The sequence below is a fragment of the Mytilus edulis genome, chromosome 1 (genome assembly GCF_963676685.1).
Source record: "Mytilus edulis chromosome 1, xbMytEdul2.2, whole genome shotgun sequence".
NCBI classification, from domain to species: Eukaryota; Metazoa; Mollusca; class Bivalvia; order Mytilida; family Mytilidae; genus Mytilus; species Mytilus edulis.
This window is the reverse complement of record NC_092344.1, coordinates 39,541,809-39,682,913: the sequence shown is the minus strand read 5'-3', so window position 1 is coordinate 39,682,913 and position 141,105 is coordinate 39,541,809. Positions and strand designations below refer to the sequence as shown.

At 32.4% G+C, this 141,105-nt stretch overlaps 5 protein-coding genes across 5 annotated transcripts; 1 reads left to right on the top strand and 4 right to left on the bottom strand.

Annotated features, from left to right (window-relative positions):
- Positions 1-10,197: 10,197 nt before the first annotated feature.
- Positions 10,198-61,213, bottom strand: LOC139514592 (matrilin-4-like). Its single transcript, XM_071304039.1, has 11 exons — positions 61,125-61,213; positions 56,222-56,266; positions 55,244-55,326; positions 47,504-47,575; positions 42,186-42,345; positions 41,073-41,167; positions 37,492-37,572; positions 27,374-27,479; positions 17,384-17,701; positions 11,321-11,338; positions 10,198-10,502 (listed from the first exon to the last, which is right to left on the bottom strand). The coding sequence occupies exons 1-11, from the start codon at positions 61,147-61,149 to the stop codon at positions 10,198-10,200; spliced, it is 1,308 nt and encodes a 435-aa protein (XP_071160140.1). The 5' UTR covers positions 61,150-61,213.
- Positions 61,214-78,586: 17,373 nt separating this feature from the next.
- LOC139482474 (centrosomal protein of 95 kDa-like) lies at positions 78,587-98,482 on the bottom strand. Its single transcript, XM_071266386.1, has 23 exons — positions 98,333-98,482; positions 96,012-96,079; positions 95,303-95,431; positions 94,486-94,713; positions 93,760-93,907; positions 93,081-93,193; positions 92,544-92,620; positions 91,627-91,711; positions 91,184-91,247; positions 90,604-90,750; positions 89,727-89,871; positions 89,093-89,175; positions 88,659-88,820; positions 87,971-88,157; positions 87,594-87,686; positions 85,035-85,104; positions 84,197-84,292; positions 83,163-83,335; positions 82,633-82,707; positions 82,013-82,165; positions 81,419-81,552; positions 80,828-80,912; positions 78,587-79,265 (listed from the first exon to the last, which is right to left on the bottom strand). The coding sequence occupies exons 2-23, from the start codon at positions 96,049-96,051 to the stop codon at positions 79,098-79,100; spliced, it is 2,655 nt and encodes an 884-aa protein (XP_071122487.1). The 5' UTR covers positions 96,052-96,079; positions 98,333-98,482; the 3' UTR covers positions 78,587-79,097.
- Positions 98,483-103,050: 4,568 nt separating this feature from the next.
- On the bottom strand, positions 103,051-106,731 carry LOC139482469 (serine-enriched protein-like). Its single transcript, XM_071266376.1, has 5 exons — positions 106,411-106,731; positions 105,442-105,721; positions 104,578-104,786; positions 104,038-104,195; positions 103,051-103,184 (listed from the first exon to the last, which is right to left on the bottom strand). Exons 1-5 carry the CDS (start codon positions 106,472-106,474, stop codon positions 103,149-103,151), a joined length of 747 nt encoding a protein of 248 aa, XP_071122477.1. The 5' UTR covers positions 106,475-106,731; the 3' UTR covers positions 103,051-103,148.
- Positions 106,732-117,835: 11,104 nt separating this feature from the next.
- Positions 117,836-132,286, bottom strand: LOC139482461 (guanine nucleotide-binding protein-like 3 homolog). The gene is made up of 17 exons (XM_071266365.1): positions 132,183-132,286; positions 129,058-129,113; positions 128,411-128,465; positions 127,556-127,638; positions 126,741-126,869; positions 126,490-126,579; positions 125,518-125,653; positions 124,747-124,850; positions 124,103-124,247; positions 123,701-123,788; positions 123,239-123,350; positions 122,557-122,622; positions 122,145-122,287; positions 121,105-121,241; positions 120,203-120,393; positions 118,685-118,892; positions 117,836-117,974 (listed from the first exon to the last, which is right to left on the bottom strand). The coding sequence occupies exons 1-17, from the start codon at positions 132,199-132,201 to the stop codon at positions 117,874-117,876; spliced, it is 1,863 nt and encodes a 620-aa protein (XP_071122466.1). The 5' UTR covers positions 132,202-132,286; the 3' UTR covers positions 117,836-117,873.
- A 3,704-nt stretch (positions 132,287-135,990) lies between these two features.
- Positions 135,991-139,872, top strand: LOC139514516 (fatty acyl-CoA hydrolase precursor, medium chain-like). Its single transcript, XM_071303914.1, has 3 exons — positions 135,991-136,002; positions 136,575-138,109; positions 139,622-139,872. The coding sequence occupies exons 1-3, from the start codon at positions 135,991-135,993 to the stop codon at positions 139,824-139,826; spliced, it is 1,752 nt and encodes a 583-aa protein (XP_071160015.1). The 3' UTR covers positions 139,827-139,872.
- The last annotated feature ends 1,233 nt before the right edge of the window (positions 139,873-141,105 follow it).

The following is a 141,105-nucleotide window of genomic DNA, read 5'->3' as shown; positions in this document are numbered from 1 at the left end:
ACACAGAAATTAACAACTATAGGTCATTGTACATGCTGTACGGCCTGTTTCTTCGCTGTGTTTGTTTTTTTTCTTTAAGCATGTTACTCGTACTTTCACGTATACATTGAGTACATTCACATGACTGGGTTTGCATTTCACAATTTTTGAATTTTAAGTAAGACTAACCCTTGCACTACGGAGGTTGCACATTTAAATGTAGGTTAACACAATATTATATCGAAAACGAAAGTATGAAGTAATTAGTACAATTAAATCTCATTACTGATTTAAAGTTACTGTTAAAAAAACATATTTACTAATTATGTTTCTTAAAGGTTTACTCCTGGTTTGCCCACTTTTAATTCTACCAATTATCTATTAGTAAAGAAAACAAAAAAGACAAAAGGTTTAATGAGCATACAATTGTATAGTCTGTTCCAACTTATATAGTTATATAGTATATAGTTTGTAAGTGTTTTCTATATATTCAGGTTGGTTTTTTGTACAGAAAATTATTCCAAAATTAAACATTTTTTTCTTAATAATATAAATTCATTCAACATACATACATGTACACAACAAAAAACAAAACAAAAATGATATTCAGTTACAAAATTAAAGTGTCTTTATAGTTCACTAGTTTCTGAATAATTTTCATGATATAAATACATTAATCATGTTAATACGTCAAGATCTCTTTTTTTTATTGCAAACATAATTTAATAAATTTATCAATTATATTAATGCATTGCATATGGAAATATATAAAATGAGAAGAAATACAATCTTATATATAAACATCAAAAGTCACAAAACATTATATTTACAAAGTCACAATTTACAATATTTCACTAATTCACTTCATTGTTCAGTTCAAATGGAGAAGATAGGATCATCGGCTGCGTCAGAGTAATCTACCACGTTGATGAGTCTGTGTTGGTATCGGTCTTTTAGTAGTTGGAGTCTAGTGTCTATTACTCTGTATCGTTGTATTTTTTGGTGGAAGGCTCCTGCTGCATACTGGATAATGTTGCATTCTGTTAGTACCTTAAAGTTTATCTTTCTTCAGTAGCTCAATGATCTCGTAGATGTTTGGGTGGGCATGTTTGAGTCTCTTCTTAAGTTTGTTGTGCCATCATTCCTGGTGATTGTTGGTGCAGGGTCCTTCTTTGTAATAGTGATTCCATAGATAGCGGTAGCTTTCAACCCAGAACTCTGTTATGTATAATGTGAATGAAGTTGTAGCGGGTATGTTTTCAGCTTCTCCAATGTCTTCTTAAGTGTTTAGCCAAACATCATCAACAAGGTGGGTTGGAACAAGAAGTAGTACTGCTGCTCCTCGTATCAGATGAGTAATTTCTTCATTTTCCTTATAATAGGACTGCAGTACACATGTCTGTGCCTATTGCCAAATACACTGGTTGAAGTGAAAGAAGCAGCCTTTCACATTTACCCCTGGCCACACTGTTCGTGCTGCGTTGTTGGTTGCTGTCTCATAGTCAAAAATAGTCTGTCTAGTTGAAGTTCTAATTGGTGTTGTTACCAATCATGATTATTAATTGAAAGATTTTTATTGTTGTTGGGTTTTTTTTAAGAAAATGCTAGCTTGTTCAAATTGCGTCATATCTATAGTTTGGCTACTAAACAGTTGCATTTATATTCTAGTTGTTAGAATTAATTGGATATTTTTTATATTAAATTTCAGAAAGGCGTATTTTATTTAATTAAAAAAAAATAAGTTGAAGTAAGTCAAAGATATTCAAATGAGATGTATTCTAATAAATCTTTAGTTTCATTCTTTTACTTTTTACTTTTTTTATCAGAATGTACCAATAATTAAAACTGTTTGTTGATAAATTGGAATACTAATTCATTTTAAGTGCACATTTTTTCCTATTTTTTTATAAATAAAAATACATTTTCCTGCCAAAGATATATATATATAAAATATAGATAAGTTTTGCAGATTTTCCTTGATTTGATATTCTTTAAAAATAATTACAGGTAAAATAAAAGGTAACACATATGACTATAATTCAGAAATAAACTATAATTGTTAAAACAACAATTCCCTCTATGTTTACATATACATGTAATTAAAAGTGGGCAAACCAGGATGACACCTTCTTAAAGATCCTGCCCCGAACTCTAATTAATTTTATGTTGTTATGATTAACAATAGCAATCAATATACTGGACAATTGATCTGTCAAACTAATTACCATGAGGACAATTTTAAAATAAAACATAACTATTTAATGATTTGATTTTCAACACAAATTTATATCAAATCTATTGAAATTGAAAAAAAGTCCGGTTAACCGGTTAGCGTTTTTGGTATTCGGTATTCGGACGTTCGACCGATTAACCGGTTAACCGGTTAATCGTTGACAACACTAGTTTTTTGTAGATGAAACGAATGTCTGGCGTACGATTTTATTGAAATAATGTTGGGCTAATTCCGGAAATCTGATATTAAGTTTAAAATGGGGATTCCTTGTAAAATGTGAGACGTCAAACGTTCTTATGCTATTGCAAAAGGAGTTATACTTAGATATTTAGAATGTTAAAGTATCCACAACTGATTTATACCGCCCCTTGAGCAGCTAGTTTCACGGAAACTATGAAGCCCGGCATTGATTGTCAATAAAATTGATGTTAATAGTTTGAAAAGATGTTTAGTTTTAGCACTCGTTAGACCCAGCAATTTATCGTTGTTTGTATGGACACTTGTGAAATGTTGATACCAGTGGAGGGATACCTAGTTGATCATTTTTGGTTGAAATTCACACAGAAACACAGAACAGACCTATGCTTGTTCAGGATTTCCTCTTTTATAAGTATCGTTGGAGTATATATTAAGTTTTTAATTGAATTGTCAGTACCTAATTCCGTATTCACGCAGTTTATTTGATATAATTTACACATACAGACGATGGTGTATCGATTCTTATGCATCCTTGATTTTCAAATATTCGGCTTTGAGTGTTTCTGATGAAGGGTTAATCCAGAAAATCTCTTCGGACGCATGAAATTTATAATGTGTTGCTTTCATTTTTGTTCAGGCCTTATCTGCAAGAACATCCAACATATTTGATAAGGACTTGCTTAGAAACATTATGGTCTTTGAAGATCAATATAGTATGAGGAAGATCAATATAGTATGAGTGTATTCTGTTTTTAAGTTTTAATGGGTTTTGCCCAGAAAAAAATCAAAATCAAAAACATATAGATAATATCGCGGCCAAATAATAAATACACTACAGCCTTTAATAAGTTAAGGATATTCTAGGATATATTTACTTAATGGATGAACATACAAGAAATGACCAGGCATATTCCCATGAATGGTATAAGTTCAAATGAAACAAAATACTGTTTACTGTTTATCGGTATTGACTTCTCAAAATATTATTTTGACAACCGCATCGGGTAGATGTGCCTTTTAAAAGTCCGGTACCAATTAAATGATTTGAAATTCACCACATCTTCTTTTATTCAGACGTAATATACTTAGTTTTGTGTTTACTCACCAGCACGACAAGTTCCGCAAGTCATTGGACATATTGACTTCAAATACGCATTACCACATACACCTGGATTGCAACTTATTGTCGTACTGTCCGAACAAGACGCTGAAAAATGAAGAATTATCTATTTTCTCAATTTTATTCCTGCAAAATCAATTTTATTCCATCAGGAAATTGAATTTTTATTTAAATATAATTTTATTCTTAATTTTCAAAGTTGACTGGAATCTTGAAATTATGATAATATTTCCAATGTATGGGGTGAAAAACATGTGAAAAGATAGACAATGAACATATCGACTTAATGATTTACTCCCACTACAACATGGAGTACAAATTATTTATTTTATATGGTTTTAAAAATATCTTTTAATACCATTGTCAACTTGCTATGTTTTTCTACTTTTATTGTAACATAAGTAAGCTAAGAATGTTACAATTAGAGCTATGGATATTAACGCATTGCTAAACGCTAAATGTGACATGCAGTGTAATTTTCTTTCTACATTTGCTGTTTTCTTCATAATATTATGATTTGTATGAAAAAGTTTCAGCATTATTCCCAACTTTATATAACTATTTAATTTATCTTAAACTTACATGTGGATCCGGCTGAAAATATATTCATGTACACTATACGTTGCACAGGTTTTTTTATATTTACTTAAATGTCAATTGAATGCTTATCATTCAAAACGTGTCTGTTTTTATATTGTATATTTTCACAATTGTAAATCAATATAATGTTAAACTTGAATAATGATGAATTTGATTCCATTTTTGATTTATGCCACTACAAAATTTCACATTTGCCAAAAAAGTAGAATAACAAGAATACCGAACTCCGAGTAAAATTCAAAACGGAAAGTACAAATGACAAAATCAAAAGCCAAAAGACATTGGTTAATTGTTACTTATTTGGTTTGTCATAGAGAATCGAAGACATATTTTCCCTTGTTCCCCTTAATGTCATTAAACCGCTGTTGTCAATTCCGAATTTACCTATTATCAACATTCATCAATTGCAATCTGCAATACTATGTTTAGTGCTTGCTAAGCAAAACCCTTCCGGAGCACCTTGGTCCCTTTTAATTTGATCTTGTGTTTTTATGTTTTATTGTTTTATGAGTTCAATGTTTCATACATTTTCCTTGGTTGCCTTGTATAGCTGTTTTGTTGTAGGATTCAATTTTCTTGGTTTGTACTTTATGTTTCTGTATATGTTTACCCCAAGCTTAAATAGATAGCTATAAAATGATCAAACTTTAAAAGAAAATGATGTAGCTGAGGTTAAAAAAACGAAATTTTACATTTTATTTACCAGTTTTATTATTAAAAGGGATACTTAAAAAAAAATCAATTCATTTGAAATATTTCTATTGAACAATAATCGATATGCAAAATTTCTGTTTTCTTTTCTAAATTACAAGAATATGTCAATGTTACAATTAATTGAAATAAAATTACTTCAAACTTTATCAAGTTTGCATAAAAAAAGTGGGTAGACTCTCTGTGTGTTCTCGTGTTATTGTTTTCTTAATAGTAAAAAACAATACAATTTGATAGATTTTAAGTCATATATGACCCTTCAGGTTCAATTAAAAAAATAGTTTTGCTTTGTCTACTTGAATGACTAAGTTTTAATGTTAAACACGTGTATATAAACTTTCTTTTCAAGAAAATCCAGTATTTTCATCCAAATCTTCAGAAATGTACTATGACATTTTCATCTCACGTACTCTTTTTTGAATTCCTATATGTGCAATAACCTATCTATAACAGTTCCTTTAGAAATTCGGCAATCAAAGAAAAATATATTTCACCAAATCGTTTAACAACTGTTATGACAAAGTTTGATAAAGAAATGAAAACGCATGGTCAAGGATAAAGAAATAAACATCGCTCGATCACGTATGTTTACGCTTTCATTGTTTCTGTATCGATTGTTTATCAACATCATGATCGGTAAACTTCGACAACAAAACCCAAAAATTAATTCACAGCCAAATTCTTATTCTTTCTGTCGATTGTAAGTAACGGATTTGTAATTAATGTAAAATACATGCACATATGGTTTAGTTTAGTATTTACATCCATTGGTCCTATAATTTACCAGACATTATAATAACCCAAAACCCATTTCATTTGACTTTAATGTTCACCTGTAATCATTGTTGTCAATATAATGGATGTGTTTGTAGATTGATGTTTTTGTGTTCTGATAAATTGTTCCTTTTAAAATTGTGATACGATGATGACTGATGTACCTATATTTTGACTATTTTATTTATTGTGTCTGTTTTGTTAACACATCAATGTAAATATAACGGAATTTGATGAGACTATCATCAAAGTGAGAGGGTTAGCGCTATAAAACCAGGTTTAATCCACCATTTTCTACATTTAAAAATGCCTGTACCAAGTCAGGAATATTACAGTTCTTGTCCATTCGTTTTTGATGCGTTTTGTTATTTGATTTTGGCATGTGATTATGGACTTTCCGAATTGATTTTCCACTAAGTTCATTATTTTTGTGATTTTACTTTTTATACGACTGTCATACAAGTGAGAGGTTTAGCTAGCAGTTAAACCAGGTTTAATCCACCATTTTATACATACGAAAATGTCTTTACCAAATCAGAAATATGACAGTTGTTATCCATTCGTTTGATGTGTTTGAGCTTTTGATTATGCCATTTGTTTACAAATTTGCCGTTTTGAATTTTTGAGTTCGGTATTTTTTGTTATTTTACTTTTTTCCATTAGTTTCGTATGATGTCATTGCTTCCGAGAAAAAAATGCGTTGAACCGAATTTGTAATTCAACGGATGGCTTACATGTTTGTGCTATATTCGATACACATTTCTAGGTTTACCTTCTTTATTAATTATAACAGATAAAGTCGAGTCAGGAAAAGAAAGATACATACACGAAATGCGGTATAATCAAAATGGGCCTAAAATGCTTAACTAAGAGCTAAAGGTTACAGACATTCTGTGCCACGACATGATTAAGTCTTAAATCCTGGTAGCTGTGGTGTGATGTGTTATCTTTGGTATATATAATACAATTAATGTATTTTTCTAAGTACCCACTTCCTGGTTTTATATGTTTCTTTGTTATTCCACTGTTTGACGTATTAAATTTTAACGAGAAGGGAGGATAAAAGAGTACAAAACTAATTAATCAGCAACGTGTTGATGCGGGTGTCACAAGTTAATCGTTGTTCAGACTTTCAATCAGGTATTTCGTAGAGGAAACATATCTTTGGACATGTATCATCTGTAAAGTATGTACAGCTTGGCTAGAATGATTAAGATTTAAAATATGGTATGCTCAGCATACATGAAGACTAGAAATGATAAAATAAAACAATTATTGAAAACAGTATAGTGACTTCTATAGAAATTAGAAGATGTGGTGTGAGTGCCATGAGAAAACTTTCCATCAGAGTCACAATGTGTAAAAAGTAAACAATTATAGGTACGGTCTTCAACACGGATCATTGGCCCACATCGAACAGCAAGCTATAAAGAGTCCCAAAACGACTAGTGTAAAACAATCCAAACAGGAAAAAAGGTCTAACCTATATATAAAAAAACAAAAAACGATAAACACTGATGAACCACATCAACAAACGACAATCACCGAGCAACAGGCTCCTGACATAGGAAAGGGGCAAACAAATGCAGGGAGTTTAAATGTTTAAACAGGTGCCAACCTTCATCCTAACATTAAACAGTAGTGTAACATCACAACATAGAAAGACACACTACAAAATATCAATTGAAATGGCTTAACACAATCAAAAGACATACTAACAAAAACAAGTACATACACTGAACGAACAAATTTGATCTATGACACAATATGAATACAATATTACTAATAAAAAACGTGATGTAAAACAATGTCTAAACAACAACTCTAACCTGCGACAAAATGGCGTTAAATAAAATAACGTAAATAGATAAATTTAAATGTAATAATTTTGCTGTTAGGAGTACGGAAATAATTTTTACAAAAATAAACATGTTCTGTTTTCGTTTACTTGTGTATTTTTTGTTGTTGTCCCAATTGTGCATCTTAGCCTTCGTGACTAAGGTTACCGAATCCAGAAATAAGTTATTATAACAAAAATGTGATATTATACAAAATGACGGAATATAATGAAATAAAACGATAATAGTTACTTACTATTGGCTAAAAATAGAAAATAAAGCAAAATGTTATTCCTAGAAAATATAGTTTAATAATTATTTTCACATACGTTATTGATATATCTATAAAAAATTATCATAAGATTTAAAATCATGGTACTAATAAAATCATTTGAAGATAACAATTTTTGTTTTTTTAGACAAAAAATTGTTTATTGCCATCGGCATGAAACATTAGTAACATTAATGAAAATCCTATTTTAGAAAAAAAAGATAGAAGACTAATGTAAGAGACACAGGAAACATTGAATTGAAAGACAGAAGAACAGACCAGGTAGTTATAAAACCAGGGTTAAACCATCATTTTCTACATAAGAAATACCTTTATCAAGTCAGGAATATGACCGTTGTATTCCATTCGTTTGGGCTCTTGATTTTTTCCATTTGATAAATGACTTTCCGTTTTGAATTTTCTTAGGCGTTCGGTATTGTTGTTATTTTACGTTTCACCAAAAAATAACCAGGTACAGTATATATAAGAAAAACATTTTCTCACATAAGCTATTTTATTTATCCATGCACCATTAATTATGTATTTTTTGTTTACTCATGCATTTATAATTTTAGTTCAAGAAAATGAAAATAAACTAATAAGTGTCTTGCGTCTAAAACGTTTTCTGGGTTTACCTCCATATAAGGAACAAATCTAAATAACTGAAAGCCAGGAAGGTGTAAATATGTATCTTTCTACGAAAAATGTTATAATAGTGTATTACAAATCATGTCAGTATCGAAGCACTGACTTCTGAGAGATGGTAACCTAGAGGGTTTGAGTTGGTTAGTTTAAACAATATTTTATTCAAATAAATCAAAACATAATATACAATTCTTATACATGAAATAAATAGGATTCAGAAACGAGCAAAAATTGCTTTTATTAATCTGTCTCTTAGTATACAAATACATTTCTTATATGGTCATAATAATGTTAGTTTGGCATGTTCTGAGATAGTCAGAGTTGGTTAATCATTAGTTTTCAATGTTCTAGGGGCTGTTGTATTTCGATTAGCTATTCTTTTTTTTTTTTATAAAAAAAAAGAAGATGTGGTATGATTGACAATGAGACAACCATCCAGAAGAGACCAAAATGACACAGAAATTAACAACTATAGGTCACCGGACGGCCTTCAATAATGAGCAAAGTCCATACCGCATAGTCAGCTATAAAAGGCCCCGAAATGACAATGTAAAACAATTCAAACGAGAAAACTAACGGCCTTATTTATGTACAAAAAATGAACGAAAAACAAATAAGTAACACATTAACAAACGACAACCACTGAATTACAGGCTCCTGACTTGGGACAGGTACATACATATTTTGTTCATGTTATTGTCTGTCTTTTTCGGGTACTAGCATATGGTTTTTTTTCGACACTTTAAAATCTTTTAAAATTTTTAAATCATTTTTTTTTCTTTTACTTAAAGGATGTACTTAGGTGAGGTTTTGGAATTTGTGTCATATGTTCGGACTCCTTGGTTTTTTTCCATACAATACAATGTAAAATATTTTGCCCCATAACACGCATTTATTTTTTCGTAAAAAACTTAATAGCTCATGAAAGGTCAATTGCCAAAATTTTAGAAGATTCTTAATTTTCGTTCTTTTGTTTTGAGACCTTATAATATCAATGCAAATATAAGGTAAAAGTCCGAGTCAGCCTTTTCCCGCCATATTTCAAATCTCAAATATCTCAAAAAGGAGGCCCATGACCTATCAATATTTTTTTTAGCTTATTTTTATCCTTAATTGATGCTCTACCAGCTTATGGTATCAATTTTAACTTCTTAATTTATTAATTTTCACCTAACCTCACCTAAGTACATCCTTAAAAAAAGGTTCAATATAAAAATTACAAAAAAATCGTTTACTTACATGGTAATACAGCTGTAATTAAGAACATTTGTATTGTTATAAAACAAAACATTTAAATACAAACAACATAATTATTTAACAATAACCAACACCAAATGTACCTATAAAATTTAATCGAAAGCAACAAACAATAATGCAAACAGAGAACGTGGCATTTTTTTTTAATGTTTGCCTCAACGAACTTTTCTTTAGAGTGGAACTTCTATCTCTATCGATTCTAGTGTAATGATTATACATTAATTTTTGCAATTTGCTTTAATGAGGGATATCTCACAAATAAAAATTCAAATCGTTTTTTTTTTAAATAACGTATATAATAATTACATCTTATTTGCAACTATCATAGGCAGTAAAAAAAATGAAAACAATACGTTATAAATTTCATGTGTCAGACGCGCTTTATGGATTAACCTTCATCAGGAACCCCCAAATCCGAATATTTGAGAACCGAGGATGTAGAGAAACCGAAACAATTGAAGTTATATAAACAAAAGGACATAAAAAAGCCAACTCCATCTAAGGTCAGCTGTGCTAAGTATTTTTATAATTTCACAATTTATTAACGGACAATTTTAGAAAGGTTTGATATTTAAATCATGTCAATACCAAAGCACTGATTACTGAGCTGATGATTCACTCGGGGGACTGATAGTCCACCAGCAGCATTATCGACCCAAATTATATGCGTCAGAAGCACCTTTTCTGTATTCTGTACTTTACTTTCAATTAACGTCAAATCACATGTCTTCAGAAATAAATCGCATAAATCATAAAAAGGAGTAAGATCAGTTCTGATCCCACAGGATAATTCGATGACGGAAGATATTGGAACTTGAAACTGTAAGATTATCACATATTTGGTTGTATTCTCATTCCTATCTTGAATGAGTTCTTCTTTAAATGAATACAAAAAAGGAAAAGAACAAATATGCAACATAATATATCTGTTTCAATGACACCTTTCAATTAGAAAAATCTATAGGCATGTAGGTCCCATACCTAGCTGCTTTGTTGGGATATTACTACTTAAAAATGAAAACATGGATCATGCATTCATATAACAGAATTCCGAAATGCTTTATTGGGTTCTGAGAAAATATTGATGAAAAAAAAAACCACGTAACTTAAAATTTAAAAGAAGGTGAATAGTTACACAATTCAAAAAGTAATAAAGCATTTGAATACCCTAAACCAAAGCACGTTTCATTGAGGCTACTGTCGTTTTATGAATAATGTATGGTTAATTCGTAAGGTTAGAAAGAAAAACTAATTACAGAGTAATGTCAATAGCCCATTTGGCCTTCAGACAGATGCACTCATATTTTGTTTTAAACAATTTAATGGTTAAACTAAAGTAAATTTTATAGGTAATGTATTACATACCTTGTTGTAAGGTATGAATGATTCGTTCATTGTTGAAGACCCAACATCAACTGTCGAGATGAAGAACAGGAATAAAAGCCCTGTTCATTGATAATTCTTTATTTTTTCTAATTATTGTGTGCGATTTTTTCCGATGTACATTTACTCCATATCCTTTTATTTTCTATTTACAAGAATATGGATAATTTGTGATAATTTACTTGCACTAAAATATACATAGTTTTCTTCTGCAATGTAATTGTCGTCTTCAACAGAATAAAAAAAAAAGGGAATATCAAGCAAGAGCAACAGTCCAGTGATGCACCATTGGCTAAGTGGTGTCAACTCACCGTTATTCTGGAAACTAGCTGAAAATAATTAAAAAAACCCATAAACTAAACACTTAATGAACAAAATGTCACAGGTATATGTGAAAAAGAATAAAACCATTAGATTATAATATCATACGTTTCTTTAATTTTTGCCTGTATATAATTGAACATTTAAAGTATATTTCAGTTACCGTTTGAAAAATGTGGTTGACAAGTTTTGTTTTTTAAATATTCCCATATCTTACTTTGGACATTTTGCAGACGTGATTTTCTATAAACAGATATGGATAAATCGTCCAGTTGATCATAAATTTAATATGCATTCGATTGGATTGAAAACCACTTTAGAAAAAAAAACATTTTTCTGGCAAATAATTTTGAAAAAAGATTTATTTATATTACTTGAACTGACTAAAACTTTTTTCTAGTGCTATCAACACTTTGGCATATGGAACAATTAAAAGAGGGACGAAAGATACCAAAGGGACAGTCAAACTCATAAATCTAAAACAAACTGACAACGCCATGGCTAAAAATGAAAAAGACAAACAGAAAAACAATAGTACACATGACACAACATAGAAAATTAAAGAATAAACAACACGAACCCCACCAAAAACTAGGGGTGATCTCATGTGCTCTGGAAGGGTAAGCAGATCCTGCTCCACATGTGGCACCCGTCGTGTTGCTTATGTGATTACAAATCCGGTAAATAGTCTAATTCGGTAGGTCACATTCATGAAAGGGAAGGGGATTGTAGTTACGACGTAAGGAACATATCCGATATCATTTGTGAAACGGTTATTTCATAACGGTCAACCAACTCGTGATGGCGTCCGTAAAATTTACGAAGGGATGATTTCAACTTCACCATTTGGAACTCTTGGTTTAATAGCTTCCTTCTGAGCAGCAACCCTCTATCATGCCCGCGTCACACTGTCCAGATTTTTACGCCGATGGCAACACGATTATGGAAATTTTCAAAATCGGGACTGATCGTATCCAGATCGGACTATTCGTAGTGCAATCTTTAACCATCGTAGAACCACCGGCCACTTTTCTAGCCTTCGAGGACAACTTCGGGAAGGGTTCTAAATTTTTTAACATGTTAAAAAATCCCCGAAGGTGCGTTCGATGTTGAGGGTTCGTATTGAGTTCGTATCACCATCCTCACCATCGTAATGTCACCGGGAATGCATCTTTGAACATCGTATTGCATTCGTGTTTCCATCGTTTCCATCGGGCAGTTTTGACATTACGATGTCTACACGAATGAATCACGAAGCTACCCGAAGGTCTTACGATGGCAACACGTCTTCGTGAAGACCTCGTAATCCCGTCGTGATGCCATCGAATAAAAGTACGAAGGTGACAAGATGGAACTACGACGGCAATAATCCAGCTAAATGTAAGTTAATTTTCGCGCTTAAATACATTTAAAGTGCCATGCGCGATATGCACTGGTCAGTCTAATACGACAGTTAAGAAAGACGTTCACAAAACATGGAGCTCATATCATATGATTCTACGAGAACAAGAAAGGCGACAGCGTTGTTTCTATTAATTCAAATGGAACAAGAAGAGCAGGTATTACAGGCTCAGGATTTACTTTTACAAATAAAATATTATTTTTTGTAAATTTTTCATATCAAATAACATAATGAAAATCATACACGCGCCTCCTATACCAACACTGCAGGTACACGTATATAGGGAAACCAACTTTTTCTTCATTATTCTGATTTTTTATGTATCGTCCGAGTTGTTGTCACACGAATGTTTACTCCATAAACATTTTGTTTTCTATATGTCATATATTGCCACATTTGTTTCTTTCCCCACATCCTTCCTTTAGTCTATATTATTATGATATTCTCCTGGAAAGAGCTCTTTTTGAATAAAAGGAATCAACGAACCCATTACCGTACCTTTAAGATAGATCAGAAAACATGGGCATAATTATGGGTGATTATTCAGACTAGTGCAAACATTTAACAGTTCAAACAAGGCAATGCCGAGCGTGGCATCCCCTCGTATGTAACATATTGGGGACAAATATGGACACTATATTTGTATATGACACATGCAGAAAATGGTGAATACGCATATTTGATACATAAACTATTTTTTTGGAAATTAGTCAGTAACTGGAAATACCCACGGTCTTCCGTCTTATGATTAAACCAAAAATTAAATGTACAATATAATGTATATTCAATATTGATCAAACAATTTAAAACGCGTGATGCCTTCGGCATATAATTTAAAGGCATCGTAAGCTGTACACGACGTCTTTTAGACATCGTATGGCCATCGCGCCATCATCGTAAACCATCGTGTAGCCTTCGTGATCAATCTTGTAGGCTTCGGCTGAGATATGAAGCTTAGATACCGTCTTCGGTATGTCCATCTTTTGCTATCGTATATACTTTCGGCACCCTCGTATAGACTTCGTTATTCATCGTACTTGCTTCGGTCACTTTTGGATATTTTAACGAGATCGGGACCAACTTCGTACGAACTTACAATTTTCGCATTCGGTTGTCCATCGTATATAAAAATCGGGACAGTGTGACGCGGGCATCAAGAAAATCATGATAGGAAATGCAAGCACGGGAATATCGTATTAATTGGGAGATATATACCCCGTATGCAGGTGCTGCTGGAATGTTGCTACTTAGAAATGGAAAGTTCACAATTGGAAAGCTGAAATCATCTCTTTTGTCGTAAAGTTTTGTTTTCAACCGACCTTCATTGTCAATTTCTAGATGTAAGTCAAGATATGAAGCCGACTTAACTGTATCTGTAGTATCCTTTATCTCCAATTCGATGCGATAGGTAAATGTTGTCTAAAATACTTTGTGAATTTGTGAAACCACACACTTTGATTCAAGAATAAAAAATGCATGCTGCGATTAGAGAAAAGTTCAATTGGTGTCACTTCTTGGTGACGGCAAATCCGGATTTTCAACTAGTCATTAGAATACTGTCAGTAAATGGCCCATTCATTTGGTCGATTTCACATTAAAGACCAACCAGAACTTCGTGACTCTTTATGATGATATGGTTCCTAACGTGCCCGATATTCGTGCAGATGAACAATTTTTGAATATATTTGTTTACTTATATTGATGATTCTGCTTTGCTCATACCTTCAGCATGAGCTGAAATACCACCATTTACTAGAACGAACTTTCACTCGCATTACAGCGAGGAATTATGAAACACACGCCAGTCTATTTGTTTGTTTTTTTATGGTCATTAGGACAAATCTTTAAGTAAAAAAAAGAAAATGCTGTTGATTAATAACATAAACGGTATCAAAAAAATTGAAAACAACACGTTTAATAATTTCTTGCATCCGAAGCGCTTTTCTGGATTTACCTTCATCCGGAACGCTCAAAGCCAAACATTTGAAATCCGAAGATGTATAAGTACCGAAACCGTTGAAGAGCTATACGGATAACTTTTTTCAATCCGTTCATGTCCGTTAAACGTCCGTCCATATCCGTTTCATGTCCGTTTAGTGTACGTTTTATCTGTCGACGTACGGATCTGAAACGGATAAATGCCAATTGAAAATTTCGCGACAGAAATGCCAATTATTGGTATGTCATATTTCTTGAGTGTCATGAATTCATATTATTCATAATCGATATTTGAGTAAGAGTACGTCTTCACAATCAAGCAGTTCTTATTCAGACACTACCCTTTATGTGGCATTTTGAAGAACAAACAAAAACCAGTTACACAGAAACTTTTTGAATATTTAGGCGATTTACATGTATTATTATTTTCGCCTTTAATTTTTCCGTTTATATTGTTTATCCAGTACGCTTCCGTTAGGTTACTCGTCCGTTCGTGCTATCCGATAATGTGTGACCACAGCTTCATTCATGTCAGTACCGAAGTACTGACTACTGAGCTGATGATACCCTCGGGGACTGATAGTCCACCAGCAGAGGTATCGACCCAGTGATGTAAAAAATTGAAAACAGCACGTTTAATAATTTCTTGCGTCCGAAGCGCTTTTCTGGATTTACCTTCATCAGGAACGCTCAAAGCCAAATATCTGAAATCCGAAGATATATAAGTACCAAAACCGTTGAAGAGCTATATGTCAATAATAATAAATAAATAGCCAAATTCATCTAAATCCAACGTTGCCTGTGGGAGTTGAAACCTTAGTTTCTTAATAATTTCAAAATTTATAAACGGACAAGTCCTGCATCAGAAATGTTGAATAATTCGAAACCCCCCAAAAAAGTGCTGATCTAAGACATAAATTGTTTTAGTCGTATTTGGCACAACGTTTCTAATTTTTAAAATTTAAATGCTCTTGAATACTTCGTAATAAATTTGGCCTTCCACTTGCTTTGAATTGAGCGCCTCTGATAAGCTTTATCACAAAACTCGCATTTGTTTTATCATGGATTTAAAAGTCCGAGGTGATGCTTTGCATTATGAGAAATATAATTGGAAATTCTGAGGTTTTAATTGTACGATTGATCGTTGCTTGCTTAACGTTCAGTAGCAAATATTTCATACATATTCAGGATGAGAAAAAGAGTGAGTCTGTTGTGTATTTTGTCTTCTTGTTTTAATTACAAGGTCCTGAGGTATTCTTACTTCATCCCCTCCTTAATTAATATCGCATGTTCAACATTTGAACTGAACTGTAAAAGAATAAAAACTATACCGTCTCCAACACTATCAGGGAAACCAATCTTTGGCAGTGGCAATAACAGTATTTTTTACAGCGTCATTAAGATTTATCAACAAAATTATACCTCATAATGTTATCTTGTTTACTTGAACTTCATAGCTTTGGAAAGGTAATACCCATGTCGCTTTTTTATGAAGTTTACTTAAACTACACAGAAATATATACTGTTATATTGTTAAAACATACATACGAATTACATTTCAAATTTTTTATCTGAATCTTATCACCAATACATATCCAATATAAACAGGTTTCTTCTGTTGAATATTTTATACACGGAGGCATTGGCCGTCTAATAAGTCGATAAGAACAAAAGAGCCAACAGATACCAAAGTGAGAAACAAAAAAAATAAGTCGAGAAAAACAGACAAAAACAATGCATGGCAAAAAAGAAAACGACGAAATGGCAAAATGTAACAGGAGGGGTTTTTACGTTGTGTATTTTCTGTGTCATTGTCGACATATTTTAATCAACTGTTTACCCCTGTCTGCATAAAGAGTTCGTACCTAGATCCTGAGTCTCTGATCCTTCATATTTGACTTTGTAGAACTAAACACTAGCAAGTTTTCATAGTTTATTAGTAAACGACAATTTGACAAATATCAACAATTTGGTAAAGATAAAGGACAAAAGACTACACATGAAACTAAATGCTCAGCTAGAAGGGTAATCATAGAGAGGTTTTCAATGTTATATGATTCCGAATTTATGTTGATTTGCCAAATGAGCAAATAGAAAATTTATTTCTCAACTGTTCTAAATCAAATAAAGGAAATCAGTCGGTAACAATATTGTAGACCAATAAATCTAAAATAACCCTCAAAAGGATGCGTAAAAACCTACAAAGATACCAGGATTAAAATGTGGTATGCCAGACGAACGTTTTTTCCCCACACAAATCTCATGAATTGCGTTCGGATCAAAACAATGTGATTCTTTTTTACACAAAATGTATGCATATCAAAAAAGAAAATAGTTTTAGAAAAATCTAACAAAAACCTATTTCACCGATTTTCTTTAAAAATTAAAATTTTGTACAAGTAAACTTAGTAATTTCTATAAAGTTATAAATGTAGACGTCTATATTTTATATTACAATGGCCTCTGTAAAAATGGTACTTACGACAACGTATTGCTTTCAAGGGAAGCTTCAGCTCCAGATGATTACGCACTGTCATCACATGGTTTGTCCTACTAGATGCAATTGTATTTAATTCGACCAAGTTAACTGAACCAACCCCAACTGCAAAAGTGTTGATATTTGTTTGGTGCAAGCGTGCAGCAGCGGCGTTAGTTAGATGTGGATAATTCGAATTCCCGTCCGATATAACTATCAAAAAGTGAGGGACGTTACTTCTAGCTCCACTGCCGGGGGAAAAGCTCCTCTGAACAGCATAATCTATTGCTAAGTCAGTTCTTGTGCCACCGCCATGATAGTGAATCGAAGTTATCCCTCTAGTAAGGTCGTTTATATTTGCATAATCCTTCAATGTGAAGTGTTCAGTGACCAGTGTTGTAAATGATATTACTCCCATCTGAACATCATTAGGCCCTATGGTGTAATGTTTGGCAAACTCCGCTATGAATTGTAATTCTATGTCGAAGTTCCGTGTACCAACACTTCCACTTTCATCCAATAAAAACACTATATCTGCTGGATCGGACACACAGTCTAAATGTGAAAAATTGTGTTAAGGATTCTCAATCCATAAAATCTACAAATAATTATGCACAAATTTGAAAATAAAAATAAAAATTAAATGACATATCAAATAGAAACAATGGTGTCGATCTTCTCTTAATTTAGACGTACAATATACCTGAAAAAAACCATCTGAAATATATATATATATATGTAGGTGGTCGTGTGGTCTAGAGGGACGGCTGCAGTGCAGGCGATTTGGTGTCACGATATCACAGTAGCATGGGTTCGAATCCCGGCGAGGGAAGAACCAGAAATTTGCGAAAGCAAATTTACAGATCTAACATTGTTGGGTTGATGTTTAGACGAGTTATATAAATATATATATATAGCAAAAGTAAATAAACACGGTGTACAGAATGTATATAATAATATTTTTAAATTTGCAAACTACATTTCACATCAAATAATAACAGTTCGTTAAAATATTGTCACTAGCGCTTTCATGCCTTCTGGCAATCTTCAGGCGACGTTTTAACAATGTCCTTGACGACACTGCCGTTGGTAACGTTTATTACGTTACAATAACGATAAGGGGAGATAAATCAAACGTGTTTAAGTAGATCCGTTTAAACGGATCTACTTAAACACGTTTGATTTATCTCCCCTTATCGTTATTGTAATGTAATAAACGTTACCAAACGTGTTTAAGTAGATCCGTTTAAACGGATCTACTTAAACACGTTTGATTTATCTCCCCTTATCGTTATTGTAACGTAATAAACGTTACCAACGGCAGTGTCGTCAAGGACATTGTTAAAACGTCGCCTGAAGATTGCCAGAAGGCATGAAAGCGCTAGTGACAATATTTTAACGAACTGTTATTATTTGATGTGAAATGTAGTTTGCAAATTTAAAAATATTATTATATATATATATATATATATATATATATAGTGTTTAAGATAAAACAGGAGTGGAAACTAGGTTGAAGACGACAATTACATTTTGGTTTTAAATGAACTTAAACATTAAGTATAAAACTAGATTTACTCACGTTTTGTAGCTGAAAAACAGAATAAATAACTAACGTTTTGATATTTTCAATTGATTTTTAAAACAATGCAACTAAATGAAAATATCCATTCATAAATAACGGCCATGCGACGCGTTTTTCTGGGTTTACCTTCTTCAGGAACGCTCAAAACAAAACATGTGTTAGCCAAGGATGTATAATTCTTTAATTTCAAAGATTGTGTGAATGATGAAATTAAAATACCAAAATATTGATTTGTGACTGCTGTTGTTATTCTTTAACTAACAGAACGTTAGCGACAAATAAAGGCAACAGTAGTAAAGTCAATTTTGTCTCACAAAAGTCAATTTTGTCTCACAAATGTCAATTTTGTCCTCACAAAATTGAATTTTGTCGTCACAAAATTGACTTTTGTGAGACAAAACTCAATTGTGTGAGACAAAATTCAATTTTGTCAATTTTGTCTCACAAATGACAATATGGAAATTAAAACACAAAATTCAATTTTGTGAGTAAATTTTGTCTCACAAAAGTCCATTTTGTCTCACAAAAGTCCATTTTGTCTCACAAAAGTCCATTTTGTCTCACAAAAGTCCATTTTGTCTCACAAAAGTCAATTTTGTCTCTTAAAAGTCAATTTTGTGTCACAAAAGTCGATTTTGTATGCCAATTAGTACACAGAATCCAAACTAAACAAATTTGCATACAAAATTGACTTTTGAGAGACAAAGTTTACTTTTGTGAGACAAAATTTTCTTTTGTGAGACAAAATTTTCTTTTGTGAGACAAAATTTTCTTTTGTGAGACAAATTTACTTTTGTCTCACAAAATTTACTTTTGTCTCACAAAATTGAATTTTGTGTTTTAATTTCCATATCAGGTAACAAAAGTCAATTTTGTATGCAAATAAGTTTATATTTGCATACATTTTGTCCATGACAAAAACGAATTTTGTCTACAAAAATGAATTTTGTCTACAAAAATGAATTTTGTCTACAAAAATGAATTTTGTCATTACAAAATTGAAGTTCTCATTAAACAAGTCTGTATCACATAGTTTTGTAAGACAAAAAAGATTTTGTTATGACAGAATTGAATTTTGTACAAAACCACAAGAGTCCCATTCGGCGCCCCGTAATGGTTGTAGTACTGCTCGTAAATGTATGATAGTTTTACTCGAAGGTAAAAAATTCCACGACAGATTTGTAGACATCTTCCTTTTTAGAGTTTTTAAAGTGTATTAATACATAAGAAGATGTATTTCCTAGTACACTAATAAAATGAAAAAAATATATAGATAGATTTTGATATAATTAAAATTTTGAACAAAGTATTAATAACATTACAAATGTATGTGAAGATTTTCCATCAACCAATCAAATTTTACATGGCTGTTTATGTGGAATGATGCTTAATGCATTTTTATGATAAATATATATAGAATAATATAAAATAAATGTTCAAATTGCAATGACATAAGGAAAATAAAAACTGGTTCATCTTGATAATAAATACTTTGAACTCCCTCAGGCAAATTTGGCCTTAAAAGGATTTAGGTCTCTTCAACTAAATAATAATACATTCGGTTCTTATACATCATTGGTTTTCAAATATTCGGCTTTGAGCGTTCATGAAAGTAAATCTATAATATCTCTTCGGACGCATGCAATATATCACGTTTTTTTTCTTCTTCACTTTTTGAAATGATTAACCCTGATGTTACTCTGGTTTTGTTTTATTTTGAGTTTATATTTCAGACTGTGAGTTTTTTCGTAAATTTGTTTATCAAATATAAATGTGTTGACTTGTTTCGTGGGTCTCATTGGGGTCTAAGCGTGACGCGGGATTGCCGATTTGTGGTAAGCGTGACACGGGAAAGTTAAATTGTTGTGTCGTGAAAACGGGAAATGAGGTCTAGCGGGACCCGGGAAATGACAAAAAAATCAAAATTGCTTACGTACATAGTGTAAGCGGGATACGGGAATCTGACAAAACGGTAAGCGGGATACGGGAATCTGACAAAACGGTAAGCGGGATCCGGGATCGGAACCCCCCAATGAGACCCCCTGTTTCATTCGCTTGTCTTATGTATTTTGGCAAAATGAATGCTTTGTACAGTCTTTATGTGTTTAAACATCGGGAAACTTCTGCTGCTCTTATAGAAGACAGATGAATGTGGATATGTTCATTCGTCTTATTTGTTATAACTTTATTCTTTCCAGTTTATAGTAATGACTGGCTAGATATATATGAGCATCTAAGATGAAGCTCTATAAGAGAATTCAATTAGAATTCCAAGTACACCTTTGTTTCGCCACATTCAGCAAGCATGCTACCAGAACAGCTCAAAATTAAACCACCTTTATAAACAGTTTCTTGATTATATTATATACAAACTTTATTAATGTATGTATCATTGTCATTTTGTTTAGTTTCTTTTGTTGCCTATTCTGACATCGTGTTCGGACTTCTTTTAAACTCAGTTTTACTGTGCGTAATGCTGTGTGTGTTTTTTCTACATTAGCTAGAGGTATAGGAGGAGGGTTGAGATCTCAAAAAACATGTTTAACCCTGTCGCATCTTTGCGCATGTCCCAAGCCTCTGGCCTTTGTTAGTCTTGTATGATTTTTAATTTTTGTTCATTTATATATTTCGGAGTTTAGTATGACGTCCATTATCACTGAACTAGTACACATTTTTGTTTAGGGGCCAGCTGAAGCTCTGGTTACGGGATTTTCTTGCTATTTTGAAGACCCATTGGTGGCCTTCGGGCTGTTTTCTGCTCTTTGGTCGGATTGTTGTGCCTTTGACACATTCCCCATATCCATTCTCAATTTAATTTTATTGAAAGAGATTTCAATTAATACTTTTAATCATGATAAAGAATTGTACAAGATGTTTGTTTTCAGCTGACCTATGGATTGTACGTTGCATTTTTACCTCCATGTATGAAAAATAAATATTTACCAAAAAGTAAAATCACAAAAATACTGAACTCCGAGAAAAATTCAAAAAGGAAAGTCCCTAATCAAATGGCAAAATCAAAAGCTCAAACAAATCAAACGTCATATTACTGACTTGGTACAGGCATTTTCTTATGTAGAAAATGGTGGATTAAACCTGGTTTTAAAACTAGCTAAACCTCTCACTTATATGACAGTCGCATCAAATTCCATTATATTGACAACGATGTGTCAACAAAACAAACAGAAATAATAGGTAAAAATGACAAAAATGGGGATACAGCAGTCAACATTGCGTTATAATCTTAATCACTATAAAAACAAACAAATATGTAACAAAGAAGCACAAAAAGGCATATAGACCAAGCATATTAGCAAAAATTAAAGACAAGAATACACAAATTTACCATAGTACAATAACAAAATGACGGGATGTATAAGTACAGAGCCACGTCATATATGTATCAACGAAACATAAAAAGGCATATAGACAAAGCACATTAGCAAAAATGAAAGACAAGAATACTAAAGGTTTTATAATAGCACAATAACGAGATGTATAAGTACAGAGCCACGTCATATGTATCAAAGAAACACCAAAAAGCATATAGACAAAGCACATTAGCAAAAAAATGAAAGACAAGAATACGAGAATTTTTATAGAACAATAACACAATGACGGGATGTACAAGTACCGAGCCACGTCAAATGGATTTCAATAAAAACAGACTAAACAGTAAAAGTAACATTGACCAACTGACTGACCACGGTATGAAATGGGAAATTGTATTATATGAAACTCCGAAACATCACTGATTAGATACAATTCTTATAAGAATTTTCATGGAAGATGTGTTTTCTTTACGGTCAAAGAAACCCCTCACCAACGTGGATACTTTCCGATCAGTCAGGTGTCTGTATAGTTTAGTAGGGAATATCTTATTTGTTATCAAATCCTAATTTATGAAAGGGCAGTGATTATTTCTACGTTTGTTTGTTTGTTTGTTTGTCTGCAACTCCTGCTAAGCAGTTTAAAAAAAAATCTTAACAATCATTATCATATGCAGCTTAACAATAGACTTTACTCCTTAAGGTGGTATGGGAGTCTAAAATAAAAATGATAGAATTTGTTCATACCTTGCCAAAATGTTGTATCTATTGATACATGTTGAAATATATAATAAAAATGATAGGTCACCGCGCATTTTCTCAAGCTACAGGACGGGACAAAATGACACATTTTGTATGGATTATACAGGAAAAAACACCATTTTGTGATTAGAAACTAAACAAAATGATAGAATTGTTAAATACTTCAGGAAAAGATAGCTTTCAGACACTGCTTTGAGAATATCAAAAGAAAAGATAGTGTCACCGTACGTTTTTTCCGGCTAAAATACAAAATAGGAAAATTCCATACAGAATCCTTCAGAAAATGCACTTTTTTTTAGAGTTACCTCCCCTTAAAATGCCAATTTAAAAAAAAAAATTAAAACAACCAAAAATAATTAACATTTGCAAATATATCAATATTTAGAAGTTATATTCTTATAAATTGGTACTTTTAACTGAAAATGTACATTAAACATCTGCATTCCTGCATCAAATTTTGCTAACTTGATGGAAAATCTGGATCTTTGATTCTCTGTTTTTTACAATCCAAGATGGAGGAAGACACCCATACCACCTTAAGCAATTGAAAACAGTGAAACTTTTTTTTCGAAGGTTTTGTTATGTTATTTTAAATTTTCTTAAAAGGAGCTTCTCTGAAACGGAAATTTACAATTTATCAAAAGAATCACAATGTTGATTTCTCAATTCGGTTATACTTATATTTATAAGCAATCTGTGCAAAGTTCCATCAACAGTACACTTTGTTTTATTTTGCTAGTACTCTAAGCAAGAAAAAACGTAAATTTCAGGTTGAAATTTCCAAAAGGTAGCTTTAAAATCACCAACGAAAATATATGGCTTATCGTTTAGTACGCAAGACGCTTCATAAAACGCACCAGAAGCACTCGTAACAAAATAGTTGGAAGTCATAATCAATATCGAAATTGAAAAGCACTATTAAACCAAATATCTAGAAATCATTTCTTCGTAAATTTTACGGACGCCATCACGAGTTTGTTGACCGTTATGGAATAACCGTTTCACAGATGATATCGGATATGTTCCTTATGTCGTAACTACTATACCCTTCTCTTTTCATGTATGTGACCTACCGAATTAGACTATTTACCGGATTTGTAATAACATAAGCGACACGACGGGTGCCACATGTGGAGCAGGATCTGCTTACCCTTCCGAAGCACCTGAGATCACCCCCAGTTTTTGGTGGGGTTCGTGTTGGTTAGTCTTTAGTTTTCTATGTTGTGTCATCTGTACTATTTTTTGTCTGTTTGTCTTTTTATTTTTGGCCAAGGCGTTGTCAGTTTGTTTTCGATCTATGCGTTTGACTGTCCCTCTGGTATCTTTCGTTCCTCTTTTATGCAAAATAAAACGTAAGCCAATTTCATGTACAGTTAATTAACAAAATTAACTGAATCAATGATATTTCATGCCAGCAAAGGCGTGCTGAATACTGAGCTGGCAAATACCCTCGGACACGAAACATTTACCAGCAGTGGCATTGGACCAGTTATAAAACTCTAAACATTGCTTATTTAACATATTATTCAGCATTAGATTAGCAAAGTTTTATTCTTCTCTTAAATTTCATAAATCGTCAAACATATGAAAGTCAAGGATGTATATGTACCGAAAAAAGCAAAAAGTTTTATGACCAACGGGAACTAAAATAATAGCCAAATCCATCTAAGGTCAACTTTGACTGAGGGAGTTAGAACCTAAATTTTCTTAATAATTTCTGCATTGACAAACGGACAATTTAAGAAAGGTATGTTATGATCACCCCTAGTTTTTGGTGGGGTTCGTGTTGTTTATTCTTTAGTTTTCTATGTTGTGTCGTGTGTACTATTGTTTTTCTGTTTGTCTTTTTTATTTTTAGCCATGGCGTTGTCAGTTTGTTTTAGATTTATGAGTTTGACCGTCCCTTTGGTATCTTTCGTCCCTCTTTTATGAAGCATGTCAGCGCCGAAGCGGATGTTTGACGGATTTTTTTTAGTTTCATTAATATATTTAACTTTTCTTACTTCAGTTGCAATAAAACTTTTTTTTTAAAGATTGAAACTAATACTCTATTGGTATAAGTAGCTTTTGGTTGAAACTAATATTGTAAAGACTAAATACAGATAATTATAAAAATGATAAAGTGTTTGACAATGAATCATGGGATATTTTTTTCTGAAAGAGGATATACAAGGAACACAAATTATTGTTGCCCATTGAATATAGACGTCGAGGACTAAATTAAAGGGAGAATTTTTTATAAAGAATCATCCAACAATTATTCCGTTAAAGTCTCATTAGTTTAGTTTAGCAATCTGTTAACTTGTAACATTTATGGCATAATTTTTACTGTGTATGCAAACAGATAAGCACGGATGGGAAGTCCTATTAAGTTTAACCGTGTTTGCTCTGTAATTCCATGGTAGACGAAAATGGCAATGAATCATGACTGGCAACCATGTTCCATGTTTTACAGAAAATTACAAAAGAATAATGATTTTAGTTCAATTAATTAAGTGTTCGGTCCGCTACGGAACTTGACATTTAACATAAAAAGACACATGTCTTTTTTTGTTGAAGACCGTATGTTGACCTCTGGACGTTTTTTTTTCAGTATCGTTTGGGTTCTATCTCTTTATGGTATACCCCAAATCTCTTTCATTCATATGATAAAATATGTAAAAAAAAAAAACACACTGCCGCCACTTTAAGTCATCCGTTTAACACGAAATGATAATTGACAAGAAAATTTATCTCAAGAAGAATTTCATGATAGTCTTTTTCAGAGGATGTATTTGAAAACTGGTTAAACTAGAAACAAAATTTACTCAGACAGGAATTCGTTCAGACTGACAAACACGGGTTAAAATTTTTGTGAACATGCTAAAAAATACAGATATATTTCAAATTATCCCAGAAATTACAGACGAAAACAGTTAGTTAAAATTTATAATAGGAAAACGAATGCTAACCAATTGAAACAACAAACACTGTCCCTAGGTAGTCGTTTATAAAATTTGAAAATCAAATTTGGTAATGCCCACCAGCAAGTATAAAAATCTTCCTTAATTGACCATATCTCCATTACTTTTCTTTCTCACAATTTCATAAATAACTTATGCCAGGAAATGCTCTCAAAGCTGGGCAATCATCACTGTGTATAATTAGCTTAAATAGAGAAATACAACTTCTATTTCTTGCGATTTATAAAGGTAGAGAGTCTTGAGCGGTCGAGGAATTGACAAATTTATACCTATCAAGCTTTCTCTATGGCAAACTACATGTGTTTCACAATATTTGTAGCTTTCTATCTTGAAATCAAAACTTGCTCTGAAAGAATGACGATTTTTCATACAGAATTTGAAATTATTAATCCAGATTGTGAATTCTTTCAATTTATAGTTCGTAATGATCGTCTTTCGGTATGTGGAGACAAAGATCGTGAATAATTGGGAAGCGGTGGTCAAGTATTGCGTTCGGCTCGTGCATATCCGATATTGAATATAGATTTCAAAGAAATGATATTTAAACTATAAATCTTTTAAAATATTCGTTGTATCAATAAAATGTGAAACACATCAGAAAAAAACCCCAAATATGTCTGTCAAAGCAATTATCATACATCCATCAAAATGCACACTTAAATAACGAAACAATACAGTACGTATTAGAAAACATAAAGTTGGCACATTACGTCATGTCGCATTTGAAACTAAATTGTTACTGTTTCAGATTATTCAGAACTGCTTCAGTGTTATTGTTTGTTTCTGGAGAAATGTTCTGTTGTGCTGTGTGGTATGTATCATGTACTGCATCCTTATTACTCGTCATTGGCAATCAGCAACTGGACAATATTATCAGAAAAAAAAGTATTCTTTTTAACAAATGGTATCGTTTCATGGGTTTAAAAATCATCAAAGTGTGTGGGCACTAAATAATGTAAATAAACGTTGTCGTTTGTTTTTGTTTGTTTGTTTGTTGATTTTTGTTCATTATAATTGATCGTTTTCTACAAATTTTTTTTAGAAACTTCATACAATAATGATAATATTTAAATACATTCACTGCATATAAACTCTTTTAATTTGATATTTTTATAATTCGAAGTCCCTTATGTTTGTTGGTTACAATGATTTGTATTTTCTTAAAAGACTTATAAGATATAACATTGGTTTACTACTGTTGCCTGTGTTTACGATTATTCATATTTCATTTCGACATTCAAACCTTTTGTTTATAATGCAAAACTGCATAGTAACAAACAAGCCAGGTCTTAGTATCTTAAAATGAGCCAAGGCCTTACCAAAAGGTGCAATTATGAGTAAAAGTATCTTTCCGTAGAATGATTAGAAATTTGAATTTAAGGTGAATTTCAACATTTCATTACGTCACAGTGACACCCTAACTGGCATTTCAATCGTCATAGTGTCCTGATAATATCATTTAATTTATTTGTCAATAAAATGAATAAGAATTTTTATATAATTTTACTTTTTTTAAATGTTTAAGGGCTAGGTAGTTGCTCTTATCAAGGAGGTTATATTAGATATAACCTCCTTGCTCTTATCAAACTCTCTATAGTATATAATATTATTTTCTTACTTGACGATGCACGTCCTGAATTACATATGTCTGTATTACAGCATTTGCTTTGACCGGTTGGTGGTAGCTGGTCACACTTTTGAAGAAGAAAAAAATATTCATATGTACTTTCCAAAAATTGAATTAATAAAACATTTAACAATAAAAATATAATATCTACAATTGAGTACTAGTACTATTTTAAAAGAGAGGCGAAAGATGCCAGAGGAACATTTAAACTCATAAGTCCAAAACAAACTGACAACGCCATGGCTAAAAAAGAACAAGACAAACAGACAAACAATAGTACACCAAAAAACTTAAGAATGAACAAAACAAACCCTACCACAAACTGGGGTTGATCTCAGGTGCTCAGGAAGGGTAAGCAGATCCTGCTCCACATGTTGCTTATGTTAGTAAAATCCGGTTATAAGTCCAAATTCAGTAGGCCACATTCGGGAAAAGGGACAGGATTGTAGTTACGTTGGGAAAGTTGCACACGAAGCTAGTTATGTATAGAGTAGGTGCAAAAGTTAATATTCATATCCTTTTTAAGTTAAGCTTCTATGTGTGCAGTCAAATATAGAGGAAAGTATGAACATTTTGCTATTAGAACAGAAAGCTTAATTCATTTTCTTATCCCTATCTTAAGCATGGAAAAACTATCTTAAATGACTTTCACATAAACCAAATACATTAACTGGATTAACTGTCCAATAGTACTTATAAGGTGCACGTTATTTAATAATGGTGAAACCCCGTACCCCAAAACGTTAATTTGCTGTTATGCAGTATGTAAAAGGCTAAACATGGCAACTAAAATATTGATAAATAATTAAAGAAAAAATAGTTTTTAATTGATTTTTTTTTTTGCAAACAATGCAGCAATGCCTACTAAGTACTGTAACAAATTTAATTTATATAACATATAGCTGACTTGCAGTATCATAAATAAGTTCCTGTCCTCACATAAATATTCAATTTAGATCAACGTAAGTCAATTATTGCCCAAATCGTCGTTTTTGTTATGTCATGCGTCTGTTCGAGCGGATTGTCAGTTTCATACATTTTTGATGTGACGCGTGTTTAATTACTAGGCCGGTGACCAAAGTCGGAATTATAAAATTTTAATTGTCAAAACTATACACGGCTATATCATATAACATTCGATTCGAAAATATGTGTACTTTGAGATTAATTTGGTCGTCAAAAGAAAATATGATACAGTTTTTCAGAAATCAAGATCAAAGGTCACATGTCGTTTTAAAGGCAAAACAAAATTAAATATCTTATTCCAACTTAAATACCCTTTTTGCAGTAGAATGATTGAAAACGTGAATCTATTTTCTTCCTTATTTAATTTTTCATTTAAAAAAAAGTGGAAACTCATCATCAAATGAGTTTTCCAAGTAAACGTATACGACTTTACAAAAAGGGGGTGGTTTTCAGTTTAGAAAGATGTATTTTTTTCAAATAATAACAACAACAGACGTCAAAATTATACAAAATGTATAAAAAAAAATATGAACAGATATGTATTTGGTAATATGAATATCTATTATACTTCAATAAAAGTGGTAACTGGAGTTTTGGGCATATATGTTGAATTCGGTATATGCAAAACTGGCAACACAAATTATTTCAAAACAGACTTATAATCGAGCTTAAACAATTTCATACGTCATGAAATTGTTTAAGCTCGATTATAAGTCTGTATGAGATAAAATGTATAAATAGGAATATAAATCTTTAAAAGATACACTAACAACTTTAAAAACACATTTTTAGCTCACCTTTCCCGAAGGGCCAAGTGAGCTTTTCTCATCACTTGGCGTCCGTCGTCGTCGTCGTTAACTTTTTACATTTTGAACTCCACTAAATGGAATGAAACCAAACATGGCATGACTGTTTCTTATGAGGTGCTGACCAAATGTTGTTACTTTGTAGCCGATCCATTATCCAAGATGGCCGCCAGCGGGGGACTTAGTTTAACATAGGACCCTATGGGAAATGCATACAAATGTCTTCTTTTAGAGAACCACTGAATGGAAGGAAACCAAACATAGCATGAATGTTCATTATGAGGTGTTGACCAAGTGTTGTTACTTTGTCGCCGAACCAACTTCCAAGATGGCCGCCAGTGGGGGAACTTAGTTTAACATAGGCCCCTATGGGAAATGCATAAAAATGACTTCTCTTAGGGAACCACTGAATGGAATGAAACCAAACATAGCATAAATGTTCCTTATGAGGTGCTGACCAAGTGTTGTTACTTTGTAGCCAATCTATCATCCAAGATGGCCGCCAGCGACAGACTTAGTTTAACATAGGACCCTATGTGAAATGCATACAAATGACTTATTTTAGAGAACCACTGAATGGAATAAAACCAAACATAGCATAAATGTTCCTTATGAGATGCTGTCCAAGTGTTGTTACTTTGTCGCTGATCCAACATCCAAGATGGCCGCCAGTAGGGGGGACTTAGTTTAACATAGGACCCTATGGGAAATACATACAAATTTCTTCTTTTAGAGAACCACTGAATGGAATGAAACCAAACATAGCATGAATGTTCATTATGAGATGCTGACCAAGTGTTGTTATTTTGTAGCCGATCCATCATCCAAGATGGTGGCCAGCAGGGGCTTAGTTTTAACATAGGACCCTATGGGAAATGCATACAAAAGTCTTCTAGAGAACCACTGAATGGAATGAAACCAAACATAGAATCCAATCTTTTATGGAAACATTCTTTATAAAACACAAAAATGTCAGTTTTCACCTCAGAAGCTAACAAAACCTTTAAATAGACTTATAAAGAAGGGATATAGTTACGATACTGTTGTCAGGTCATTAAAGATTGCATATTTTGGCGTTAATATTGATTCACTTATAGGGTCTTTGCATCGGAACTAAACACATTTATTTAAAAAGCAGTTGTTGGCATGACACGGGTTATGTTCTTCTCATATATGTTATGATGGTATGATACTAAACCCCTAACGGGAAGGATTTTGCCTGATATTCATATGATGAAGACATAATCTTTCAATCAGTTTAATTGAAGTCTGGAGCTGGCATGTCAGTTAATTGCTAGTAGTCTGTTGTTATTTATGTATTATTGTCATTTTGTTTATTTTCTTTGGTTACATCTTTTGACATCAGACTCGGACTTCTCTTGAATTGAATTTTAATGTGAGTTTGTTATGCGTTTACTTTTCTACATTGGCTAGAGGTATAGGGGGAGGGTTGAGATCTCATAAAGATGTTTAACCCCGCCCGTTTTTGCACCTGTCTCATGTCAGGAGCCTCTGGCCTTTGTTAGTCTTGTATTATTTTAAATTTTAGTTTCTTGTGTACAATTTGGAGTTTAGTATGGCGTTCATGATCACTGAACTAGTATATATTTGTTTAGGGGCCGGCTGAGGGACGCCTCCGGGTGCGAGAATTTCTCGCTGCATTGAAGACCTGTTGGTGACCTTCTGCTGTTGTTTTTTCTATGGTCGGGTTGTTGTCTCTTTGACACATTCCCCATTTCCATTCTCAATTTCATGTTCATATCAGAGAAATCAGTACACCGATTAAAGGTTATGTAAAGTGAAAAAACCAAATGCACATCAATTGATTCATCTGTTAAATTTGCTTGCAAATGAACTTTGAACTTTATTATATGTACAATTCGCCTTTACAGAATCTAAAGGACTATGGGTAATCTTATTATTCGTACACTAAAATGAAAATAACGTTATGTCATTGGATGGATTTCCTTTGTTTAGAACGTTTTAAACCAATCACAACGTGTTGGTGTACACTTTTAAAAATATTACCCAGAATGCATTTGATTCTGAAACGGCGAATTAAATGTATCCTGTCAACCTTTGAAAATAGAATATACTCTATTTCTGGTAACTGTAGAGGAGTATTTTAAAAAGATTTTTTTGGTTTTGTTGTTGTTGTTGTATAGAGTTATGATTGTTGTAATGGCCTGAACATTAAGTTTAACCGACGAATGGGCTCAGACAACAAGACTATCAGGTGCTGATAATTTATTCTCAAACCAATCTAACAAATGGTAAAAAGCTTAAAAACAAATAAAATATAATTTTACAATGTGTTGAATTAATGTTTCTAGTGTATAATAATTGATTGCACAGTCCGTTGAATCCGAGAAAATGTTGTACTTTCAAGAACGGTTACATTTCCAGTATTTCACGGAGAAAAGGTTCAATTATACGAAAGGCAATTTGCAGGCTTTAAATGCAATGTTATATAATTAACTCACTCTTTGGTTAACCACGAATTGTGTCCAAGATGACGTCTCGACGAAATGTTCCTCGTGATCGTAATGACCTTGCAGTTTTCCTGTAACGGATACGTGTGAGAAGGGGAAAGGTAGTGATGATACGATGTTTTAACGTTCTTATAAGGTTAAAGATGAATAATCCTCCTAGACTGGAACACATAAATAGATTAAGAATATAATCAAACGAACTATATAAATTGAGGAATGGCGTAACAGGATACTCCCCGTCTGATGTCTATCTGATATAACTTTTTCATAACTAAATCGCATATGAATATATGAAATAAATAAAATCCAAACATAAATTGATTATGTACAAGCGTAATGTCCACTATTGGTCGTATGAGAAATATCAGGTTTCAACTTACGACCTTCAATATTAAGTTTCCAGAATAGATTAATTCCACGGGAAACTGGGTTCGGCACAGTTTCTTGTCCTAAGAAGAAAGATCTCTCTAATAAGGTTGCTGTGATTTGCAGAATGTTCCATAGTTGCTGTTGAGATAGTAGGAACTGTTTTCTCCAACGTTGTTAGACGGCGACGACGGTTGAAGGTGGTCCTCCGGTGGGTATGACGAGAGCTAATACTTCATCCTCTTCCGGTTTGGCGAAATGTCACATCTTTTTGAGTATCAGACGAAATAAAGCGTTTCGTCCTAACGTTCCATCCTGCTGATCCAGTTGTTCTATCTGTGAAGTGGGGGTCCTCGATGTTTGATTTTGTTGTAGTAATGTCCAAGAAAAGGTGTTACTTTGTGATGATGTCCAGATAAGACTACTGGTTCCTTTTCACTAAAATTCAAGTCAGATTTGGCAATACTGCTTCCTCCTCGGAGTAGAGGTTGCTTGCTCAAAGGCAGATTGATATTGGCATAGGTCCTTCTATCGGAATAGGTTTGTGAATGCTACTGATTTCCTCACCATGAACTACAGGTCCTGTTGATTTCGGAATGAAATTTTCTTTTATCTATAGATTTTTCTATAAAAGACAAAGATTTTGCTTTTAGTGACGCGAGTGATGTCCCTTTAGAGGAATTCGTGAGTTTACCAGGCTTGGTACTAGGTCCTGTACATTCAAGGGATTGTATTGAATGCGATTTTGCGACCTTGGCATTTGAATGAAAGTTTTTGTCGTTAGACTGAACAACAATTGGATTCTTGTCCTTGACGGCTATTTCCGGTCTTGAGGCAAGACGTTGTTCTGATTCCGTGATTGAAACGTTAGTTATCTTTGTGTTGACTTCAATAGGAACAGTTTGCTTGTCCATGTATGTATTTCCAATTATGACCCAACCAAGTCTCAACTTTTGGGCAAATGGAGTTCGGGATGGTCCTAGGCGTTGTTCAAGGACGTGGTGTGCCTCTATAAGGTCCCTTCCAATTAGGAGTAGAATTTGACAACGTTCCTCTATTGGTGAAATGCTTCCTCTGAGTTCTTTCAGATGAGGATGATGCATTGCAACTTCAGGAGTAGGAATTCGTCTCGATTGTTGGGAATATTATTACATTCAATTAATGTAGGCAGATCAAATTGTACGTCACTATGTACAGATTTTATGACGAAATCTTTTCCTCTTTTCCCTTAAGTAGCTACTCTGCCGGAGCATGTTGTAAGACAGTAGTTTTCAGGTTTTTCCCGAACGTTGAACAAACTGAAAAATTCAGGCGAGGCAAGAGACCGGTTGCTTTGGTCGTCAATAATGGCGTACATCCTGATAATTTTGTCTGTCTTGTTCTTGTGGTACACGTCCACAGGTAATATCTTGGCATGAGATTTCTCGCTCTTATGATCTTTGTAGATATCTGTGCAGATCGAACTCACGTAGGTTAACTTTGTTTCAGCGGACTCTGTCTGCTCCCCGCCGTAGACTTGTGTTAGCTCCCAGTCGTAGGCTTGTCTGGATGAGCTAAACTTGGAACTTTCAGACTGTTGTGGTCTAGTGGTGTGAAGTGCTGTGATATGTCGTTCACTTCCACAATCCTTACAACTGATACTTGCGTTGCAGTCTGGACTTCTGTGTGTGGTTGACTCACAACACTTGTAGCACACATTGGTTTGGTTAGGGGGAGGGTTGGGATCCCGCTAACATGTTCAACCCCGCCACATTATTTATGTATGTGCCTGTCCCAAGTCAAGAGCCTGTAATTCAGTGGTTGTCGTTTGTTTATGTGTTACATATTTGTTTTTCGTTCATTTTTTTACATAAATAAGGCCGTTAGTTTTCTCGTTTGAATTGTTTTACATTGTCTTATCGGGGCCTATTATAGCTGACTATGCGGTATGGGCTTTGCTCATTGTTGATCCACTTTTCTTGGGAGTCCGTATGGCAGTTTTTCCACAATAGGATTTATCCCGGACGAAGAGTCGAAATAAGCAAGCAAACATCCCAGCTTGGGATTTTCCTTTGTGATATTCGATTTCTGATCGAATATCAGACAAGTCATAAAGACGTGCGTTATCTTTGTTCGTCAAGGTAGGAAAATTGACGAGTTTACTCGTGATAGAGGCTTCTAACATTTCTGGAGCACCATATCGCTCATCCAGTCTTTGCCATAACCTCTGTAGGTCTCTAGTAGGGTTGTTAACATTTTATGCCCTAGGCCTAATACTCATGGCATGTTTACCAGACTCTGGCCCTAGCCACTTAATCAGTAAGTCTATTTGTTCCGAGTCAGAAACTTGTAATTCGTCTATGACGTTTTTGAAACTAGATTTCCATGTATGGAAGGATTCTGCCTGGTCATTAAAATTTGTTAGCCTGGAGAATAATGGGTCTTTGCGTAGGAGAAATCTAGTTATCTCCGACGTGGGATTGATTTGTTGCTGGTATGCAACAGGCTCTCTTCTATAACGCCTTGTTTTTGGTGTAAGACAGGGGTCTCTTCTATAACACCTTGTTTTGCTATGCCAGTTAGTGTTCCCAGATCTGGGAATACATCAACTTCTGGTGACTTAGAATGTGTAGGCAAGACATCAGGTGTTTGTGATGGCAAGTTCAGTGCCACGGATGGCACGAACGCTGGTGCTTCATGACTCAGTCTTAACAGGAATTTGTTTTTTTCTTTTCAGGTCCTGTTACTTCCTTTACAGCAGTTGATACAGGAGGTTTATTGACGAAATCTTGCACACGCTGGATCGGGTCTTCCTTTTCGCCAGGGAGATCGCTAAGCGCTTGGCTGTCATCGTATTCCAGGATACGAGCCTCGGCTTCTGCGGCTGCAGCCTCTCTGCGTGCATCTAGGTTTAACTTGGCCTTCAGCTCGGCTTTTTCTCGGCTTACACGTGCAGCCTCTTGTTTGATTTGTGCTTTTCTGCGTATGGCCTCTTGTTCCATATTAGCCTTTTTAAGTGTGGCTTCCTGTTCCATCTCAGCCTTTTTGCGTGCTGCTTCCTCTTCCCTTTCAGATTTTCTGAACAGGGCTTGTTCCTCTAACATTGCCTCTTTTTGTAGGATAAGTGAATATTGTTCAACAAAGGCTATTTTTGATTTAGCGGCCTCTGCTTTGGCACGCTTCCTCCGTGCTAGATTTGACATGTCTGACACGTTAGAGCTACCGCTATGTGAGGTTTTCTTACCCTTCGAGGTCTTTGTTTTAGTGGATTTGGCCTTAGTTAGGGCGAGGCGATGCTCGTGTAGTTTTTCCATAACCAGTTCCACTTTGGACAGACGAAAATCCAAAGAGAGTTTACATGCATCTATTTCTTTTTGACTCTCCAATGTTCTGGTCCTTTTCAGAAAGTCTAGACTAGGTAGTCATCTATGAGCCTACGATAATTATTACAGGCTTTAACAAGTTTGTCCTGGGCTGTTAGGAGTTGCTGGAGCTCATTAGGAGGCGTTGTGACTTCCAATAACTGGGATTCAATGTCTGTCCAGAGAGCCTCTTGTTCCTTACAAAACTTGTCACATTTTTCAGTGAAAGCTCCTTTTCCTTTTTCCGTGAGGTCACGTACTCGCCTAGCCTCGGGATTTTCATCTGACTGTGTTGTATAAGACGGATTGTCTAATAGTAGTTCAGGGACATCTCCCTCTGGGGGCTGACTCTCTTCTTGTTGTTCCACATGACTGGGATCCATGTTGACTCAACGTTTTTTTGTTGGGTGGCTGCCGAGTACACACAAGATATGTAGTCCACTGTCAGTGTAAAGGTATGTGCGTTGCTAAGTTGCCGTTCCGTCGCGGGATATGTAGACAGGTTGTCGTCAATTTACTGTACGTCAAGGGATGACGCGTACATGCAGGGGTCAACAGGTAGGTTGTTATGTAGCTGTATAACTAACGTAGAGTGGCGTTATCTGTGAGACACAACAGGCAAGTTGTAGACTTTTTACTGTAATGGCCTGACCATTAAGTTTAACCGACGAATGGGCTCAGGCGACAAGACTATCAGGTGCTGATAATTTATTCTCAAACCAATCTAACAAATGGTAAAAAGCTGAAAAACAAATAAAATATAATTTTACAATGTGTTGAATTAATGTTTCTAGTGTATGAAATGTCCAAAATAATTGATTGCACAGTCCGTTGAATCCGAGAAAATGTTGTACTTTCAAGAACGGTTACATTTCCAGTATTTCACGGAGAAAAGGTTCAATTATACGAAAGGCAATTTGAAGGCTTTAAATACAATGTTATATAATTAACTCACTCTGTGGTTAGCCACGAATTGTGTCCAAGATGACGTCTCGACGAAATGTTCCTCGTGATCGTAATGACCTTGCAGTTTTCCTGTAACGGATACGTGTGAGAGAGGGAAAGGTAGCGATGATACGATGTTTTAACGTTCTTATAAGGTTAAAGATGAATAATCCTCCTAGACTGGAACACATAATTAGATTAGAATATAATCAAACGAACTATATAAATTGAGGAACGGCGTAACAGAATAATTATTTTGTTAATTAGTAAAATTGAGAAATGGGGAATATGTCAAAGAGACAACAACCCGACCAAAGAGCAGATATCAGCCGAAGGCCATGCCGGCACCAATGGGTCTTCAATGCAGCGAGAGAATTCCGCACCCGAAGTGGGCCTCAGCTGGTATCTAAATAAAAATGTATACTAGTTCAATGAAAATGGACGCCAGACTAAACTCCAAAACATATAAATGAACTAAAATTAAAAAAAAACATTCAAGACGAACAAAGGCCAGAGGCTCCTGACTTGGGACAGGCGCAAAAATACGGCGGGGTTAAACATGTTTTGTGTGATCTCAACCCTCCCCCTATACCTCTAGCCTGTGTAGAATAAAGAAACACACAGCAATACACACAGTAAAACTCAGTTTCAAAGAAGTCCGAGTCCGATATCAGAATAGATAACAAAAATAACTAAGCAAAATTACAATGATACATAATAAACAAAGGACTACTTTCAGTTACTGACATGCCAGCTCCAGACCTCAATTAAACTGATTGAAAGATTTTGTCTTCATCATATGAAAATCAAGCACAATACCTCCCGTTAGGGATTTAGTATCATACCATCATAAAATATATGAGAGGAACATAACCCGTATCATGCCAAACACTAGTTTTAGAATAAATGTGTTTATTTCCGATGCAAAGACCCTATGAGTGAATCAATATTAACACCAAAATATGCCATTCTTAATTACCTGACAACAGTATCGGAACTATGTCCCTTCTGATTAAGTCTGTTTAAAGGTTTGGTTAGCTTTTGAGGTGAATGCCGACATTTTTGTGCTTTATAAAAAATATTGATATGTTTCATTTCAGTGCAGCTGCTGAAATATCCTTAATGTTAACTAAGTTTTATTTCTTATCAATTTAAGACATTACCACTATCTTTTTCTTGCACTGAGAATCCCATTTACGTTCATGAGATAGACCACTGTCAAATGTGTGTTCGTAAAAGCATAACTGAAATAAAAAATGTGAATATGTAGAAACAAACATAAGCGCGACATGAAAAACGAAAGAAATTTTTTTACCCCCATATTTTTCATGTCACTCAAATAAACTCATCATAGATACCAGAAATGAAATTATGTATCTTAAATCTTGAGAAACTTTTTATCACATTGAAAAGTTCTCTTCGTAACTGTTAACTACTAGTATTTAAAATATAAACGAGAAAATGTGTATACCACATTACCATGTTGTCTTCTGTTGGGTTTTTTTCATATTGTATCTCCTACTACCCATGTATTATTTGTATATCATTTGCAAGTCATTCTCTGTACCTTTGATTATTTTGGTTTTCAGAGAATAATGCAAGTATTGTTGTTGTTGTTTATGTCACGAAGGAAATTATTTTTAGGCTAAAAATCATCAATATTTAGAATTTCCAGAAAATTACATCATATAAAATAGTTCACTATTATTATAGGCTAAAAGTATACAATTCAAGTGCAGTTATTCCGTAAAAAGTGTTATCCGAAACACTCCGTGTTTACTTTTTACACATTGTGACTTGGATGGAGAGTTGTCTCATTGGCACTCATATATACCACATCTTCTTATTTCTATATAAGTAACTAACCATTAAAAATGTTATATGTTATATCAGAAGTCCATTACTAGACGAAGTGTGCAAGCTGTACTAGTAAGGCGATCATGATGTCCCAATTATCAGTGGTAAGCCCTATAGGTGGTCCTCCCAAATCTCGTATTTTAACTATGAAACCATGGGTAAAAATATTATAATCAAACAGATAGCTGTTAATAACACTCCTTGAGTGTTTGATTAATTATCAGTTTCTTGTAAATAAAGTGAGCCGACTTAGTGCTGTGGTTTCTTATTGCCAGTTATTTATTATAACTTCATTTTAATTCAACACTTAGAAAATGATATAAAATTTAATAAACGAATACATTGGTACCATTTTTCATCGCGCAAAGGCAAATGAGAACTATAAAATCTGCCGTGTCGGACTAAAAATGTATCTTCTATTTAAAAGATAAGGTTGTTTTTGTCAAAATATAATAGTCATAATTGCCTCTTTTTTGTTTTTTTTAAATAGAACGTTTTGTTGGCGAATTATGTCTCGGTTATTTACGGCATCAAGAAAGCTATAAAAACGGTGATGTATAAGCAAAAATCGGGATTTTTTCTTCGCTTCTACCGAATACATTTGTCAAAAATATCCGACCATTTGTTGCTTCAGATGACTTCGAAACAGTTTCGAATTTCAAAAGTCTCTTGTTTTTAGCTATTTTAAATTAAGAGACATACTTTTTTCCTGTCTGTCCGTCATTACATTCGCCATCATATAAGATGTATACGTGAGTCAGTGTTGCAACGTGTAATAGTCCTTTTTTTGTCGTTTTATACTCACAAGACAGAAGAAATTTGTAGATCATGCGGATTAAAGTTTTGATTTATCGTGTGTTGCTAGCTTAGCATTTAGTGGCAAATATATCATGCATATCCTATCAAAGAGTTGTCGTAAGTGTTATTTAACATCAGAGATCGTAACCGTTTCATCCTGAATACGCCAGGTACTGGATTTAAAGTCCTTCCAACGACCCGACGCGGCTGCTATTAATGTATACCCACAGTTGTAAGAAAGGGATTTACTGTTGGAACCGGACAATTCCAGGGATTACTTTATTTCTTTACGGCCCAACTTAACGCTTCAGAGTGAATTAGTACTTGAACGAATTAAATCAAATTGTCCTGCAGCTAGGTTTTGAAGTAAGACTTCGTCATATTTCCGTATAAAGTATACTTACATAAAGAATATATATCTATTACTCATTTGTTTACAAAGATTGTGATCGCAACTTTTCGTACAATTTTAACCTATTAAATTTATATGTCGAACGCACGTGTTGTGAACTGCATTTTAACATGAATTTTGACGGATAAATGTAAGAGGGTCATGTAACAATATCTGACTGAAATGATAACCTTAGTTTGTTCGTCCAAACCATCATCCGAGGTAGTATTAACGTCAAGATCTCAGTTACGTAGGATCGAAGATATTCGAAATAGAAGAAAGGGCATACAATTATTTTCACCTCTTTTTTTCAAAATTGAGGGTACAATTTGTTAATTTTACTAAAAATGGTAATATTTGCAAAATTCTTGTTTAACTTTAAAAAAAATCTTATTTCTTGAATTTTTAAATCGTAACATATATTCTAAAATAAAGTATATGAAATTTAGGGGCGGATCCAGCCATTTTAAAAAGGGGGGGGGGGGGTTCCTAACCCAGGACAAAGGTTCCAATCACATGTTCCCATTCAAATACATTGATCGTCCAAAAAAAAGGGGGGTTCCAACCCCCGGAACCCCCCCCCCTCTGGATCCGCGCCTGAAATTGACAAAAGGAAACGTAAATACCAAAAATCATGGGCAAAAGATCGCGAATGGTTGAATCAGAGACATATCTCGCTCAAATCCCATTTCAATCACAGTTGGAAGTACGGAGACAACGTGATCGCCTTACTATATAGCGGGTTGCACACTTCGTTTAGTAATGGACTTCTGGTTATATGCATTAGTGAATTATCTATTACAACTTTTGGAATAATATCGTGACTGCCATAAGATTTAACTAGTTCTTACAACTTTTGATAATCATTTTTGTGATTTTTCTCGTACATCCATAAATGGCCAAATAGGATTCGAAGGTGAATTGTGTTTTAGTCTGAAACTTTATGGGAGTATTTTGTAGCAAATATTTTAATAATCAGATTTGTGTATTTAACTTATTTTGGATATTTTGGATTGGCAATAAACTCCTGCAACTCCTTGTCGATTTTTTTTCAGATGTTATTACCTAGCAACCCATCAGATTACTCCAAATTCACAATTTGTTATGTCTGGAATTTATCACCATCCAATCAGATTTCGTTATTTATATTTCGCAGTTAAACATGAGCCAATGATAGAAGCTACTACTCCGTTGGCATCCCTGCATCTTCCAGACATTAACCAATTTAGCTTTCAGAAAGCCTGTTTCAAGTAAAAAATCTCATTTGCGATTTTCTGAAAGTCTTCTTTTTTTTTTTTTTTTTTTTTTTTTTTAACTTTTTCTGTGCTGTAAAGAAGATGGAATCGCTTGCAGGTCCGTCCGTTGCATCAGGCAGTCTCTGTCAAAATAAGAGATTTACACACAGAACAGATACTTGACTATTGTTGAAAACCGTATCATTCATAAACAGGAAAACTGCGATAAAAAGAATTAACAAAAAAATATTTTACAGTGCCAGAGATCAAAAGCAAATAGGATCAAGCGACTCCTCCGAGAAAAAAAGCCGCCAAACAAAAGAAGGTATTCTGCTAGCTTTATTGCTGTCTCGGTGGTGTATACTAATCATCTTCATATTATCAATCTTTTTTTTCTAATTTCAGACTGTTGATTTGTCATCAAATAAAATTGCTCAAAACAAATATTTTTTTTTTAACTTACTTCATTATCACTGCACAGTTTTATCGTGTTACAAAGCTGTGTATCTTTCAAAAAATCGCATGCATAACAAAGCAATCTTCCTGCACGTTGCAAATCTGGAAAAAAATCATTGCGTTAGATTGACATGAAAATTATTTGCTGCATCTATAAAAATCCTAACAAAAAAAGAAGGAGTCAGAATTCCATTTTATCCTTGTACTCGAAATCCCAAAGTATAATATATCTACTAGATAAGATACTGGATATGATGCAATGAAATTTGTCTGATAAGTCAAAGCATATCTAGGTTTTGTCTTACCTTTTTGCTTTATACCTTAGAACTTACTTTATTAACTGTGGATTCATTATTATTTGTTAGATACCAATTTTCGTGGAATTGGTTGGTAAAAGTGAATCACGATATTAAATGTTCAACGATATGACAAATATCCTAAAGGCATGTATGCAGACTTCGGTAAAACCACGAAATTAAATATCCACGAGCATGCAAGTTTATCTTAATCCACGAAAATTGGTACCCACGAAAATAAATAAATCCACGGTATTTGAAACCTGTTAAAACTGTCAAAATTTACTAATTATCAGACCTTTTAACTATACGTGGAATACTGGCAACAACCTTTAAGATATTTGGCAGAAAGATCGTCGGAGCAATATATCCCTTTGCTGCTCATTTCCTTTTTCTTTAACAAATGTTTAAAGAAAAAACTTTTTTTATAAAATAACTAAATTAATGTTTGTCAATATGTGTGCTATGACATAACAATATTTCATAAATGATAATTTTGCACATAATTCACGAGACAGAATCATCTTATAATTCATCAAAACATCATTATGATTTCAGAGCAGATTAAAATGCACCATAACTGCTCGTATCATATCTACTGTTGTTAAATGAAAATACAACTTTAATTTGCTTGACAGTGTTTATCTTCTGTCTTCAATGTTCTCCTCCAAATTTACCGTAACAAATTTATATCATTCGCCTCTCTTTGTCATATGGAATCTCATCCTTTGAAATCCTATTTTTCTATATAAGAGCTAATGACAATCTACTTTCAATCAATCATATATAGATACTAACTTTATAAAATCACCGTGCTAACTTACGTGTCGAGCTACACCGAGAGTCTACATTACAGAGATCACTCTGACAGCATTCTTCACATGTAACTGTTGGTTTAAAACTGTCTTCAAAAGTTTGATTAAATGGACTTCTGTCCATCTCTTTATTTGCTCTTTTTCCAACTTGATTTATGGTCGCACATGCCTTGAAACAAAGAGCACGATTATAGTATGGTTAAGGCTTAAAGAGAAATAAAGAATACTTTTGATGACCTTAAGGTTGCTTTTGCTTCATATGTTTTTTCGCCATTGATGCATACTCCCACGCCCATTTAATGTGTATATCTTTTTCCAAAGAGAATTTCAAAAATAGAATCCAATGATATTATTACACAAATCAGTGTCTGGATGAGGTTAACATATACTACTTATTTTTATGTATAGAGAATAATGGGTCAACTTAAAAAAAAATGGCCCAAAAAATAGAGACAAAAAAGGCAAAAAAACGAAAAAGACAATAATATGGGTGTTAAAATATAGAAAATAGAGAATAATGGACAACGTAAATAAAGAATAAATTAAGAAATGGTTCTCCCATCCATACCATTCTAAATAAACGTAATGATTAAAAACAAATAGTTTTAAACAATTCTGATCTTTCAAAATAACTGTAAACGCAATAAAACTATTGACGATTTTTTCAATTTCATAATGTAAAAAATTACTCAGGTGGGGCAAGACAATACAATTGATAGGTTAAGGCGGGACAATACAAATGATAGGTCAAGGTGGGGCAATACAATAAATACGTCAAGATGATGGAAATAAAATAAGTACAACAAGGAAGGACAGACGGAACCACATCTAAAAGAAAAGTGGCAAAAAGATAAGCAACAGATAAAAAAAAACAGCATAAAAGATTTAATTAAAGTTTCTAAACATAAGGGTTACTTCGGGTTTGTTTGATATGAGAAACTATTAAGTCTAATGCTGGTACGCACGATACATTTAGAGAACTAGGTCATAATAATGCCACTCAAACTTAGTATCTAATTTAATTCGATAATATCTTTAAAAACTGCAACAGCAACAAAACAAAAAAACTGTCTCATTTTTAGCTCACCTGGCCCGAAGGGCCAAGTGAGCTTTTCCCATCACTTTGAGTCCGTCGTCCGTTGTCGTTAACTTTTACAAAAATCTTCTCCTCTGAAACTACTGGGCCAAATTAAAGCAAACTTGGCCACAATCATCATTGGGGTATCTTATTTTAAAAATGTGTCCGGTGACCCGACCAACCAACCAAGACGGCCGCCATGGCTAAAAATAGAACATAGGGGTAAAATGCAGTTTTTGGCTTATAACTCAAAAACCAAAGCATTTAGAGCAAATCTGACATGGGGGGTAAATTTGTTTATCAGGTCAAGATCTATCTGCCCTGAAATTTTCAGATGAATCGGACAACCCGTTGTTGGGTTGCTGCCCCTGAATTGGTAATTTTAAGAAAATGTTTCTGTTTTTGGTTATTATCTTGAATATTATTATAGATAGAGATAAACTGTAAACAGCAATAATGTTCAGCTAAGTAAGATTTACAAATAAGTCAACATGACCGAAATGGTCAGTTGACCTCTTTAGGAGTTATTGCCCTTTTTAGTCAATTTTTAACCATTTTTCGTAAATCTTAGTTATCTTTTACAAAAATCTTCTCCTCTGAAACTACTGGGCCATATTAATCCAAACTTGGCCACAATTATCTTTGGGGTATCGAGTTTAAAAAATATGTCCGGTGACCCATCCATCAAATGAAGATGGCCGCCACAGCTAAAAATAGAACATAGGGGTAAAATGCAGTTTTTGGCTTATAACTCAAAAACCAAAGCATAAAGAGCAAATCTGACGGGATTAAATTGTTTATCAGGGGAAGATCTATCTGCCCTGAAATTTTCAGATGAATCGGACAACCCGTTGTTGGGTTGCTGCCCTTGAATCAGTAATTTTAAGGAAATTTTGCTGTTTTTGGTTATTATCTTGAATATTATTATAGATAGAGATAAACTGTAAACAGCAATAATGTTCAGCAAAGTAAGATTTACAAATAAGTCAACATGACCGAAATGGTCAGTTGACCCCTTTAGGAGTTATTGCCCTTTATAGTCAATTTTTAATCATTTTTTTTCCGTAAATCTTAGTTATCTTTTACAAAAATCTTCTCCTCTGAAACTTCTGGGCCATCTTAATCCAAACTTGGCCACAATCATCTTTGGGGTATCTAGTTTAAAAAATGTGTCCGGTGACCTGGCCATCAAATCAAGATGGCCACCACGGCTAGAAATAGAACATAGGGGTAAAATGCAGTTTTTGGCTTATAACTCAAAAACCCAATCATTTAGAGCAAATCTGATAACGGGTAAAATTGTTTATCAGGTCATGATCTATCTGCCCTGAAATTTTCAGATGAATCAGACAACCCATTGTTGGGTTGCTGCCCCTGAATCGGTAATTTTAAGGAAATTTTCCTGTTTTTGGTTATTATCTTGAATATTATTATAGATAGAGATAAACTGTAAACAGCAATAATGTTCAGCAAAGTAAGATTTACAAATAAGTCATACATGACCAAAATGGTCAATTGACCCCCTAAGGAGTTATTGTCCTTTATAGTCAATTTTTAACAATTTTCATAAAAAATGTAAATTTTTATTAACATTTTCCACTGAAACTTACGGGCCAAATTCATTATAGATAGAGATAATTGTAAGGAGCAAGACTGTTTAGTAAAGTAAGATGTATAAACACATCACCATCACCAAAACACAATTTTGTCATGAATCCATCTGCTTCCTTTGTTTAATATTCACATAGACCAAGGTGAGCGACACAGGCTCTTTAGAGCCTCTAGTTTATACTATAATATACATTAGAATGACAAGAATTATCAAAAATATTGAACAGTTAAACAGACCACACGAAAAACAGTATCCTATTTCTTTGTAGAAACATAGACGTACTAGCAATGACAACAACAACAACGAACAAATGATCCTGATAGGAATGTCTTGATGGCGTATGCAGAAAATAACAGAAATTGGCTAAATAATAGATCATAGAAAGAAATAGGCTAAATGATAAATAATAGAAAGAAATAGGTTTAAAAATAAATTTTAGAAAGAAATTGGCTAAATAATAAATAATAGAAAGAAATAGGCTTAATGATAAATAATGGAAAGAAATAGGTAATGAATTATAGAAAGAAAATTGGCTAAATAATAAATAATAGAAAGAAATAGGCTATATGATAAATAATAGAAAGAAATAGGCTAAGTAATAAATAATAGACAGAAATTGGCTAAATAATAAATAATAGAAAAAATAGACTAAATGATAAATAAAAGAAAGAAATAGACTAAATAATATATAATAGAAAAAAATTTACAAAAAATAAAAACAATAGAGAACTCATCAAACGAATAGAAAAAAACTGTCATATTCGTGACTTGGTACGGGCATTTCCTGGTGTAGAAAATTGTGGTTTTATAGCTAACTAAAGGTTTCACTTGTATGACAGTCGCATAGAATTCAATTGTATTGACAATAATGTGTGAGCAAAACAAACAGACATAATTGGCAAAAATGCTAAAAATTAGATATACTGTTGATAGGGTCATTTTTACAAAAACTGTAGATAAATCTTTTACGGAATTTAACCAACATTGAAATCACATCCATTTTAAATTTATTAAATTCCATATGAAAGTTGAGGTCACTACAGTTCCCAAAATGCGACGGGGGCATAAACAGATATTTCTCTTCTCTTTTTTTTGCAGTTTTCAATGTTATTATCGAATTGAATTCGATATTTATTTTAATTGGAATTATATTTTTTTAGCAAATATTATGTCTGATAATGTTGGTCATTCAATTTTGTCAATAAAACGGAACTATAAAAAACTGTCATACAAGTGAGAGGTTTATCTAGCTATAAGACCATATTTCTTCAGAATAAATGCCTGTACCAGCTCAGGAATATGACAGTTGTTTTTTCACTCGTTCTGTTGATTGTTAATGTTTGATATTGTCAGTTTTTATGGACTTTCCATTTTTGAATTTACCTTGGAGTTCGGTATTTTTGTTTTACGTTTTTAACACGCCTAAAAAATACACGAACGGTTACTATAGCTGACCTAATACCACTTTGGATTCGCTCTAAATACACCTTTTTACCTCACTATCAGAGAATTTCAACATTTTAACGCATTTAGGGAATAAGGGCTTGCATGTCCTAAAGTTTTTAGTACTTCGGCTTTTGATTTCTGAGAAATGAAGCGGACAAGTTCAGGTGCAAAAACCCGAAAACAGTAGAAGAAAAGAACTAAGCTAACACAAAAAGTCTAAAATTAGAGAAACATATTTCGTTTTTTTTTTATTCAAGTGACGAACATGAGAAATTGACAGATATAAGTAATCTTACATCCACTTCATCCGAACTTTGGTGGATAGTTGTCTCATTGACAATGACACCACATCTCTTTATTTTTATTATTTTTGTAAATAGAAAAATGGCTTAACATTTAGGCATTGAGATTTTTCGAACCTACTCCAAACTCTTTTAGAACAATCGTATGTTTACAAGTAATTTCGAATTTTAAAAACCACTATACAAGTGGGTTTATAATATGATTTTTTTTTAATTCTTTATTATAAATATGAGAAGAAATTATAACAGAAAGATTCACTTATATCGATAGCTCTAACTTCCTACATTTTGATGCGTTTCATAACTCTTTGCAATCTTAATTATATTCGTATTATTATTTAAGTATATATTAGTTAATTTGCATTTCACATTATTTGATTCATAGATGCTGCATAAGTGGGTCTCAATTACATAAATTAAGTACAACATATTTTAAAAGTCCTTGCGAGTCATAATTGGTAAATCTAGAAAAGCGCTTCCGACTCCTCAACATTTTATTTTAAAACTCTTGGTCGATGCCGTTGCTGCTGTCTCTGATGATATCATTAGCACAATAGTCAATGGGTCGGTTTTGACATGATTTACAACACTTTTTTTTAAATTCGCTCATGTTAAATTTATGAATTGCTAAGAAACTAAGGTTCTAACTACATCAGGCAAAGTTGAACTTAGATGGATTTGGCTATTCTTTTTATATTCCTTTATGTAATAAGAAACTCACATATTCAAGTAATTATATACATCATTGGATTTCCATTTTTATGTTTGAGCGTTCTTGGTGAAGGTAAATCCAGAAAATCGCTTCGTATGCACCAAAATTAGAAGTACTTCTTTCTTCAACAAAAATACAATTATATAAAAAAAAAAAAAATACTTCCTGGTGTTCTACCTGATTATCTTTACAGCCGACATCGAAAAACGTATGACCATCATCTGTTAGATACTTTAGAACAAAACATTGCTGAAAAAATAAGAAATATTGAAAAGTTTACATATGAAACCTCCCTGCAAATTAATTTTTAAAGCTTTACTTTCGGCGAAATGAAGCCACTTTACAGCATGTTCACGAAATATCTTACCGATAAATATCTCGCTTTGTGTGTTATTTTTCTTCTTGTGTGCATAAATATTGTTTATACTTTCGTCCTGGAGGAAAATGACAGCTTAAGTAATATTGATAGACGGATGCAAAGTGATGACTTGAGACCTACATGACATGTAAGCACATTTGAGACGACGAATGCCAAGTGACGCCCCTAACACAAATCCCTGTGATCCTGGATACTACTGTGCTTTATGATTACCTCAAGACCTCTAAGTTAAATTTGTAGATCCTCTTATATAATAATGACTTTCAAGTGTTGCTCTTTAACCCTGGAACGGCTGGTGCCAAATATACTCAACATAAACATGTACATGTATATACAACACGGGCCCAAACGCTACAGTCTCTCACTTTGTCTTTAAGATGAAGAACCACAATTACTGACCATATATAAACCAGAACCAGACAAATGACTAAACCTGACATAAGTACTTCGACAAATTGATAAGGCTGTTGATAACAAAGGCTTGATAAAGTATCTATCTATCTATCTATCTATCTATCTATCTATCTATCTATCTATCTATCTATCTATCTATCTATCTATCTATAAAGTTTCACTTTTATTATGTAATATAAGTTTGCCCTTTGGGAGTCAGTATCTCAGCTGGGAAAATGTTGCTCCAGGCCTTGTCGACGACACTTGGTATAGTGGGTAACCAAGCCCGTGAACATGGACACTCCACCAATCAACTGGAACGCAGAGGTTTCCAAAAGGGTGCTACGAAAAGGGGTTGAATTGAAGGTGGAGAGATGAAAAAAAGTTAATTACTTTGGGATAAGAAGAGAAATTAACCAGTGGTGAATTTCGTAATGGTCCGAAGATCAGATGTGAAACAGCTGAGTGACCCACAAGGAATTGAATAGGAAAGCGGTTGTAAAGGGATAGACTTATAGTGTAACACCTTGGTCACCTTCAATAATTCACTGATAATGAAAGATAGAAATAATAAAATATGTATTTAATCATATGAATCAGTTTTTAAAATAAAACTAGCAAATACATGATATTTAAAATACTCAAATGTTTAATATCTACAGGTATGTATTGTACATGTGCAAATGTACACTATATGGTATAACATAAGAATAGAAGCAAAAATTATTTTACACAGGATATGAAATAATGGATAGATACAAGAATCGTGATGATAACTTTTGTTGTGCCTTTTTAATTACATTTTTACTAGTTCTTATATAGCGACAATAACTTTTAGAATTCCATCTACCTAAGGTTTTAATTAAGTGATCCTCAATATTAGATCTTCCAGCTGTTTTAGCAGCTCCAATTCGAAATGAATGTCCGTTAAAGGGCTGAGGATTATATCCACAGATACCCAAAAGATGCTTTAACTTGCTAATGAAAAATTCTCTTTCTAGAGCTTTACCCGATTCGTCAATAAATAAAGCACTATTATTTTGAAATTTAAACATGGTTTTCCTTACAATCAAATAATCGTGTAAATCTTTAAATGGACAACAATCATGATTTAGCTTGTGAAGTTGAATATCAACACATATCCTGAAGGGGCAGTCTTAGACTGCTTTAAATGTAAAATAGCATAGTCAGAATAAAACAAAACATCAGATATACATAAATTGTTGTTACAATCAAATGATTTTGACCTGCGAATTGTAAATTCACCACAGCGTAAGAAACCATAAAAAGCTACTGTAAAAGCAGTATATAACATCTGGTCAATAAAAGGTGAAAAAAATCCTTCCTTAAGCTTAACACATAAATGTTGAAGGATATCAAAAGTTATGGGTAAGCGATCTTTAATGATCGGTTTCTGTAATCTTTTAATAAATTTAAAAACAAGGACAGTCTCTCTAAATTGTTACTAGAATTATTGAAAGGAGAACATATATTGTCCTTCAAGCATCTATGTCTAGTTCCACATATGTATAGTTTAATAGTCGAGTACTGTAGTTTGAGATGTTGAAAGCAATGTGTAGCAAAATATATCAATTAGATCTTCTGACACTGAATGAGGCTTGCTGTCAGTAACACTTATACCATTTAACAGCAAAATTTTTAAAAAATGATTATAACCGGTCTCATACGACACTTTTGTCCCTTCAGAAATAGAAAAATTCCATCATTTACTAACTGTTTCACTCAGTGCCACATTACTTCTGATACATTTGGAACTATGATTGGACTCTGTTCTACTTTTGGGACCAGCTTGTGAAAACGGACGATCTGTAAACGAGACAAAGCATCCGACATTTGGTTTTTAAAACCTGGAACATGTTTTGCACTAAAGTAAAAATTATATTTAGCTGCACACCAAGTCAGCTGTCTCATCAATTTCATAATTTCTAGAGTTTTTGATCTCCCCTTTTTCACAATAGCTACAGTGGCCTCATTATCACACCAGAATAATATTTTTTTTACAAGACCACTCTGGCCCCCAAAGCAGTGCTGCTACAACAATAGGATATAATTTTAAAAAAGCTATTGAAAGGTTGTTTGTCAATGATGGTAAATCCAAAGGTCAGGTTGAATAAAAGAATTTCCCCTGAAAATAGCCCCCAAATCCTATTGTTGACGCAGCGTCTGTAAATAATTCCATATCAAAGCTACTGGTAAATTCATTTTCATGAAACATAGTAATGCCATTCCAGTTTGACAAAAAACGTAATCAAAAGTCCAAGTCTGTTCTACATTCAGTGCTGAAATGCACTAAATAAAGGCAACAGTAGTATACCGCTGTTCAAAACTCATAAATCCATGGACAAAAAACAAAATCGGGGTAACAAACTAAACCGAGGGAAACGCATTAAATATAAGAGGAGAACAACGACATAACACCGAAACGTAACACACACAGAAACGGACCAAGCATCAGACAAAACACCACGAGAATAACAAATATAACATGAAAACCAAATATATGAATTTGGGATAGACAAGTACCGTGCCACGTCTTATCTCAATTTCTCAAAAATAAGAGAAAACACAAACAACTCAACGTTAAAATGCAACACACAGAAACGAACAATACTATAACAATGGCCATCTTCCTGACTTGGTACAGGACACTTTTAAAGGGGAATAAAAGTGGTGGGTTGAACCTGGTTTTGTGGCATGCCAAACCTCGCACTTTAATGGCAAAGTTAAATATAACATTGAAATGACAACATAATATTACAGGACTACAATACAAATTAATAGAACATATTAGACAAAGAAAAACATGATTAATAGATAACAAAAAGCATCAGGTTTAAAATTCAATACGCCAAAAACGCGCCTTGTCCACACAAGACTTACAAGTGACGCCCAGATATAAAAGATCGAAAGTGAAAAAAGTACAAAGTTGTACAACACTGAAGATCAAAAGTTGAAAAGGTTTCGCCAAATACGGCATACAGACAAATCTTTAACTGTAGTTGAAAAATTTATCTAATAAGAAACAAAAGACCTTACAGGTAAAATAACTCTGGAAGCAAAATTTAAATGTCCCAATAACTGTAAAAGTTCTCTTTTTGTACAAGATGATTTGTGTAATATTTTTCGAATAAAATTACATATCCTTTGCACCTTATTATCAGGTAATCTGGTTTCCATTTTTTGTGAGTTTAGTATGATACCCAAATATTCTAAACAAGTAGTAGGCCCAACTGTTTTATGACTAGCAATGGGAATGTTAAGCCGTTTAAATATTGTCATCATTATTGCCATTGTCCTCTCTCCATCTTTGTCGGGATGGTCAATTGTTAGGAAATCATCTAATAAATGCAGGATATGCTATACCTTATAGTTTTTCTCAGCAATTTAACACACTGCTTGGGAGACAGTGTCAAAAATCTTAGGACCGGAACGACATCCAAAGGTGGGCCTCACATACAAATAATACATAGATTTCCACTTAAAACAAAACAGTGGCCACTGCGTAGGTTTATAAGGACACATTTTAAATGCATCGGATATGTCGTACTTTGATAGACTTGCTTTTCTCCCACATTTTGAAATGATGCGAATAGCATTATCTATTTTCACATAAGACATAGAACAATCACTTTTGTCTATCATATCATTAACACTCATACATTCGTCATTGTGTGGTGATGACTAATCTAAAATTAATCTTTTCTTATCTGAATATTTCCCTGTTGCTACCCCTAGAGGGCTTACTCTTAAACGAGGAAAAGGAACATGTTGAAATGGCCCATACACAAAACTTTTTTCACATTCTTTCTTAATCAAGTCTGAAACAACTGTAGATTGCGACATAGCTGAGTAATTTTATTTGCATATTTTGGTATCCCATGTATCATATGTTACCATAGAATCGAAACCATTTCTTAATCCATTTATCAAATATGATCTGAAATTTATATCTGGATGATTCTGCAGCCCATGCTCAAGTTTTTCTATGTTGATAAGAGTTGATGCTTTCATCGAATAATCTTCCAAATGTACATGTAGTCATGATTTGTTATCAGGTTTAGTCTGAGTGACATCTTTGCTACTAGTGTTATTTTTGTAGGTTTGTGAATATTTTTGAGGTACATGAACATTTTGATGGTTTTGTCTATTACCTGTACATGTAGGTGCTGGGTGACTTGTAGATCTACAAGTTGAACAAGCGTGAAGAAGGTTGCATGTTGTTCTGAAGCAACCCTAACATTATTATAATTATTACATACTTCTTTACCGTCGTAAAATACTCTACTACGACCTTGTTTATCAAGCTTGTTTGGCGTGTTTGGTCTAGCTGACTTGTTGTAACCTAAGTTGCTATCTACATGTATACCCTGATTATCAGAACACTGCAATGCACAAAATTCTGTGGCATGATCAACTTGATGACATAAGGTGCATGTATTTACTCTAATACCCCCAATAACTAGTTAAAGAATGTCACGGTCTCTCTTACTCCAATCAACCTTGATGTGTTTCTCTCTTAGAAGTGTAGCTGCCTTTGTGGAGAACAGCTTATGGTAGGTATAAAATTTATCTCCATACAATTTATGGATCTGAATTAAATCTGCTTCATATGCATCAAGCTCTTCACGTCTTTCGGGATATGACACACACATGATTCACTTATATATACCAAAGGTCTGAATAAAATCTTGTATATTCAGGTTCCTGTTAAGACCCCCCGTCAGGTTTACTTGATAGATTAACTTTAATTTCATCAGCAGTGATACTGTGTGCTTGAGGGTTTTCGTAATTGGATATTAGCAATGTAGTGAAATTAATGCCCTTACCCTCAATAATATTTCTTTGAATATTAGGCGACACAATATCAACATTGGTGAATGAATCTGATCGCACTCCATATCTTGATGAATCCATTTCGGCACTAGTATGGTGAGAAAATGGTAAGGCACTTGTCGACGGACTATGGCTGAAGTTGTGATGTGCGGCGGTTCTTTGGGTTGTACCGGAAACTGCAATAAGCGGGACATCAGGAGCGTTTCGTTGTTCGTACCAATTAGCTAGATCCTAGGTCTTGGTGTAGGAATCCGTAGTTGGTCTAATGTGGGAAACGGATGGTTGCATGCTTGCCATACACTGTGTAAACGTTATTACCATTGTTGATGTAAACAAAGCGGCCATATTGTTTACATTGGAGTCCGCTATACGTCGTTTCCGGTTACAGTATCCATGCGCGTTGATGGGGCGGAACTTCTTTCATCTGTGGGTGGGTCTCGAAGTACTTCTCTCGGTTGCATAATATGGTCATCCGTTGGGACGGTTGCACCTTCTCGAATTTTATCAGTGCAAAGGCGCTCTTTGTTGTCTAGATACAGTTGTTTAAGTACTGTTTTTGAACAGCTTTTTGGAATGTTAATTCCTAACTTCCGTAATTCGTCCCGAAATATTGCACCTGTCCAATCTTCTGGATTTTTCATATCCCATTGCGAGTTTTGTGTTGCATTTTCTTCGTTGTTATATTGATGTTGTCAGTTTCTTGAACGACGGTTGCGTCTGGTTGAATAAGCCATGTTATTTACTAAAGTTTTTATAGCCGTAAAATCACGAAACTTTTTAATAAAACAGATTGAAGTTCTCAAATTTCGGGAAATAATAATCCAATATTAAATATCAAGAAGTGATTGGAATGACGAATTTTAACTGCAATGAATATTATGTCCGAGATCACTAATTCACAATGAGGTTTTAAAGAATTGTCTACAGTTCTACTGATTAATCGTAATCACACTTCGGAAATACAAGTCGTGTACAAAATACCTTGTGTCTCCAGGGCAGGAGAATGAAAATAAAGTTATATAAATCCGATTTCCAGTCTAGACAATCTTCCACAAAAAGTCTCAAGTTTAACAGCAGAAAATCATTATAATTAGTAAAACTGTAAAATGAAATTGAAATCAAATTCTATAGAGTAAACCTCATTTGTATTCAACAGCCAAATCAAATGTGAGAAGCCGACAGCCTGCAATTGTAATCTTAGAACCTAATCCCTGATAATCAGACAGACCAAATTAGGCATGACCTTTGACCTGATAATGGAATCGACTGCCCCATCTCATGGACGAAACCATACCGTCTGAATAAACAACACTTATACTCTGCATAAGTTACAATTAAAAGTATGTACATAGAGTCAAATGTATCGTTATGGACAATTACCAAAGAAGTCCGTTCATTTCAGTTCTATGTACCGTCTTGAACTTCCAGTAGTAAAACTTTCGAAACCGTTTTGATCATCTCAACGTGACATTCACATGAACCACAGGTGTAAAAATGCAACAGTTTCCTTTTCTTTCCATTTTGTCAATTGAGTGTTGGGATTTTGTGTCATCGACCATTATTTTCCTTTCAAAATAATCAAGTCTTTGAATGATTACGAATTAGTTTTTTTTTTAAATACGCGATAATGCTGTTTACATTTTATCTTTTGTGTCACATGACCATTTGCAAGAATCATAGAGTTAGAATTACAATCATGGTTTGAAAAAAAAAATGACGTCAAATGTTAGGGGAAGGATTTTTGAGTGGAGATGAGGCTTTACATTAGGTCTTACAAAGAGATACCATAAAAATTATGAAAGATACAAAAGAGATTCAATATTCTAGTATAACAAAGAGACATTCACATTCATAAGTCAAAAATAAACTGACAAAAATGTGGTGAAAAAAAGAAAAAGACTAAAACACAAACAAGAGTATACAACACAAAACAAAGAAAACATGAACCCTACCAAAAACCTGGGAGGATTTTAGGTGCTCTGGAAGGATAAATGATTCAGAGAAATGCTATTTCTATTGTTCTGAAGTAGAGACGTCAAGGTTACATAAAGCGTTCAAATATTCCGCAAATCAAAGTAGCAGCATATGTTTGTCAGATCAAAGCCAAGTTAGTAGTTGTTATATTTTAAAATGTATTTGTTTATCATAGAGCACGCCTATAACAACAGGTACTGTATCATTTGTTTTAACAAATGCACCGGGTTATATTGAAGATATAAAACATAAATGCACAGGAACCATAATAATAATTTAAGCGTATATCCGAATAGAACTTTGTAAACTAGACGTACCTCATGATCACCGCATCTTACAACGTGTGTACAACTTAATGGGTCATCAAGGGTGTTACATTTTAAGCACTCTGGTCCTCTAGCTGGAAACGGAAAGTAGACATGTTATGTAAGATAACAAATAATATTGCATAGCATGTTTAATGTACAATTATAAATAAAATGTATACAGACTGAAAGGATCATAATTCAACAAAATCTATGATTTCCTCATTGGGTGGTAGGAACTAGACCAATGCAGAAGTTTATGTATGATGATGATCACTATTGTACATTTGTTAAGAAATTGGTTCTATATCTATTTTCCAGATTTGTTTTCTATACTTGTAAACTTTTGTATGTTTTCTATGAATGAGGGATTGATTTTCATTTCTGTGTTTTTTAATGTTTCAGTCGGTTTTTTTTTCTATTCTTTATATGTTTCGCTCATTATTCTCTCTTCCTTATATTTTAGCACCCAATTGTTCTCTTTTCTTTTTTTGGTCCATTTTTTCTCTTTTTTTCAAACTCTCATTAATGATGTTAATGTTCTGACAGCAGTTTGGATTGTAAGCCATAATGCGCAATAGAGATCAGAAATTTACATCCTCCTAAAGTTGAGCAGGTCTTAAATTCGCTCTTTCAGGATTTTCGAAATAGCCCAGTTTTATTTTGCTTTTTATTTTCTAGTTTTAAGATGAAAATATGGATCATCAACATGATAGCATGTTTTGCCATTAGTGTATCATCTTGCAAATTATGATCATTTTTTTTTATTATTTGTTTGTTATAATCAAGGCCTCGTTGTTTGACCAATTGTGAAATAAATAGAAATTTGCCGGGAGATGAGGTAAAATGATTCCGATGAGTGTTTTCAAATCTAATTATTTGTCGACAGATCATCCTTATGGTTTAATCACAAACTCCCAAACCATTACCAAATTTTGAAGTGTTTCTTTTCTATCACGAGTTTCACACAAAATAAATGTATGACCTTACCTTCTGTGTGCTTATATTGGTTTAAGATCACAACCAAAACTAAACCTGTAAAACAAATAGACTGTAATGCTAGCCTTTCTACCTGCCACTAGGTTTAACGGACAATAACTCTATATTTTACAGGAAGTTGAAATGTGCAGTAATCTTACTTGCAATGATTGGTATTACAACGAATATCATGTATAATGCAGAAAATGCTTGTCGTCGGTTTTTTTTTGTATTGTGCTCGAATTGCTCATCTTTTATTTTGTGTGTGTGTCATGATTATGCTTGTTGTTAGATTGTCTTTGTTTTCTGATTTTGTTCCTTTCAACCATGGTCTTTTATTTCTTCTTGACTTAATTCGTCAAATAACAAATATAGGTTTCTATAATTCTCCCTATTTTCGTCTCGCTAACTTTGCTACCAGTAATGCCATGGTTACCTATTGTGTAAAAACTCATCAAAGATACCAGGCTTAAAATTTGTAAGTCAAACAAAAGACTCGTCAGTGATGCTCTAATAAACAAAATGTTAAAATAAATTACAGAATTAAAGAGCGTTGAGGACCCAATTCCGAGGCAGCAGTCCTTTTGCGCCAAATTTTGTTTTCCAAATGTATCAATTGCGCCAATATTCGGAACTCATTTGCGCCAATTTACCTGTACAAATATCTATCATAAATATTATTAATGATTTAATATTTATTCTTATGTTTGGCCTAAAAAGTATCATATGTTTGGAGATACTTCACCATGAAGATGTTAATCTGGAGAGAAATGACTTGAAATGCATTAGACAGTTAATGTACAGAGAGAGAAGAAAACTTATTGCTTTGCTGAATATTTAATACAAGATATGCCAAAAGAGAAGAAAATATAAGCTTTTGCTGATTATGTTTTAGCCACATATGTTGATGACACAGTGCTGTGATCCCACCATCCGTATGGGCTGAAACTCTATCTATATCAGTAATGGGACAGAAGCATTCCACAGGAATTATTATTAACTGTTTTATGCATTTCATCCTTTAATGTTTGTCTTTTTGGACAATAAAGTGAAGTTGTTACAAGCTACTAAATACATTAAAATTGGGAAGTACCCATGCAGCAGCAGTGAGAAGAAAGTATGTTTCCGAAGAGGAAACATTTGCCGTGTAAACTGCCGGTTTCAAGTCCGAATAAAGGAGGAGGGAAGTCATTTTTATTCTAATTGGCGCAATCGTATATTTTATTTTTTGGCGCAAATGATACCATGTAATTTTAAAACAGGTGGCGCAAACGTAGCATTGGAGAAAAAAGTTGTGGCGCAAAAGGACGCATTTTTAGCGCAAACGAATCTCTCCCATTTCCGAAAGGTTTTGCATAATACGGCTAATCTGTCAGACGTGTGTTTCTTAAAAATAACATTCATCAGTGGCGTTCAAATCTAAACAATTGGAAGGCAATTTGAAATACGAAGTTTGAATAGATTAAGGCAACAGTAGTATACCGCTGTTCAAAAGTCATAAATCGATTGAGAGAAAAAATATCCGTGTTACAAACTAAATCCGATGGAAACACATCAACTATAAGAGGAAAACAACGGAAGAATAGAAACACTGAATTGCAACAAAACAAACGCCAATGCAACATACATAGAAACGAACTATTTGATAACAACTGCCATATTCCTGACTTGGTACAGGACATTTTAAGAAAAAAAATGTGGGTTGAACCTGGTTCAATGGCTAGCCAAACCTCCTGCTTATATGACAATGTTAAAAATATTAAAAAATGACAACATTACGTGACAGGAATACAGTGCAAATAAATGCAAGAACACTCAGGACAGAGAAATACATAAATAAACAAGTGAAACTGCGAGCTACTGCTCACTGATGATACCCCCGCCGCAAGTGGATAATATTAATAGTGTAAAAATATGCAAGTGTTCGGTGAACAGGAAGTTGTCGAGTGATGAATCTGAAAACGCATCACACGGTATAGCTGACTTATATAAATCCTGAAACCAAATTTCAGAAATCCTTGTATTGTAGTTCCTGAGAAAAATGTGACGAAAATTTTCAACTTGGCTGTCATGTGTAAAATCATACAAGTGTTTTCGGTAAACAGGAAGTTGTCTAGTGATGAATCTGAAAACGCATCACACGGTATGGCTGACATATATAAATGTTGATACCAAATTACAGAAAGGGTGGATGTGTAGTTCCTGAGAAAAATGTGACGAAAGTTTCATGGGACGGACTGATTGACGGACGGACGGACTGACGGACAGACAGAGGTAAAACAGTATACCCCCCCCTTTTTTTTTAAAGCGGGGGTATAATAACATAATAGTACATTTCTACATGTGAACCACAGAATAACAACGAACACAAAAAACTAATTTACGACAGTACACAAATTCAGCAAAACAGAATTATGAACAGTGCGTCACACGTAGAATCAATATTTAAGGATACAGGACTAGGATATGTGTTTGTCAATCATGACAGTACTGACTACAAACATCTGATAAAACAGGTTTTACAAGACCAATATATACAAATTGGCATCAAGATGTTCAATTATCTTCCCGAGGTGTATTTTACTCTAGTTATATATTTTGGTTTTGAAAATTATTTAATAAAAACCCCGGAAAATTAAAGAATTTAGATAACAAAATTAAGAACGTCTTATTTAAAAACTCCCATTGAAACGGGGCATTGGCATAATATTCCGGCGGAAGACCGAAAATGTCACATATGTAAAGAAAATGTAGGAGAAGAATTGCACTATCTTTTTATATGTAAGTCTCCCCAACTGGTTATTTTTAGAGAAAAACGTATCCCTAGTTATTATACGAAGCATCCAATCAAGCAGAAATTATCTGTTATTTTATGTTATCTTATTGCAATCTTAATTTATATAGACAGGTGTCATCTTTTATTAGAAAGCTAAATAACTTATTGTGATATGTATATTGATGTGTATGCATTTTTATTTGTTTTTGTTTTTGTTAAATGTTACCATTGTATTAATGATTGATTGTTGGTTGCTTTACGCCGCATTAGCACAAAAAGGCTATATCGCGGCGAGTAACCCCCATTGTATTATATTTTTCGTATAAATAATACTCATTAGTAAATTTAGAAAATTGTTGAAAAACGGATATGGCAATATAAAACGTAAATAGATATGACACAGACCATTCATCTGTTTAAGAGTGTGCGTGTTTGTGTTAGTGTGTGTGTATTTGATGGGGTCTACATAATGGTCTTTTTTAAATGTTAATTAAAAAAAAATACATAATTGATCAAAAAGGAAATGTAAAAATAATTGAAAGAGAGACGAAAGATACCAAAGGGACATTCAAACTCATAAGTCGAAAATAAACTGACAACGCCATGGCTAAATAAGAAAAAGACAAACAGACAAACAACAGTACACAAAACACAACATAGAAAACTAAAGACTGAGCTACACGAACCCCACCAAATTCTTGTGGTGATCTCAGGTGCTCCGGAAGGTAAGCAGATCCTGCTCAACATATGGCACCCGTCGTGTTGCTTATGTAACCTTAAACCAGGACATAAGTTTAATTCGGTAAGTCACATTCGTGAAAAAGGGGACGACAATTAGAACATATCCGCTACCATTTGTGAAAGAGATATTCCTTAACGATCAACCAACTTGTGATGGCGTCCGTAAAATTTACGAAAGGATGATTTTAACTTCACGTTTTGGAACTCATGGTTTAACAACTTCCGTGTGAGCAGCTACCCCCTATAATAGGAAATACAAACCCTGGAATATCGTATTAAATGGGAGATATATTCTCCGTGAACAGGCTCTGCTAGAATGATGCTACATAGTAATGGAAAACTCACAATTGGAAAGCCGATATCATCTCTTTTGTAGTAAAGTTTTGTTTTCAACCGACCCGCATTGTCAATTTCTAGATGTAAGTCAAGATATGCGGAAATTTTTGCTGTATCCTTTATCTCAAGTCCGCTGGAATAGATGCGTTCAACATAGGGAACAAATTTTGAATTATTTAGTGAGAGAACATCATCTATATAGCGGAATAATTTTCTTTATCCCTAAGAAGTTCCTGCTGGAAGTCAGTCTCATATGAATAAAGGAACAAGTCAGGAAGGAGAGGAGCACAGTTGGTTTCAATAGGAATGCTGATTAAAATAGTTTCTAAATCTCTAGAAAATTAGTAAAAAGAAATACCCCAACATAGATTTTAAAAAAAAAATCTTGTTTCTGCATGTTATTGAAAAAAAAACCCGTTTGTTTCTTATCGAAATTGAAAAAAATGCTGGTGCCCCCCCAATAAACAGTGCATAAGGGATATGCGTACCTGAGTTACTTATCATAAACTTAGTATTTTATAATCTTATGACAGACTGTTGTCTGCACTAGTAGTTTCTCTTGATATATTTATTAGTCAAGTGTCATTAAGCAAGCTCGTTGATACACTTAAATAACAGGCAATTGTATCACACACCGTTCGAACGCTTGCCAGCTCAGCTGTACCTTGTGTTTTTTTCAGTTGTCAAATAGTAGCACGTTCTTGAACAAAATACAACAGCCTTATTCAAACACACTTCACAATACCAATACCGGTAATTATTTAAAGATACAAAAATGTCGTAAAATTGATTTAAACATAATCAAAATGTTTCATAAATAATAATCATCCAGCTGCTATTCAATCGCCACTGGTATCACTGGGTAAGTCGTGTGTGGTACCAAATTATCAGCCTGGTATATATAAAGAATTTTTATCTACACAATCAAATTTAAAGAAAAATATTTCATCATTGATGACAAGTACAAGTTTGACATTGCTTTTTACATACAGTCGTGTTTATTGTCTTAAAGAGAGTGATTTTTTAAGTTGTGTATAAAGTTACACCAAATATCTTACTTACAAATGGTTTTTAATCCAATGCCCATAATCTTGTTTATTCCTTGTCAGTGGAAAGTACTTAATAAGTACTAGGTCAGTGCTACCTTCTCCTGACTTAAGCTTATCTGACACGATAACTGACTAACATTGTATAATATATCAAATATTAACCTTACTATCTAGGTAAAATCACAGCCCTTGCAATTCACATAGGATGACTACTAAAATGTATCCAAAGGTTCTGATTATTTTATATGCTGTCAGAGGCACACGCTTATTGCGAAAAATTGTCCCGCTAAATTTGCAGGTCAGCGGACATAGCGAAGTGAAAAAATGTATTTGGAACATTTTATTTATTTTGAATGAAAACTGGTGAACATAACTATTTGCCAATTTAATGTGCGCCCGTCCTTCAGTAGTATTTGGAAAAGTTTATGTTTTGATAAAGGGTTGCACTTATCTCATTTTTGGTATTCTTTTTTATAATAGAACAGCAGCTACACAATGTCTTTAAATTTAAAAAAACACTTTGAAAGTTTCACTGAAATCAAGCCATTGACCAGAAGAAAAAAAACAAGTGTAGATGGATAGTAAAATGATACAATCACCATATACCGCGAAAATATAACAACATAATATAATGTAGGTTCTAGTGGGTCCACAAGGATCTATGGCTAGAGATTTAACTGACCGTGGGAATAAAGGTCAATAGAGTGGATATCAAAGAATACTCAGATCGTCTTAGACTATCTAAATCTTTATTCTATGAAATACATTGAAAACATGAATATGTTACGCGACTAGTATTATAATTATGTTTATCAAATGGTTTTACATCACATTTAGGAAAAACAAATATGAAGTAAAACATTTAGAAATTGGTACGATTTGCTAAGAGTTTGATAATTCTGAGACAAAATACCATGAAATATGAAAAAATAATCTGGCGTAAACCAGGCGTAAGTAAGCAGGAAACGTAAATTTGTAGCACTTACAGGTGTAGAAAAAAGTGGTAAACGTGGCTTAAATTGAAATAAGCCAGGCGTATATTTTCTTACGGGCGTAAAACTGTTGGAAGGGCGTAAATCATAATACCCATAATACTTTGTTAAAAGGATCATAGGATTTTTTTCCTCAATATTTGGCTCTCTGGTATTAGCTTGCAAAATTTGGACAAATGGCTGCTTGATATATTCAGGGGAAATTAGCTTTTTTTTGGTGCTTTTTGGAAGAATTTGAAATTGGAATTATGGAATCTAATTGATGAATGAAAATAGTGAAATGAAAGGAGAGAAGTATATTAACTGGTATTATTAATTATTAAGTGAGTAACTAAATTATTAAGGTTTTTTTTAACATTAATTTCAAATTCTGGAAACCGTCATCCTTGGTCAATAACACTTAAATCTTTCATAAGTTAAATTGCAGTATATTATCATTAATTTTTTTTTTAGTTCAAATGACATTAATTTTCAAAACAACTTAGCCAAAATGCTTATATTTAAAAAAAAAAAAATTTTAATAATTCTTATTTAAACTTGAACTTATTTGAGCCTGTGTCTGTCTAATATGTATTTATTTAATATAGCTTCTTCAATGGTTAATATGATGTCAAGTTTTATGTCAAACAAAGAGAAATTTAAACAAAAGTACAAGTTTGTATCAAGTACACAACTAGGGTAATACACTGATCTAAATTAATGTATTATTATGCAAGAATATTACGCCTGGTTCATTTATTGACCAGGCGTACTCATTTGCATATTACGCCTGGTTTTTCTGTCGACCAGGCGTACTCATTTTAAATATTACGCCTAATTTTACGCCTGGTTTCCGCCTCAGTTACGCTTGATTTACGCCTGGTTTACGCCTGGACATAGTTTACATTCCCTCAACACTGCAATGACGCCAGGATATAGTATGATTTTTACGCCTGGTTTCCGTGTCATTTACAGACGTCACATTTCGTACAGGTTAAAATATGTTGTGAAATAATGGTATTAGAAACGACTGAACAGTTGTTTATCCATGAGAAATATATAGACAATAATAGTGCATTGACTTGACATATTAACGATATAAGGATGAGGCTTAGAAACGGGGAAATGCGAGGCTGTGCCGAGCTATTTCCCTGTTTCGGGTCGAATCCTTATATCGTTGATATGTCAAGTCAATGTACTATTATTGTCTTTATACTGCAATCTAAAAAAACATTTTTAACTGTTGTTTAATGCAATAAGGTTATTTATTTGATTTAAATATTGGGGAAAATCTCCTTTATAAAGGCCTCTTATCATGCTCGCAGAGAAATATACAACACAATGAAATGTACATTTACCTGTTGAATTCCACACTCGATGGTGAACGAAATCGTTTGATTATGGAATAAAATATCAACCATAAGCATAAAACAATGATGTATAGGTTGCAAACAAAAAATATTAACAAATGAAATATGTTTTTCCAATAATTGCAAAAGAAACAAGGTTGAGTCATTCCATGCATCGTTGTATGGATTGGAAACAAGGACAGGTTGAAGAGGTAGTATGCAGTGGCGTAGCTGGGTCATGTTTACGTGTACGCCCGAACCTTGGTGAGGAATATGAGAGTAGCCAACCGCTCAATGTTAAAGCACCTGCTGGTAGTGGGTTCGAAAGGGACAAAGCCCCTGAAAGCTATCGAGAATGAGATACCGTAATGATTCCTGTCAGTAAAAAATAATTGATAGCAACATACTTTTGAATTTAAATGGTTTATTTGTTTTGCCTAAATTTTGTAATATGTTAGCTTATTCATCGTGTTAAACTGGAAGCTAGCCTAATGGTCATTGGTTTTAGAGAAAACGTCCAAACAAAAATTACTTTTAAATAAGTTTAAAGGGTGCCGTGAGTGAGCATACAATCGACAAAAGCACCTTTAGATTTATGAGTTTGACTGTTCCTTTGGTATCTTTCGTCCCTCTTTTATTACCACTGGGTCGATGTCTCTGCTGGTAGACATTTTGTCCCCGAGGACATCATCCGCCCAGTAGCAAAACTACAATTGCATGAACTTACGAAGATCAAACAGGAAACTGGCTCGGACGTCGCCTAGTATAAAAAGGTCCGAAACAGACGTCACCATGGACACGGTGTCGTCTGATATGGCAGGTGTCCCCTCATCACCAGACATGACAAATATTTCAAACACGACTCATTCAGATCATCGTCCTAGTGACAATAGCAATATTACACATATACAGCCATTTTCAGTTCTCCTTAAAGACATTTTGGTTTTTGATGACACAGTACAACACTGTCGCATTTCAAAATGTGAGACCAAAGGCTGCAAAACTTGTGCTATTTTAATTACAGATGCTGAATTCACTAGCAATTTGACCAAGAAGTCATATTTTACCAGAAGTTACGATGATCTGAATTGTAAATCGATAAATGTCGTCTACGGATTAGAGTGCAACCTTTGCGGATTGGTATACGTCGGTGAAACGAAAGGAAGACTAAACAAACGTATGTGCGGTCATTGATCAGACATTAACCTCAATGCTAACGACATTCTATACCAGCATTTCAATCAGCCCGATCATTCCATCGTTTCTATCACAGTTCGCATTATCGAAAAGATATACCATAGCTCTAACAATCCTAATCTTTCAACGACTCTCCGTAGACAAAAAGAAGACTACTGGATTAGACAATTGGGAACTGCAACACCGTATGGCTGCAATGACAAAATTGATGGTATAGGTATTCTATCTAGTCCTTCGTGTAACTCGGTGAATGTGATGAACATTTTCAACTCGACTCCTCCACGTAGACGCAGTCATGATCATCGTCATTATACATCACCTTCTATGCATGATGTCTCTATTAATGACTTGCTGTCATTCATACAAAAGCCATTAGGTATTCATCACATTCGCACGAAACTTTATTCATTACCCCTTTCAAAACTTCATTCTCTGTTCAATTTATGTTTGGAATCCACTGTTACAAACCCTCATTCAAACCAATACAAACTTCAGGCTATAATTTCGGATATTGCAAGTCACAGACTTTTCAAGCCAGTTTGCATTGGAAAAGATGAAAAAGAGAAAAGATCTTTTCTAAATCTTTCCTTTGCCAACAAAGGTCTCGATGGCGTCAACCTAGGCAATATCCTTCATCATAAATTAGTTCAATCGAAAATACCTCCTTATTTCAAAGACCAGTCTGTACCAATAATTTCTTATACCTATACCAAACCTATTGCAACTAAAATTTTCAATTACAAACGCGTTTTGCAGAATCTCGCTATTGACGACTTCAAGTCTAAACCTCCTGATTGCACTTGTGCTAGTTCCCAATTCACATATAATCCTGCTGGCCACGTTATTACCGGTGACCTTAACATTGTTAATAACACTTCTCTACGAATTGTGTTATCGAAAGGTCCGAAATATCGTGAGCCTAAATCCATCAATTGGAAATACAACTTTAAAATTTGGATGGACTCAGTCGAGGATTATGCCAGACAATGGGCTAAACGTGAAAAGGAAGACGTAGACACTCTATCCGAATGGATTAAGGCAGTGAGGACGTTAATACAAATCAGAATTAAGAAACTGAATGGGTCCATCAATGCCCATGCTACGTCAATCTTTAAAGACCCAAATGTTGCTAAACACTTATCCGACCTCCATGATAAATATGTTGTTGTCCCCGCAGACAAAGCCCCAATATAACATCGTTTTTGTCTGTAAAAGTCACTACATTAATTGCTTGATACACGGATATAAGTTATAGACAATTCACTTGCAAACTCAACATATACCCTCACGACACTTACCAAAGAGGAAATCCTGGATAATCATAGGTCTGTTCTTTGTTTCTTTGGTATTTCAACCAAAGATGAAGAACTGGATCTTCCATCACTGTATTGGATACCTAAACTACATAAGTGTCCTTACAAACAACGGTATATTGCTGGGTCTTCCAAGTGCTCCACGAAACCTCTTTCTAAATTATTAACATCTATTTTATCAGCAATCAAAGACGGGCTTCAAAGTTATTGTGAAACTGTCTATTCTAGAGGTGGCGTGAATCAGATGTAAATACTTAAAAATTCCAAAGATCTTTTAGAGTACATACAATCTAACTCTCTTTCATCTTGTAACAGTATTAAAACATTTGACTTTTCTACTCTTTACACAAGTATTCCACATTCCAAACTAAAAGACAAATTGAAAGAGTTGGTATTACTTTGCTTCATAAAAAAGAATGGCCAACGTAGATACAAGTATCTTGTCTTAGGGAGGGATAAATCATACTTTGTAAAGAATCACTCTGATTCAAACAAAAAATTCTCTGAAACCGATATTATCAAGATGCTTGATTTCTTGATTGACAACATATTTGTAACGTTCGGAGGACGTGTTTTTCAACAGACTGTCGGCATCCCAATGAGAACAAACTGTGCCCCTCTACTGGCCGACTTGTTTCTTTATTATTATGAGGCTGACCTCATGCAGGAACTTCTTAGGAAGAAAGATAAGAAGTTAGCAATATCCTTTAACTCTACTTTCCGCTAAATAGATGACGTTCTTTCACTAAACAATTCAAAATTTGGTGACTATGTGGAACGCATCTATCCCATCGAATAGGAGATAAAGGATACTACAGATACAGTTAATTCGGCTTCATATCTTGACTTACATCTAGAAATTGACAATGAGGGTCGGTTGAAAACAAAACTTTACGACAAAAGAGATGATTTCAGCTTTCCAATTGTGAACTTTCCATTTCTAAGTAGCAACATTCCAGCAGCACCTGCATACGGGGTATATATCTCCCAATTGATACGATATTCCCGTGCTTGCATTTCCTATCATGATTTTCTTGATAGAGGGTTACTGCTCACAAGGAAGCTATTAAACCAAGAGTTCCAAATGGTGAAGTTGAAATCATCCCTTTGTAAATTTTATGGACGCCATCACGAGTTGGTTGACCGTTATGCAATAACCGTTTCACAAATGATATCGGATATGTTCCTTACGTCGTAACTACATGAATGTGACCTACCGAATTAGACTATTTACCGGATTTGTAATCACATAAGCAACACGACGGGTGCCACATGTGGAGCAGGATCTGCTTACCCTTCCGGAGAACCTGAGATCACCCCTAGTTTTTGGTGGGGTTCGTGTTGTTTATTCTTTAGTTTTCTATGTTGTGTCATGTTTTTCTGTTTGTCTTTTTCATTTTTAGCCATGGCGTTGTCAGTTTGTTTTAGATTTATGAGTTTGACTGTCCCTTTGGTATCTTTTGTCCCTCTTTTAATGAACACGAAAAAAAAACATTTCTAAGAAGTGCAATATAAAAAAAGTTCTGGAAAACCTAGGATTTCTTCCCACAAAGAGTGAATCAATTTATCATTCCTTTAAAGGGATTTAAAAAAAAAATCTAAAATTTTCTTTTGATAATTTTTTCTTGATCTGGAATATGTAATATGTATGAAGGTTTATAAATTGAGCATGTAAAACAATTAATTGCGTAAAGAAGAGTCCGGCTATAGCTATCTGTCTATCAGAAAAGAACAGAAAAATGAACGAAAACAAATGCTTTCAAAATTTTAGACATTAGTCATAGAAAAAGCTTCTTCGGCATTTTCATAAAATTCGATGAAGGTTCGACAAGTAGTTGATGTAATTGAGAAATAACAAAATGTAAGCCCAAACTGCGACCACTTATTAATTGCAGAAAGATATACATTTTGTCCTTAAAATGCGGGAAAATTAAAGATATTATTGCATTATCATATTGCTCTGAATAATATTTTGATCATAAACAGTTTCTGTCCAACTTTCGTAAAATTTCACGGAGAGTCATTCAAAAGACTTTATCCACATTCGGAACCTAAATATTGACGCCGCTTTGTCTCGCGTTTGGGACATAAATCACAGGCTCGACAAAAATACAAACATATATCGAATCTGAGCAGATAGTGAATTGCTTTAAATATAAGAAAAGTACGTAGAATTCATAGTATTTTAAGACTTTTACAAAAGATTCGAACAAACATATTAAATGATCTATTTGAGTAAATTTAGTCCCTTTTTATGCAAATTATAATCCATTGAAAAAAGAAGCACAAGGCTGATATGTGCTTTTGACTAGTTTTTCTTATTCTATGTCGATTTTTTATTTGTTTTATTTTTTCAAAATTCAAGTGTATGCCCGGGCGTTTTGACGTAAACGTAGCTACGCGCATGGTATGAATAATTAAATATTAATTATTTCGGCAACTTCTATTTAAATATTCAAGAGAAAAAGTGATATCGGGTCAGTGACTGTATATCACCGTGTAGAACGCCACTTGCGGGGTGTCGGCTATGTTTGACATGCGGTAGCAATTTTGAAGCGACGAAAAAGTAACAAGGTAAGTTCAAGCATCAAAATTTCTTATTTCTAGAACTCTCAGTACCATATAATGTATTGCACGGAAGGAACCGCAACATAATCTATTTCCTGAAAGCAGAAGCAGTCGTTTTCAGTGCTCAGTTTTCTCAAACACCTCGCCCTAGTTTTCCGTGTTGCAGATTTTGAGGCTTTATATGCAAATTTCGGTATAAAAAACTACTTTACACAGCCATCCCCCGTATCATTTATATAGAATTGTATTCCTCTCATTGACTTATACCAAATACCAGTTTCTTAGTTAAAATTAATTGGTTTTAAAACTGTTATTCATCAAAATATAAAGTGTCGCTCGGGGTGTCAGATTTTGCGTCGCAAGGGGTAGAGGCTTGTCATAAAAAAAGAATACATTTTCTTATAAATCGATCTCTATCTGATACTTTTTAATTCAAATACACCTACACAAATATGAACATAAATGTAACAGAAATTCAACCTAGAAAAACACAGGTTACATCAAATTCTTCAAATTTTATTCAATTCCGGTTCGTTTAGAGATATGTATATATTAAGAGTAGACCTTCAAAGTAGATATGATATGATAGATGTGTAACAGAAAACGGATAGTTCTAGCTGGGCGATTACGCACGAAAGAACTGTCTTGAATCATTTTTTCTTGTAAACCTGTTCCGTTGTATATTTGTGTACAATTCGTTGTCTTCTCATTGATAATTGTAGTATCATCGTCTTCGGGATTACTTGAAGTTGTGTTGTCATTCGCTGAAAAAGATACCGGTGAGTGTTTCATTGGAGAGAGTGTTCTAATTCTTTTAGGAGTAATGGATTTTTGCGGCGTGCACGAGTGCTTTTTAGATGAACCTGGTGATGAACAATGATGCATTTTGGCTTGGTGGAGGCTTCGGGCATATCTTATATTGAGGACTATTTTGTGATGTTTTGGTTTATTGAGCCATAGCCTTGACTTTTTTTTTACCATGATAGTGACTGAAAAGGAAAAGAAATCGTTTACCAGCTTGAAAACTAAATATTTTAAGCCAATTTTTTTTACTATGAATGAAATCAAAAGCACATGTTTTATAAGACCAAAACCAGGCAAAATGAAAAACCCTTATTTTGTCATGGTAAAGTAGATGTGAATGAAATCAAAAGCATATATTTTATTAGACCAAAAACAGACAAAATGAAAAATCCTTGTTTTGTCATGGTAAAGTAGATGTGTTTAAAATAAAATGTATCATATGAAGACTAATTTACAAGCAAATATGTATTTTTTATGACAAGCCTCTACCCCTTGCGACGCAAAATCTGACACCCCGAGCGACACTTTATATTTTGATAAATTACAGTTTTAAAACCAATTAATTTTAACTAAGAAACTGGTATTTGATATAAGTCAATGAGAGGAATACAATTCTATATAAATGATACGGGGGATGGCTGTGTAAAGTAGTTTTTTATACCGAAATTTACATATAAAGCCTCAAAATCTGCAACACGGAAAACTAGGGCGAGGTGTTTGAGAAAACTGAGCACTGAAAACGACTGCTTCTGCTTTCAGGAAACAGATTATGTTGCGGTTCCTTCCGTGCAATACATTATATGGCACTAAGAGTTCTAGAAATAAGAAATTTTGATGCTTGAACTTACCTTGTTACTTTTTCGTCGCTTCAAAATTGCCACCCCATGTCAAACATAGCCGACACCCCGCAAGTGGCGTTCTACACGGTGTATATGACATAGAAATATACAGTCAACGCATTTTGACTGCTCAAATAGAACGAGTGCAGTATAAAACATAAATAAACTCTCCATAACAAGTCAGTGGATACCTAACCTTAGAAGTGACACCTTTAGATTTTTTATTTTGAAATGCTGTATGTTGTTTCTATTTTGGCTACAATCATAAATAAGTAACGTTATATGAAATACACATTTCTATATGTATAAGAAGTTTTAAGCAATGCATGTTAAAATATTCTTATCTGATCTCATAACAAGGTCGTCAAATTCTACCAGGAAGTTTACAGAGGTCACTTTGACAATTTGTATCCTGAGCGAACTATAGTTGTGTAATGTTCATGTGTAAGTGACTTTTGGGGTACCCATGAACTAGTAATAGAGGTCGGTCATTTAAAAACGTATCAACCGTATCGTATACGCTGACGTATCCGCATTTGCAGATTTATCAAAGATTAATATGTGATCCCGAGCTTAAGAAAACCTTACGTTCGAATCAATCAAACATTGACTTTCACAATTTGCAAAAGTGGTGTTTTGTAAAAATAATAATAAAGGGGTCTATCAACTACTTTTACATGCCCTTAAAAGGAGCCAATGTAGGGCAGGTACATGAATATCGCACACAATCCTTTAATAATTTAGTTTATTAATATTTCAAGATCTTACATAAATAAACACACACAAAAAAATCAAATGTACTTCTTATATACATGTAAGGAACTTTGAATATTGTTAATTTGCGATGTTATCATAAGAGGTAATAGAAACACGAGTTGTCTTCATATGTCATATAAATGCATGTACATTTAATAAAACAGTACTGAGTATCACTCTATTTGTCAAATAACAATTTGGTTCTACGTGAGCACAAGTTAGCACACAAATAAACGATTTTACCGTATTCACTCCTATCATGCCTGTAAACTTTTCCAACTATCCGGAAAATTTTTAAAAGTCGGATTACATGTTCCACAAAAACTCGATATTTCCTACTTGTTTTGTATTATTTGCATTATTGAAAGTACATAAAATTAAAGCTCGAGATTACATACTGTTTTTGGTATATCTACAGATGCGGATACGTCAAGGTGTCAGACCACCAATTACTCCCTCCAATTTAGAACGTTTGTAAAAGTAGTCCTACTTTGACACAAAATAGTGCTTTTGATGTCATTGTTTACTTAAACTAACCAACAAATTTGCAGAAATGAAACTTTTTGTGAAAGGGAAATATATTTAGACCATTTTGAGCAAAAATTCACTTGTCTATGAGTTTGCATTAAAAATTCAGGATTAATGCGCTACATAGTACACTAATTTAAGATTTCCAGAAAACCGGGAGTTATTTTGGTAGAACCTGTCTTTTCAAAATCAGAAATTTGTTACAAGACTTTAAACATTGGTTGAAAATTGGCATGTAGGAAGGTGATACATGTACAATTCAGGATATACCTGGTTTCCTTGAAGTTAAACTTAAGGTAAAATACTTAGAAAGCTGTGAAAATTGCAAAATTTGGTTGAACAGATAGGGATTTTTAATTGGTAGTCTGACACCTCAACGTATATGATACGGTTGATACGCCTTTAAATGACCGACCTCTAATCTCTTCGAAACAATCAAACATTCACTTTCAACATTTGCGAAAGCGGTGTTTTATAAAAACAAAAAATTAGGGGGTCTATCAACTACTTTATCATGCCCTTAAAAAGGAGCCAATGTAGGACAGGAACAAACAATCTTTTAATAATCTACTTAAAAAATATTCCAAGATCTTACATGAATAAACACAACAATAAAAATCAAATGAACTACTCATATACATGTAAGGAACTTTGAATATTGTTCATTTTCGATTTTATCATATAAATACAGTTGAAATAAAAAATGTACTGAGTATCACTCTATTTGTCAAATAACAATTTGGTTCTACGTGAGCACAACTGAACACACAGACGCTATATTGTCACATGCAGGTAGTGACATAAACATATCCTGGAGTGTTTAGTTCAGTGGTTTTGTCATGATTTTGTATAGAGTTGGACAATATTTAATTAATAAGCGGTTCGAAAGGAAGAATGATAGCAAATACACTTATCATAGATACTAGGATCAAAATTTTGTAAGCCAGAAGCACATTTCGCCTACAAAAATGTGAACAATAGGATTTTTTTTCAAAATTAGGTTATGAAGATGATCCTCGAAGGTTTGCATAAAGCTTTTATGTTTGTAAATGCTAGTTTTGTATTGAACACGTCGTAATGGTATGACATAACATAGCATTTTCAGATGTCAGATTTTAAAAGTTGTCACCCGACTAGAGCTTTCTAAAAATATAAAATTTTCATCTAAAGCCTATACCACATGTTATCTATCATTCATAAGGTTCATCGCAACCTTTTGGCTAATATGGCCGCATTTACACTACAAATTATACTCTGAGTCTGAGTTCAGACTAAACCTGTGCCCCTGGAAACGTTTAAAGGCATGGCAGGAACTAGATAATTGAATTTTAAATTCATTTCAAGTTTCAGAAAATTATAAACTTTTCTGGATTTTGCTATTCATTTTTTTCATTCCTGCAGAAGGTGCCATAATAAACTAATTAGTTGGGAAAGAGTTTGAGAAGCTCCATTCATATAATAAATGTTGTGAGTAGAATTGATTTAAATTGACAATAGATGGACAATAGACATCTGCAAACAATAGGTGATTTAAACTCTGTAACGGAGTGGACCGTATCAAATGAAACTCATGTGTTTGTTTATTTTGCTATCTTCTGCAGACTGGGGAAAAAAATGCACATCAAATTCCAGGTGAGCTTTTCAATTTCTAAAACATAGACTACATATCACTTTTATATATCTAGGTCCTGCCATGCCTTAAAACTTACTAGATGCATCAGTTTGTCTGTACAATGATCAATATACAAATTACATTTGTATATTGATCAATTTCTCACCAATCCTTCATATTTTAATTAAAATTTAAGTATAATAAAACTTTGTAATGACCTTTGTATTACTTCCCTTAGAGGACACAATTTAATAGCAACTACTATGAAAATTTGTCCTGTGAGTGGACACTATTTCATATTGTTAGCAGTAAAAATTTGTCCTTTTGAGGGACACCATTCCATGGCAATGGACATTATTGAATACCAAATTTCAATGAAAAAGTGTCCATGTAACACTTTTTCATAGGACACTATTATGTCTTACAATATACCCTTTATGATCCCCGAACACGATGAGTAGATATAAAAAAACAATGTCATCTTGCCCCACTGGCCAATCGGCCCACACTATATCGCCACTTTATAAAAAAAATCGCCCCACTCTTGTTTACCGACTGGCCCCACTTTTGAAAAAGTGTAAAATCAAATTGAACAATCAGTCTGAAAACTCATTTATTAACGAAAAGGGTTTAAACCCCACTGTATAAAGGTTTGCCAACTCGCCCCACTTATAAAAATATCTTGCTTCCTTTAAGTTTGTAAAATTACGTATCCAGTCGTTCTGGTTTAGTGGTATGTGTCGTGGCTTGATATGCTAAAGGTCTTGAGTTCGAATCACAGCATATACACTGGAGTTTTTCTACGAGAATTTTGATAGTTAGTCTTAAAATCCGTATAATTAAGTATAAGTTTTATAGTGGATTTGACATTCCCGTTAAAATGTTACAGAACAAAGGAAAGCATGCATAACAAAGAAACTCAAACTGGGGTGATCTGGTAGGGGTGATCCGGCTCAGATCATCCCTGTTAGAAGTTAACAAAGGAGTAATCTTCCTACTGTCACGCATACAGGTTAAATTTGACCTTCATCAAGTCATTCTGTAATATGGCAATGCGTACGTTATCTGTGACTGAACGTTGGCAAGCAATTGGCATGTCAAATGCCGGTAGGAGCACTAGGTGAAAAATAGTATTAAATAATAGGAACATTTTTGAAGAACAGCAACTTCTTTGTACAAGACCTCTACTGGTCAACTGATTTTTATAGTTCGTTCTTATGTTGTACTGTTTAACCACTGTCCCATGTTAGGGGGAGGGTTTGGATCCCGCTAACATGCTTAACCCCGCCACATTATTTATGTATGTGCCTGTCCCAAGTCAGAAGCCTGTAATTCAGTGGTTGTCGTTTGGTTTTGTGTTACATATTTGTTTTTCGTTCATTTTTTTACATAAATAAGGCCGTCAGTTTTCTCGTTTGAATTGTTTTACATTGTCATATCGGGGCCTTTTATAGCTGATTATGAGGTATGGGCTTTGCTCATTGTTGAAGGCCATACGGTGACCTATAGTAACTGTTGTTAATGTCTGTGTCATTTTGGTCTTTTGTGGATAGTTGTCTCATTGGCAATCATACCAAATCTTCTTTTTTATAGTGTTAGTGTTCGAACATTGGTCCGTCGACTTCATAGAGGCAACCTAAGAGCATGTCGTGTTGTCAAGAGACCTTCCCTTACAGCCAGGCACTGTATAATCAGGGTTAAATAGACTAATGACCATCGACGCTGGAACATAAGAAGCTGGCAAAAAATTCATTGGTCAGATGAGAGTCGGTTTCTGTTACGACCAGTAGACGGCAGAATACGAGTTTGGCGGGAAATAAAACTACCTATGACCAAAACAACATTTATCCAACGACTGCATTCGGTGCTGGTGGTGTTACAGTATGGAGTTGCTTCTCATACCGTTGTAAGCTGGGTATGCATATTCTGCAGGGTAACAGGAACGGACAGACATACAGAGATTTGGTGCTTAGAAACATTGTAGTCCCTCATTTTGATAATCACCCACTTGCGTCAAGACCCTTGTACATGGACGACAACGCTAGACCACACAGGGCAAGGATTGTAACCGAGTACAAAGAGCAAGAAGCCATTGATACTATATGTTTGCCTTCCATGTCTCCAGACATGAACCCTATCGAACATGTCTGGGATGCCATCTCAATCGCAGAGATTCACCACTGCAACATCTTGGCAATTTAAGAGTGGCAATTGTTGTTGAATGGAATAGATGTCCTCAACTAAAGTTCAGAAGGCTTGTACAGAGTATGAGACGCCATGTTATGGAACTGTACCAGATGAGAGGTGGTTACACATCCTATTGACTCAAATATTGACATTAAATTTGCCGCAAATTTTAATGATATTGGGTGATTAATTGTTGTAAAAAAATTAAATCACAGTGAAACTTAAATTCCGTTTCTGATTTGTATTATTTGCACTATTTCTATGAACGCACAATTTAAATGCAAAGAACCTGCATAAGTGACCAAACTTAAGTTTATGGTTTGTTTATGGTATATGTTAGCAAAATTGCTAAAAGAATGTATTCTCTTTTTCGAGGAATAACTGATTTTTTTAAATGAACAAAAATTCGATGCAATAAAAATAGGTGGTGGTTAACTTTTGGCGGACTGTATAGATGATGTTCTTTTACTAAATAATTCAAAATTTGATGACTATGTTAAACGCATCTATCCCATCGAACTTGAGATAAAGGTTACAACAGATACAGTTAAGACTGCCTCATGTCTTAACTTACATCTAGAAGTTGGAACTGATGGTCGGTTGAAAACAAAACTTTACAACAAAAGAGATAATTTCAGCTTCCCAATTGTGAACTTCCCATTTCTATATAGCAACATTCTAGCAGCATCTGCATACAGAGTATATATCTCCTAGTTGATACAATGTTCCCGGGCTTGTATTTCCTATCATGATTTCCTTGATAGATGGTTGCTACTCACAGGAAAGCTATTAAACCAAGAGAGTTCCAAGTGATGAAGTTGAAATTATCCCTTCATAAATTTTACAGATGCCATCACCAGTTGGTTGACCGTTACGGAAAATCCGTTCATCGCATCTGCAATCCCATCCCCTTTTCCCCAAATGTGACCTTACGAATAAGACTTATCACCGGGTTTGTACAAGCATGAGCAACAAGACGGGTGCCACATGTGGAGCAGGATCTGCTTACCCTTCCAGAGCACCAGAGATCACCTTGTATTCTGTAGTTATCATGTTGCTCAGTCTATAGTTTTCTATGTTGTGGATTGTGTACTGTTGTTTTTTCCAACTTTTTCTTTTTAGCCATGGCGTAGTCAGTTTACTTTTTACGTTTGAATGTCCCTTTGGTATCATTCCCCTCTTCTGTATTCCCTTATAACAACAAATCATTAATAATGCATAATGATCTACTGCACTAAATTATAAGAAACCCACTGTACTTAACACTTCTTAATCAATTAGGCAACATTACTACATTAGATTTGAACATCATCAGCTCAGAATTGCATCAGTAATGACAAGATTTATAACATGCACTGAATTAAAACTCCTTCTCATAATTTAAGAAATCAAGTAATTAATGTTTCAACTCCCTTAAGCAACAAGTTGTCTTTTTTATATGAATAATGTCACGACAAGATTAAAAATGGCTAATCAAAATAGTCGCAGACGTATACAAATAAAATAATAATATATCAAAAGTATCAAGTAACTGAATATTCAAAAATTAATAGTTACGTACTATCATAGAAAAATGTCTAAAGAAACGAAGTGTATACATTATCAAGCTATGCACAGGTGAAAAATGAAAAATAAATGGGACAATATGTCTGACCTGAACCTGGGTCGCAATTCCAAACATTTTTAAATTGGAAAAATCTGTAACAAATTGTAAAACATATAAGGACCTATGAGCAACAGTTCCATAGCTCGACAATTTTTTACTGTTAATGAAATAAAATAAACAATAAATATCTGGCACTATTTTTATTCATGATTTGTTTTACAAACAAATATATAAAATAAAATAAATATTTAAATTATTTACAAGTAAAATCAAACAATTTATAACATTTATGATTATAATTACAATGCATTTTAAGACATGCTGCCTGTATTTACAATTTTTTTAAGAAGTGAAATCACATTTAAAGAAAATGCAGAAATTCAGGAGATTCTTTTTAAATCATAGCATTTCCTTTTTTTATAACTGAAAACAAAAATGAATGTATGTTAAAATTAATAATGCAGAAAATCATAACACACACTATAAACGACACGGAACTAAACCAAACAATGACAAAAGATCAACTGGTGATCATATTAATGTAAAACATAAATATGCATGATGTAAAGATAATATTTTTTTAAAATCATTTACATGGATTGAAAAGTGGAAATAAGTACTTTAAAAAAACGAAGATGATGCTTGCAATAGGCTTGAATATAGTACAAGAAACATTTTGATCAAATTTTAAGCGCTGAAACATAACTTAAAATGGCCCTATTCGAAACACATATATCATGTATATAAGGCTTACACAATATAGTTACGACTTATTCTATTATGTTGGCAAGTTTTTATTTTTCCCCCCTTCTCTTTCAATTAACATTAAACTGAAGTTTTGCAAAGTTTAATAACAAAAGATAAAATGTGAAAATGAATGTCAATAAAACAAAAATGTACATGACAAATGCATTATCCAGTAATCAATTGATCTTAGTAAATGTAGGACCAGTCTTATTGGTTTACTTCAAACTCATATCAACCACACATAAGTCATTAATATAAATGCATTTTTATTTCATCATGGGATGAGCAGTGATAAGTTTCTGGAGTTTTCTATCTCCGAGTATGAAAATAACTAAGTTCACCAATCAAAGTTCTGATATAGGCACAACATTACTAAGAGAACTAACATCTTGCAAGCTCTAGCTTGAAAACTGTAGAAAGAGTGAGTGTTGACTGGCTAGTGATTACAGTAGTAACTACTTAGACCATTCTGCCCCTGATTCTAAAAGAGAATAGAAAGGCCAAATGAACATTGGTCGATCAATATTTTCCCAGTGTGAGGGGCATATTAAATAATAAATCAGAGATTGAGATAATAAAGCTTCTATGATTGGTATCAATTACAATATATTTAAAATGAAGACTAGGACTGTCCCTAAGTGTGTCATTTAGACAACTGCCTACAGCCAACAGTATAAGCTAACCCAAAAGTTATAACTGTCAGTAAAAATTACAATGGATCATACAATAATACATCTTATTCATTGAGTATCTGGTATACTGTGGATTCATTTATTTTCGTGGGTACCAAATTTCGTGGATTGAGCAAAATTTGCTTGTTCGTGGATATTTGATTTGGTGGTTTTGCCGAATTCTAAATACATCTCTAAGGAAAATTTGTTATTCGTTGGACATTTAAATTCGTGGTTCACCTGTACCCACGAAATCCACGAAAATTGGTATCCAACGAATAATAATGAATCCACAGTATATGGAAAAGGCATGATTTATATCTAATATAGATCAATAAACATGGCTTATTTCATACATGCCCCTAATTTTGTAAATAATTATTCCATTCTATTTCTGAACAAACCATACTAGGTTTGGAAAAAAAAAAGAACCAGTTAAAACAAGAATTTTTCTGCACGGTTTCATTTTAAAATAGACCTGCGAAAAAACAATGAAAACAGATTGACGACTCATTCAAGCTAAGTAGATAAATTATGTTTCATTAGACAATATCTCTGATATAGATTATAATTAGACATAAGACAGATGAAGATATGTCATTTAAAAACTTAAAATTCTACCTCTGAAAGAAATTCATCAATAGGAAGGCAATTATTCAATTCAGAAACAAACTGTCCTGCAAACAAATAAATTTGTTTGAAAATTTGCTGTGTTGTAAAAACATACTTTCCTATTGAATTTTGAATTGACAGTTCAAGCATTTACCTATTTTAACTAACATATCACAGATAGCTATAAGATAAATCACATGGCAGGTTAAAGATGTCACATGACAGGCTATACATTAGTCACATGATATTTGGCCATTTGGAGATTATGTATAACACGATCAGCATCTAACTGTCTGAAATAAGCGTCATCATCGTCTCTAACTAACTGACTTTGTAAATCTTTTATTTCTTTTTCCATTTTCTTCCTCAATTCTTTCTTCATCCCTTCAAGCACCTATAAAATGGAAATTAATAAATATACAAAAATTATCATCATTTTTCAGCACACAGATTAGGAATTCATTCATTCTATGATTCATTTTAGTAAGTAGTATATTCATTTTATTCTAATGATTATGCTTTACTCAAACATAACTTTTCAGTCAAAGACACCATTTTTGTCTATATTTAAAAAATAAAATTCAGTCTTAACTGTTTTAGCATGATATAACTTTGCAGATTTCTTTGAACAAAATCTATGACATACCACAAATATGATTTATAAATCAACTGTGAAAAACTATTACTTTTTGAAAAATATCTTTTATATCCATTTGAAATGTTTTCTTAGTTTGACATGACATGATGTAATGTGTCACAGACACACATATAGTCTTCAAAGGTCTATTCAGAATTTATCAGAAGGATTTAAATCTTCTATAACATTAGTTATGTGCAGCCATGAATCAAGATTCTGTTTGTACGCCTAGGCTTGATTTACAAGTTTTTGTAAGGTTTCAGCAAATCAAAATCAAAGATGGATTCATTGGAGTTTGATTATCCAATTGCAACTTAACAAGACAATATCACAGTGACAGCTATTTTAAATTTTTGAAAAAAAATACATCAAAATTAAAAACCAATTGTTCAGAGAACAATTGAAAGTCTTTCCACATCAAAGAAATTTTGATAAGAAGATAGTTTCTTCATACTGATGTGATAAATAATGGTTTATTTATAATTTTGAGTTAAATAAGGGAAATAATAAGCTACTTCCGGTGAAATGAATGTCACTTCCGGTCTCATATGATAGCTTCTTTCACATTGATTCAAAAAATATATAGTTTCTATTGTTTCAGACTTAATGTAGTATATCTTCATAACAATAAAGCAGACATTTTTCACTTGTTCTTTTATATGTATCTTTCAAAGTGTCAGAGAAAATGCAAAAACAAGCAAAAGTCACAATTGAGAACTTGACCTTGACCTTTGACCTTGACCTCATTTTCTAAGTTAGGACCAAGGGGACTCAAATAAAAACATTCCAGGGTTTTACGGGTAACTGTTTATGAGTTAAAAAAAAACATACCGACAAATTTATTTTGTAAAGGTAGGTAACTCCTATAAAATTTCATCGAATCGCTTCGAACTAAATCAGTCAAAAGTTACTGAGGATGTAACGAACAATTTGTAAAAAAGAATTTTGTCGATATCTCTTTTTGTTACGAAGGAGATGCACACAGATGATAAACAGTGAATAGGGAGATAACTCTTACAAAGAAAATGGTTCGGCTTAGCTGGGTGAAATTTAAAGCGCATACACTATACAATACCATATGAGAAATATCTAAGCGACATATTGCGAAACAAACATTTACCGCAAGAACAAAATTTGGCTGAAGAAAAAAAAAAAAATAATAATAATCAGAACAAATACAATAGGTCTTTCCACAGAAAAATGGAAAGACCTAATAATAATACTCAGAAGAAATACAATAAGTCTTTCCACGGAAAAGTGGAAAGACTTAATAATGAATCAAAAATTCAAGTATCCTGATCAGTAAATGTAAAACCCACCTTTTGTTGAGCTTTATCTCTAACCATTATCTCCTTTCTTTCACTAGTTATATTTTCTGCTAACATATCAAACTGGTCACGGTAGCTGTTTTAATGTTAAGGATAAATACAACTTTCACATCTGATAATAATCATTTATTTTTACACCTAAGACCGAAACTTTTTATTTGAAAATTATCATGTAGTTTTTACTGTTAATTGATTCAACAGCTTATATATGTATTTTGAGTTTTCTCATTTGGTAGGTGTTCCACAAATAGACAATTAAATAATAAAACAGGTAAATACATGATATACCAATTTCATGAAGTACATTACATAAATTACATCAATTACATAAAGAAATAAAATAAACACCTGTGATAGATCCAGAACTTTTTATAAGGGGAGACCACTAACTGACATAAAGGGGGACCCATTTCAGTCATGCTTAAGTGATTCCCTATATAGTCAACAAAATTTTTGAAATTTAAACATCTTTTCCCTCATCTTCTATTCCCAATCACAATCATTACAATACTGCCTTATCAAAAAAAGAAGCCCGGTGCCTACCATGATCTTACTGATTAATTTGATTTTGTATAAGGATACTAATTTTCCAATGATTCAACTTCATTTCTTTGTTTAGTTGCTTGTTTGTCTCTCTGTTCTTTAGCATACTTCCTCAAATCTTTAATTCTGTCTTTTTGTATTTCCAATCCATCTTTGAATAACTTTCTGAAAATCTGTAAGTTTTTGTAAAAACAAGGTTAATTTTTAATATTTTTGTCAAATACATATTTCGAGAATTATCAAAATATTAGACAGTACAGTAGCAATAAATAAATATTCCCTAAAAGATTGTTTTGAGAAAAATAATTATAGAATAGTTCTTATTGCTTTACATGTAACACAAAAAAATGCACCAACAGAACTTAAATGTTAACTTTTTTCAACACTTTGGCCAAGATATCAGGAAGAATTCAATGTGTTCCCAAAAACTTTGAATGTTTTTTGCTAGATTGCTGTCTCAATAAAAACTACAAACCTATTTTTTTATTTTTATATGCAATACTTTAATAGTAAAAAAAATAAATTTATTTGTTTGGATAATTTCCTTATTTAAACCTTATTAAAAAAACATGATTCTTTCTCTTCATACTAGTGATTTGAATAACAAAATAAATTGATCCTTAAATAACCAACCATTTCCTCTCTTGTTCTTCTCTTCATCATTTTAGACCTCATTCTGACTTGATAATCATCATAATACTTTCTAGATCTGGCTGACTGCATTCTTTGTTCATGGAAACCATTCCTGGTAGCTACTGTTTGTTTCTGTCTCTCTTGTATTTCTTTCTACAAATCAAATATTCAAATGAGGAACTGAATTCTTGAACGATAAATTTTCCATGTATATCTTTCTACAAACATTCAAAAAATGTACTGAATACTTGAACATTAAAGTTTACTTATACAATGTTTTATAAATTCCAATCAAATTCAACAAATTAGAAATGTAGCAAATATAAAGTTGTTTTTTTTTCTTCACAATACTAGCTTAACTTAACCCAAGTTTTTCAGTTTACAAATATGTAAAATTCTTAGAGCAACACTAATGAGCAATGAATTTCTTTTTATAATATATTTTTGGAGGTAAAATTGTTTGTAATAAACATTCAGAAAATCAGATGTGTAAAATGTCAAATTTATGGTACAATAAAGATATTATATTTATATAAAAATCACTATGCAATAAATAATTGAATTATGATAAAATCATATAATTTACTTCTCTGACTACTCTTAGTTAAAATTTTACTTACCATCCTTTGGCTATGTTCAATTTCTTTCTTCATAATATTAACCATTATTTCTTGTCTTCTTTGAGCTTCCTCTAACTGTAAATATACGATCACACTTATGAAAACTCAAATCTATTGGAATGGTTATTTGATAAGTCTAATGATATATGCTTGAAAAGTAGGTTAAGTTGGTCTTTCATTGAAATTGTATGCAATTGCATAATAAGCAAATACATTCAAAATAAAGATGATTTTATTTCTTAATGGTCTAGAGAGTAAATATATTGTTCTAAACACACTGATAGATATTGAAAATATCCTAGCTATACAATCCAAGAATTAAGAGATTAAAATTGTCACTTGTCTTCAAAAATGAAAATCTTTAACTATTTCTTTATTTACCAGGGATAACTGTCTCACAACAGTTTTTCAACATTTTCAAAATCTTAGGTTCAGGTCAGTCAATAATTGCCTGGTCGATGTCAAGCCTTGGAACCGTACATATTATATAAATAATTTCATATAAATACACATGTTCTACTGGTACTTACATCAGTTTTTGCTTTACTCTTTTTCCTTCTCATTTCCTGGTTTGCTCTGGTAACCTGTTCTATCTGATTTATACCCTTTCTCCACAGTTCATGCCAGGTATGCATTGATAAGTGTAGATGGGGAAATTCTTTTATCAACAGAGGTAAAATATCTTCATCATCTTTAATGTGCACTGTGTAAAGAAAAATGAGCTGTTTTAAAATATATATCTTATTGTAGGGAGCTTTGTCTGACAGATGCAATAGTATAACATAATACAGTGTTTTCCTGGTCCATGGGCTCTCATGAAAAGGACTCAAAGTACAGAGAGGGTCTAATAATAAAGAAACAACTGTGCCGACACTAAAGGTACCCACAGGCAAACTATTATTTCACTTTGGAGAAGGCGTATAAAAACTTCCATCTTATACATAGAGGAGTATAGTGGAGATGGAAAACATTGATTGATTACTTGATGCTTAAAAGCACATAATACAGGGGAAATGACACAGCGTTTGCCAGGAACAATGCAACAATGTAAATGATGTGCAATATTAAAATTGTTAATTGTTGTTTTTACAAATTTACATGTAAATATTTAGTGATTAATTAACAATAAAATAAAGAAGGTTACTTATAATCTTGTCTGTTTGGTTTATAAAGTTGTTGAATGATTTTTTTATCTGACTGACAAAATATGTTATCCTATTATTCACAAGTTCTTTGAAATTACATATTTACAGTAAAGAAAAAAAGAAATGGTTGTTCTAAGAAAAGTACGTGTGTATAACTATCTTAGGGAAGAAGGATGCCATTTTGGTATTAATCGATAAAGGTACAAATGGGTTCAAATGGCCTTAAACCTTTAAATAAACTGTAAAAACAAAGATATGTTCTTCCTGTGTAACCTAATTACTAATTTTAATTGTTGATGCAGAAAATGCCAGAAACAGCATGCCTAAGTCTTTCAGACAAAGCAAAAACTACATAGGCAGACTGCAAGGTTGTGTTTCCTTTGTGTTAAAGGCAGAAGGTATTACCTAGATGTACTTACTTTGTGTTTTGCCAGGCGGTATCAGACCAGGTGATGTTTTCTTTTTAGCTTTAGAGCTGACCATATGTTTTCCTGCTGCAGGTTTCTTGCTGGCTCCTACAAATTATAATATACCGGTACTAGCTATATATAAATAACATAAACAAATTCTAATACCAATTCTTCTGATAAACTTTTATATCAAAGTAAATTGTATATTATGAAATACAGAGAATATTTACTGCCAAAAAAAAAAGGAATACATCAGATACACAGCAGCACTAAAACATCAATAAGACTTTTGTAAAATAGCATAACAAAAGTCACAGATGGACATCAGAAACCCAGCACTTTATAATTTCCACCAAACTGAGAAATTTTGTGCAGTCAAAACTCTAATTTGACATTAAATTAGAAAGTTTATATTCATGGTAAGAGAGTTGAATGTTCTTTTTAGATTCTCTTTACACATTTTACTGGGTGGAGAAGGTGTATGGTTTCATGTCTTTTATAAATGAACCTGCCCCACACCTCTCTTTTTCTTTCTTCAGATCCCCTCTATTATGGTATGGGGTTTATGTGGTTTGAGGGGAAGTGCTGCCCAATTTTTTTATGAAGCTGGACTTAGTTATTTTTGGGGGGAATTTTGCGTACTAAGTTTCAATCTGATTGGACTTCAACTTCAGCAAAAACTACCTTGACCAAAACCTTTAACCTGACTTGTCCAAAAATCTTTAACCTAAAGAAGGACAGACAGACAGATATACCAGTGAACGAATTAACAGATGCATAGACCAAAAAACATTATGCCCCCAGTTGGGCAGTTCCTCCATAACAAAATGTAACTTTATCTACTTACCTGTAGTTTTGGTCTTGGGTGCTATCTTCTTCTGAGGTGCTATTAAAACTTTTTTCTTAAATTCATTTTCCTTTAAACAAAACAAAACAACACCTTTAAACATATCAAATGACATAAAACATATCTTGTCATCAAATTTTTAAATGTATATTGTTAATGTTTGATTCATGACATTACAGTTTGTTCAATATTATAAACTATATATCAAAACAGCCTGCTTTCAATTGCTATTTCTTATCGGGACAGAATTTTATAAACTTCCAACAGTTGTGTAGTAAATGTTGACACCTTACAGCACAATCACGGTATTTTCTTTGTTTAATTCTATGTGCATCCAAATGTTATGCCTATTTTTGGGTAATAAAACTATATTTCACCTGATTTAAGTTCAGAACAGTTCGACTTACAGTGAGTTGCTTATAGGTGTTACTGTAAAAGTTTACCTATAGCTCAACCTGTTTTTAAAATTGACAACACAATAGGGACATTTAAATTGACCAGTTGATTTAAATCTACCTTGATGCTACCTGTAAAAAAATTTATTCACCTAACCCAAAGTTTCAGCATGCTTTTTTCCTGAACTTTTTCTTACCTAGGATTATTCTATTAAAAAATTGATAGGGAAGAAAATAGTTTTGGTTTTCATTGTTTTAAATCCCCGATATATATAATTTATCTTATTTTTTACCTAAAATTCTAAATCAGTAAAAGATTAAATTAAATATGTATTACCATGTTTGAAAATTAAACTGTTTTTACACACTAAATGCTTCTTTAAAATTCTAACCCTTATATATAGTATTGTCCAGCTGCCAGTGAAACAAGAAATACCTGTTCAGGTGTTTACAGTTCAAATTTTCAGATGGATATGTTGTGCATTTCTTCACATGTCCCTTCAAGATTCTCATTTTGGATTATTATTTGCAATGTTTGAAATCTTTTGGTGTCATTGTGCATACAATATTGGATTTATTTTATTTGAATTCACTTCTTAGATTTTCTATAGCAATTTTGCTTCTGAAATGTGATGTGTTTTTTTCAAGATTTTATTGTCATGAAGGACATCAAGGAGGAAAAAATTCATTCAAACTGTTTTGTGGGGCTTACATATGATGTTGTACATGTGAAATTCGAAAATAAGTTTGGAGTATACCTTGCTGTGTTTTTTCTTTGAAATCTATTATAATATTAGTGGGACTTTTGTGCATAAAATGCTGTGTTTGCTCAAGGAAATTCAAATTTTCATACGATGGGATTTAGTTATGTTAAAGATTAAAAAATTTCAAGTAGGAGATATAGTGTGAGTTCATCCAACATGTTTCTGTGGCTTTAAATGTGATTTTAAAAACATTCATTATTAATTTGGGATCTATTACAAACTTAAGATGATTTCCATTTAAATGGGATCTTGGAAATGAAATAAAATGTTGAATTAATGCAGTGGATATAGTCTTATCTAGTGATAAAGTGAAAAATGAAAGTAAAATATTCTAAAATATTCCTAACATGGGGAAATGTTTTAAGTGAATGTGAAATTGGAAATAGTCATTATAAAATTCTGGATCAAATATTGTTAAATTAGGATGTATATCATGGGAAGTTAATCAGAATTTATACTATGGATTTAGAAAAAAATCTAGTGAAGTAGTGAAAAATGAATAAAATTGGGAATTATTTAAAAACTTTGGAATTCTGGATGAGATGTCAAATATCAGTGAAAAAAAATAAATGAAATTGTTTATTCAAATATGATTTTGATGTTTCATAAAGTGAGTGAAATATTACGACTGGATTATTTAGGGTATTAAACACTGCTAGTAGTGGCTATGCAAACATTAAGATGAAATGTAGTGCATTTTAGGCCATGCAATTTTAAATAAACTGCAAGAAAATAACATATATGATATAGTCATTCTTGTTTGGCTTGATAACTCCTAATATTTTGAATGACAGTAAAATAAAAATATCTCAATAGAATAATCCTAGGTAAGAAAAAGTTCAGGAAAAAAGCATGCTGAAACTTTGGGTTAGGTGAATAAAATTTTTTACAGGTAGCATCAAGGTAGATTTAAATCTAACAATACCAACTGGTCAATTTAAATGTCCCTATTGTATTGTCAATTTTAAAAACAGGTTGAGCTATAGGTAAACTTTTACAGTAACACCTATAAGCAACTCACTGTAACAGCTATGAAAATATAGTTTTATGAGTGAAATAACAATTATATCATATCTAAAATAATCTTTGCTTAGATGTTGAATAATGATGATGCTATATCTTTTTTATTTGTTCCGTTGAAAGGCTTACACATTCTGTGCATTTATTTAAGAAATGACTGTAATATTTTTTATGTTATTTCGAATAGACCTAAAAAATATTACAGTTATTTCTTATAATTTAATTTTTAATTCCATTTCAAACCGTAGAAAACCATGAAAAAAACGTTGATGTCGCCATGGTCACATAACCAAAATATGTCTATGAGCTGATAAACAAAACTATGTCAGCCAATCAAAAGATGTGTTACATCACAAATTAAATTATATAAAAATACTTACTGTTTGTTTTGCAGCTTTCCTATCCATATCTAATCCTTCGTCTGCTTCTAAAGCCATTTCATCTAAATCTTCTTTGTAAATTTTCTGTAAAAACTGAAAATGGAATAAAGAAAAATGAAAATTTTGAACTTTAGTTAAGTTTAATTTTATCAAAACTTAAGTTAAATCTTTGCATTTAACCAATGTGAAATGTAACTTTTTCTAACTGAGTTTTTTTTTATGTAGTTAACTTTAAACATGTATCTGCACACATAATGCATGTATTCCTTATCATATAAAATATATTTTGGATACAAATCGTCATTCACTAAAAAAAGATATAAATATATACCATATAGTTATCAGAATTTCTGCAATAGATAATATATAATACTTACATCCATTTTCTTTTTACTTGTTTCTCTTTCTTTCTTCAGTAATTTCTGTGCATCAACTACATTATAGGTTCCTTTGGATTTACCAACAATTTTCTCTGACCTAACTCTATGTTGATCTGATCTGGATTTGTATCTTGGAGGTAGCCTTTCGTCCTCACTCAGAACATCATCAATTATTTCATGAAACCTGTATGGACAGACAATAAATTTGTTTATTGTTAAGAAAAAAATACTAGATGGTTAAGTAAGAAATATTCTGACCATGCTTAAAACTTTTAAATCACTGATCTATTTTCTGTGATATGTAAAAAAATATATACCTCAGGTTATACTTTTTTGAAATATTATTGGGCAAAACATGTTAAATCTTCTTAATTCATCAAAGTAGTTACTCATGGTTAAAGCATATATATATTTATTTTGATAAAGATAAAATGGTCTTTATCCTGTAGCAAAATTAAATGTGAGGCTTATAATTGTTGAATTGCGATGTAAGTGTAGTTTAGTACCTTAATATTTAGCATCTTCAGGGTGAATAAACAAGGCCATGTTCAAAATAACTACAATACATTGTATTACTTTCAGTATTACTAAATAATGTAAAACCTTCATAGATTGAAATAGAATTGAACTAAGTTCAAAAGTCAAGGAAAACCAGTTATTTCAATTGTAAGTCACTGTGACTTACTTTTTCTTTAAACGATCATCATATGACACATTTTCCCTATCACTTCCATAGTCCAGGTAACTTCCATAATCTTTACGTGTCTTTGGTGGTTTGTATGCTGTCTTTGAATGTTCTGTATATGATGAGGAGTCATCCCAGGCTGATTTGATTGGACGTCCTGATCTAAAGATCATGAAAAGACATGTGAGAAATTCAAATAGAACTTTTTTTTATCAAAGTTGTATTGTAGAGCATTGATTTTTACCCCATAAATAGGTTAAAACATAAATATAGGGCCCTTTTAGAGCTATATCTAACCTACTCCTTTGAAATTATCATTTTGTTTTTAATATAAATGCAAAGTCTATCAATTCAACAAAAACTAAAGATTTGATTTTGTTGTTGTTGTAAATATCAACCCCCACCACTTTTTTACGTTCATATGCAGAACTCACCTCCAAGTTGGGGCTGTGAAACTAGGACTAGAATCTGATCTGTCTACCATGAACGACACTTTCCTTTTTCCTCTGTCAGGTGACTAGAATTGAAACAAATATTAAATAATTCAATAACATATGTAAGTGGAGAATTTAATAAAAGTTTTGTATGTTTATTTTCTTTCAACCCTGCATAAAAAATTTCAATTATTATAATAAATATTTGTAAACAAATTACTTAGAAAAGGCATTTTATATTTGACCCCACCATGCATAAATTTTTAATTTGATATTTCCTTTAAATGTTCCAGCTAATTTTCCTAAATAAGCACCACCCATTATTTTTGTTGTTGTTGCTTTAAGTGTTTTAGTTTCTGAGATAAAAGCCCAAAACTGCATTTGATGCATACGTTCAATTAGCCATGGTGGCCATGTTTGTTGATGAATCAAAACTTCAGATACAAATTATAACATAGATACCCTAAGGAATATTTATTTAAAGTTTGAAGGTATTTGTCCCAGTAGTTTCAGAGAGGAAGATTTTATAAATAGTTTACGACGATAGACGACAATGGACACCAAGTGATGACAAAAGCTCACATGAGCTAAATAAGCATTTAATTAAATAATAAATATCTAATAAGACACATACATCAGGATCAGAAACAATATCTTGTTCAGTCATCCGTATAGGACTTCTTGGCTTTTTAGTAGGACTTATTCCCTTAGGTACATCTGACAATAATGGATTTCTTCTTGTTGATACTGGCTCTATTTCTGGTGAGGCTAATCTAGCTCTGAAATAATTCAAATAATTTCTTTCAAATTTGCTAAAAAAACTTTTGACTTGTACTATATCAATATGATATTACCAATGAAATGAGCAAAACCTTCCTTTATACTCATTCAAAAACCTTCTTCACGGGGATCAAATTCCTAATACATTGTAGTGTATAAGTTAAACATTGATAACTTTTGCCTATTTTCAGTCAAATCTTAAATACATTGTGCCATTGTAAAATGAAAACCAACATTCACAATAATTGCTTGTGGAAATAATACACACATTCTGTGGATTCATGATTATTCGTTGGATACCAATTTTCATCATAAGTTAAACCATGAATTCAAATCTTCAACAAATTACATAATTTCAATAGCTTTCAAACGAAAATTGATACCTACGAAAATAAATGAATCCACAGTATCTTAAAAACAGAAATCTTTCAAATTTTTATAAATATTCCTAATCTTGTATTAGACTGACACAATGAGTCTGTTTTATGAAACAACTATCATAGTAATAGTTTGCATTTCCGTGATTCCATATTTAATCATGACTGCACAAATCACTATTCTTACACATAAATGCCAGAAATTTTCAGAGAAGAAAATAAAGCACAACTCTCTGTCTTGATCCAGCTGTAAATCTAATTCTAGACCTCCTGCATTTAAGGTGAGAATAACCTACCAAGGTGAGTTAAAAGTTAAAAATAACTTGATTTTTCGCCTTTACTTGTAAAACTTACCTCTGAGCCAACTGTTTAGCCTGATTATAATCATTATCTAAGCTTTGTAATATAGACCTAGCTCTAGACGGACTAGCATCAACTGCAGCTCTAGCTAAAGCAGCAGTTTCTTCTACCATAGAGTCTAAAGTTTTATAAGTATCAACTCTGTAATACAAACATGTACCCATAAATTAGTATTTAATTTCATGCAATGACCTTTCTACATTAAAACACATCACATACTATTACATAAAATTCTTGCTGAAATGTTACTAGAAAATCCAGTTGTTTTAAATAAAGGCTCATTTTTAATGTCTTGTAGCAGAAGATTCCATACCCAAATGATAAATAACTCCCAGCTTCCAACTTAACTATTTCATCTATGAACATGTTGGGTTGAGGTAAATACTTTAAGACGTAAAAAAAAATTGGTTTATTGATACAATTATAAGACATAAAGTCTTAAACAAAATATGATAAATGTTGAATATGTATACAAGAATGTTATCGAAAATCTTCATCCCTAACCCTGCAAATTTAAAATACATATATTTTGCTGAATATAGGAAGCATGGCTGTATTAAAATAAATTGAATACCTAGATCGTCGTCTGAATAAATCATCCTTATCCTCAGAGGCTGTCTGTGGTACTGTAGTCTGATCTGAAAATAATAAATTTGAACTTGTAGGTGAAAACAATTAAACATCAAAAATCCAATCATAACTCATATTGAATCAATCCAAAAACATAGTTGGGTTGCACTTATTTCTCTCAACATCTAGCTTACAATAAAATTCTTCTTGAGACATCTAAATACGCTACCAATTTTCTCGTGCATAATACATGTTTCTGGTATATCCTTTTGACAAATCATTGTTGATTTATAACCAATTCGTACAATAATCTGAAAACTTGAGAAAAAAGATCAGAAATCTTTTGTTCAGCTTTTAATCTTAAGTCATATTTCCTTCTCATTAATTTCATGGATATTATTGAACAGATTTAAACCATCATATAATAAAACCATGCATGATACTTACAATATCTATTAACAGCAGGTTCAGGTAGATGTTCCTCTCTCTTGTTGAGTCCTAATTCTCTTCTGTGTCGAGCTATATCTTCTTCCTACATAAATTAATAAAAATAGAGTGGATTCATAGTCTTTTAAAGTATGTAATTTGTTGATACTACCACTAACCTGTGCTCTCAAATACTGTTAATTCAGAAATTAATGCAATGTTTTTATTATTGCAAAAACTGCGACAGGGTTATAATTGCAATAATTAAAACTTGCATTTTGAACTCTTTCTAATAATAATTAAACAGGACTTTTCTCATATCACATTTTAGTCTTAAGTTTCGAAATCACAATAATAAATGCACACAATAATTTCTGAATTTACAGTACACAGCTGTATAGTGATTTAAATCTAGCAAAAAATATGCTTTCAAACTGGTGTTATAGCTGTGTACAATTTGCCATAAGTTTAGCTCTTTGTTGAAGTCCTGACTGTGACTTTTAGATAAAGATTAATCAATAAACCACCATAAAACTTAACTAAATCTATTTGGATTAAGTCAAACTTCAAAATCAGTTTATTGGTTAATGAATACACAAACTACCATATTCCAGAAGATCAAGAGTACTTGACCCTTTTTTTTAAAGTAATGATAACAAACTCAGTTACCAATCATAGCGGTAACTGATAAAAGTGATAAATTCAGATAAAGTTAGGACAGATACATAAACCAATTTTTTACCTTGAGTTTAATTATACCATTGAGATTTTATCTTTTAACCAATGAGCCATATTGTGATATTGCACTTTTGGACTTAAAGACAATAAAATAATGAAAACAAGTGGTTAGAAATATAATCATTAAATGAAATTACAACCTTTCAATGGTATTTTTAATCACTGTGTAAGAGTTTTTAGATATCTTTACTATGACTTACCACTGATGTAACTCTTGTTGCCATTCTTCTCTCAATATTCTCACCCTCCCTTATCAGTTCATTTGTTGAATCATTCCCTAAATAGAAGAAATATTATTGTAACAATAATTTTTTGTCATAGTTTTTACACATGATTTTTAATACTTCAAAATAATTTTACATCCAAGTATATTGGTTATTTATAATTGCTTTTTCATGCTTTTCTTGCGTTTCTTTGTATATTTTTGTCTTTTGGTCAGGGTCATACATGCATGTACAAAAATTTATAATTAATCATTTCTTGGAAGTAATTGTTCAAAATATTGTATAATAAAGTCAAACTACTTTTAATTGTAGATTTCAGCTTACATAGTTTATAGGATAATCATTTATTTTAAACATGTTAATTCTTTGTTCTGGTTAGCCACAATAATCAACAAAAAGTTATATTCTAGAACTCATATAAAATGTGTCATTCAAAGAGTCAATACATTTATTTCTGAAACAGCCTAAATATAAATTTACTTTAATTTATCATGGCAAAGTATGAGTCATTACCTCTAGATATACTTGTAATAGTATCTATCAGTCCTGTAGAACTGTCATGTCCTAATGCTATCAAATCATCTGTTTCACTCCCAGACTTGGCACTTCTTCTTCTCACATCAGGCCTAAATATAATATGAATCAAAGTTAAAATGGAGGACTTATATGACATAGTACTGTTCTGTAAATTCAGATATTTATTGGCAAGATTTAATTACAGCAAATAATTGGACTGTGGGAGTATCACGGTAATAAGAGCTCTCATTTTGAATTAGATACATTCCTGAAATCGCAAAATTTCATCTCAAATTTTTAATCCCAATAATAAATGCAAGCAATAATTTCTGAATTTACATAATTATAATAGGTACTTTCCTTGTCTACATGCACATTTTGTTATGCTGGTTCATCTATTCAAAACTTATAAACATGGCTATAACACATTATTTTAAGATTAAAATTATAAATTTAAATTCAATTTCAATGAAAAAATTAACAAATAAGCAGGAACCATATAATATTCTTGCATATACAGAACAGCCATACAGTATCTCAAAATATAAAATATATTTGCGCAAGGCTTTAAAACTGAGAGCTTTCCTACTTAAAGTTAGGTACAAATCAAATTTATGTTTTGAGAAAATGTGCTGTTTTTCTCTTTACACTTTAACTATCAAAACAGTTAACTTACTCCTCATCCCAGTAAACAGAGGACTTTTTAATTTCTCTTCTCTCAGGACTACTGGTGATTGTGTCTGATGTACGGTTTAATTCTTTCTCTAGAATTTTGTCTATCATATCTCTTTGCAAAGCATCAGGATCATCATCTAAACCTTCACCTGAAAAATATAACGAAAACAAATACAATCAACATTGTGTCTTCCAATTATCTTTACAACTGCTTTGTATTTCATAATTAATCAAGCATGACTTTATAGAAGAATGTAGGAGAAAAGCTGTCAATAAAAGGTAAAAATAATTGTATGCATACATATTTGCAAATTTAAATGAGGTTGTACACATCTTCTTACGGTGTGTGTTTTTCTCCTTCATATATCCAGTTTTTAACAAAGATACATATGATTTAAATAATTCTAAAGAAAACATTGCTTTTTGATTCATCACTAGTTAAAAAGACTTTTTCATGTACATTAATGAACCTGCTTGAAACCATTTCTGAGTCAGTAAAATATAAATCTTTCTTGTAAAATTGGAAACATTATCTATCTGCTACCAAATTTCTTTGAATTTGCAAATCTATCTGCATGTGTATTTCCAACTCAACACTGCCTCTGAGCATGTCTGCATATTTTTAAAACATTGTTGCAATATAATTTAAATAAAAACAGGAATCCACTTATACATATAGCATAGATTATCAATTTGTTAAAAAAAATATATAAAAGTTCAAACCTACCATCTTCATTATCTGTTGATAAATCACTTTCTATTTTGTTAAAAATATATTCAAGTAGTCCAGATAAAATTTCTAAGAGGTTAATGACAGATTCTCTGTTGGAGTTGACGACATCTCTTCCATTTATATGCAATAGCGACGTATGCAAGACATCTGCCGCCAAGGTGTCGATAACTGTTTGGACATTGTGAATTTCATCTTCCGTGGTCACAGAAGTCCTTATAATACCTAGAGAAAAGGACAAAAACAAATGAAATCATCAAAACGGACATGACAAAGGAACTTTATTTGTTGTATTAATAAACTAACATAAAAATATATTGGTGAATTTTTATTGAAAGTGGTAAACCATAAATTTTCTAAAATCTGTATTGGAGATATAGGCTTATCGATTTTCCAAAAGCAAAAAATGTTTGTCCGGTCTAATTAACTCAAGAAATGCTGACAATAAAATGTTCATGTATAGCTACAATATATTTCTTTGGTTTCAGCTGCTGTGAGTATACAAGCTGATGTGATAAAAAAAGTTTCAGAATTTATACATTGTACAGTGGTCTTTCCCCAGATGTTCATTTAGGATCATTTTAATGTGATGCTATATAATACTTGAATGATATTTGAAAGGATTTTTGTTTAGGTTGCAGTATGCATGGTATGGATGTGATGCTATTATTTTTACAAGATGCTTAAAATCAATTGAAATCTGTTGGTTTAAATACTCCATTTTCAATTTGTTGTATGATAAAATGTTTAACTTAAAAGTACTCTCTTTGCGATAATTTTTTTAAATTTCCATTTAAAGTTTTCATGTCCTCACCATTTAGCTTTTCTCCACACAATCCTTCAAACAAGGTGACATAAACTTGAGAATTGATATCTTCAACACAACCAATAGGACTGCCTGCATTCAGCTGCTCTAGTAATGTATTGGCCTGGCTTACAATACCTGTGAATAAATTTATAATTGAAACTCAATACATTTTCAGTTTTTAAAACATCCCAATAATTTTTATTGAGTACTGGTAGATGGTAGTCCTACAAAATGCTTGTCAATATCAATATATATCAGGGGATCAAATTACCAGTAGTCCAAGGTTTGTGTTATCCTTTTTTAATTTGAATCTTCCCATTGGCATTGACTGATAGTTAAATGTAGCAAACTTTCATTTTTTGCTTGTCTTCATTGTTTCTTCAAAAAATTTGTATCAAACAATAAATCTAGTTTCAAAATTTTCCTGAGATATGTAATTTTATGAAAGGAAAGTTATTTTGATTGCATAAACTTGTAGTTTTAATCATATTTTTCTGCACGAAACTATTTTGCTCATCTTTGAGTACTATTGATCTAAAAGGCAAAGTTAATTACTTAGGAACCAATAAAAATGTTAAATTAAATGCACACAAAATGCTTTATATTTAGACATTTACAGCGTACTACTGAAGTGATTTTAAAAGAAACTTTTCTTCCTGTGCGTATCAGGTCAGCTTTGGAGCATATTTGAAGACAGATTGGTTTTAATACTTACGTCTATCTTCACTGGAAAGTTCTGCTGGTTTTGGTCCCATGTTTAATTCAAGTTCACAATTCTAAAAACTGAAAGAAACATATAGTATGTGTTATCATGGTTATAGGTTAATCATATGATATGGGATCCATGCTACATTGTTTTTTAGTTGTACTTCTTTTGAGCTATAGATACAATTTATACTCTAGATACAATACATCTGCTTACTTAAACTAATTTTTTTAAATCTACCATTTGTAACCTTTTTGCAGTTTATGAAACACTATATATATAGCTATCATACAGGCTGCAGTTGTTTGCCTGTACTACTTTGGATCATGTTTTTTTGTTAACATTAACTCAACAAAATGAACAGACTTACTGGTAGAACAAAAATTTAAGGGTATGTGTAAATTTGAACAGTCTACATGGTTATATTAAAGATTCTTTCATGACAAAGCTGTAAGACTAGTAGTACAGATACTTGTTTTAAGCAATATTAAATTTTTATTTTTTTTCCACAATGTAAACATCTAATATTTCACATCTCTACTTTAACATTGTTTAAAAACATCATTATCCAGTAATTTCCTAATCAGATTTCATGTTTAATACTCAATTTCGTTCTTTCCAATGGTATACATAGTAAATACTTGAAGGTACCCTTTAACTGCATATATAGTTATATACAAATCTCAAGTTATGCATTCATGAGTGGGTGAGTCTTTTCACCACCAAACACCCAAAAAGATCACTAACTGTAACCCCCACTGTTTCTCCAGGTCCTTAAAGCAACATGGTACCCTGGTGCTATCTTGGATGGTTTTATTATGGGATGTGTAGGGGCCATGGTGCTTTATTTTTTGGAAAACCACTGCTATGTTCATTGATGTTAATTTCCTTGGTCATGATGGTGCTAGGAGCTATTTAAAATTCTGGGAGAAACGTAAAATTTAATCGTATTCTCATGTTTTTCACTATTTTATGTGCATAAGTTAGTGATGTTGAGAATCCAAAATTTTTAAAAAATCACTTCCGGATCCAGCAATATTTTTAGCGGATTTACATATGCATTGTCTGTATATTTTCATTGTATATCATCTTAAGGTCTTTACCTTCATGACTTTTCAATTATCAAAAATAAATTGCTCAAATAAGTTAAAACATTTCATTTACATGTAGTGTGAAATTATCACAAAGATTATATTCAAATAAATTGTTAGATATTAAGTGTACTGTTCTGACAACAGCCCTGCAAGACTGTTTATTTTTGGTTCTCTTGTTATCATTTCTTATAAATTTGTGTATACATGTATGTCTGTATAAACATATTCATCCTTCTTCACAAGGTAAGTCAAATATTATAATAGTAATAACGATTGACATGCTTGGGTAGGATTGCTACGGATGATTCAGACATCAAAAGTAGGCATGTTGTACACCATTGTGAAGATAAATCAATTTAGATTTAGGACATAACAAGTTTTAGTGGGGTTGACAGCCAAGAAATTGGCATATAATGGAATTTTGCATGCCATTTTTTAAAATTGCAAGTTAAGTACCTTGTGTTATATAAAGGTATATAGGGGGGAAAAATTCTGAGACGAGTGCCTGTGGGTTTTTAGGTGGTGAAAAGACCTACCCGTCATGAGTTAAACCAGTTGGACGAGGTCATTTGGCATTACAGATTTCAATGAACAAGCTGTTAAATTGCTTTAATGTAATAAAGGAATGACTGTAATATTATATTCTGTTTATGAAGAAATAATATATAAAATGTGATGCACACTGAATAACGCGTGTAGCGGGTTCTTTAAAATGTGCACCACATTTTTTATGTTATTTTTGAATAGGCAGAAAAAATATTACAGTAGTTTCTTATAATTTAATTCTTAATTCCATTTAAACCGATGTACATCGTGAAAAAACATTGATGATGCAGCCAATCAGAAGACATGTTACATCCAAAATTAAATTATTTATATAGAATCATCGTCACACATGAAATTTACAGAAAAAGTGCAAAAATTATATGTCTACAAACCAGATTTATCAAATATAAACTTTTATTTGCCGCTTGAAACAAGCAACTGGGACCTCACCTGCAGATGAACATGAGGATATATGTTAGCTTATGACCTAACTACAACGTGTGCAATAGAAACGGGTAAATTTTGTTTCCCTAGAGAATAAGTTCACATCATATTCAACTTGGTTTACTAATTTATAAGATATGATCGTGTTCATGCACGTTTACGGAGGTCGGCGGCTATCTAAAACAACCTGTAAAACAAATTAATGCATGCAATTGAAAGCTTAAATTCACATCAAAATATGCTTACTGTATTTTAAACCAATAAAGTGTTCGTGTAATTACGGTTTCTTGTCATCAGTACAAAACTTTATCACTGTTTTCAAAATTTGTTGTCGTGTTCGGCCATGACATAAATAAAACGCACCGCCACCTATTGGTCAAAAAGGGAGATAATTCCATCAAAAACATCTAATATATGTAAAACGGTTCCGAACCAATCCCGAGAAATGCCTAAAAAAAATATTATTTTTTTGTCATTATATTATTTTTTCATTTATAAACAACCGAATGATAATCAGTAAAAGTAATTGCGACTTTATTTGTCATATGGAACACATGTTCTGATGGACAATAGGAGAGTAGAAATTTGATTTCAAGTTTCCTGTATTTGGAATTCGCTGAATATATAATGAAATTTATCATAATAATTCTGATTATTATAAAGTTATTTTTGATGATAATTCAGAATATATAATGTGATGAATTATAATATTTCTGAATATATATCTTTTATGAATATTAATTTTGAATATGTTATGATTTCTTTTGAGAATTATGGCAAGCCGTTGTGGAATTTATTCCCTATTTATTTATGTAAATAAATCAGTTATTAATATTAAATATTACTTTCTAATATCAATAAATCGAATTTTAAATATTAAAAAATATATTTATTTTTTCCTATTCAAAAATCATTTTTTAATACTAAAAAAATCGATTTATTAATATCAAATAATATTAAAAAATAGATCCTATTTATCAATATCAAATAATATTAAAAAATAGATCTTATTTATTAATATTAAAAAAATGATTTTGTAATATTAAAAAATCATTTTTCAATATTAATAAATGATTTTTTAAATATCAATAAAAAGGGAATAAATTCCACAACGGCTTGCCATAAAGAATAATAATAATTTAAATCAGTACATGAATAATTTCGTGTATAGCAGTAACACGTTATGCTTATATATAGAGAATCACAAGATATGGGGTCTGAATCCATGACTAAAAACTTCAAAAGAACTGCGAAGCTATTGATATTCTCAATCTCACTGACAGTCACAGTGAGGCCTTCAATACGGAGCAAAAATGCTCACAAATCAATTTTTAACATTAGTCTATTATTATTATTCAGAACTTCTATCACTAGAAAAAATAGAACATATAATCATTGACACTTATCCTACATCTATTTACATTCAATTAAAATTGAGAAAAAGAAAAAAACATCTATTCTTCACGTGATTTTGATTTTAAAAATTAAGATGCACATATAAGACTTTCACATAGTCGGATGATATATAATACAAGTGTTATAGCTTTAGAAATAGATGGAAAAACACCGATCATCTCTCATGTTAGTATCAGATATAATTTGTTCTCGACAAGTCTTAGTAGTAGCTAAAAAGTTACTCAAAACAATAATTCATACATTTATCTTGTAGTAACAATTTTCAAATGATAAAAAACACCAAGTACATTATGCTTGACTTATGTCAAAAAGTGTCACGTGTTCCACCAAAAACTTTAAAATTGACTGCTTCAACTGGAAGTACACGTAGGAAACAGTCCGGGTTATATAGATCTAGCTTGACACATTTTACAACATTAGACTAGAGCGCCGGTTTTCGTTCAAAGCAGGATTTATCCCAGGATCAAAACAAAATTATATCAACATGATATAACAAAAACATTGCTAATAATGAATTGCATCATTCAATTGTCCACAAACATGCAATCATGTAAAGCATACTTGACAAAAGGTCATATTCCTTTTTTTACACAGGCACTTGTCTCAGAAAAAAATTCTATATACCTTAATATAATGTTATATTAAGGTACAATGTATGTAGGATTTTTTTCTGATAAAAGTGCATGTGGTTGACCCTGCTGGCCATAATAACTTTGACCCGAACATAAAATGATCTTCGACGTCATAACGAATGAACCGACGTTAAAAGTTTGGTACTTGATGTATTGTGGCAAAAAATGGAATACCATATGTGCATTTTTCGTCTCACCCAAGTCACAATCTGTACGGAAAAGTAAACCAATATAGGTTAAAGTACGGGCTTCAACACGGGACCTAGACTGGCACTGAACAGCTATAAAGGGCCCCAAAAATGACATACTTTACTGAGTATGTAAAAACATTCAAACGGGAAAAAACAACGGTCTAATCTATATAAAAATTCGAAAAAACGAAAAACCTTTAATGAACCAAATCAACAAATAACAACTACTGACTGTTACATCAAATTCATGAAGTTAGGACAGGTGAAAACAAGTGCAGCGGGTTTGAACGTTTAAATAGGTACCGACCTTCGCCCTTATCTGATGCAACAGTGTAACATCACAACATAAAAAAACACACTATAAAATATCAACTGAAATAGCTTAACAGTCATGTTTGTTTTAAAACCGTAACTCGGAAATCCTACAAATATAATATCTCATAATTATTTCAAGAAACTGCAGACCTGTATCCCGTGAAAAATAAATAGCATTCAACTTAGAAAGAAACATTTTCAATTGAATTTTTATCAAAATTCTGGTTTTATATGAAATAATGATTAATTTTCTGATATGTGCAACACATTCGACCTAAGTCTGTATTAATGACGGATTGGTAATATTCGTGTTAGCAACTACTTTGAGTTATGTTTTCGATATGGTACACGAACTTTTAGAGGCCTTTAGATTTTTGCATATTTGTAGTTTTGTATTTAAAATACATGTTTGTTCTAAAAAACCCTACATTCGGCCTCATATCTTGACTTACATCTAGAAATTGACAATGAGGGTAGGTTGAAAACAAAACATTACGACAAAAGAGATAATTTCAGCTTTCCAATTGTGAACTTTCCATTTCTAAGTAGCAACATTCCAGCAGCACATGCATACGGGGTATGTATCTCCCAATTGATACGATATTCCCGTGCTTGCATTTCCTATCATGATTTTCTTAATAGAGGTTTGCTGCTCACAAGACAGCTATTAAACCAAGAGTTCCAAATGGTGAAGTTGAAATCATCGTAAATTTTACGGACGCCATCACGAGTTGGTTGACCGTTATAATATGGAGTAACCGTTTAACAGATAATATCGGATATGTACCTTACGTCGTAGCTACAATCCCCTCCCATTCATGAATGTGACCTCCCGAATTAGACTATTTACCGGATTTGTTATCACATAAGCAACACGACGGTTGACACATGTGGAGCAGGATCTGCTTACCCTTCTGGAGCACCTGAGATCACCCCTAGTTTTTTGTGGGGTTCGTGTTGCTTATTCTTTAGTTTTCTATGTTGTGTCATGTGTATTATTGTTTGTCTGTTTGTCTTTTTCATTTTTAGTCATGGCGTTGTCAGTTTATTTTCGATTTATGAGTTTGACTGTCCCTCTGGTATCTTTAGTCCCGCTTTTGAGAAACAGCAGTGCCTAGAACGCACAAAAAAAATGTTGCTGCATCTGAACAAAATAACAATATATAAATAACCCTCGTATATATAACTCTCGGTATCCCGAAAGGAAAAAAAAGTGCGTGCAATTAATGCCTGAACACATCGGACAGAAACATTTCATTTAAGAAATTTTAAATTGTACCTTGTTTCTCCTTCTGAAAATAATTCGAATCCCAAGAAAGTGACATCCCAGTGGAGGACAAGACATTTTCATAAAAGGGAGGTGGCTCTGATGGCCTAATAGGGGCCACTTCAGTCATGCTTCAGTGATTCCCTATATGATATATCAAAAGATTATACAATCAACCAAATTTTCCCAACAAAAGGGGGACAAGCACCCTGCCCCCCCCCCTAAATCCGCCTCTGCATCCGTTTGACTGCAAGATGTCTGTTTGACTATGCCGGGGGTGTCGAGTTGTATTTGGAAGTGCAAAGATGCAGTTCTGATATTGTTGTGTTGGATTTAAGTAAAAAATGTATATACTTATCATATGTAATGAAATATGACATACATAAATTTAAAAGAATTAACATAAATCAATAAAAAATACCAGACATCATACAGAAAAGACATCATCCACCGACAACTCACGACTGTTTTGCTCCAGATAGTCTCATCTGATCGAGGCACAACATGAGTGTAGTCGCGTTAAACCAGTTTTACGTGCACATCCCCTTTCAAAGATATAGCATATATAAAAAAAAAGATGTGGTATGATTGCCAATGAGACAACAATCCACAAAAGACCAAAATGAAACAGGCATTAACAACTATAGGTCACCATAGATGATACGGCCTTCAACAATGAGCAAAGCCCATACCGCATAGTCAGCTATAAAAGGCCCCGATAAGACAAGGTAAAACAATTCAAACTAGAAAACTAACGGCCTTATATTTATGTACCCTTTCATGACTAAATAAGACAAAATGTCGTAACAGAGGACACACAATAAAAAAAGAACCCTTATCATCGTGCAGCTATCAACAAGGTGACCACTAACCTGAACAAATTGTTAAAAAAGGAACATAATTTGAAAAAAACGGATAAAAATATGTTCAAAGGATAAAATCTCTGCATGAAGAATGTAACATACTTATTCTGAACAATTCTGTTTTATAACCGTAACATCTAAACGAACTATCGGTCTCCCTTTCTATCTTCATTGTTTTACTAAACCCTAAGCTCATTCTGAGCGTCAAACGGCTTTTGCATATTATTAACACATCTGGAAAGACTTTCAGTTACATAAGAGATACAAATGAGTCACACTAAGCATGGTAAGTAATGTTTTGATATGTATTTATCCACTTAATAAATTAATCATATGTACAAGTAAGCACTGTCATGTAGCTGAACTGCGATTGTTGCATTAAACAACTGTGGTTCTTTTTGATGCAGCAATTATCTGCAAAAAAATAAAAATAAAAATGTATAATAAACGACTAACATGAGTACAACCTTTAAAATATCGCCTGCTGCAACATTTTGAGTACATTTATATTTCAAATGTTAAAGCATGGTATAAGACTCTAAAATAGCATTATCAATGTCACACCTATTTTGCTTAGTCTTTAGTTTTCTTTGTTGTGTTTTGTGTACTATTGTTTGTCTGTTTGTCTGTTTGTCTTTTTCTTTTTAAGCAATGGCATTGGCAGTTTATTATAGATTAATGAGTTTGAATGTTCCTCTAGTATCTTTCGCTCAACTTCCATGATGAGCTTTATATACGCCGGCAAGGATGAGCTAAATGCATTTTCGTTTACCCGTCATCGTACGTCATCATTATATACTATCATATTGGAAATACATAATTCAAAACAATTTATATTACCATTTAAAATTTGAGAGCGAATTTCAGGTCAAACCATGTTATACAAGTCACTGAGAAGGAAATTTTCACATTTATAAAACGACCTCATATATAACCATATGACTAGAAATTCATGAGGTGTCTAATATTGCTGTCCATATTAACAATAATATATTACTACTTTATGGGTATGTTTAACTACTTTGAGTGCCTCGCACGGTATGAACGATAATGTACTAAAATGTAAAGTTTTCCACATAGATATAGTATAGCTGTACTCGGCAAAACTGTTAGGAATTTTTGGTCCTCATTTTAATGCTCTTCAACTCTGTACTTTTTTTTTGGCATTTTTAACATTTTTTGATTCGAGCGTCACTGTAGACGAAACACGCGTCTGGTGTAACCATTAAATTTGAATCCTGGTATCTATGATGAGTTTATTTCTTACCACTGAGATCAATGTTTTCCCAGACGAATGATGACTATAACGTTTGGCAGATGGAATTAAAAGACTGATCGAACCAATTCTTGAACAATGGTCAATGTAATCCAAACATGCTGTTCTTAAATCACCAAGCTCAAACTGAGAAGCTCCACACAATAAACCTGTAAATTAAGGATAAAAAAATCATAAAACTGTGATACATGTACTTTTAGCGAAATTGCTAACCGAATAACATGAAAATGTAGGGTACACTGGTGGAAAGTAACTGTTGTCTTATTGGCATCTTATTTTTATATTCCTTTTGAATTGTACAAGTGTGGACACAGATCAGTGTGGAAAGTATGTCTGAATGTTTAACAGTGTTTTCTGACAAAAAAAAGTTCTTTGGTTTTTCCCTTTAGGATTCTATGTTGGACCTGTACCAAACACTGAAAAAAGCAGTGTATTCTATTTATTAAATTGTACAATTACATAACTTATATACAGCTGATCCGTGAGTGCATAAAATGTTAAAAAAATTCCATAATAGCTATTTACGCCTACCTGCCACATTTGATGCGGATATATCCACAGTGCCACAATGCAAGTATTCGACAATTTTCTGGAAGTCCTCTAGAAGATATTTACTAACAGGTATGGTCAGATGATGGTCAGTCTTATGTGTTCTATGTTTGCTCTGCTTCTGCACTTTGGGGTTTTTGGCGGCAAATTCTAATTCCCTCTGCTTCTTCAAAATTATATTGTACAATACCCTGAAATAATGCATACTTAAAGTTATATTTGAGCACGAAATCTTTTAATTAATAAATATTTGAATAAATAGGAGTGTGAGTACAATGCAAAACAATTCGTGTTCATTTATTTATTTCATTGTAATACAAACTATCTAAATGTATTAAGTTTAAACTTTACTCTACAACGATTGCTTATTCTTTTTGTGATATTACAATTAATAAAATCGAAGATAAACAATTCGTATTTAGAACTCGGATAACGTCCAGTGGCAAATATGTTAGGCATACTCTGAAATTGAACATTTTCAACTCTGAATAGGATTCCTAAAAATTGATCATGAAAGAGGATAGGAATTATTAAAAACGATTAAAACAAAACCACACACACACACAAACAAAGAAACGTCACGTCACGTCACACGACTGCCATCGGACGGTATCAAGGGAGTTGCGTTGTTGTACAGAATTTAGCTTTTTGTAGATGCTACAATGCATGTACTAAAATCGTGTTCACCGTGCTCTGAGTGTGTTATTCTCTAGTCATGACATTTTTAATATAGTCTGGTACTAGGATTTATAATCAATAAAAAAAACGTTAAATTAAATACAGTGGATTGAGTTGGTTATTTGATTTTCCCTTGCAAGATAATTTTAACTATTTTCACATAATTACCTGCTTCGTGTACCCATGATAGCTTTAACGCCGTAAACAGGAACTTTTTTGCTTCCAATAAGAAATGTAACATCACATAACTCTGGCATTGAGATAATATACCGGAGATGGCTTGATAGATCCATGGTATTTTGGAAATTCATCTTCTCTTTGGTTGATTGATGATGCTGTTCATTCCAGATTTTGTCAAGTGTAGAGAAAGTTGTTGATTTGGCAGAAAAATTGTCCTTGTGTTCACAGTCCGAAGAACCAGACCCAGACTCATAACCAGAAGAATAATCTGGAAAAAAATACCCAATATTGTACATACTCCCAATTCTGATTCAAAAAGTCGATATGAAGAGTTTTTATGAAATAATGGTTTTCAAGGAAAGTAATGACAGAGGATTTTTTTGAATAAGGAAACAGTAGTAATATCCTCACAAAGACATACCAGAAATGTACGTAGTATGAGAAAACATGCTTGTAATCGTTAGAAATAGACAGAACATCTTCGCTAGCCAAGGGTTACGATCAAATCCTCTTAGATGTAGACAGAATACATGTGATGGATAAGGGAAGAAATCCCTATAGTGGAAGCTCAAAGTAACTATTAATGTTTAGACTGTAGCCCTTTTTTATTTGAGGATGAACACAAGCTGATAATCGATTGAATAAAGCATCAAAACGACTAAAAAAATGTCTGCATCCTGTCTATGCTGAATGGTTAACTAAATGATAACATTGTAAGTAATATGCAAATTAAATCCAGGACGACTCGTGAAAATTTAACCAATCTTCTATATAGCTTTCTGATCTTCAAAATCATCCTTTAGGCTGATCAGTACAAGCGGTTCCCCCATAACAATAATATAAGTAAAAACTAATAGTTTGTTATAATTTGTCTCGAAATAAAAAAAAACTTAGAAATACATATATGAATTTGTATGCTTATATGTGTAAAAGCATTGTAACATAAATAATCCTTACCATTTGTATAGCCCTTCTCTTCTTCATTTGGAATCAGTTGAGTGTTGGATTCGCTTCTTTCCATTCTTAAATCTTTATTTAGCACTAATTCAATATACACTGTGTGTAGCACTTTTGATATACGAATAATAATTATTAAATTCCGGTGGATATATATAATAAGATGACACTAAACTGCTATCAAAACAGTACTATCAAAACAATTCCGTTCAGCAAAATAATGAAAGTCTTCTTTGATGGCTTCCTATCTTTTTTGATTCTTATAATAAAACGTCTTTGACAAAGACTCAAATGTGTTGTTGTTTGTTTAGGAATTTGCCAGTGTGAATTTCGCACGTATTATGATTTAATCACAATGAAAACATATAATTTTAAATCGGGGCAATTAGTGACCATCGAATGGATTACACATTAATTATCAGATTGTTTCATAATAGTGTAAAAAAAGAATGAGATGACCAAATTAAATTAAGATGGCAGATTATGAAATAATATTTGATAATCGAAAGTTTTGAAAAAACGTGTCCAAACAACGTTGAAATTATATCCAATGACACATAATGTCATAAAAATTAATCTAAACAATTAAGATAAAATTAAAGTGTATCACACTATCAAAGGCCAACGAATCAACAAAGCTAACTTTACATTTTGCTGTTATATACAGTTTTGAAAATATATAAAGCGTATATATTTTTTTCTTCACACAACAAATCTTATTACCATCAACTTATTTTTTTCTATTCAAACTTTTAAGTCCAACATTGTAGTTTTTTTTCCCTCTCCATTTTTTTTTCAAGTGCAATATAGTTTTACTCCAAAACTCTAAAAGGTTTATATATTCTATTTTTCTAATAATATTATTTTTCAGTAAATCAACAGCAATGAACTAAAACACCATTGCTCTTTAATGTTTTATTTTACTTTGTTTCTTCTTCGTCTTTACCATCAGCATTTTGAAGATTACTTTCCGGCGCATGTCTGACTGAAGTTGCTTTAAAGTTGATTACAATTTTTTTCTATGATTTTTAAACTTTACAATTTTGTATTTAACTTTTGCATTTGAGGAATGCTATTTGTATCATAGGGTTGCTGTATCATTGAAGTAGACCCCACGACTTTTATTTATTTATAGATAAAATTGAGAATGGAAATGGGGAGTGTGTCAAAGAGGCAACAGGCTGACCAAAGAACAGAAAACAGCCGTAGGCCACCAATTCCAATGGGTTTTAAGCACAGGTAGAACATTCCGCACTCGGATGCGTGCTTCAGCTGGCCCCTAAACAAAAAAGTGTATTAGTTCAATGATAATGGACGTGTTACTAAACCCCAAAAGATATAAATGAACTAAAATTAATTAAACAAAGTGATGCCCCGCACTCCCCTCTAAAGAAACTGTATTATAACAAAGTAGGAGGAGTTACTAGTATCCGGAAACGCTTTGCAGCTCTTGTGCAAGTATATACTCCAAAAAGGACAAAGTATAACTATCTCCAAAAACAGAGGCGGATTTAGGGGGGGGGGGGGCAGGGGGCCCGGGCCCCCCCTTTTTGGGAAAAAATTTGGTTGCTTATATAGGGAATCATTGAAGAGTGACTGGAGCGGGCCCCCTCTTAGGTCAGTCAGTGGGCCCCCTCTTATGAAAATTTCTGGATCCGCCACTGCAAAAGAGCAAATATCAATAAAAATCAAAATCCTGACCACATGCACACCTTCAATATATAAACAAACAGCCAGAAAAGTGAAAACTTCCTAGCATTTGAACTAGAAGATATCTAGAATTTATGGTGGCCGGTTAAGGCCATTTCGCGTTTTCGCGTTTTCGCGTTTTCGCCCATCATATTATATAGGGCGAAAACGCGAAATCGCGAAGTCGAAAACGCGAAAACGCGAAGTCGAAAACGCGAAAACGCGAAATATTTTTTCTTTCCGATTTCGCGTTTTCGACTTCGCGTTTTCGCGTTTTCGACTTCGCGTTTTCGCGTTTTCGCGTTTTCGCGTTTTCGACTTCGCGATTTCGCGTTTTCGCCTTTTCGCGTTTTCGCCTTTTCGCGTTTCGACTTCGCGTTTTCGCGTTTTCGCGTTTTCGACTTCGCGATTTCGCGTTTTCGCCTTTTCGCGTTTTCGCGATTTCGCGTTTTCGCGTTTTCGCGATTTCGCGTTTTCGCCTTTTCGCGATTTCGTGTTTTCGCGATTTCGCCTTTTCGCCTTTTCGCGATTTCGCCTTTTCGCGTTTTCGCGATTTCGCGATTTCGCCTTTTCGCGTTTTATATTGTATGCATGAAACCAAGGACCTATATCGGTTATGGTTATGGCATACAGTAATTGAAACAATAAACTGACAATAATTAATTAAATTAAATTAGAGTGACAGTGGTATTCACACGAAAAGAAGACTACAAATACGTGTGTATTGACGTTAAACAATTATTAATGTCCATGAACAAAAAAGGATACATATCAAAAAATAAAAATTATACAGATGTTCTCAATAAAAGACAATCATTAATTATATTTTGTGGTGATTTTTAATAATAATATTCAATTCTAATGGGAAATCACATTGTAATTATTTTAAAGTAGAAAATGAGCATCTTGAGACCGTTAAATCTTATTGTTACCTTGGAATAACAATAAATTATTCAGGCAATTTAAGTCCTTCCAAAAAAATTCTTATGGAAAAAGGAAGAAAGGCTTGGTTTAAAATTAAAAAAACAGTATCTTTAGATAATTCTTGCAGTATGCTTGAAAAATTATTTGATACTTTAGTTGTCCCAATCACTCTTTATGGAAGTGAAGTATGGGGTGTAAGCAACTTGTTCAAAGATTCAGATCCATTTGAACATTTACATATAAAATTTATTAAAGAAATTTTAGGGGTACAGTGCAAAACAACAAATGTAGCTTGTCTAGCTGAGACAAACAGAACTCCTTTGCACTTAAAAATTCAGCTTTCAGCTATAAAATTTCTAAACCACATTGTAAACTCACCTAATTCATTAGTCTATAAAATATATAATAATGTAGAGAAAACAGGTAAATGGGTTAATATTGTAAAAGACTGGTTAAATAAATTAGGTTTTGGCCATCTTACTTTTGACCCCATTAATATAAAATATTATATAAATACTATCCAACAAAGAATCGTTGACCAGGCTTATCAAATTATGAACTGTTCTATCCTTAAATGTGAAAAACTAAATTTTTTTTGTAAGACTCAAAATATTGGGGAAAGGCCCCCGTATATCGATATATGTAAATTAAAAACTGACAGATCAGTTTTCAGTAAATTTAAACTCAGTGCCCATTCCCTAGCAATTGAAAGGGGGCGTTATACCAATATTGAAAGAAAACAACGCATTTGCCTATCCTGTAATAGGCAAGAAATTGAGGATGAATACCATTTCTTCTCAGTCTGTCCATGCTATATATCATTGAGGGATACCTATATACAAAAAATTATTACTAATCTTAATTTCAATTTTATTAAATTGCAATCAGCTATAACACTGAGGCATATGACCACACTTTTAAATAGCACTTTACCAGTCATTATAAAAATCACCACAAAATATAATTAATGGTTGTCTTTTATTGAGAACATCTGTATAATTTTTATTTTTTGATATGTATCCTTTTTTGTTCATGGACATTAATAATTGTTTAACGTCAATACACACGTATTTGTAGTCTTCTTTTCGTGTGAATACCACTGTCACTCTAATTTAATTTAATTAATTATTGTCAGTTTATTGTTTCAATTACTGTATGCCATAACCATAACCGATATAGGTCCTTGGTTTCATGCATACAATATAAAACGCGAAAAGGCGAAATCGCGAAATCGCGAAAACGCGAAAAGGCGAAATCGCGAAAAGGCGAAAAGGCGAAATCGCGAAAACACGAAATCGCGAAAAGGCGAAAACGCGAAATCGCGAAAACGCGAAAACGCGAAATCGCGAAAACGCGAAATCGCGAAATCGCGAAAACGCGAAAAGGCGAAAAGGCGAAAACGCGAAATCGCGAAGTCGAAAACGCGAAAACGCGAAAACGCGAAGTCGAAAACGCGAAGTCGAAAACGCGAAGTCGAAAACGCGAAGTCGAAAACGCGAAATCGGAAAGAAAAAATATTTCGCGTTTTCGCGTTTTCGACTTCGCGTTTTCGCGTTTTCGACTTCGCGTTTTCGCGTTTTCGCGTTTTCGCCCTATATAATATGATGGGCGAAAACGCGAAAACGCGAAATGGCCTTAACCGGCCACCATAAGAATTACTATATTCCCATAATGGGACGGACGGACGGACATGGGTAAATCAATATGCCTCAAAGTTGCGGGGGCATAAAAAATCTTACAAGACTAATAAAGGCCATCATAAGCCTCTAAAGGCTGGTTGGTATAAATATACATGTTAATTGACTGCTTATGTTAACAAGAGTGCACACACTGAAATGTCTCGCCTTCATTGATATTATGTTGATAGTCCTAAGTATAAAGCTTTATTACAACTGTCACATAAACTTAACATTAACCAAGATAGATAAACAAAGACCAATGAACCATGAAAATGAGGTCAAGGTCAGATGAACCATGTCAGGCAGACATGTACAGCTAACAAAGCTTCCATACAACAAATATAGTTGACCTATTACTTATAGTTTAAGAAAAATAGACCAAAACACAAAAAACTTAACACTGTGCAATGAACCGTGCAATTGAGGTCATGGTCAAATAAAACCTACGGGACTGACATATAGATCATAATATATTTCCATACACCAAATACAGTTGACCTTTGGCATATAATATTAGATAAAAAGACCAAAACTTAAAAACTTAACTTTGACCACTGAACCATGAAAATGAGGTCAAGGTCAGATGACATCTGCCCGCTAGACATGTACACCTTACAATCATTCCATACAACAAATATAGTAGACCTATTGCATAAAGTATGAGAAAAACAGACCAGAACACAAAAACTTAACTATAACCACTGAACCATGAAAATAAGGTCAAGGTAAGATGACACCTGCCAGTCCTTCCATACACCAAATATACTAGCCCTATTGCTTATAGTATCTGAGATATGGACTTGACCACCAAAACTTAACCTTGTTCACTGATCCATGAAATGAGGTCGAGGTTAAGTGAAAACTGTCTGACGGGCATGAGGAGCTTGCAAGGTACGCACATACCAAATATAGTTATCCTATTACTTATAATAAGAGAGAATTCAACATTACAAAAAATCTGAACTTTTTTTTCAAGTGGTCACTGAACCATGAAAATGAGGTCAAGGACATTGGACATGTGACTGACGAAAACTTCGTAACATGAGGCATCTATATACAAAGTATGAAGCATCCAGGTCTTTCACCTTCTAAAATATAAACCTTTTAAGAAGTTAGCTAACGCCGACGCCGCCGCCGTAGCCGCCGCCGGATCACTATCCCTATGTCGAGCTTTCTGCAACAAAAGTTGCAGGCTCAACAAAAATTGTAATATATTGTATTTCATGTGTACTTTAAAATAAAAATAGCGATCTATCTATACACACTATTTGAACTGCCGATAGGAAAAGATGGTATGTGGAATACATTTTGCCTTGCAACAGACCTCCTACGGACCCCTCTGGCCTCAGGAATTGTTGTTTTTGTATGCAGAAGGCATGGCATTGCCAATTTATCTACACAAGACTTTAGATTTAATGTCCCCATACCTACCGGACGTGGCTACATATTTGAACATCCCACACAACAAAAGGGACGCTAATCTTTAGCAAGGATGAAGCAAAAAAATAATAATTGAAAAGCGCATTATATAAGAAATATTTTTTGAAAGGGATAATTAATCTAAGACAACGATTTAGTAGTTGCTGATACAAAATTTACCACTTGCATGCATGTGACAGAGTTGCCAAACTGGAGATGTGAATATTTTCAGCTAGAGTTTGGGCCCATAACTTGAGAATTTTTAGACATTTTTATCGACGTTTTCAGGTTTTTTTTCTTTCTTCAAATAAAACAATAATTTTCCTCTTATTTTTCACTTAATAGTATTAATGAAACCATTATTATCATTAATCAAGGATTTCTATACAAATCCTTGCATTAATGTAATCTCTTAACAAGATAAATGTGAATTCTATTTTGCCTTTGTCATGTTAAAAGTTGACGATACACACATTATGACTAAGTCCTATTTTTTTTGTATAGGAATATCAACCATCAAGAAGAACATTAAAGGGCCAAAAATATACGACATTAATTTAAAAATCAGGATGAAAAAGATTTATTTCAAGTTTAAAGCTTTCCACACATTCATATGGACGACGTTCAAGCATGCAGTCACAAAAATATAAATAATCAATGAAATGACTTTTATGCCCCACCTACGATAGTAGAGGGGCATTATGTTTTCTGGTCTGTGCGTCCCGCTTCAGGTTAAAGTTTTTGGTCAAGGTAGTTTTTGGTGAAGCTGCAGTCCAATCAACTTGAAACTTGTACACATGTTCCTTATGATATGATCTTTCTAATTTTTAAGCCAAATTAGACTTTTGACCCCAATTTAACGGTCCACTGAACATAGAAAATGGAAGTGCCAGTTTCAGGTTAAAGTTTTTGGTCAAGGTAGTTTTTGATGAAGTTGAAGTCCAATCAACTTGAAACTTAGTACACATGTTCCCTATGGTATGATCTTTATACTTTTAATGCCAAATTCGATTTTTTATCCAATTTCACGGTCCATTGAACATGGAAAATGATAGTGCAAGTGGGGCATCCGTGTACTTTGGACACATTCTTGTTAAACATTAAATTGCGTAATGCTTAATTTTACTGCTTACAGACTAGCCATGATTATTTTCGAGAAAGTATTCAAAAGTCCAAAAGTATTTACAACTTATTCATCACCAAACAAAAATGAGATATAAATCGACTAAGCGATTAACTGACAGATTTGATGGTAGGTAAAAATTGTCTTTAAAGGGCAGTTGCTCAAAATAAGTAAACTTAATTAACTGTAGATCTTGTATTTGTGATAATGTTTTCTGTAAGTCATAAAAAAAAATTAATGTAATTGTCCAAAAAATTGTCATATTAGGGAAATAACTTATTCCTTGTATAAGTATGGTCTAAAATTATAATTTATAGGACCTTTGTAGATCTTATAATGCTGATAAGTTTGCCATCATTAGATTCTGTGAAGGTCTATCTATATTGATTGTCAAAATAATAGACAGAAATGCTAAAAATTTGTAAAAAATAGTAATACAAGTTTTATTCATAAAGGAACAACCATTTGACAGAGGTAAACAAGGGGATGTTATTTTTTTGTACATGCAAGCACCTTTTTGTTAGCTAAGTGCAAGTTTGTTTAATAAATTTTTAATGGCAAAAACTTTTAATCTGACTTTTCCCCTCATCAAAAAAATATTCATTTCTTCAAAGTTGGAAATCAGAATATATTTTCAATAGACAAATCATAATCCTCCCCCAGAGTTAAATGGTAATAATTCCTAAAAGGATTCATTTGATTATTTTGATATAAAAAGAGGGAAGATATATGGATCTTCTGAACATTTAACATGCATTTTCAGAGTTTCTGTACTTTTTTTTGTTTTCAAGTTGTTGAGACTTTTTAATACTTGCATTTCCACCTGCAGTTCCATTTCTAGCCATGTTAAATGATGGATTGCATTACCAGCTTAAATAATTTTCACTTAATAGTATTATTTTAGGGTTTTTGAAATACAAATCTCACATGGATTAAAAAATAACAGATTGACCAGTTAACCCCCTTGAGACAGACATAATCATCCTACAATTGCCCTTTAACCCAAATATAGTTCACATATAACATATATAAATTGACCTAGGCAAAAAAAGGCAATTTTATTCAGTGAACAAAAAAATAAGGTCAAGGTTAAATGTAAATGAGTCTTTTAGGTCCGATGGATATGTACATCATCTTAAATTAGATGATTGGTCTAAATTAAAATCCATAGAACTTTTTATAATTTGTCAAAATGTAGTTACAGTGACTTGACTGTTAGTGTTGCTCTCCACCTATTGCAACTCATTCAAAATTTTGACCAAATTGCAATTTGTTTTATTAAACCAAATTGTTCAACTGGTCAGAATATTGAACTAATTGTTCAGTCAAAATGTGAAAGTGCAAGGTGATAAAATAAAACATACTTACAATCCTATAAGACTTTAACTCCACTTTAATGATGTTGTGACAAAATTAGTTTATCAGTTTGTATAGTTATATTATAGTCATTTCCATGCTGAAGAGGAACTGTTTATTTTGAATTGCTATAAAATTGTCCAAACTAAGCTTTCATATAGTTTTCTTTCTAAAAGTATTCTATATTTATAAGAATCATATATCATTTTAAATAAAACATCATATATTCAGTAAAATATGTGTGAAATAAAAATATGCTATTGATAAGTTTTCAGGGGAGATAACCTAAAATATTATTCTTTTGAATAAAGACTTTTTGAAAGAAAAGTTATTATCTCCCCCATGGAAACTTCCTACAAACATATATTGCAATTTTACACATATTTTACTGAATATGAAATGTTTTAATTCGCATAATGTCTGATTCTTATAAATATAGAATACTTTTAGAAAGAAAAACTATATGAAAGCTTAGTTTGGACAATTTAATAGCAATTCAAAATAAAGTTCCCCTTCAGCATGGAAATGAATATAATATAACTATACAAACTGATAAACTAATTTTGTCACAACATCATTAAAGTGGAGTTAAAGTCTTATAGGATTGTAAGTATGTTTTATTTTATCACCTTGCACTTTCATGACTTGGCTGTGGTTTTCTACAGCAGTTGGTTCAAATTTCTGACCAGTTGAACAATTTGATTTTATAAAACAAATTGCAATTTGGTCAAAATTTAGAATGAGTTGCAATTTGTGGAGAGCAACACTAACAGTCAAGTCACTGTAATATCATGCTTGTTTTAAAAATATGATAAAAAGTATGGATCAGTGTTATTTTTCAACACTACAGGTTGTTTAAAATTTATCGATTTTGAATAGATTATGCATTGAAACCCAATTTTGTGTGATAACATAGAATGTTAAAATAAAATATGAGAAGATAGCTCTAATAATATGCTTACAGGTAAGAAAAGCAAAAGCTTGTCTTCTTGCTACATAATAAAATAAAGTAAATAAATTCATAACACTTTCTTCTACAATGTACAAATTTTAAAATTACTTTAAATGAGTTATCTCCCCTTTTGTGGCAAAGTTGAAAAAAATTAATCCAACATAGTTTTTTTTTTTTTTTTTTTTGTAAAATACAGCTGTAAAATATGAAAAAGCACATACTTTTTTGGATAATATTCATATTTCAGTAATAGGTATAAAACCACTAATTCATAGCCCCATTGCTTTCTATGTTAAATTCTGCAAGTTCAAGCACTAATGGCTTTTTGTCTTAAGTTCAAATTAATTGGCAGTTGTCAAAACTATACCTTATCCTGACTTGTGCTGAAAAAATTCAACATTCATGTTCCTTTAATTGCATATTAGAATGTACTAGTTCCCGGAAGTTTGATAGTACAAAAACAGATACTTCTGATCCATCTGAACAACTGGGCAAAATAACTCGTTCAAAAATGTCAGAAATATCAATAAAAATTGACACAAAATAATAACTTTACCGCTTCTATTCATCAGAATGTTTTGATTCTTGATTTTTTTAGCGGTCTTTAGAGTATAACAAACAACTCTGAAGGTGTTTTCATATTTTTTATCAAGCTATAATCTAGATTTCGTAATTCATTAGGGACGACATCAAAAAATCAATGAAGGATAAAAAACTTAATTCAAATAGTTTGGGGGTGGGGGTCAAAATTGCTTCAACTTTTGTTTAATTGACATCGATTTTATATATATCCTTATTGGTCAATCAATTTTTCCCAAATTAAGTGTAGAATTTAACAGGGTATGCTGATTCTGAGTTTTCCTCAAGTTAGATTTTATGGGACTTTTTTCTGTGTATATTAAGGGCATAATTCTATAGATTAGAACTAAAACATTTTCTGTTGCAATTAGTTTGAGGTTAAATCTTAGTTTGACTGGACTATTAGGCACGTGCCTACACATAATTTTTTCACAAATATTTTCTTTATTTAAAAAAGACCCCAACGTTATCTGTAGCTAAATGTGAAGTTGTCAAAACATTTTAGTTATTGAATGTCATTTGTACACTAGTCTTATCATCCTTAGTGAATTAGTGGGGTATTGGAACTGTATGTCATTATATTACACCTTATGTTGAAACTATAAACTACAACTTGAATTGGTTCAGATCATTTCACTTCTATCAGTTCCTGGAATGAATCTTAACTTCGATAAATATTTTTTTTTTTAATTAGTTGTTTTTGACTCAAGTTCAATCTGATGCCTAGTTTAGAGAGAATGCCACACTTTCTGCAGGTTCAGAAACTCTTTGAGGTAATCAAAAGTCATCTAATGAAAAGAAAATTTTGTCTCGTCCAATAAACCCACATTTTCCAATGCATGGCATATCCAAATTTCTAGACCTTCATCCTGGAGGACCACTTATTGTTTATGACCTGAACATACATGAACTATTTGCCATTAGATGCTTAGCAATCAATCAATCAATCAACCAACTAGCTTTGTTACTTGGAGTACTCTCAGATCTATGTGTAATGACCATAATTATCCATATTCCGACACAGGTAGGGATTTTACATTACAGGATATAAGGAAATATGAATTTCTTGATTTTGTTAGATAGTATGAATAGAACAGAACGTCTGCATGACATATTGACTGTGTGCCTGTATGTTTTTGTGTGGCTGGGTGAGGGTGAAGGTATAAGAATCAAAAGTTTAATGGTCAATGCCTAGTAATAAAATAAGTATTAGTATGTAGTAGATTGAGTGTTTATGTGCCTATTTTCTTTAAATGAAGGATCGTCAATATGATCTATTAATGATGTATATATCAATTATACTCAATCAGAAACAGGTTATGCTGCTTAATAAATGACAATGCTGGGCAATGCATTTTGGAAATATTGATTTTTTTATATTACCGATTGCACTGACGATTGATTCATCAGTCAGATGTAATTGTAGACTTAATAAATGGTAATTTTTTCCATGTATAAGCTGCCCCAAGACAACCTGACACAATTTATGCCTACAGTTTATTAGACACTTAGCTATGCCCCTGCTAGGTTTTTAATATTTTCCTTTACAAACTTTTGTCATAACTGTACCTGCTGAAAGTTATTCAAGAAATAACTTTTATATTTGTAGAATTTGTATTTTTCACCCTTCAAGAACAGGTATTTGCATAGTTTATGACCTAAATTCATCCAAAAACTTGTACAATTTTCTTCAAGTTGAACTAATATATTTCAATGTCATTTTATTTAAAAACATCCAACGATTATCCCAGTACATTAAAGTCATAATCTCCATCAGCGTCCTCACCAGTTCCCATCGTCAGAGATCCCATTAATGTATCTGATAATGCCTTTGATACTTTATCTGAAACAAATAACATAAAAAACATTAACTAATAATTACAAAAAATGTTGTATTGGTAACATATATTACACGTGTTTATATCTATTATTTTCCCTTAATAATTTAACAAAGTAACAACAGTAGGTTTTGGTTTAAGGTAACTGGAAACTATAATTTATCAAGTGTACTGTTTATATCAAATTAGTGTTAACAATGTCAGATCATTTAACATGGAAACATTACATGTATTCTGTTTTTTTTCTGGTATACCAACATTTTTGGGATGAATAAGAACAATAAAAGAGCAGTTCCTTTTCCTCCTTATTTTTTTGGAGGGTCTCTTGTGAATAGTGATTTTTTTTCAGGACCAATTTCCCAATTTCCTTTACTTTTGATATATTATACATTAATGAGTATGACTTGTGATGTAGTATGTTTCTGACTTCTGATTTGAAGGAGGTATGGTGATTATGTAAATGAGACAGTAAACAAATGACAGTTAGCTAATAATCAAACTAAAACTTTATTTTACCCTAATTTGGCATAGCTCACTTTATAAAGAACCAGTGTACTAAGATTTTAGCTGGTGTGACCACAATCTATCCTAGACCCAAACTAAATTTTGTTAATCTGATACAAGGACAGACAGACATGGATACACACCTGAAAACATAATGTCTCTATTATAGGAAGGGCACATATGAATTCACAGTATTTACTAAAATACATACCGGCTTTCTTCCTATTTTTTTTCATTTTCTTATAATCATCTTTCCGTTTCTTATTCTGTTGTAATATTGTGTCCAAACTGTCATTTAAAAGTTCCTCTGTTTTTGACTTTTTAGATTTCTTTGTTGCAGCAGCCGTAACTGAAGCCGTAACTGAAGCCTTTCTTGATGATCGTCTAACTGCCACCTGAGTTACCTCTACTCTTCTTAACTGAAAATATAAAACATATTAAAGACAGTCATTGATAGCAGTAGTGTATGTTGTACATGGGTAATAGAAGTTTGAATAGTCACCAAAGACATCAGTCTTATGATTAAAATTAGGCAAAAACAACACATTACAGTTAAAATACCAAACTTGCCTTAATAAGCCATATAAGGAAAGAAAACTTTAAAGTGTTTCATATGAAAAGCAATTTCAGCAATTTTAAAGTGATCTTTCAAATTTGTTAAAACCTACATAATAAGGAAATCTTTCTGTTTTGATAGATACAATTATTATTATTTAGGGAAATCTAAACTGATGTATTAGATAGGAAGACTTCAGGTTTTGATCGATACAATTATTATTATTTAGGGAAATTTAAACTGATGTATTAGATAGGAAGACTTCAGGTTTTGATAGATACAATTATTATTATTAAGGGAAATCTCAACTGTTGTATTAGATAGGAAGACTTCAGGTTTTGATAGATACAATTATTATTATTTAGGGAAATCTGAACTATTGTATTTTAAAACAGGAAGACTTCAGGTTTTGATAGATACAATTATTATTATTTAGGGAAATCTAAACTATTGTATTAGATAGGAAGACTTCAGGTTTTGATAGATACAATTATTATTATTTAGGGAAATCTCAACTGTTGTATTAGATAGGAAGACTTCAGGTTTTCTTTTCAAAATTTAAATTACAATTGGAAAGGACTTTGAAATCTTTCTTGTGTACGAATTCCCCAAATTTTATTAGAACGAGTTTGATTGGAGCCAAACATAACTTCTGTAGACATAAAGGAAATGTATTAGATACTGCCTTACACAATAGTATTGAACACAGCAACAGTTTATTGGATTTTCAATAAAGTCAGACATTATTACTGTAAAATTGTGACTTCTAAAAGTCTGTTTATGTTCAAATGTGCTGTTATTATTACATTTTCATAAGATTTTTTTGCATAATGACTAGTTCCTACTGCAGGGTTTGTATCTTCATAATGACTAGTTCCTACTGCAGGGTTTGTATCAATATGACTACCAGAACCAATGAGGATCTCCCAAGGTTTGGGGGCATGGTAACCAACACTTTTATGATTGATCACAGGGACCTTGTTTCCGCTAAAATTATCTTTAAACATTGCAGGTCTATTTATTTACAGATGTTGAGTCAGCAGCTAGTTTTTCATTGGCTAGAATAATTTAACTATACATAAATTTGTATTTTGAATCACTCTTATATATATGTTTAGCCCCCTCCTATAAAAGGAGACATAAAATTCTATCAGGAGATAAAAGGATAGTTACCTCTTCTTCTTCATCTTCTTCATCCTCCATCATTTCATCCGATTCTTCGTCGTCATCTTCTTCATTGTCCATTTCTTCATCTTTTTTCTCATTAGCTTTCACATATGAATCAATCTCTGAATCGTCCATGATTGCCTGGGCTGGACCTAATGACTCTACCAACATGTGCTTACTACTTTTACAATCCAAGCCTGAATATGAATGGTAAAGCAGTGTTAATTGTAAATGCCATGTTGTGCAAAATATGTTGCATATATAAAACAAATTAAACAGTGTATCAAATAAGCAAGGTCTTAAAAATAGATCTATTATTTAAAGGAGGAGCTGGAAATCTGAATTACCACTGATAAAAAGAAGGGTTTGATTGATGAGGTCAGAAGTTTTGCCTTGCAACACACAACCTTTAGACAGAGTTGTGGAAAAGAACCCTTAATATTTTTATGGAGAAGGAGACCTCTAAACATGGAATATTAGATTTAATGTTTCTTTTGTTGATGAATTTTCTGAAAAAAATATCCACCGAGATCAATGTAATCATACAAAATTGATTTTAACTGTAAGATATACAAAGTATGAAAAATAAGGACAAAATGAAAACACAATCTAAAATTAACTCTATTCCATCTGTTTTTGTAAGGCCCAAAATGAAATATTGTTTGTTTCCCCAATCCCTACCGACCCTGCAAAAACGGTCCGACTCATAAAATTTTATTGTCAAAACTAAGTCAAATATTATTTTATTCAGTTCCAATTTTCAGGCTTGCCAGATCGACCGATATTGTTCCAGCTTTTTGGAAAAAATAAAATTATTTCTCTACCTACCTACCCACACCTGGCTCCAGTGTTGGGATTGGGGAAACAAACAATATATATTAATTTGGGCCTAACTATTATGTTTATACCTTGTAAAGTTTTCTGTTCCACCTCGATAAGATCATCTATACTGAATTCTTTGCCCATCTGTGTCACAAGGGATGCACTCACATGTGTTGGTAATGTATGTTGTTCAGGAGGATGTGTGAAATATTTTATTTTACCGCTGAAATATAATACATGTATTGTATGAATAATAATGATACTATAATATGATATGGATGCTTAACCTTTTCACCAGTTTTCATATTACAAAAGACCACTCCACTTAAGGGACTGTAGAGTTTTATTCAAAACAAAAATTGTGAACTTGTGGTCCGACTTTGACATAAGCAAAAGGTATGATTTTTTAATGAAATTTTTATTGACCACCTCAGATGGACTCAGGTCAATTTTGAGTGACTTTCAATTTTGTATGAACTTTTACATCTTATAAGATTGCAACAGCTGTGACAAGCCATAGAGTGACAAGAGCTTAGTTTTTTGCACTATAATTGTGATATTTTATCAATGGACAAATATGAGGGATCTACTATTATACCAAAAACATTATCTGAGTTCAAAATGTAAGAACCAATCATGATAATTATCCTGTTACATTTTTGAAATAATAATAGACTGCAAAAATTTGTAAACAGAGAGTATATCATTATTTCAACTTGGTTAGAGACAGGGCTTTTTATTTCATTAATTTCATAATTCTTTTATAGATAAGTTTATTTTATTAATGTGTCACGTATTGATCTTACACACCAGTAAAATATACAATCACCTAAAAAACAAAAATCAACACCCAGTCTATAAAGACTTATGAGACACTCAAATTTTATAGTTGCATGTCCATTTGATGTGTGCAAAATTATTCAAAAAAAAGAAATTTTTAGGGGAATTAAAAAATGCCTTTCTATCCTCTAACATCCAATTTAATGAAAGAGATCTGAAGATAAAGGAAAACAAATCAATTTTAAGTTACATAAGGAGTCATTCCAATTGAAAGAATGTGCAATTCAAATATCAAATTTAAATCCTCTATTCTTTCAAACAGCTATAATTCTTTCCTTATTCTTACCATGTCCAATCTTGTATAATAGATCTAGCAGCTTTGTTTTTATCTGGAATCCCTCCCTTCCTTAATCTACCCATCCTTCTCGCCAGGAGAGCTAAAAACTCGTCAATATCTTTATAATCAGGAATATTATAATGTAAAATCATCTGAAAATATAAAATTTTTCATTTCATTTCAAAATTTACCTCAGAAATATTAGCATAAAATATGCACACAATTCATATATCTACTAGCAGTGTATTAAAGAACTATGATGAAAAAGGTAAATAAAGATAAATATAATAACTGAAACAGACCAGCAATATTTTACGTCAGACAAATAGGATGTCTGTCCATAAAAAACCTTGTGACTGACTATGACATCAATTTATCAGTAATAATTGAATTAATAGTGTGTAAAAAAATTCCTTCAAACCTGTTGTTTAGAACATCTTTTTAATATTGCTTCCACTGGTGTGATGGGATCATCCAAGGTTTCAAGCTGAAGAAGAAAATATACATGTTTATGTGTTACATATTTGTTTTTCGTTCATTTTTTTACATAAATAAGACTTTAGTTTTCTCATTTGAATTGTTTTACATTGTCTTATCGGGGCCTATTATAGCTGACTATGCGGTATGGGCTTTGCTCATTGTTGAAGGCTGTACGGTGACCTATAGTTGTTAATGTCTGTGTCATTTTGGTCTTTTGTGGATAGTTGTCTCATTGGCAATCATACTACATCTTCTTTTTTATACATAGCAAATATTATAGTTTAACCATTTCTTTCAGTTATTATAACAACATGTTGTAGGACTCATTATATAAGATAGTCAGACAACTAAAATTTAAGATGAGGAACAAATGGCCACAATGTTAAGAAACTTTTCCATCATCCTGAGACAAGTTGTTCACCATTTTAAAGGAGATGAGCGAATATCTAACACCAACACAAAATTATCACTGAAAAATTAAATGGTAGCAACTGACATCCAATGTCACCGACAACTTTAAAAAAAAAAAAAAAAAAAGGCTGTCAGAGGACAGAGCAATTTTGGGACTTTTCATCCCTGACTTCTAACTTATAATGAAATAGAAACAATGGTACACATCTTACCTTGACACAGTTTCTTAATATCACAGATGTGTCAGATGTCCCTGTTGCCATGACAATTCCAGGACTGTCTAGTAATTTGATGTGTTTATCTAGATGTACTTCTTGCATTGTTCTGAAATAAAACAAAGAAAATATAAATATCAAACTATTTATTATATTGATTTCAGTTAGAAAAGCTCTTTTTTCTACATTTATCTCAACAAAATCTGTTCAATAATTTCTATAAGTCTGAAAAATACATGTACACATTGTGCATAAAGCATACCCCTCTTGTTATTCAAAGTATCAGAAAACAAGATCCAGTTTTCTGAAATATCTGAAAAGAGAACCAAATATGAAGTTCAGTGTTTAGAAGTTTCTGACAAAAGTGTGACAATTTTTTTCAGGAACATTAATAAGCAGTTTGTGATATGTTTATCAAATTTATTTTGAAAGCATCTAGTAAGCTGTTAAATATAATACCTTGTCATTCCTGGCATGGATCCAACATTACAGGCTTTGGCACGTTTCAAGCTATTTATAATACTACTCTTACCAGTATTAGGGAATCCTAAAAAATTAAAAATAAAGTTTTATTTCAATTGATTTAATATAGTATTTTTTAAAGTAAAAAATAAAACAATAATTTGGTTTCATCAAATAGAACATTTTTCTTTCAGTCAACTCTGTATGAGCAACCTTCTCAATTAAACTGGAAAAAAAGGATTAAAAAAAAAAAATCTGACTGTCTTTCTCATCTACAGTAGCACATATTCTGGTAATTTAAAAAAAAAATCCATTGGTAAATCAGTTATGTTAATTTTTATCATTTGAGACATATTGCAAGGATTATATCTTAGTTTCATTATATTTTTTTCAACCTACCCACTACTCCAACACGTATAGCAGATTTGATATCTTTATTTCGGCAATAATTTCCCAGTAACTTCATCAACATGTCTGCCCCTAAACAATGACTAGACTTCAAAAGATCATCACTTGCCATTTGTAAAGGAACTTTTGCTCTACTCTTAAATGAAGAAAATATTGTTTGTTTTTAAAAAGACTAATGTATTTGTATTTTCATCAATTTTTTTTGTAGCTTTAGAGAGTTTTATAGACTTTTTACTTGATTCTTATTTCAAATATGTCAGCTCATATGTTCTTTGATTTTGGCATCTAACATTTGTTTAAAATAAATTCGTGCAGATATTTACATAATTTAAACGTAATAATCATTATTGACACGCAACAGCCAATCAATAATCAAGTTTACTGCTACAAAAGAAAAATGAATAACGAAATGAGCATTTACTTTATTTGAATGCAAGTTTACTAACAGATGATCATTTTATTTTCAGTACTAATATTTTTCAATCAAAATAAATATCAACTTTTACTTAGTTTTTATTTACCGTTGAAGTGAAACATTATTTACATGACATCTGTTTTGTATGAATTGAGTATATACATGCATTGTTTTAAATTTTCTAATACATTACTTTCCCCAACTGACTTTCACAACTTACAAGATTTGTGTTCTGAGTTTGTGTAGAAGCCTTAAATGCAAGTGTTGGGAATTCATTTCTCAAATGTTTCAGCCATTCTTCAACATTTTCTCTTGGTACCAAGTCTACAATAAAAATTTATAAAACTGAAAATTCAAATTTTTAATTCTTTTTTTACAAAAAAAAAAGACATAAGATTAGTACTTCATTAACTAAAAATCAAATTGTTTTTTTTTCTTCTGCATTTCCCGATATCACATTCATTAACATCACATTTGGTTCATATGGCAACAGATAATAATGGCTTGCAATAATTTATGATTTTGTAGTTTTAATTAATATGCACATTATGTGAATTATTGTGCTGTTCATCACCGGTGAAATCTTGACTGACATTGGAATAATTCATGGAATAGTTAATTCTGTTTACCACATTGAATTCTAATGCAAATAAAGTAGAACTGCATTTTTTTCTTAGAAATCTAAGTATCTTTTGATAAAGTGTTCTATTATAAGTGTGAGGAGTTATTTTCATATGCTAACTGTCAAGTTTCTTTAAACTTGTCAACACCACTAAATTTCAGATTGATAAAAGAAAATTGCATTGGTTTATTTCCAAACACAAAATATTAACATATTTGAGTGCACAAACCCCACCTTATGGAGCTACAAGGTAAATGCATAGACTTTTTTTTAAAATGTCCCACTATGAACATGGCCTAGTTTGGGGTGCTCTTTTTCAAAATCCTGGATCTACCTATGACAACGAAGTATAAATCAAACTTGACAAACCTATTTTATTTAATATAAGGACTAAACGTTTATTCGTGCCACTTTCCAATATGGCTTCCTCCATCTGGGTACACCTGCTACCGAGGGGATCTCTTGCATCCAGAATTTCAAGAATAACATCTGCAGCATCTACAACCTTTAAAAAGGAGATTTTGTCAAGAAATATGTAAAGTATGCGAAAACAATATATTTATTTCAAACAATTTTATATCATTAAATTTGAATTTCATTATATTGAACTTTATTAAAACACTAATAATTGTATAATCTTAAATGTTATACAATAAAGACAACTTTAAACAAAAAATATAACTGGTCTTGTGAAAAAGTGTTATGGTAGATCTTTTTTTTAATCATTTCATGAATATAGTTACCTATTATAAAGTAAACTGAATTTAATCCAGGGTTACTTCCCTTATACAATGAACCTCTCATCAAAACATGAAACTAAAATTATTTGCATGAGAATAAATTTGATTTTTATGAGAAAAAAGCATGAGCAGGTAATTTAAAAGTCAAGGTTTTAGTGGATTTTGAATTATAATTGCATGGTTGATTGATTTGTATTTTAGGTTTCAAAATAAATTTAAATGTTCAGTTGAATTCATTAATATTAAAACATTTGTAACATGTTTAACCCCGCCATATTCAGTATGTGCTATATGTCCTAAGTCAGGAGTTGTTGTTTGTTACTATCTCATATTTGTTTTGCATTTATTGTTTTGTACATAAAACAGGAGATAAGATTTCTAGGTTGAATTGTTATAAATTTGGCATTTAACAGCTTTTAATAACTGACTATGTGGTATGGTGTATTGAAGACTGTACAGGGACCAATAACTGTTATTTTCTACGTCCTTATGTCTCTTGTGGAGAGTTGTCTCATTGGCAATAATACCACTTCTCCTTATTTCTATATTAACAGATATATCATTTAAGAAAGTTCCATTTCTAAAAAACACTTTGTCAAACCTTTTTAAATTCTTTATAGAATGTCTTTAGGGAATTTTCTACAGCACCATTACTACTAGTATGTGAATCTTCCCCAGATTTCTTTTCTTGCTATAAAAATAAAGTTATAGATTAATTCCTGCAGCTTTTACATTGCACACTATTTGTGTACTTGTAATATTTTTCTCAATTTCTACCTCTCAAATATCAAATATCTACTTAAAAAAAAAATCACATAACATATTTATTATTTCATTACTTGCAATTCATACCTTTCTTTCAAATTCAGCGGTTTTTCTTTGAGCATCTTTTACCATTCCATCTAAATTTCTTTTCTTCATTTTCAAATATTCTCTATCCCTTTTTCTCTTTTCTTTCAGTTTTTCTCTTTCTTCTTCTGCCTACAGATATAATAGAAATATTTTATGTTACACTTTGTATTTTTTTCTATCTATTCAAAAGTAGTTTCTATCAGCTCTATGAAAAATAATTGGGATATGTATCAATGGGATATAGATGATGCCCCCACTTGCATATAGTTATAAAGGGACATAACATGAGAACTGTAAATGTGACGTACACTACCCTAATATGAACTTGATCTTAGTGTTCTGGTTATAAACATTGTGTATAAGTTTCAAAACATTTGGTTGAAGGAAATTGAAGTAAGAGAAGGGAAATGGAAAATTCAGCAATTTTTATATTTTGGAATGGGGCTTAATTCTAGAACAGTAATAGTGACCACACCCAAATTCACACTTGTTCTTACTTTTGTGGTAAAAAGCATTGTGTATAAGTTTGATAATACTTGGTTGAAGAAATTTAAAGATAGGGCACAGAAATTAATTTTGAGTCACATGTACAGACAGAAAAGGGCAACACTTGATAAAACATCTGCTGCTGCTTCAATTTTTTTTCTGAAAATGCTGATTACAGTTGTTTAAATATTTAATATTCTCTCTACTCATGCATGTTTCACGCATTGACATTAATTTAATGACAGCATCACCATATATCATTACTTAGTCATTTTGTCTCAGAAACGTCAACATGTATTATTCTATGTACAACTATACTTTGTATTTACCCTTCTTTTTCTTTCTTCAGCTTCACGTAAAATCTCTTCTTTGAATGGTAAACTGTTTGGTATTCCAGGATCTTTCTTGTTTTCTAAAATAAATGAATGTGGCTTATCACAGTCTGATTTATACTGTATATTGACCTGCATTTGCTGATTATGTCACATCCCCTAAAAGATTCCCTTTCATCTGAACTTTGGTGGATAGTTGTCTCAAAGGTAATCATACCACATCTATCTAATTGAAATTCATATTTTGTATTTATCAAACTGATGGAGATAGAATAGAAAAGTGCATGTTAAATATGAATATCTAAAAAATATTATTTTTATTTCTGAGAAACAAATAATTCAAATGTCCTGATTCTATGAGGGTTTAGATGGGGTTAAATGATTTAAGAATAATGCCCTTAAAAAATGAAGATTAAAGAATAACGGGCAAAAAAATGAAGATTAGAGAAAAAGGGGTTTAATTTTTTCAAGATTAGAGAAAAAAGGGGTTAATTTTTTAATGATTAGAGGAAAAAAGGGTGAAAATTAAATGTTTACAGAATTTTCATTCCCTTTACAACATATTCTTTTGTTAATCCTGATTCTATTTTCATTCCCTTTACAACATATTCTTTTGTTAATCCTGATTCTATTTTCATTCCCTTTACAACATATTCTTTTGTTAATCCTGATTCTATTTTCATTCCCTTTACAACATATTCTTTTGTTAATCCTGATTCTATTTTCATTCCCTTTACAACATATTCTTTTGTTAATCCTGATTCTATTTTCATTCCCTTTACAACATATTCTTTTGTTAGTCCTGATTTTATTTTCATTCCCTTTTCAACATATTCTTCTGTTAATCCTTACTACTGATGGGATTTTTTCTCTTTGCTTTCTTTTCTTTCTTATTATGTTGACTGATCTGAAATAAGAGATCAAATATACTCATAATTATCATCATATACACATACATGTATAAACAAGCACTGAAGATGTAGATTTTAGTTTGTACACATGGTAGTACATTTTTTGTTGTTGTTGTACAGTGATTGTCACATATAATTTTATAAACACGTACTAGCACTGTCTTTTTTCATTGAGGAAACAGCTACTTATTTGGAAAAATATGAAATTTTTAAAATGTAACAAATACATGTATACAAGAAAGCAGTGTTTTAAACTCTGTAATACAGTACCTCCCTTGTCCTGAAGTTAAGCAATAAGACAAAATATATAGAGCTCAGGGTATCACCAACTTTTTTTAATCTGATGTATCAGAGACTTACAATGTATAATTTCTTAGTGACAAGTCCTGAGTTCTTTAGAGAAACAATGCTAAAGCATGTATTTGCTATATAAATTCATACATTTTATTTCAATCATTATTCAGATACAAACATTTTGAATCTGCAACATATGCGAAATGAGGTGAAGGAAAATCATGGATATGGTTTACTTCAAAACACAATAATCTAAAATATCTCACAGGTTTAAACCATTACATTATTGCTTACCTTCTTTAAAATCTTATATCTATGTTTTGCAGACTGTCGTTTGCTACTTTTCCTGTCTGAAAATGATAAAGAAAGTTACATTACCATATGCTAAGGCCAACCTTCAAAAAATATGTTTGTTTGCAGTTTTCCGACTGTACCTTCAGATTGAAGGGTCGGTAGGTAGGAAAAATATTTTATTTTATCAGCCAAAATACAGTTTAAACAAGCAGTTACACTAAACCAAGTTTCTTGTGAAGAAAAAAAAAACATTTTAAAACAACAAACACTGGACATGCTGAAAACCAACATCAAATGAACAGGCATTTTCAGATAAAAAAACTTTTCAACCAAAACTGAAACTTTAACATATTGTCATTATCCAATTTATGACATAAAATATGGTATAATTATTAAATACTGGAACACTTATAAACAAGGAATGTCATTATGACTAGAACTGTTTTAAAGAAATATATTCAGACATGTATGCTTCTTGACTAGAATGTTTTCATGAGTAGAGTATTTTCATCAGAAACATGTAGATATTAAAGATTTATAAGACAATGTATTAAAGAGTGTATTTTTAATTAAAAAAAAAATAACCATTGAATCTTCCTCAATTGAAAAAAAAAGGCAACTTGAAAAAAAAAGTATTAAGACATTCAACTGTTTTCATATTTCTAACAATATTTAATTATACATGTATGTGATAAAATTATATTTTTGCCAGGCTTTAATGAAAACCAAAGAAATCTAAAGTTTGGGGTGAAATCCATAGCACCCCATTAAAAGTAAATGGTCTGTACTGAAATGTTTTTAATGCATAAAAAAAAATTGGCAGCATAGCTCCTAAGGACATGTTTTAATTGAATTCACACAGGCCACACAGTTTGGGTATATTTAATATTGTAAGAAAGAGAATAATTGCAATGAGTGGGGCAGCCCCCTTATCCTAAAGGAGCATACTCATTGCAATCAAAGACAGATTTAATATAGAGAGAGTATATTTATTTTTCAAGCTAACCATTCATTTTCTCTACATCTTTGTGTAGTTAGGGTTGCTTCTTATTGATTTGGCATGATCTATATCCATTAACATTTCAAATGAGCCCTTCCTCCGTACAGGCGTGTTTACAGATATCCTAGTCCAAATAATTATGACGTCTGGCAAGGTTATTTTAATTTTTTTCTGGGAGGAAGGCGTCCCAGAAAAAAATTAAAATAGCCTTGCCAAACGTCATAATTATTTGGACTACAGATATCCATGAAGATTTAAGTCATGGATATCTGTAAACACGCCTGTACGGATGAAGGGCTCATTTGAAATGTTAATGGATATAGATCATGCCAAATTGCAATGAGGAGTGGTTTCATCAATAAGAAGCAACCCTAACTACACATTTGTAGAAAATATGCCATACTTCAAGCTGCTGTCGAATTATTTAACCACTGAAATTCGTTCCATAAAGTCAGGCTCCACAGATTCTGTACCCGATTTGTTTGAGACAGAATGGTTATCGTGTCAGTTATGAATATCCGCTGCATCATCGTCAATGATATCATGTGCCTGAATCTGTATAAACAGTTTACTAATAAACTTTTTTGTTTGTTATTTGTCTTAAAATTGACACGAGACGACAGCGTAAAGTACTCCTCCGTGACTTCATGGATACCTGTAAACAATTTCCATGTGCTTTATCATTAAATGGTCACATGAACGCTTGACGGGAAGCTAAGAAAAACTGAACTTGAAATGTGTAATTGACCCAGACTTTAAATCATTTCCGGAAAGGACCCAAAGTTCCGGTTCGCGTCAATAGAAGTATTAAAAAAAAATTCTTCAAATTTAAAGCAATAAAATTTTCACAGTCGGGAGGATTTTCAAGGGTCGGTCGGTAAACTGCAAACAAACAATATTTTAATTTAAGCCTAATTTATGTCTTTTATTGACTGGAACCCTTCATTTACCTGTAGCCAACCAGGCAAGACCCTCAGGCATACATGTAGGTTGTCAGTGTTAAAAAACACACTCATCATGCACTTGTCCCTTCTTTCCCTCAAAACATAATTGCAAGTCAAACTGGATTTTCTTGGACAAACATACATGTATGTATTATTACTTCAGAAGTGCATTTTTAACTTGTGAGTTGAATGCCCCTTTGGTATCTTTTACCTCAACTTTGCAGATATTTTGTTGTGGTAACATGGTTCATTGACAACGTTATTCATTTCTACACTGTAACTCTAATGTAACTTTAATGAAACAAAATAAATTCTGTTATAAATTATAATGATACATGTAAGTGGCAAAATAAGAAATGGCTTGAACTAAGAATCCCAAAAGGTATTAATGTTTTAATATCATGCAATATTAGTTACAATTGCAGCAAAAAAACCAACATATGTACATGATGTATTGTAGATGTGCATTCAGTGATTATAAGTGTCAACAGTACTAGTCTGAACAGAATATTGTAGACAGAAATCTGTCATCTTGACAAATCTGTATAAACTACTTATTACAATAAAATAATTTACCTACCTAAAGTAAGATTGTACCTAATTTATGCTTAAATGATGAGTTTAAGAAGAGCAAACCTTTTGAAACGTCATAATCATGATAATTATTTGCACTACTAGCCACGTCCACTTGTATTTTTGTCCATCTGATAAGTTAAGCCTTTTTCAACTGATTTTTATAGTTCGTTCTTATGTTGTACTGTTATACCACAGTCCCAGGTTAGGGGGAGGGTTGGGATCCCGCTAACATGTTTAACCCCGCCACATTATTTATGTATGTGTCTGTCCCAAGTCAGAAGCCTGCAATTCAGTGGTTGTCGTTTGTCTTATCGGGGCCTTTTATAGCTGACTATGCGGTATGGGCTTTGCTCATTGTTGAAGGCCGTACGGTGACCTATAGTTGTTAATGTCTGTGTCATTTTGGTCTTTTGTGGATAGTTGTTTCATTGGCAATCATACCACATCTTCTTTTTTATATGGCTGTGAAAGTAAAGAGTAAATAACTTTTTACCATGTTTAATACTTATTAGATATTTTAAGTTTATCCAGATATTCTATATAAATTCATGTATTTTATCCAGAGGATTGAACACATTTCCAATACACAATGTTGTTTCACTTACTCAGCTGTTTCTTGCTCATGTTTTCATATGAATTTCAACAAAACTATCGTGCACGTGTTGACAAAATCAAAACAGGAAATCATTAAACCATCACTATTATTAGAGTCGATACCGGTTTTTTAGATACGGAATTTTTAGCTGTCAACCGTGACAGTATTATAAATGATCAGTAATGATAAAATCATACATGTAACGTATACCAGAGACATACATTTAAAGCTTGAGGTAAAAATATATGTATGAGAAATTATTTTACCGAAACAGATATTTTACACACATTGACATAGTTGTAAAATACATTTTGTTGCAAAATATTACAGTTTTTCCAGTGCATAAAAGCTGCCGCAACTCTTATCTTAATTATATTTAATGCCATTAATGCCAAGATCTCAAATCGGATTTATCAGATCCTTTTTGCGGTTATGCACTAACTGTAGCTTCAAGTTTGGAATCCTAATTTATTTGCCCGCAATTCTTAAGCCATAATAAATTCAAAACGATAAACACTGTCCGACGGATTATTTATGTATATGTTAGCGGCAATAAGTAAAATTAGGCATTAAGCTTAAATCCTAGGCAATAAGCTAACGCCTAGGCATTAAGTTATTGCCTGAAATTTTCAGGCATTAAGCTTATTGCCTGAAATCTGATGATGATTATTCATCCTATTGACGAAGATAATTTAAGGCAATAAGTAAACTCTGGAATTTATGCATATTGGGTGATTTATTCTTGATAAAGAGTCGTTTTTTTATTATATTTCTAATTCTACATTTATAAATATACATTCATTTGACAGATCTTCAAAATTAGTAAGTTTATTTAGTAATTTTGAAAAACAGAATAAACTCATACTTTTTTCGTGTTTGTGTGGTATAAATAAGTATCAAAAAGACTTAAAAAAAGTAATTTTATCCAATTGAAAAAGGGGGGAGATTCTATAGAAAAATTATAATTATATTTATTTGAAAATTTGTACACTTCATTAGTCGAGCTGGTTTGAACTTGTCAAAAGTAGACCAAATTAAGATTGGATTTTTTTTTATCACACCATTTTCTATTTTTTTTTATTGGATAAGTAAATTGTCTTTGTTAATAGTTCGACAATTTGTGATAACAAAATGATTTTTTAACACAAATTTCTATCAAGTTTTTATATTTCTAAATTATTATTTGATGCATTTTAATATAAATAACATATTTTATTTGTTAATTTATTTCTGGTCTCTTGTGGAGATTTGTCATATTGGTAATCATGCCACATCTTCTTTTTTATATTTAGGATGACACTGCATGGGTCCTGTACTTTTGCATTGTTAAAATCGGTGAAATTTGATTTTTTTTCTTCTTTTCATTCTCAAACGTATGTTATTTGCAGTAATGAAATAAAATAGTTGAAGTATTCAGTATTTATATGAAGATGCACGAGATTTTCCTATGAACTTTTAAGTATGAAACCGTGACGCTTCGAATTCAGGTCCCTCAAAGCATAACATGATTTTACCGATTATATATTTAATTTTTACTATTTACAATTATTTTGTTCAATTCTAATATAAAACGTAGTTATATTTTTTACTTATATTTTGTTTCAAAGAGTTTAGATCTACAATTATAATATAAAAAAATATTTATAACCTTTCATTTAAAACTAGTAATTATTTTCTAATAATTAATCGGTGTGTGAATTAATGTTTTTGGTCGAATTTGATACAATATTTCTTTTTTTTCATTTGCTATTTTCTTTTACGCCAATACTTAGGACATCCCAGCTAATGAAATCCTCAGATAGCTTTCGATGTGCAGAATGCTAAGAAATGTCGTAAGTCGATCCTAACTATATCATATTTTCTGTCCTAAGAATATCTTATAGGACTAATCTTAGGACAGTGTCGATAAACAGGCCACAGTTATCATAATATTATTATGTAACAAAAATATTTTAATTTAAATGAATAAATGTCTTTTATTTACTCGCATTTACATTTTAGGCATTAAGCTTAATGCCTGCTCACATTTTTCAGGATTTAAGCTTAAATCCTAGGATTTAAGACTAATGCCTAACATCATTTAGGCAATAGACTTACTGCCTAGGCGTTAGCTTATTGCCTAGGATTTAAGCTTAATGCCTAATTTCACTTATTGCCGCTAACATATATATGTTATAACTGGAACATAAAATATTAACAAAAGGCCTACGCTATTCACAGGATATCACGAATATCGGAAGAATGTTATTTGGAAGATTTATATTACTTTTTGATGAATGGAAATCAATACCTTCTTCTTTGCTTTATCAATTTTTTGAAACATTGATGGTGCTTTAAAAGGCCACCGTTTTACACGGAAAATGTTAAAAATGGTTTCATGCTAAATATAACAGTCTATATAAATCCTAACACAAGCTTTAGCAATATTCCAGACATCACAAATCATCTAACCTAGATAATAAAACTGATTTTAGGCATATATATGTATCATTCTATCATTATACTGTACTGAAACAATTTTAAGCCCAATCCACGCATGCAAGAGTACATTAGCATTAGCTCTTTTTAACAACACTTGGTAAATATAGAACATATTTTCATTTTTTTTCATTTGTTTTTTTTTAAAGAAAAGAATAGAAAATATATTTTCAAAGGAATTTCAATCAGGATAAACTTTTACCTCCATATCGAATTTCCGATCGGCATCAAAGTAACAACAATTGTTATAGCTATTCTCAGGAACATATATGGAGTTAGACTTAACATGGAACTTAGAAAAACCCATAAGAAAAATATATAAACTACAAGATGCAGTAAATGCAACGCCTTTTAAATTTCATTCTTTCGCAATATTTTGTGATCTACTTTTGCTTGACAATATTTCTCCATTATGTCCTTTATTTTTATATTGTATATAGCCTTCACCACGACCTTCCCCCAACTAACCTGGGAAAAGCCATAAACAAACCATAAAATGAAGTTTAAGTTGATAGCAACATAGGAATATACCTAGTATTGATATCTGTATATAGTTTACTGATAAGGTAATAGTTGTGTGACTAAAACAAATTTGCAGGTATAGCAAAATGAAAAAGGTAGGCCGATTGAAATGTCTGCAATTTTTTGCGCTGCTCCAACTTTAGAACTTCTACATATTACATTTTTCAATGAATTTTTAGTTTTCGGTATTTATTTATAATTTTGATCAAAATCGTCTGACCGTTCTACACAATAATGTTTTAATTCCTACAAAATACATGTACTAGATACTATAAATATAAAGACAAAAGTATCATACCACTGTTTAATAGTACTAAAACAAATCATGTAGTCACAAATCAAAACCGAGGGAAACACATGAACTGCACGAGGAAAACAACAGAACAGCAAAAACACTGCTACAAAAACAAACGCCAGCATACATAGAAACGGGACTATTTGATAACAGAAATTAGAAATTGCGATTAAAAATCAGGACCAATATTAACCAGCTGTACCATGTGCATTAAAAGATTAGAAAAAAGTAAAGTTTCAGAAGCCTAGCTTTTAACTCTGTGTATAAAACACAATTATTAGAATATAATGACAAAATTGAGAATAGCAACCCGATCGAATAGCAAAAAAAACCCGGCTAAAGTACACCAATAGGTCTCCAACACAGCGAAAACATCCGGCAGCCGGATGCGGACTTCTAATGGTCCCTGAACAAAAATGTGTACTAAACCTGTTTTTTGAGATCTCACCCCTCTATACCTCTAGCCAAAGTAGTATAAACAAACGCACAGTAATACGCATGTAGTAAACCTCAGTTGAACCCGATGTCAGAACAGGTAACAAAAGAAACTAAGAAAAATGACATTGTCCCTTGTTAATGTATGTATAATTGATACATGAACTAACCACTAGATGTCACTTACATGCTAGACCTCAATGAACAGATGTTTTAAGGTAAAATTGTTTCCATTTATGCCGAGAACTATATTCTGCGATTTCCAAAATTAATTTGGAAAATTTTCAACACATACTACAAATCTGATTGATATAATGATAAAACAAAACTTCTGTTTTTATTGCAGTTTCAGGTACTAATTGATATTCGAAAAAAACCCCAATATAGAAATCAAAATACCGATCAAAGTACCACGGAAATCAGCATGACATGTTGAGCAATTGAGCTCTATAGAAACCTAAAATACATTGGTACAAAATAACAAAAATAACAAGACAGCTTCAATAACAGACGCAGAAACAAAATTGTGTGTTTAAGGCTGTAACCAAATAGTTAAAAAAAAAAGCAAAACAGAAATGACATCAACATAGGGGTTTTTACTTATAACTAGAAATCCTACTCATACTCGCCCCTTATACAAGTAACGAATAATACTAGTAATATGTTTTTCAGATTTGCACATTTCTCTTACTGTGTTTGTCTGTTCTCACAGTTTCATCGCCAGTAAAAGGAGACAATGAGATTTATACGCATAGTACCCGTTTAGGAACTGTAAACGGTTTGAAGAAAGATTCAGGGAAAAAGATCATTTATCAGTTTAGAAAATTGCCTTATGCCAAACCGCCACTAAAAGATCTACGCTTTGAAAAACCTCAAGAGTACGGTGCATGGGGGAACGTATTAAACGCGACAGCATACGGCCCTAACTGTATGCAATTTCTAGGTCAAGACATACGTCTTTTGCCAAATCTTCAAGTTTCAGAAGATTGTCTACATTTAAATATAATTGCTCCAAACGATTTGAACAATTCAAGCAGACGACCTGTCTTTATTTGGATACATGGTGGAGGATTCACAAATGGACAGGGAATGAGCGTGGATGGATCTGTATTTGCGGCTACCGGAGATGTCGTTCTTGTCACAATTAATTACAGACTAAATATTTTTGGTTTTGTAAATGTTGGAATAGCGCATCCTCGTAATTTGGGATTATGGGACCAGAAATTTGCGATAAAGTGGATCAAACAGAACATTGCGGATTTTGGTGGAGACCCAAATACGATCACACTATTCGGAGAGTCCGCTGGGGGAGTCAGTGTTGGACTACAATCAATTATTCCAACAAACATAGGACTTTTCCAACGAGCAATAGCTCAGAGCGGATCTTTCTTTAGTTTGAGAGACATAGGTACCGAATCGGAAAAGCTTACAAGAGAGATAGGTCGTGTTTTGAACTGTTCGAATTGCCAAGATGGCGATTCGCTTTGTTTAGATTGTTTCAGAAGATTTTCTGCAGGAGATTTGTTGCTTGGATATGGTAAAAGTGTTAAAAATCTTCGGAAAGGCTTTTCTTTAAAAGCTCCAATAGGACCAATAGTGGACCAAGATCTTATTCCGAATGATATCTTCTCTATGTTAAACGATTCAACATCTGAAACATCAAAAATGTTCAATAGCATTGACTTTATAGCGGGTTCCAATGACGGAGAAGCTGGACTATTTTACTTTAATCTGATTGGCCAACAAAGAGCCTTCCATTTTGATATAAAGCAGGGTATTCCAACTCGTGTTCTATGTAATAATATTGTTCCTTATGTAACGAAAGAAGTTCTCAAAGGATGCGACAACATTTCACATACAATTTGCAATAAATATTCCAACGATGGCAGATCTAACTCTCTTTCTGATGAAACTGTTTTGGCTGTCAACTTCTTTAGTGATTTGGAAATGTCTTCTTTGGCAGCAAGATGTCTGAATTTTCACAACAATACTTCAAAGAATAGTTACCAATATCTTTTCACACATAAACCAACTTGGGGTGTTATCGCAGATAGACCAAGTTGGTTGTTAGGAGCAAATCACGTGGACGAGCTTCCATTTCTATTTGGTTTAAGGAGATGGTATCCTGGAAATGTCTCTATTACCCCAGCAGAAGATGCGCTTTCTTCAAAGATTATGTCTTATTGGTACAATTTTGGAAAAACAGGGTAAATTCATTAATGTATAGTCTAGGAATGGAATTTTGAAACATTGCATGCACATTTTTATATACCAAACAAAAAACCATTTCGTTTACAAACCGCGAGGCTAATGCAGAGCGAATCTTGATAATGATTTGTTCATGCAGTCAATATTATTTAAATTTGATAGCGTGTTTTTAGTCGACGCAATCCTGTAAGAAGAGATATTTATAGATTATCGTTGATCATCTCAACGAGATAGGTTTTCTCGCTTGAGCTGGTACAGCGAAAGTGAGAAAAGCAATCGAGTTGAGATGACCAACGATAATCTGTTTATCGCAATTTTACCTATGACGACGTTGTCAATTTCATGTCAATTTCGTTAGCAACGCCACGTGGCCTCCTTATTTTCTAGCGATAATTTTTCCATCTCAAGCGAGAAGCATGATATGAAAATTATCACAAAATAAGATCAAAAGAAAAATGCACAAAATAGCGATAAATATTTTTATCTTGTTCTAGTGTTTGAAGGAATAAATACATTTAGTTGAAAAGTTTGAATAAGATAAAATTAAATAAATTAATGATAAATAAACTTTTGCACTCGTCGTAAGACGGATTATACATATCCTTAAAAATCAGAGTGAGGCATAAAACTATAGGCCATACTGGAAAATTTTCGACTATTATACAAGCTGAAATTATTCAGGTAAATTTTCACTTTAAAATTACTTATACCAAATCAGAAACATCACAGTCGATTTATTTGGGAAGACTATGTCTTTACCATTTCTCGATACTGTCAGTTTCATTTACTTGAAAGAGAGTTTAAACAAAATGTTAAGCTTTATATTCCAAGAAACAAACAAATTAATTTTTCTGTACCGTTATGATATTTATTCATCAAGCCCTTTCGAAATGATTCATAAAAGTTTGTCCTACGTTATCCTGTTACGCCACTGTCCCGGGTTAGGGGAAGGGGAAACAATCACACATGTGTTCAACCTTGACACGCTCAATATTGGCCTCTTATCTTTTTTTTTCACTACAAATTAGTTCATTGTTTTTTAATGTCATCTAGGGGTATACAGACCTTACGAGAAGTATGTGCTTATTTCAGAGTTATGTTCATTATTGAAGGTCATACGATGATTTGCAATTGTTAGTACCATTGTTATTTGGTTTTTGTGGATAGATGTCTTCTTGCAAATTTTTAACACATCTCCTTATGTCATATTTTATGTTATGAAACTAGAAAATTACCAAATTAAATATATCCTATGATCTGCAAATGTTTAGGATAGTTGACAGAAAAATATTGCTTTTTATTTATTCATAAAATAAAGCAATTCAAGCGCGTATAAAAACCTTTTAATTTAGTTTGTCATTGTACTTAATGGTGCATTAAATTTTGTAAAAAATGATGATTACAACACAATAATACGGCAGGTATAGAATATAGATTATTTTCAAGCATATCCAGAGGTGTTTTCTTTCTTTTATCCCGAATATGAACACAATATTTTCCTTACATTTCAGAGACCCAAACCCAAAAGGAACATCAGAATGGCCACAGTACACCAAAACAAGTCAATCGCCTTTTATAATTGGAGAATACAGAAATGCAACTGTTGATAATTTCCAAGACAGAATGAATTTTTGGAATGAAGAAATTCCAAAGTTGTTGGCTCTATGCTCAAGCCAAAAAGGCAATGTTTCTGTTGTTCATTCCGGCTTCGGTTAATGGTTGACAGAGATATCAGTCGAAGATTTTTACTAAACGTTTTTAAGGTGGTATGGGTGTCTTCCTCCATCTTGGATTGTAAAAAACAGAGAATCAAAGGTCCAGATTTTCCATCAAGTTAGCAAAATTTGATGCAGGAATGCAGATGTTTAATGTACATTTTATTTAAAAGTACCAATTTATAAGAATATAACTTCTAAATATTGATATTTTTGCAAATGTTAATTATTTTTGGTTGTTTTTATTTATTTTTTTAAATTGGCATTTTAAGGGTAGGTAACTCTAAAAAGTGCATTTTCTGAAGGATTCTGTATGGAATTTTCCTATTTTGTATTTTAGCCGGAAAAAACGTAAGGTGACCCTATCTTTTCTTTTGATATTCTCAAAGCAGTCTCTGAAAGCTATCTTTTCCTGAAGTATTTAACAATTCTATCATTTTGTTTAGTTTCTAATCACAAAATGGTGTTTTTTCCTGTATAATCCATACAAAATGTGTCATTTTGTCCTGTCCTGTAGCTTGAGAAAATGCGCGGTGACCTATCATTTTTATTATATTTTTCAACATGTATCAATAGATACAACGTTTTGGCAAAGTATGAACAAATTCTATCATTTTTATTTTAGACTCCCATACCACCTTAATGGTTTTTTTTTTAAGTTTTTTTTGTTGTTCTTTGTGTCATTGCATTATTACACTTGTAAATGTAATTAAAGCAGTAATACTTTTTCCCAAACTCTTTGGTAGTTCAAATCACATAGTAAAGAAAGAGCTAAGATAAAGTCAATACGGGGTTTTAACGGACAAATCAGATGTTTGCGTTCCGGCTGATACGGATAGAGGATTATGTCACTTGCATATACATTCACTTGCATATATATTCAATTAACTGTTGATTGGTTCTGGTCCAGTGGCAGATATTTAACACAGATTTAACTTAAGGACAGGTTAATCATGTGATAATTTGTATAAATATTCTATTTGATTAAAGAGAGGATCAGACACAAATTTAATTAACAAAAGAAAAGTTCTCCTTTGCAAACGGTTAACCAAAATAAGTACCATCAGTATACACATGAAATAGAGTAACTAGAGTATAGCTTTAACCATATACAGTGAGTAAATGAAATAAGATAAAATCAACAAGGAACACATATTTTTTAATGGACAGGGAGATGACGTTGGGTCACTTAAAAAGATATTGCAATTGATTATACGACAAGGAACCTTTTTGAACATTATATATTTCTACTGGGACTATTATAAAAACGGTTAACTATT

Bases quoted from the DNA above. Each gene is read 5' to 3' on its own strand.
- LOC139514592 (XM_071304039.1), bottom strand. From the start codon at position 61,149: ATGGGCATTGGATTAAAAACCATTT. The intron at 27,480-37,491 runs GTAATGTCTTAA...CTTCTTCAAAAG, and splicing joins AGTGCAAGAAAAAGATAGTG to TGTGACCAGCTACCACCAAC. The intron at 17,702-27,373 runs GTTTGATAAGAG...TTTCACATTTAG, and splicing joins AATATTATATACTATAGAGA to ACTGTGTGTCCGATCCAGCA.
- LOC139482474 (XM_071266386.1), bottom strand. From the start codon at position 96,051: ATGGGACCAAAACCAGCAGAACTTTCCAGTGAAGATAGAC. The intron at 84,293-85,034 runs GTAAGTAGATAA...TATAATTTGTAG, and splicing joins ACCCAAGACCAAAACTACAG to GAGCCAGCAAGAAACCTGCA. The intron at 82,708-83,162 runs GTAAGTACCAGT...GTATATTTACAG, and splicing joins AGAGTAAAGCAAAAACTGAT to TTAGAGGAAGCTCAAAGAAG.
- LOC139482469 (XM_071266376.1), bottom strand. From the start codon at position 106,474: ATGGAAAGAAGCGAATCCAACACTCAACTGATTCCAAATGAAGAAGAG. The intron at 104,787-105,441 runs GTAATTATGTGA...GCATTATTTCAG, and splicing joins ATCATGGGTACACGAAGCAG to GGTATTGTACAATATAATTT. The intron at 103,185-104,037 runs GTAAGAAATAAA...ATTTTTTTGCAG, and splicing joins GGAAAACATTGATCTCAGTG to ATAATTGCTGCATCAAAAAG.
- LOC139482461 (XM_071266365.1), bottom strand. The intron at 126,870-127,555 runs GTAAATACAAAG...TTATATCTGTAG, and splicing joins CTGAAGAAAGAAAAAGAAGG to GCAGAAGAAGAAAGAGAAAA. The intron at 122,623-123,238 runs GTAAGATGTGTA...TTTCTTCTTCAG, and splicing joins TATTAAGAAACTGTGTCAAG to CTTGAAACCTTGGATGATCC.
- LOC139514516 (XM_071303914.1), top strand. The intron at 138,110-139,621 runs GTAAATTCATTA...CTTACATTTCAG, and splicing joins TACAATTTTGGAAAAACAGG to AGACCCAAACCCAAAAGGAA.